This window comes from Parus major, chromosome 5, assembly GCF_001522545.3.
Source record: "Parus major isolate Abel chromosome 5, Parus_major1.1, whole genome shotgun sequence".
Taxonomy (NCBI): Eukaryota; Metazoa; Chordata; class Aves; order Passeriformes; family Paridae; genus Parus; species Parus major.
Genome location: NC_031774.1, coordinates 27,749,139 through 27,893,317, shown reverse-complemented (window position 1 = coordinate 27,893,317; position 144,179 = coordinate 27,749,139). Strand labels below are relative to the sequence as shown.

General features: G+C 41.5%; 2 protein-coding genes and 1 long non-coding RNA gene across 5 annotated transcripts; all 3 read right to left on the bottom strand.

Moving 5' to 3' along the window:
- Positions 1 to 27,339: 27,339 nt before the first annotated feature.
- Positions 27,340 to 76,325, bottom strand: LOC107205622 (cytochrome c oxidase assembly protein COX16 homolog, mitochondrial). Of its 3 annotated transcripts, none has more exons than XM_015630217.3 (4): positions 76,233 to 76,325; positions 63,920 to 63,997; positions 45,946 to 46,008; positions 27,340 to 31,704 (listed from the first exon to the last, which is right to left on the bottom strand). In XM_015630217.3, exons 1-4 carry the CDS (start codon positions 76,290 to 76,292, stop codon positions 31,588 to 31,590), a joined length of 318 nt encoding a protein of 105 aa, XP_015485703.1. In that variant the 5' UTR covers positions 76,293 to 76,325; the 3' UTR covers positions 27,340 to 31,587. The 3 variants fall into 3 exon arrangements, with proteins under 3 accessions (XP_015485703.1, XP_015485704.1, XP_033370765.1); XM_015630218.3 differs by lacking the exon at positions 76,233 to 76,325 and adding an exon at positions 66,497 to 66,526; XM_033514874.1 differs by lacking the exon at positions 76,233 to 76,325 and adding an exon at positions 65,383 to 65,427.
- A 1,820-nt stretch (positions 76,326 to 78,145) lies between these two features.
- On the bottom strand, positions 78,146 to 132,359 carry LOC107205620 (deubiquitinase DESI2-like). Its single transcript, XM_015630214.3, has 5 exons — positions 131,643 to 132,359; positions 99,735 to 99,807; positions 98,326 to 98,419; positions 97,208 to 97,349; positions 78,146 to 81,246 (listed from the first exon to the last, which is right to left on the bottom strand). Exons 1-5 carry the CDS (start codon positions 131,679 to 131,681, stop codon positions 81,004 to 81,006), a joined length of 591 nt encoding a protein of 196 aa, XP_015485700.1. The 5' UTR covers positions 131,682 to 132,359; the 3' UTR covers positions 78,146 to 81,003.
- LOC117244511 lies at positions 125,724 to 126,645 on the bottom strand. The gene is made up of 3 exons (XR_004497722.1): positions 126,478 to 126,645; positions 126,301 to 126,376; positions 125,724 to 126,044 (listed from the first exon to the last, which is right to left on the bottom strand). It is a non-coding gene; the product is annotated as an uncharacterized LOC117244511 (long non-coding RNA).
- Positions 132,360 to 144,179: the final 11,820 nt, after the last annotated feature.

Here is a 144,179-nt window from a genome sequence, read left to right as displayed (position 1 = left end):
GGGCAGGACAGTTACTGGGAGTGTGACACGTCAGAGAGTTGTACGGGCTTCATGCTGCCCCAAGTGGGTAGGAAACACTGCACATGGGCTGTGGTCTCCTGCAGGACAGCACAGACCACTCAGGCCCTGAAAGTCAGCTGGTACATTCTGGTTATGGCTCCATAGTAAGAGCAGTCCCTGGCCCCACACCTCAGCACAGAGATCCATAGACCTGGAAGAGCCATTATCCATTCTGGTCTGGTTACCCACTGTTATTAGTTAGAGCAGGCAGGGAAGTCCAGGACGGACAGAGAGCAGGAGGAGGCCACAAGGGGACAGAGTTGCTGCAAGTAAGTACAAGATGGCAGCACAAAAGACGGTGGCAAAACACCTTGTGGGTCCCAGACTCAGCCTTTTATCTCCCCAGATGCCACCTGCCACTCTCGGTGTCCTCAAATTACCCAGCAAAGCAGCTTACCCAGGTAGGAACGTGGTAAGGGACACACATGGGCCAGGAGACATGGCAAGATCCACCAGACATGTAAGTGCCTGACCTCAGGGTGCTGGCCAGCCCTGCACAGGGCTGCAATCCTGAATGATGCTCCTGTGTGATGTCAGGGAGGGGAAGAGCTTCCCAATGCCTGGGGGAACAGAGGCACCTGTGCATGTGTGCCCATGGCATTTCAGCTGCCGGCAGTCTCAGCCGAGCTGCAGAACCCATACTGACATGAGCACATGAAACCAACAGCATCAGTGGCTGCAACCCAAGACTGTGTGGATGCAGGGACTCTGGCACTAGTGTCACCCTATCTCCAGGTGGCCATCTCCAAACTTCACACCCCTGCCAGGGAGGACAGCCCCCAAGGGTAGCAGCAATCCAGTCACCTCCAACACCAAGCAGAGGAAACAGCCCCAGTCGGCATGGGGAAACTCTCCCAAGCCACAGCACATCATCGGGCAGCTCCAAACAACTGCTTGTGTTTAAGGCTCAGCAAAGAGTGGGTCTGGAGCTGAGGAACTGCAGTACAAAATGCTCATCAGCAGGAGCAAACCCTGGAGGCAATACACAAATTTACAGTTGACAATAACTAAAGACAGACAGAGCTCTTTATGGTACACAGATGTTTCATTTCACCTCATCCTAGTACATAAAATCATGCCTAATACATTTAAGAAACGCTCCCAGACACTTCCCCTCTTTCCTTCCCTTCCATGTGGGCCTGATGTTATGTTGCTCAGCTCAGGCAAATTTTTCATCACAAGAGGGAGTATATGAAATTTTTTATCTCCTTAGTCTGAAAGGTGTGTTTGCAAAGTACTAACCTGAAATGAAAGAAACCAAACTGTTTATAAAAAAATAGTATTTAAAATTAAAATAAAAAAAACAGAACCAAAACTTCACAAATAACCAAGCACCTCTTGTTTATATTAGCTTTATATTTATATTAGCTTTAACAATTAAAATATAGTGTGTTCATATTCCTGGGCTGTTTAGCACAATCTCACTAAACAAGCATGGATATTAGTTTTTAATGACTACCAAGATCCCTTGGTGCTTCAAGTGTTACCTCACCTAAGGACCAGAGCTAATGGTTTTTAACTGACAGAGGGCTGATTTAGATCAGATATAATAAAGAAGGTTTTTACAAAGAGGGCAGTGAAATGCAGGCCTGGGTTGCCCAGAGAGATGGTAGGCATCCCATCCCTGAAAACCTTAAAGGTCAGGTTGGATGGAGCTCTGAGCAGCCTGATCTAGTTGAAAATGTCCTTGCTCACTGCAGAAGGCTGGAATAGATGACCTTTAAAAGATCCCTTCCAACTAAAACTATGGTATGATTCTAATCCAAAACCATTGCAATTCCACCAAACAGTGGTATATTAAAAGAACACAGAATGGGTGGGGTTAGAATGGACCACTGGATGTCATCTGGTCCAATCTCCCTGCTCACACAGGTCCCCATGAGCACATTACTCAGGATTGAGTACAGACAGCTTTTGGATATCTCCACAAACTCTCTGGGCAACTGTTCCAGTAATCAGTCACCTGCACAGTAAAGAATTTCTTCATAAAAGTGTGGGGACTTTTCCCATGAACAGTCAGGACTTTAATACTTCTCTCAAACCTGTCTCCAGGCTCTTGAAATTTGAAGCAGAACAAGAAATGGAGGCTTTGCTCTTCTTTTCCTCGTCCACCTAAAACTAGAGAAGATTTCTTAAACTTAATCCATAGTTTCAGCATCCCATGACTTCAGCCTTCTGCTGGCAACCATGCTGATAATAAAGATGCTGACAGCAGAATGGACTCTATAGCAGTGCTGCTGTTAAAGACGATGTGCGTAACAGGCTTTGACTTGTTCTGCTAGGCCAACAGTATCTATTGACATAAAAACCTGCCAGTGTCCTACAAGTCCCAGAGAAAACTCTGGGAGTGTGTTAGCTGAGTCTGGAAGGACCTGTTTTTTCCCCTTCTTTCACCAGCTATGCACTTCACACACACAGATAAGAATTGCACCCAGTTACCATCCACAATTGCAGGTGGATAGGGCCATATTATTGTTTTTTTTCTGTCAGACATGATGAGCTGTAGGTTTGGCTCCTCCTGGAAAAATTTCTAGCTGAGCAAGGCTTTAGGAATTATTCCTACTATTGCAGTCCTCCTGCAATCTTTTGGCCCTTGGCCTAATGACCCAAGAATTTGATTTAGAGTAGATATAAGAAAGAAACAAACACGATGTCTGCCCTTTTTCCTTGAATACAAGCAGACTGACTGCTCCTGACCTCAAGTTTGTACGAAAGGGCCTGGCACAGCCCTCTTCTCTCATTCAAAATCTGATCTTGATGAACCTGTGTTATGTTTTGGGCTATTTTTCCACAGCTTTGCTTTTCCTCCCTCATCAGCTTTCATCAGGTGCCCGCTCACATTTGTGTCAGAAGGGATGAGATAATGTGACATTTTATTAGTATGATGCATTTGCAGAGCCTTGAAATGAAGTTTTAGATCTGAGAAAAAATTACTTTCTAGGCAAAAGAGGAAAGCAGCTACAATGCAGAAGGCAGCTTCTATCCATGATTACAGAGCAAATGAGCCCAGTTCAAATGTAAAATTCTGTTCTTCATTTTTTTCTCCCATGAAAGCCTGCTTAGCAAACATGGTTAGAGCTCTGAAACCAAGCTGTGCTTTACACACACAACAGCGTGCAAATTCTTCACAAGTCATGGGACACCTGGGACAGTCCATGCGCTTCCCCATAAGCAGGGGACGATTCCTCCACAGGTCCTAGCACACAGGGGACTTGGCCACAGATGGGTAAGGATTCTTTGTGTATCCTCTGTACACTGCTAAGAAGGGAGCCAGTTACAGGTTTAAACTTTCTGACTCACAGATGTGTCTGTGACAGCTGTAGGTTGCTCTAATCTCACTGCAGAGTTTCCCAAGAGGTAAAGTTTGGAATCAGAGGCTGCCTTCCTCAGGTCTGGCTTGTAAGGAAGAGCAATTCTTTGTGTGGTCATCTTCACAAATGATTGCAGAGTAACCCACATGTAGGGGACTGATACCGAAATGTGTCCTGGCCTGGGTTTTCTGTGCAAGGGAACACAGACCTAACGAAACTTCAGGCAGCATTCAGACACCATGCAGAAACCCTCAAAAAATAAGAAAACTAACTAGAGTATAGTAACCAGTCACTGGAAGTTCAGGGCAAGTCAAACCCTTGAAAACTTCTGATGAGAAGTGACATCTTCCAAAGAATCTATCTGACTATAGAAAATGAGGGTACATCCCACAACCAGATTTTGATTGTGGAGGAATCCAGGACACATGTTAACTCCAAGGTTTTCCATTTTAGCATTGGCTTTGAAAACTGTTGATCCTTGGTCCATGGATTGACCACTGCAGGTTGGAGAGAAGTGGACATCTGTAGAGAAGCATACCCTCTGCTCAGGACAAACACCCTGGGGCTTGGCCTGGCAAACCAGTGTGTCCTGGGGCAAGAAACAATTCTCATTCAAAGGGGATTTTTCAACATTTTTACTGCCATCCATGGGTGGTGGTCAGGGGGACCTTCTCAGGATGAGGAGCTCTAAGACTTTTCTTATTTTTGATGCCTCAGAGCAATAACTCAATAGCAACTCTATTACAAACTAGGTTATATGGTTTTTTTGAGGGCTTTTTTCCAGGAAGGACCAATGGGACTCTGGGGCTTACAGCATCAGGCTATGTGCCAGGACAAGGGGCACATTCAAAAAGGCCATTTCAACTGCAGTGACTAACTAATGGGCAACCAGCACCAACACTGCTAGAGATAGACACATTTTCTCAGTTGGAGAACAAAAACATGAGGCTCAGATTACAGCAGTGGATTGGATCTGCTCCTACCTCACTCTCACTGAGGACCAAGGAACCTGGCCTCAGAGGAAGAGGTTTGGTATGACAGAGGACAGCAACAAATAGTAACATGGCAAGAGGCCTGTAAGCACATCAGCACATTCTGATGGATTCTCACACATGTCTTACAAAGCGTAGAAGAGGATTTAGCTCACAAAGTTGTCAATTCATTTAACAGCTTCCCAAAATAATTTTGAATTCAAAAAAATCAATGGGAAAAGTTCATATTTCATTGATTTTGAAACCCAACAAAGACAAAAATCAATTGCACCACCACCACTCTGGTTTCCCTGTTAAACACTGGCACCAAGGTGTTTTTTTCTGCTTCCTGTACCACATGCTGGCTAATAGCATGAAAAGAAAAAAAATCCATGTTTTTTAAACTAAGCCAGTGCTTCATGGAGAGGATGATTCACAGAGATTCTAAAGAAGTAGCTGGTGCTTCAGCCATGCACTGCACACAGGCTGGTTTTCTTACACGTCTTTCAAACCCTTCCTTCTGCATCCTGTGCCTTCACATTCTGGGTTAGTTACTCCCTGGCCAGCATGTTTGCTAACAGGTTAAAACTGTGCCCTAATGAAAAGTGTTTGGGGTTATGTTACATTGTGGATAACACATCAGTAGAAGGAACATGTAGTCCCCTGTACTGGCTTTCAGTTCCTAGGGGTCTTCCACAGCAATTCAGACTCTCCTACAGCCATCCTGCAGCTGCCCACCTTCACAAGCAGTGGGGCTGTGGGTGCTCAGGTCTGGCTGAAGGTGCCCCTCCTTTAAACCTCCCAACAGCTTCTGGCAGGCTGGAAAACAAGTCTTCACACTATGATTTGTCTCCACTTTCAGTATGCCAAATGCCAAAGCTGCAGGTCCCCAACTTCGGGGGATGTTACCAGATAGCACAGCGGGAGACCTTGATAGCACTGCCCAATGGAGAACAATAAATGCTGGGAAAAGATAAAAATTCTACAATTCCCCTAAGGTCAGTATAATAATTTTCTTAGCAAAACAGCTGAGATCTACTAAAAAAAAAAAAATCTCCTATGGAATAGTGTCTCTTCCTTTACAAATCTGGGACAAAATGAAGAGTTCCAGATTGTCTCTTCCCCTGGAGCAGTTAGAAGAAAGCTGTGCTTCCCTCCAGGAGAATCTGATCCTGGTTTATAAAAATTGGGAAAGTGGTGGCAGGGGGAGGGAGTAAGGATGTGTGTGTGTGTGTGTGTGTGTGTGAAAAAGAACTATAAAGTAAATTAAGATCAGCCGTTAATGAAAGTTAGCAGTTTAATTAAAGGAGTGAGCAGCTTGTGCATGGAGAGACGCATCCGTCTCTAGGATACATGTGGCTTCTGTCCAGATCTGGCAGGATCCAGGAAACACATATGGGATGAGTGCAACATCTGACCCCAGACTTGTCTGATGACAGCAGTAAGACGTAGACAGTTTCCCTGGGAAGAGGCCTGTCATCGTGACACCACACAAGGCCTGCCACCTCCCTCAGCACCAAGGATTTGACTTTAAATAGCTAGTTGTGTTGCAAAATCATCCTTCTGATGTGTGTCATGTTTTGGGGTTAAGTGGATGATAAACACTGGTTATCCCTTTAAACATTAGTTTATTCAGGTTCTCCTGAAAATTGAATTTACAATAATATTATCTCTTGTTTTAAAAAAATGCACAGCCAGAAAAGGGCTGTGGCAATTGCAACATATACTTCTCACAGAGCGGGTCAGATTGGAAGGGACCACCGTGGGTCATCTGGTCCAGCTTCCCTGCTCAAGCTGGGTCATTCTAGAGCACCTATATACCTGTACACGCTTAGATCCTGCTGAACACAGTCCACCTGCCCTAGACATGCCATCACAACCTGAAGCATCCCCTCAGGATTGCTCCAGCAGCAGAATCCCACCCTGCTCTGAGAGCAGTCAAAAGAATTAATATAGAAAAGTTATTTTGTGGAGAAAGACACAGCAGTGTGGACAAAAATAGGGTGGTCTTTCATAGCCTGGGGTTTCTTCCTAAAGGCATTTCTTCTACACACAATGTGTATTTTGTCCTGTACTTTGTACAGAGTTCTACATTCAGCCTCTGCCCCATTCCTTACACTGTCTCCCACCTACACCTATTCTTGCCCCTGCTCCTCTCACCACACACCCTCCTTAAGCCCCTCTTTGTGTTGCTCCTGTGAGGACATGGGTTTAGCTGTTGTTCTTTGCCAACACTTCACACAAACTCCAAACCTGGAGTAACTCTCCCTGATAACTGATTTGTATCCCAGAACGTGCAGAACAAGTTTTGCTCTGGAGATAATGGGGAATAACTTGGAATGGCTGGAGAGTCTTGGGCTGCCTATCTGTGGCTGTCAGGGCTCTGCTGGCAGGGGGAAGCTATGGCCATTTGGCACAGGCTCTGGTCAGCATGGTTTCTCACATTCAGTTTTGCACTGCTGACCATCTTGCAGCTACAGAGCAGTAACTTCCAGCAACCCTAGTCACACAATCTGCTCACAGCACTGTTTACCAAATACACCAACCTCACCCCAAAGGCCAGGAGCAGAAACAAGGCAGAAAAACCCACCTCATCTCCATATGTCACCAAGAGATTTGTCAGGGCCCACTGCTGTACCAGCCCCCTGAGCCACACACGACAGCAATGACCCAGCATCACTCAGCAGAGCTGACAGCAGACAAGACCCAGCTGGCAGCACTCAATGTCTCACAGCAGAGCCCTAACACACCATGTACTTCCCACAGACAGGGCATTCCAAGCATCTCCTACCACCCACAACTAGGAAATTAGGATTTTGGAAACTTATCTGGCTACCAAATTTTCCTGCTGTAGGTTAAATAGTCCCAGAGCTATGGGAGGGACAGAAGTGCTGGTTCTAGCCCTGCCTTGGCTTACTCCAGGAGCTTCAGCAGCACCAGTGCATGTCTCAGGTGCAAGGGGGGCATCACTGATCTCCCAAAGCCACTACAAGAGCTAACGCCTTGACTCTTGTTGCCATGCTGTCCAGAAGATGAAGGTGTGGTTCAGCACACTCATTATGCAGCTTATTCCAGAACCACTACTTACTGGGCAAGGAAATGGCATCCCAGGAGCAGCAGCACTTCCAAGCAGCCTCCTGCCCCAGCATCATGTGGTTTTGCTCACACTGCAAGAGCAGTAAACCCTGCAGTGCTCAGATTCCTTTTCAGTTGGTTCTTTTAGGAACCACTGCCCTCCTCTTTCAGCTGCTGACCCTACTGCCATCATGTCACTGGTCTCAGCTGCACCTAGAAATGGACTGAGCCCTCATTTTATGGTATTCTATTTAACATCTTTCTAGGGCCCCCACAAGTACTTTCTTGAGGAGGAGAGTGTAGGGATGGCTCCATGTCCTACAGGGCACAAACAGCACTGTGACTGCTGCTGGTGCTGCTGGGGAACTAGGGAAGGAAAAACCATCAGCTGCCAAAGCCATTCCTGGGGAAAAGACCAATACTCCCCTCTTCTCCACTGCCTGGGAGAGCATCTTCCCCTTGGCATGTCCCCTCTGCCCAACACTATCCCGTGGGTCACTGTGTCTCTAGGCACAGAAGCCTGGCAGCAGCCCCCTGGCTCAGGTCAGACCCACTGTGCTCCCAAGGGAGGTGAAGGGTATAGCCTCCACATGCTGTAAGGATTTTAATCCCAACCTTGTGACAGCAAGCAGTGACAAAAGCATGCAACAGAGCCATGAGATGAGGCTTATTTCATCATCCCTTCAGAAAGGCAAAACCCAGGATACACCTTTTATCAAGCCCCTGCACAGACAGCTTTCTCCCCATTTCTTTATTGGTGGTTTTACAGTTTTTTATTGCCTTGATGAGACAGAGCTGTTGCCATGTGGTATGGACAGGCTGCAAGAGCTGTTCCCTTGTTGGACTTCCCTTGGTAGGTGTATTGTGATTTTAAGTCCTTTGTCAGTTTCCCTGAACAATGAATGTGTGCTTAGAAAAGGGGGAAAAAAATAGAAGATATTATTAGAAGGAGCAAAGCCTCAATGAGTCCCATCACTTCCCCAGCTGCTGCTGTGTCTAATCATTTTCATAGTATATCAGGAAGTGTGAAATCACCGATTAATTTTATGACAGAAGTTTTCATCACAGAAGGTGGGGATGTGAAACCACCTTCTGAATGCAATTGCAGCTGTGGGGCTCATTCTCAGCTACTGAGTCTTCCCCTTACCCCGGGTACCACTGGGGAAGGATGAGACAAAGCTGTCCAAACCAGGTCTCCATTTTTCTTTGATGAAAACAGGCAGACGACTGCCAGTCCTTGCTATAGAAATGTCTAAGGGTGCTTGAGATACCGAGCAGGGGGAGTTTCCTTCACAGATTTCTCAACAGCACAGAGTAAACAAGACATATTCACATTTCCTCTGGCTGTTGCACCTCTCAGCAGCAGTGAGGGCAGAGCTCTGAGCCAGGCTGCTCCAGCTGTGGAACATTAAGCACCCAGACTCAGCCTCCAGGCATTGTCTGAATTGGTCTGAGCATTCACTGCTCTTGGCTGGGTCAAGGGTCCCCACAGCTTGTAAGACCAAGTCAAGAAATGCAAACTCATGAAGTTTGGACAGCTGGAGGACCTGCAGATAATCCATCCTCACCCACATCCACAGCTGCCAATGTCAGACCTCTGTCACCCTCTGCACTTACAGGGATGAGTGCAACAAGTTCCAACCAGCTTGGTGCTACTACTGCAGTGCATGGAGGGTGGTGTAGGGAGCTTCCAGTCCCCGGAGTAGAGTACATATGAGATCAAGCCAAATCCTGATCCTATAGAGATCAGCTGGAATTTTTCACTGTGAGAAGTACAGTCCACACCACTCTTAGAGAGCTGCTGAAGACCCAGGAGAAGTAGTGCAGAAGGGTGACGGGCAGAAAGCAATGCATGCTGCATCCAACACCTTCCAAGAGGAATTCACAGAAGCAGAATGAAATTTGTGCTCTGATCAGAATGTCACAGCCACCAGCCCCCTCATGGAGGACAACAGACCTTCAGTAACAACTGCTTAGTTAATACGTGCTACTAAAAGGCAAGATCACAGACAAAGAGGGCATTGGTTTGCTCCTGACCTTGAACTGAACTGGAAGTTACTGCTGTCCCACCAGCAGTGCCTGACCCTCTCAAGAAGAGTACAATATGTGTGGAGATTTCCTGACACAGCCTACATCCCCCTAGTATGCTGCAGGTCCTTCTCCTTGCCACACCAGCCTGGCACAAGGTCACCATCCTCCTTGGCATGACCTCTGACAGTTTGTTAATAAACATGGAGGGGAAGGGGCACAAACCTGGAGCAGCACCAATGAACCTGCTTCCCTGGCACAGAATGGTGCTAACCAGCCTGAGTGAAGTGACAGTCCCCCAGGGCACTTGCCTTGACCCATTCCAGAAGGGAAGGGTAGTTTGGGCCAGGTTAGCACACGTGGGTGCAGATACTGCTTGGTTTTCACTGGTGTCCAAATCAGACTGATCAGAACACTGGGACAGAGAGAAACCCTTGCGCCAGGATACAAAACTAAATCAAAGTTTTATGGGCTAGGATGAAAGGGGAAGTACTTCAAAGTCTGCAACACATTAATTTTCCTTTCTGCTGTGGTTTTTCCTTCCACCTTGTTTTAATGTGATGGATCACTTGATAATGACAGGAGGTCGCTCTGACTGACACATACAGCCAGGATAAAGGGGAGCAGGAAATTGGATCTGAGGCTCTGTACTGTATTTCTGTGAGTTCTGGATTCACCAGAAAGAGACCCTTGGTCGTGTTGCTAATGCCGTCACATTTCCCACAGCTGCAGACATGCAGTCCTGTGTTCAATTTCCTGCCATCACTCCTTGTGTCTAGTGCACAGCCAAAGACCAGGAGTATGAAGTGTATCTGATTTTTAGACACACACTCATCAGGCACAAGCTCTGGCTACAGTAGGAAATTGAACTCTTGATGAAAATGGTTTTCACCAGGGAGCCTCCTTGTCCTCTCGGGTCCTTCCCCATTCTGTATTGTCTGGGGCTTAAGGTCACAACTACTGCCTCTTTCACCAAGAGAACTGCTCTAGTATTTGCTTTCCTAGCCCCACTTTTTCTGTCCACTGTGAGGAAAGTTCTTTCAGTGCACAGAGCCCTTTTCCCTCCCTCTTCCCTCCTGTCCCAGGTGCTCTGGGCCACTGTGGAGGTAATACACTGAGCACACCACCTCAGTCACCTTTACTCGGATGCATCCTATAGGAAAAGCTGGTTTGTCTGCTGAAGGGAGTGGACCAAAACAGAGTAGAGGGAGATTTTCTAATGTAGGAAAAACTCTTTTGGATTCAGATCTGGCCTTGCAGGAGATATCAGAACACTGGGAATCTGTTCCTGCTGTGGGCTTTGCTGGATCCTCAAATTCAAATCCCCTCCCTTGCTTCCTCAGTAGCTGGGTAGTCAGTAGGACACTTTTCTACAGGGATCATGAGAACTGCAGGTGCAAAACCAGCCATGACAGCACTGGGCACTAAGTTCTGGATCCTACCCTCCTGGTACTTTGCAGGAGATAAAGCCTGTGAATCCCAGACTGGGGAAAGGCATTGCTATTGCTGCCTATTTCTGAATTGGTTTCAAATACCTTCATCATCCAGAGGTTTCAAAGTGAAAATCTGGGTTCACAGCCTTCACTTATCCCTTGCTATGGACAGCTTTTTGTACTTCTAGACTGCAACCTGAACAAAGACAGATGTGGCGAAATACTCAGGCAAGGGTTTTGCTCAAGAAGAGCTGGGCAGTCCTAAGCAAAACAGCCCAAATATTTCATTAAAACACTGCATTTTTATTTTAGGTCTATAAGCTGGACAAGCATCTGAACATGCCTAAGTTTAAATTGCTTCCCAGCTTTGGGTGATCTGCCCTACATCCCCCAGGAAAGCTATTTTAGTTGCCACATCACCTAGAAAATTACCCAGCAACAACATTCTTTGCCTTGCTACCCCACCAGGCTGGACTGTACAGACAAGATATTGATGCAGCAACCTGATGTAATCAAGAGCTATAAAAGGCAAAGCAGTAAATCATTTTGGATGCAACAGTCTGTCTGTGCACTTAGCTGTTTTTTATGTTTTCCAAAACATCCAATAAACAAAATTGCATTTAACCATTAACAGTCACACAGCAATATTCCTTGCAAAGCTTGTGCTCTCACAGTGGGTGGTGGTGGGGAAGGAACATGGCTTGGAAGTAGGTCAAGAAGTGTCCAGAATTAGGAATGACTTTACTTTTTTTTTTCTCTTTCCAGCAGGTGAGTCATCTGAAACTTTTTGCTGTTGAGCACAGCTTTTGGAAAAGGTGGCTCTGGCTTCTCCTAGCATTAAAGGGTCCACCATATTCTTTGCTGAGCTTTCCCACAGTGCTCTTATGACTGACCATCAAGCCCACTTAAAAGACTTAAAATGAGAGCTACAGCTCTGAGGGAAGCTTGTGCAAAACTAACTCTGCAGAAAGAAAGGGAATGAAGGGGAAGGTCTGTCTCCTACACCACAGGACCATCAACCCTAAAGGGCAAGAGCTGCCTGGGCAGGGGAAGAAATGCTACTGCAGCTTTCCTCCTTTCCTCCTAGCAGAAGCTGCCATTCCGTTCAGGGAAGCTGAGGAAAAGCACCCAAGGGCAGTAGCAAAAAGCCTCTCTCTAGAGGACCAGGAGGCCAGAGTCCTCTCCACAGGACAAAAGTGGGTCACAGTCCCCTTGCTTCTCAGCACTTGGTATTTCAACACAACCCATGGGAACACAAAGCCACCTGATAGATTTCAGATACTCTAAAGTGTATTTTTGTTCCAGTCTACAAAATGAGCTTTGCTTTTTCTTTGTATCTCAAGACTCCAGTTTCCAAATAAAGAATCAGTCAAGCTATAAGGAGGGTAAATGAGATCAATAATTCCTATCAGCTTTTAAAGTCACTAAAAGACAGCTGAGAACCTGGAAAGAACCACACATTAAGCAAAAACAGAGGAATTTTCTCATTTTACCTTTGCCTCCACTCCTGAGGAGGAGGGGAGGACAAAACCTCTTTCTTTACCTATCTGGCCTCAAAAATAAGACAAACCCTGTTGCCTCAAGAGAGAGAAAACCAGAGCAGCATCTCAGGCTTTCCTGAAAAATTGTGGCCCACCTGACCAGCCTTTTCCCAGCAGATTCATGGCAGATGAGTGCTACTGAGCCAGCCATGTCTGCAGGTGGGTGGTTGGTGGCCAAGTGTCCCTGACAGCTGCAGAGCTAGTCTAACTTACCCCAGCTGAAGATTTTCTCCATTGGCTGACATTTAACTGCCCTGTTTTTCCCAGGATTTATCCAGAAGTCAGGCACTCGAGGTGACTCATCACCAGCTAAGCTGGAGCCAGCAAGAGCTGTCACAGTGCTCAGTGCTCCAGCTGCCCAGGGGGGCTGGCAGTGACCGGATCCTCCCCTGCCTTAACAACCTGGGCATGGGCCGTGTGTGGCAGGGCATCACTCGGGCTGGATAAACCCCTCCTGTGCACTGCAAGTGTGGGTGATGAAGAGCTTCTCCTTTTGTACTGCAATGGGGAAATGCAGCAAAATTCAGTTTCACCGGGGCACGTAGTGAGCATTCCAACTGGCTTCCAAGCAGCTACACCCGGATAAATAGGAAGAAAATCCCTAACCAATAATCACCTGCCAAATATCTTGCCCCTTCCCCCAGTCCCTGTCAGCCTGCTCTTGCTTTTCAAAGGGTTTGCAGTCTGTTTAGCCTGAGGATAACGCTGAGCAGGTGAACTGGAGGCAGCAGTGCCCACAGAGCAGGTGGCACGGACACCCAAAGGAGCTGGGCAGCAAGAGCCCTTCATCACCCTGCTCTGACAGCACAGCTCTGCCTGCACAACAGACCTTGGACCCCACGGGCTCCAGTCTGGTCCCAAATGCTGGGCTTGGCCCACAGGCAGTTCTCAGAGAGGGCAGCAGGATGCATTTAGAGATGGATGCTGCGGAGCCAAGAGACATCCAGCCCCGTGGATGCCCGAGAGCAGCAAACAGGACAAAACACAGGCCATGCATTGCGTGGTGCCACCACCACAGCCCACACGTGGGGCTGGGGAGGAACCACCAAAGGCCTGGCCCTGTGGACAAAGGGAGGGCTTTGCATTTGGAATTATGCCGAGGGATCCAGGACAGCTCTGCCTGACATTAATATGTTTGGCACAACATTAAAAAAGAGGAGCAAATGGAACAGGAGGCCAAAGTAGCAGCCTTGATGTAGGACATGAAAGGAGACATTTGCTATCAGATCAGAGACAAGGAGGCGCCTCTGGAAAAAAACAGCACTTGAATGGCTGCTGAACAGCTGTGTGATGGGCAGGAATTTGGAAAGAGCTGCTTCTCATTCAAAGACACACACAAACCTGCCTTTCCCTGGTTTATTTCATGGAGGAGTTAGGCAGGAAGGAGATGTGGGATGAAGAGGTGCTCAAGCAGTGCTGCTAAAAGCTGTGGAAGACTGAATTAAGTGCTTAGGATGAACAACAACAACGAAGCAACAAAGTTTGTCTCTGGGATCTCTCTACTGAAAAAAAAAACCAAAAGAAGTGGAAATTACTCAGTGTGGGCAGGTAATCCTCTGTTTTAATAGAGGAAACCGCATTTTTAGGTTTACTTTAAGAACCAGATTAGTCCAATGGCACTGAACATAGCACTCATTTTGTGGGCCAGGATCTTTCTTTCCAGTTTAGGCTGTAGCAAGTGCCTGCTCCAAAGACATATTTTTAGATATATGGTTTGATTGTCCTTAGATACTAGACATACTGTAGATGACACCATTTAATGATTGTTCAAGCTGGTTAGCACTTTAGTACAGATAAAATAAACTGTAAACAGCTTGTTGCTGCAGAAACAAGGGTATGTACCAGCCATGACGCAGACCAAGAGTCAAAGACAAATCTTCATAAAACTACACAAACCAAACAGAATCAGTCCTTTCACCATGGAAATGAAAAGGTCTGAAGGACACATCTGAAAGAGCACAGCAAAGATTTCATTAGCCACAGCCATGCCACCATGGAGAAGGCAGCATCCAAATACCACTGGGGATGTGTTTTTGCAGATAAAGAGAAGCCACCATCACTGGAGTTGCCATGGGGAAGGCTCCTAGGGGACCACAGGATTTTAAACCTGGAAGCATCTGCACAGACAAGTGACATTTGACAGCAAGAACTGGATAGAGTCAGGTCCCAAATGTGGAGTTATGGGAGCAACCAGCCTGTGGTACAATGCATTCTGGAACATGGCTAGCTTTCAGTAACTTAAGATGTTAAAATTAATATCTTATATTTTTAACTGATCTACACTGTTTCAAGCAGAAAGTTTTAAGCCTGAGGCAGGGATTACTCAATGTGTTTAGATAGTGTGGCTTGTGTAAGAAGGCAGCCTGGAGGAGGTACAACACTTTTCCAAGGTTTTGTGACAATGCCAGTATCAAAAGAGAGGAATTAAGAAGAGAGGACTTCTGACAACCCCTGCTATTTGTTTGCACAGCACATACACAGGAAGATATCTCTTTCAGCTCTGCTCAGGTGGTTGCACATCTTTCTGCCCCTGCAATGTGGGCAGAGAAAGAGCTGCCCACAGGAACCATGCAGTAGTCCTTGCCTACCACCACGTCCCACCTGCAGTAACACCTTGAGGAGCCCCAAAGGAGAAGATTGTGGTGCAAAAGGCACCACAAAGCATCAGGTCCAGTCCGGGCAAGGGAGAAAAAAAAAAGCAGAGAGCAAGCAAATATAATTAAAGCATTTTAAAACCCTAAACCAAACCAACAAACAAACAACAATAAAAAAAAGCAAAGCAGACCTTTTCTGAGCTGTGGTAAATTAACCCTGGAAAAGCAGTGCAAATGATTAGAAGATAAGGAAAAACTACCCCCAAACTTCCTCTTGTATTTAAAATCACATAAACACTAGGTAGGTTTTAGCTCCTTAATCTGCATTCTCCATCTTTACAAATACAGGTCATGCAGATAAAACAAGAAAAGCAAGAGGGGTGACAGAGGACAGTGGCTGGCATCACCAAAGTACACTCCTTTCCTTAGGAGGCAGTTTCCTCTGACTGCTGCCATACCCAAAACTTGCCAAAGTCACAGAGGCACTAGGGAACCTCCTCCTCTAAAAAGCAGTGATGGAGACACCAGCATGGAGGAGCTGATGGATACAGGGCATTGCCTGGGACTGGTACTGGTTCACACCTATTCTTGCTCGGGAGCTCCTTGCTTGCTTCTGTCTGGGTACCCAAGCAATATGGTCTTTTTGGGCTCCTTCTGCAGAATGTGTCTTCAGGAGGAGGCTGTGGTCACAGTGCCCAGTCAGCCCTCTTCTCTCAGGACCTTCAATGCTGGTTTAACCACAAGGGAGGGGCAGCTTGCCCTGGCGTGCTGACAGAGCTGGGAGAAACCACTGGCAGAGGAGGTACACAAGGGCTCTGCAAAGCTGAGCTTGCTAAACACCACAGAGTCCTTGGCCAGGTGGCAGCTCTGGGACACAGCCCAGGTTGGCTGAGGGCAACCATGGCCACCAGTTCCTTCCCAACCCACCCACAGAGGGAAAGATGCTTTGAATAAAGACTTTGAGTTGGGAGGACAGGATTTGGCCTTGTGCAACATTTAAATAAGCTTCTTCAGCTATACTTGGACCTCTGAAATACTCCCATGTTTTGAGATGGCTTCCCAGGACAATGAGGTGTTCCTATGGGTCTGTATGCTCTGTCTCTCCCCCTGTCTCCATAACACTCTGATCCCAGCAGCTGGAAACACTGTCCAGGCAGAACAAGGCAAGAACACAAGCAACTTGCCTGTGTTTTTAGGGAAATGGAAGCAGGGCAGCAAGCCCCAACCCTAAAAATGTTTATCTTTGAGTGCATAATTCTTAATTATATACTTAAGCAAAGCCTAGAGTAATTTAGTAAGTTAAGCATGTAATTCCACTTTAACTGATGGGTGAGTCCCTAAAGCAAATGCTTATGTGTACACAGGGCTGCTCCCTAACTCAGCCAAGACTCACTGGGGAGCCAGAGAGGCCTTGCTCAGGTGGCCCTGGGGATGCTTTAGCAAGGTACCAAACTGATGTGCAAATAAGTGGACGACAAAGCCATACCCCAGATTTGTACGATGAACCCAAATTGCCAAGAGAGCAACTCTGGGTGAAAATAACCCACTTTTACTTGAAGAAGATAATTGGGGGGACAGATGCAGGTTGAGGAAGGCTATCCAGTCCCATCCATACACTGCAATGGGCAGCCCTAAAGCCTCCCCCCCAACTCTGCTCCTCTCCACCTGCTAGCATGGCTCCAGCAGCAGCTCCAGGGGCAGCACAGACTGGGGGACCATGCTGCTGCCCAGCCCAGCTCCCTCCATGGGTGCCTGCTTGCTGGACTCATGGCCTGGCTGCTCTCAGGGAGTCTCCATACTCCTAACATGAAGTTTCCATTTCTACCTTCAGTCAAGTCATGAAGTGGATATCAAGTGAAAATATACAAGAAAGGGGGAAAATCCAGCACCCTGGCTTAATTAATCTTATGGGTGGCTGCCATGCAGCAGGAGGAAGTGTAAACATGAGACCAAAGTCTTGGCACACTGCAGAAACAACACACTTCTGGTGCCAGTACAGTGGAGAAGGGATTTAATACAATACACATGGGAAGAAGTAGAGGGAGGAAAGGGGAAGAGATGAGGATTGCCTGACACTTCTGGGCACCTAAAGGAAGCTATATGACAACAGGGCCTGTTTAAAGGATTACAGCACTAATTGTACATCCACGTTGTTCAGTAAGGAACCTGAGCCACAGATGACACCCTTGCCAAAGCACAGAGAAGTGCCTGGGCATGTGGTAGCCACCCTCGTCAAGCATTTGTATCCCTCATGCTTCTTTAATCTTGCAGGGGTGAATACCCAGCACTGAATAAAGTGATTAAAGCTAATGCCAACCACTTCTCCAATTCTCACAGCTGGTGCCCCATGTTCCCTGCCAAAGCCAAGCCAGGGGGCAGAGAGTGAACAGCTACAAGAGACCTCTAACCACTTGAGCTGCCTGCTAACAGCACCAAGGAATTTATCCACTGCAGAGGATCTGAGTAGCTTGAACTAGGTTTTGTCTTCTTACCAGCGCATGAAGGCTAGGCAAAGGTTAGGAATAAGACGGAATTACTCCTTTTTCCTGGATGTAGCAGAGCAAAGACATGATGTGTCTAATTACAGATGGAGACACTGACAGACTTTTTCTATCTCCTTAGATAAGGAACAATTTCATTCAAGAGCAACATCAGTAATTTCTCCAAGGCCAATAGTCAGTTCAAACTAGAGAGCACAAATGCTCATTGGCATTTCAGAGGTGAACAGCAAGTAAACATTCATAGCTGAACAGACACCCTGCTCTCTTCCTTGTGTTAGATAGGATTTTTTCATAGGCAAAAGAAAATAGAAAAGAAAAAGGCACTGCTAAGTAGCTTCCATTAAGGCACATAACATCACCTTGCCAGGGCTGCTGACCCTCTGGGCAGGAAACTGGGTGAACATCCCAGAGCATGTTCAATGTGCTGGGTTTTATTCCAGATGGGTACGGTCTGGAGGGGAGAATCATCTAGGAAGACACGCGTGAGGAGACAACCAGCAGACATGCATGAAGGAGGAAGCCACATAAAGCTGGAAAGAGCTGGAAGGGGGAGGAAGCATGCAGCAGGCAGGAGATGGGTCTGTCCTGGCTGGCACAAATATCACTCAGTCAATGTGTGACTCAGTCAATCCACCCTGAGCTTGACATTTCTCTTGGTAGAAGATGTCCTCTCCCCACTTTCTCCGCTCTAATGCACTGATGCTTTCATTTCTAAAGGTGACATGATTACAAGGAATGCTAAAAATACACATGGGCTTTCATTCCACTCCCCCGTCGCTGGTGGAACAAAACTTCCAGCTTTCCTGTTAGCCAGTAACAGTGATTTAACCTGAAAGGCATGAGGGGGAACAAGACCTATGCTTTATTTTCATTATCTCCTCCTTTTACACAACACCATCAACCAAGGCTCAGACTTAGGAGTCCAGTCTAGTTGCTTGGATGACCATTAGTTAGCACTCTCTTAGTCCAGCCAAAGGGGAGAGAACCTTTCTCCTGCCCACCCTTCAATCTTCCAGCCCTTCAGCATCATTAAAGGGCACTCTAGCATCCAAAGTGCCCTTGCCATTGTCCACTTCTGCTACCCTCTGAGCTCCTCACAGCCCCTTCCTTGCTGTAAGGCTGAGGATACAGCAGACACACATGTCCTGGGGGCTAGTTAACAGGCTGGGTAAGTTGTCCTTCCTGAGGGAACAGGACACATGGATGCATAGATCCAGTGCTCCAAGATGCATTCCAGACCAGAGATGAATGCCCAGCCTCTCCTGCACAAAAGCAGCTGAGCATTTAAAACCAAGAGGGTTTAAGAAAACAAAGAGTTAACTGTGCCAACATTAAACTTTCCTTGCTGCACATGCTCAATGCACTTGCAATTCTTTGGGGGAAAAAAAATTAAAAATCAGCCTGTGGATGATATTAGACTTTTGGCAGGAGAAATCTTCTAAAGGATGGGAAAGAATTTAATAAAATTACAGTTTATTTGTATAACATTAGGTCACTATAAACTTTATCTAGCTTTAAATGCTTTTATGTAACATCTAAAACATGTAATTTTTTTTTTGCTGTGGTTTGAAAGACATATCAAAATACTACATTACGGTAATTCCTGCTTATGCACTAGGTATTCAAAATAGAAGCCTTAATTGCAAGCTGCAAATGCTATAAATGGCAGGTCATAAATCTCAACAACAGGGGATCAAAAGGAAAGAATACCCAGTTACACGGTTGTTTTTATCTAAAACCAGAACACATTAGTCTGGTACAAGACCTCAGTTGTTAGAGGGAAAAATCTCCCCTCAAGTGACAGATTCTATGAAATACTTTTGTATTAGGACAATTAAGAAAATACAAACATTTCTACTCAGGATCACTGTCAGTATCCCACAACTCAGAGACTGACATTGGCTTTTCCTTGTTTTTTCAAAAGAAAATGTCTTGATGTCCCTGATTTGTACAGACAAAAATCACAGGAACATTGAAAGGTACTTCTTTAAATACACACTCCAAAATTTTCAAAATGTCATAGAAGGAAAGGGTACCTGAAAGCATTTTTGTTGTTCTCAAATTTTTGATTCTCTTAAAATCAGACATTTACTCTTACACATGAGAAAAGCTTTTTGAGGTGGACATTTTGCAGCAGCACATAAGCTCTATATAACAACTTCATAGTGAAGCCATCTTTATGTATAAACCCAGCACATTCACTTTGTGTTGTAGTTATTGATCAAGAGATCGTTTAAGTATAGAATTTGTTCTAAGGGCTAAGGAATCACTCCTTTGGGAACACAGAAGCAAGTTCCTTAGTAAAATCAGAAACACGAATTCTCTCTACAGAAAAATGAAGCAGAGAGGAGAAGATGACCTTCTGTTTCATTACTTGAAGAGTTTATTTAGAGAACTTTCACATGTGCTTGAACCAACTGAAACAGTTTTTCAGCTCCTATGAAACAAAGTCAGAAGTGAATTGACTATATACTGTGTGTGTAGATATATAAATAAAAACTGAGAGTTTCAGAAAGCTCCAAAGACATTCTGTGGGTCTGCTGCCACAAGGACAGCACAGCCTGCATCCTCACCCCCTGAACAGCCAGCTTGTCTGAGTGTTGCCAGGACCCAGGCACGGAGCTGCAGCATCTGTGACACTGCCAGCAACACTGCCAGGCCCTTCCTGGCATATTCCTGGTATCTTCCATTCCTACAGAAATGCAGTGTTCCCCCGCCACCGAGCAGTGCCCTCCTGGCACTCAGGGTCAGCTTCTGCCTCCATCACTCACCCCATCCTGCCCAAGGCTCTGCGCCAATGCAGCTTTCCCAGCTCAGCTCTATTTCCTGACAGAGATATCCTGTAGCCTGGACATCAGGAGCCAGCCAGCTAGCCAGCCGCAGGCTAGCGTGACACTTCTCTATTGAGCTTCTAATGGGATAATGAAGTGAGATTTCAGGTAGTAACAGCTCCTACTCCACATCGCAGACCTGAGGCCATGTACTCACAGATGAAAGAAGTTATTCTGGGTAAACAGATTTCTCTTGGAGCGAAATTTTTCAGTGTTTATTCACTGATTTGTTTTGGGAAAGCTGTTTCATTTGCTTCCCTGCCATTATTGATTCAAATACTTCTGCTAATTATTTGGAACACAGCTAAGATTTTGTCCAGATGCTGCAGTTATCTGTGACTCACCTAACAAGAGTCACCAATTGCTAAATGAGGGTTCTTCCACCAGAGAACTTGGCAGATTACTTACACTGGAGCAAGGTCCACTGCCATGTACAGATGAGGGCTTTCCTACCCACTAAGGAGAGCCAAAATGCTCCTAGGTCTGCTCAAAGCTCTTCAAAGAGACAGAAAGAAAGACAGAGATTGCCTTCAAATTAATCATAGTTTCTGACTTGTTTCTACTTTTTCCTATTTTAGTAACAAACCAGTCATAATTATTAATCATGATTGTTTTGAGTGAATCTAATTGCAGTGTTCCCTAAAGCATAGCAACATTCCCTCCACACCCAGCCAACCAAAATAGAAAAATCACATCCCAAAAATAGCAGCAAGAGACAGTGAACAAAACCTGGCCTCCCACAATTTGTGTCATTAGACCAGACAGATCTTTGAGACAAAATCAGCTGAGAGACTAACGCTCTGGAAGATATTGCAGCCTTCCTAGAAAAGCCAGTCAGAGGGTTTTTGCAGCAGAAATCTCCTACATCCCTCTCTATGCAAGGACACGGCTGGTGCTGCCCCAGAAAGCGGCTTTGGAGGGTACATGGTCAGCTCTCCCTAGGTGAAAGGCAAATTCACAGCCTGCTACATGTACCTCCTCTACAAAGGACAGCTGCAGAGACAAAGGTGGAGTTTTTAAGTGATCTCTACCAACACAAAGACTGGAAGATATCCTATAGCTACTGTGTTTGATGTAGGAATGCTGGAGTGAAATGCCTTTAATTGAGTTACACACAAGGCTCCACTCTATCATTTTATGGTCTCTTCTAGAGATAATATATATTATTTCTGGTTCCACAAGTGAGTTGGGAAAAAACACAAAACAAAACAAACCACCCAGATAAAGTTAATAGATCTGTGTATAAGAGCCAGGATTAGATAAGGTTTTCAGGCACTAAGTCTGGCTGGCAATTACCCTGTCCCTTGTGGATACTTAGCTCTGGATTTAGGCAGTGTACAAACCTAGACAGATACAAACATATTATCACAGTATTTTAAGGTCTTCCTAAATCAGATATGTTTTTGCCTGGCCCCAGAATCCCATTCATGCAAGGGTGAAAATCTCTCAAAGGACTTACCAGTGGTTATATCCCAAAAATTTCAGAGTTATATATCCTCAAAGTATTAAAGCAATCTTAAAAAAGTAAAGAATCTGCTATTGCAGATAAATGTTTTTAGTGGCTTTCAACAGAGAGGAATAAAGCTACACTACAGTTTCTCCCACTCTAGAACTCCAAGACCCACCTGCCTTTTGAAACAGAAGTAATTCAGGGCAATGCATTTCAGCTGTATTTGCGAGGCATGTTAAACGGGACTTGACTTCTAGAAGCTGCCAGGTCTCTTAAAGAGCAGGAATGATAGCAGCTACACATGGGTAAAAGTTAGGAGGTCACTGAGCCCAGCCTGCTGCCAGGTAAAGTCCCCAAAGACAGCACAAGCCAAGACTCCAGCTGATACTACAGTTGATCTTAGCCAAAAGGTCAAGAACTGATGATGGGGAGTGGGCTGAAGACAAAAGTGAGTTACAGCTGCCTCTATGCCCTCTGCAGAGGAGAAGGCAAACCTCTCTGGAATAATACTTAAAGTTTATCATATTAGGCAGATGGTATTTGACTTGCTGCTTTTAATACATAATCCTGAAAGGTCTGTTGCAGTTATCTACTGTAATAAGAATGCTGTTTTGCATGTTACAAGAAACCTGAAGCAATAAAGTAGTCTCAAAGGGCCAGTTTGCTGACACTCTGTTTGTGCTCCTGCTGTACACAAGGTTATCTTTAATGGCAGAAAATATTTTTTATTGCTCCCTGATGACTTAGAGGAGGCTGTGGATCCTCTGACCTTATTGCCCATACAACATGAACTTTGGCTGAAGGATGGTCTTAAGAAAATTTTTTTTTGAAGTAGAAAAGATATATTTCCCTATCTTCATCCAGCAGTCAGAACTGCATTCAGTCCTGTCCATAATATGACTTACCCTTGTCCATGCCATGATTTTCCACATTCTGTCAGGTAAGGTAGCCTGCATCATTGCCTCTGTACTAGGCAAAGCTGGGATTGCAATTTCTATAATAAACACCGGTGTGACATACTGAGATATTTATTGATCATTGCAGTAAGAATTTACTGAGAGAATATTTTTTTAAGCTGTCAAGAAATCTAACAAATTTTCAAGAGAAAGAAGAAATAATTTTTTTTTTTAAAAAAACGGCAATATCAGAGATGCACAAATTTTCAAATTCATTCAGAGCTGGTAATCCTGCCACCAGAGAGTCAAGGGAGATGGGCCAAAAACACCTGCAGAGGTACACAGACCTTTGCTGTTTTTGCAAGCAAGCATCTCAAAGTTTGGTCTTAACATCCATGAAAGCCAAACAAGGAGACATCTTGGGATCCAGCTCACCCAAAACAAGACTCATAAAGGGAAAGTGATCAAAACTCATCACTCAAGTGCTTTCCAAGATCAGTGGAAGAAGGGAAGCAGCAGAGCAGACTTCAACACCCACCTTGGCAGACACCTACCCCTGAATGAGATGATCACTGCATTTGATGATGTAACTTCTTAACTTGGACTAAGCTAACACATGTCAGTGGGAAAATGAAGTCTCTTCTGTGTAACCTGGGCAGGCAATCACTGCACAGAGCCAGCTGCCTCTAAGGCAACCATCCTCATCCCTCAGAGGTGATCCCTGCAAGTCCCCACCTTGGCAGGGCTTTGATGGTGAGGGGACACTATTCTCCAGCTTGTGTACAGAGAGGAAAATACATTATTTGGGGATGCCTAAATATGCATGATTCTATCTACACATATATTTGATATATATAATGCAGGCCCTCTAAAAAGCAGCTTTACAGTCACATGACAACCCGTAAGAGACTTTAATGTATTATGTATTTTCCAAATTTCAGATCTTCTGCTACACTCCTCATGCAAAGAAAGCAGAGACGTGAATTCTTTAAGGTCAAAAGGAACTGCCAAGGACAAAAGAACAAGGCACAGAGACATCTTCATCGACAGCTGCAGCAGCTCCTAAATCACAGCTTCTCCAGGCAGAGAGCACAGAACTAACACCTGTTCTCTTAGTTTCTTGGTGCTACCTGAACACTCAGAAAGGGAAATACATAAAGACTGTATGGAGTATGTGGCTGTTAAAGTGGATAGTGCAGACCAGTGACAGAACTTTTAAGATCATGAGCAGTATGTGTGAGAAAAATGGACCTGTCAGGTAACACTGCACAACCCTGTGTAGCTTCAAGGGACAAAGACTGCTCAATTTTTTATTTCTGTTGTGAATAATTCATTACAGGGGTAAGAAATCTTCTTGAATAGATGAAAGATAGGAGATAAAGGTCTCCTTCTCCTATTCATATTCAAAATCACTGCCCAGCCAACTGGGTCTGTCCATACAAAGTACAATTTTCAATATCCAGCTTTTTCTTGCAAAGTCAGAAACTTCAGCCCACTTTAAAATGGACATGTTCTACGCTGCTCCTGGAAGATACACTAAAATTCAAACATTCAAAGAAAGATTTAAGATGTTTAATTTCTGACTATTGAAAATATAGGGGTTTCTACATTAACGGAAACATATTGTGAATATTCCCAGCTCATTCTCTGCAGTGACTTCTCTAAGCCAAGTTGCAAAATAGTGTCTGTCATAGCTCTCTTTTAAATCTTCCCCAAAACCCCATATCAGGGCTAGGGTGAACTTTTAAAAATTTGACCAAACTGTATTCAAGTTCATCTTGATTTAAGGGATGATAAAAACAAAACGTACAATTTTTGCCATTATTCCAGCACAGCCAATTAGGATGTTTGGGAGCACTCAGCCCAAAAGGCCTGTTATAGGGAATGTGCAATCTCAGATTTTTGTGTTGAAAATATGTGTTTATCTTTAATCACATCTTTAATCGCATCTGAGTCAGGATGTTTGCAAAACAAAAGAGCATCTGTGGTGGTGGGAAGGATAACCAAATAATGGTGAGACATGAGACCTGAACTGTATGGACTGTAGACACGTCAAATACAGATGAACAGGACTTCAGTATTTCCATCTTTGATTGCCAGTTTGTTGCTAGACAGGTAACTTGAAATTATGGAAACCCTGAACCAAGCATATAAGTAGCAGTGATGTCTTTTTTTACACTGGGAAGAATCTTGGGTTTCTTCCTAATGTATCATGACATGTGAGCATGCTGTTTGAATATCTAAAAGTGACATAATTTAACAGGAACTGAACAACTAAATTTAGGCTGTGGAATCAGCAAAAGCAGGGAGGAAAAGGAACCAGTTTTTAAGGAAACTTCATCAGTTGGTGTAAAACTTACATTGTCATTACCTGCCATTGGAGAGTATTGAATGCAATATGGGGTAGGTATTTTCTTGCAAGACACTGAGCAGTGAAGTCCTCTGTTAAATTGTGAGAGTGACGATTTCTGAATGCAGGTGGGCACATCTGGTGGGGAGAAGGCTGGCATGCCCTGCCACAGGGGTGTGCAGTCACATCCTCATCAGTAAAGAGCATCAGCACTCACCAACTAACAGAAGAACTGACTGGTGAACCCTGAAATAAGATCTTTTACATTTTTTTTTAACCTGGTTGATTGACACTTTACAATCTGTTCATTGAGAAAGATCTATTTTTGATAGATTTACTCTTATTGAGAACACTTTCTGTGAGAAGTTTTGAAAACTGTTGAAGCATTTTGTGCTGTCAATCTTTTAAGTCAAAACTGCATTTTTAAGATCAGTGGTGCTTTTTCATTTCCAGAGTTAAGGTACCTGAAGAAAAAGAATCAAGAATGGAAAATCATGAAAATCAAAACATTGTACTTCACCCAAATAAAAATATTTCTAAAACCACCAACTTGCAAAATATTATACCTGACTTTTCATTTGGACCTGAGTATTTTTTGAGCTCAGACATTTTTCCTGAGACAAAAATATTTTTCCTTTCTATTCCATCCAGTGAGACCAGTCAGAAAAAAAATACTGTTTGCTATTGCTATTTTTGTCCCTAAGCGTTTTTACTTTCCGTATTTCTTTTATTCTTTTTTTTCTACTTTCCTTCCTTTCCTTTCTTAAAATGCCCTATCTACTAAAAAGCAGAAGAAAATTGAGTCTGGAACCCAAGATTCTTTGCTCTTGGTCTCCTCTTTTCCTCAGTTTATTCAGAAGGAGTAAGAAAAGAGCTATATTAAGCTGAAATTTTATTCTGCTGTTCTCTGTTGAACAAAAGATGGTCCACTAAAGCAACTAAATCACAGATAACACTTCTCTGGGCAACATTATTAGGAACTGACAGCTGGAGATAGATGAAGATCTCATCTTTTAAAGAAAAAAGTACATTTAATTTCCTTTGTACATAATATAGAGAGCACAGCATTGTGTATCTGAAGATAAAAAGAGATCGCACTGTGTGCTGGGTGCCATCCTTACAGAGATATAATACTGGTCTGTGTTCTGAGCTTACATGGAGCTTTAAATTCAAATTCATTTAGAAACAACTATTCTTCAATTCATGGTAGACAGTGAACTTTAAAAAAAGAGGGTGACATTTTACAGCCAGTTCCATTAGAAAAGAGCAGTTCAGAGAATGAATTGTTACCTTTTGAGAGGAACACTGGAAGACAGGACAGAAAGAGGAGGGAGAATGGATCTTAAAGGCAGAGAGGTGGGTTTGCCCCTGCTCCTCAAGGGATCCTCTTGGGAGCCTCTAGGCCTCTTGAGGCTGGTACCATAATGGATTTGATATGAACACACACAATGGAGTTGGTTTTGAACATCAAGGATCTCATCAACTACCTTGAAACAGACATGCTGTGGTCATTTTTTCCACCAGCTGAGGCATATCATACCAGGCTCCAAATATGCTGGGTGAAAGGGCATGAATTTCTTCTACAGAGGCACTGACAATGTATAGCACACCCTTATTTCTGGAGGACTTTTTTGATGTGTTGTTTTGTTTTTTTTATTTCTTTTTCCTTTCCCAAGGAACCTGTGGTTATGACACATATACTATTCACATTTACAATGTATAAGCATATTTCATATGTCCTTTCTGCAGCACTACCACCTGCTGCTTTGGTTGCTGTTTGATTTTAACACATCCCAAGAAGCATGGGAACAGTGAGGGTGAAACTTTGTTTGCCTGTGTTAAGCAAGACAGATACACATGCAGTTAAAACATATGTTTAACAAGAAAATATGGTCAGTCTGCTTTCAGTGGTATGAGAGACTGCTTTTAGCTCTTGGGGAGAGTACAAGTTTTAAGAAAAACGTCTGTATGGAGCTTTTGTTTCTAAGTCTAGGGACTATTTGTGTGTTGGCTGGTTGCAAGCCCTTGTAAGAAATGAAGGCCTAACACTAAGCAATTACCTTCCTTCAATTAAAGGCTTCTACTTAGCTAGTCTAAAATAAGAGGAAATTTTTTTGCGACCCTTACTCCACTGAAAGATGAAAGGTGGTTTTCCACTGAAAATGCTGGCAATAAGCAGCCCTTCTAACTATAAAAGCTCTAAGGAAAATTCTTTGACCATCTTCATGTAAAAATAGTTATTTTGCTTTCCCAAGACTTCAAATCACACCCTCCTTTATTTAATTTTTTTTTTTTTCAAGTGGACACAGTAGCAAAGGATAATATTAGGCTTTCCCATTTCTTGCAGAAATAAGTGCCTCTGGAAAATACAGAATATAAAATGAAACTTGCCCTGGATTCAAGCTGGAAATGCAAACATAGCAAGTCAGAACAAATGCAAGATCATCAAGAAGTACCAGGCTCTGTGCAGTTATTTCACATGGCGAAAACTGCTGTTCTGAGTTTCACCTATACACAGGCAACCACAGTGAAACATAAAGTGTCCATGAAAAACATCCAATGAACACTGACTTTCAAATTTCTCTGAACTGCTGCTTCTCTGTGAAGAAATGGATTTCTTCCCGTGGTTTTTGGGACAGGTCCCCAGCTGATGATGGGGTAGACTTAAGTTGCTTTTCAGAAGTTTCTGCATTTTATATTCCGATATAAAACTCACATCACTCATGTCTCATTACACCATGACCTATCTTTTTTGGGTACTGGACCCTTTTTCAAGACCTTGGAAGGTCACTACGTGCAAGATTGCTCTCTGCATGGTGATTCTGTAAGTTTTTAACATCCAACTGCTCCTCCAGATGTATTCAGGAACTTCAAAATTCAACTGTTGTGCTATTCAATAGTTTTGAAAGCTTTTTTGCACCACAGCAGCTACAGCTTTTATTAAGGCTCTCCTTCATCTGTTACTGAACAGAGATATTGAGCATTTTGGGTCACCCATGCATCAGCACACTCAAAGTGCTGCAGGAGAACAACTCTCAATAAGCAGGATCCAAAGGGCAGATCTCACACAGAGGTCTGGGCAGCATTTTGAGCTGCAGACAGCTACCACTGGGAACCACGTAGACAGATACCCCCATATCTGCGGTGCTATGCTGACCTCTCCCTGTCCCTGGAGACAGGTGCCCCAGATTTCTTCCAGTTCTATGTCCTGCTGCTTATCTTGTTATGGAAGGTCCCAAACCTTGCTACAGTTTCTTTGAGAGATAAATACCTTCTCCTTTACTGTCACAACAAGGATTTTGAAACTGATTTTTCTGCCCACATACTCACAGACACCTAGCCAGACTTGCTGCTTTTATTTCTAATTTCAGCAACACTAATTAGAAGATCTGGCTTCAATTACCTTTCTAATACTGAACACCTCTCACTAAAGCCTTGTTTTTATTCTCCTCAGACCTGTGTATGCCAGTTACAAAAGAGGATGCAAAAATGTCTATCAGCGTCTCAGACTGACAATTGTACTTAATTACCTCTGACCCCCTCCACTCACAGATGTTTAGCATTATGGTTCAGGAGCTGAAAAAAGTTGTCTTCAGGAGCCTTAGAGATAACTGGAAGTGCTCTGTCTTTCAAAAGGATAGTTCAAATAATCAGCCAAACTGAGGATGAATTCTGAACTAATTGAAGCTTGCCTCTCCTGCTACTGTTATGAACTATAATTCTCCACATTTCTGGAGTGCCTTCTACTCTAGGTTGCATGACAACTTAACAGACTTAATTGGCTCTCAACATGCCTTTCAAAAGTATTACTTCCAATTCAATGGGTAAGAAAAGCACAGCATAAAACATCAAGCCATTGTTCAAGTGCATGGCAATAAAGATGAATTGCTGAAATGGCTCTTCCCATTTCATGAACAGTACAACTTCTGTACCAGCTATTATTGGTTCGGGGTTTTTTATAAATGTTGACTCATTCATAAATGAGTCAACATTAAAAAGACTATTAAAATAAGTCAGCATTAAAAAACATGGTGGGTTTTTATTTTAGTGGACAATCAATAGATACAGGCTGTCTTCTAAAATGGAAGTTGAAGAGGAGGGCAAGTTGGAAAGTTTTCCAACTGCATATCATCTTTTCTCAGAAATGCTAAGACAAATCCATTACTTTCCAGAGAGGCCACTTCAAAGGTAATTACAAATATGCCCTCAGAAACAACTGGATTTAGATGAAAAGGGAAAGGTGGGGGGACCCCATAACCAGCAAACAATCAACTAAGATTGGGTCCTAAATTAGGACATAAGAAATTGCTCCATATAAGTAATTATTTACAACTACATTCCAAACCTGCTGAAATAAGATGATCATTCCCAAAACAGTCTTTGCAGAATATCAAATTGCTAAAAATACACAGGATATTTCAGGGAGTGTTCTGTTCATCAAGAAAACTGATAAGCTTAAGGGCTTCATGGAAGAGAAATATCTTTGCTTCTTCCCCTGGGGGAAGGGGCTGCTTCTCCTACACATGCTGTTCTTAGAAATCTATGTGTTTATTTCAGGAGCAGCGCTGGTCCATATTGTGAGCCATCAAGCAAGCCTGGGAGCTGAGCACGCCTCTCCATATGCAAAGCAATGGCAGTTTCCCATCTCCTTCAATCAAAGCAGGGACAAGGAAGATGTGCATCCTCTCAAAAATTTGCAGAGTCCACACCAGTGGGGAACGTAAAGATTTCCAGTGGTCCAGCTCCCACTGTAACAGTGAGAGAACACTGTCAGTGTAGCCAAAAGCTCTGATGTCCTTTGAGTGATGACTCTTGCACAGTGGAACTGCACCTGAACTTGAATTTAATAGTTGAAAAAGTGCTTAACAGGTTATGCAGTATGAATTACTCCTTATTTGTCATATTTATATTTTATTTGCATAATGACAAAACAATTAAGCCAGTTTCCTCCTTGTCTAAGTCTAGCACAGCTTAATGCCTCCGTATTCTAGTTTTTCACTGGTTTCCCTATAGCATTTATTTATTAATATTATATATTATATTAATATTATTATTATTCATTATTACCTACTCTTATTCCTCTCCTGGGTGGTTTAATTTGTTCATACTTTGATTTAGAGGCAGAGCTACCTATGACATTGAACAGGGAAATACACAAACACACAGCTCCAACTTTGTTCCTGATTTCATCCACCACTTTCTGATGGTTTTCATTCTATCAGAAGAAAACATGCATAAAAACATGCCTAAGGTATTTCATGTGATGCTTTATGAATTCCTTTATAACTCCCTAAAAATCAGTGTTAATTCTTCCTCTTGAGTGAAAGACTGGACCTCACCACTACCAGTCTAAAGAAAACGAAGTGCTGAGAGAAGATTCACACAAGGGCAAGGAGGCTACCCTAAAAAAGTGTCCGAAGGGGAATTCAGATTACATTTGACATATCCTGCAGAGGGGAGTAAGGCCACACCTTTTCCAAAGACAGTTCCAAAAGGATTTACATATAGGTGTCACTGAGAGTTTTGAAACGAGAATCTGCTGTTAATGTGTGCTCTACTGCTCCATTCCTCTGATGAGGAGTTTCACAAGTCTGTTACAACGCCTTAACAAAAGTGTCATTTCATTTGAAAAATTGAGTAAATGCTTCTTCATTGAACTCTCTTGGCAGAAGGGTCCTGAATATTAGCACAATGTCCTCTAACAGCAAATATTTAGCAGACAAATATAAGAAGAAAAGCATTTCAGAATAATTGATTGGAACATCAAAATTTCTATGCACATGCACAAATATACATGTAATAATACATGTAAGATGAGCCTTGCCACTATGTAGTGATTCAAGAAGATTCTGCTACAATATTTACTCACAGGGAAGCAACACAGCTCTTTGCGAGGGAGAGTTGTTCCAATTTAAACTGAGAGGTTCAAGTGCAGAGGTCCGGCCTGCATGAAAGTATTGATAAACCAATCACAGAAATTTAACCACAGCTAAACAAATGATATTTGACCAATTGTCAGCTGACACTCAGTACATGTCTCTATGCAGTCCCTAGAAATGAAACACAAGAGTATTATTTAGCCAAAATTGGACTCGTTGTTCTGAACAGCTCATATGCCTGTGGAGTCCCTTCCAAGCTAAGTCATGCAGGGGCTCCCTGAAGCAGCACTTATTTGGTCACACACATCTAGATGACAGCACTCTTGCTCTCATTAGGATGACAACTTCTGGTACTGACAAGTGACTTTTGAAATGTTATTCCTTGCTGAAGCAGTTTTGAATGTTAGAGACTCAAAAACAATGGGATATTCTCAGTAGAATAATCAGCTTTTTTTTAATTGAAAATTCACATGTACAGCCTCTGGTACTCTACACAAATGGATGCAAACAAAGAGTTCATTTTGGACTGATCTCACAGTTACTTATATATACACCAGCTGAATTGTTCAGTGCAAATGCTCCCATGTCTGTTCCTGACACTGGATTAAAAATTAAGACAGTCCAGCCTGAGACTTTTTTTCAGAGGCACCAAAGGAGGCTTGCTCAGTCACTCTGTCTTGAGACGGAGAGCCTCCTGCCGTTGTTTCTGAACCGTCCTGGAATCTTCCCATGGTCTGGGTCCTCTGATGTTCTCCCAGTTATCCAAGTTTGATTTTTCCAGCTTCTGCAGAGAAACAGCAAAAATAACAGGGTCACCTTGATGGATCCATGATTTAAAGTACACATGATTCCAAACTGATTTCTTTTTTCATAAGAAACTCAGTATCACCATTGAGCTGATGAACTTTGATCTACCCTGCATGAGAAGTTCAACAAGAAGAAAAAAAACCTAGTAGTTATCCATATAGCTACATCAATTACGAAGACAGGCATTACTGCATCTGCTTGTCAGCAGGTAAGCAACATTTAAGGACAGGAAGCACTGCAGCATCTGAGCAAGACTGAAGATACCTTGTATTCACTTTTTCTCCTCTCACCTTGTTTTCCAGATCTGTGCTTCAATTGCAAGTCTGCCAAGCACTGAAGTAGTAGGAATGACAAGCATTGGTATAGCTCAAACAGAAGGATTAGTAATTAATGAGCTGAAGTATCCTGTCAGCAAAAATACAAAGCATGCTGGAAAAGATTCATTATCTAGCACAAAGAGAGACAGCAATGGTGCAAACCCCTTCAATCCACGAGGTTTTAACTTGAGAGAGTTATGCTTTAACTTGACTAGTTTCCTATGACACCCAGCCACCACAGACAGACCTCTGAGTCATACATGAGATATGCTAACTGATTGAACTGTCAGGTATTGAAAGACTAGATTTAATTACCTTCTTGCCTGCTTCTATCATCCCCCCTCAGAACTACCAATGACTTAGAGGCAACAAAAATGAAGAACAGGTGCCCTTCTGACCTCATCTACAATGTCCTGCAGTCAAAGAACACAAACATGTACTGCATCTTCACAGTCCTATTGGCAGAGGCACAGCTGTCCCTTCCCAGGACACAGACCTCAAGTCTCACATGCCAACTGTGGACCAGCACATTGGATATGATGGGGAGACTGAGGAGAGGGTCTGCACCACTGCCAGAATCAGCGCTGCCCTAGATGCTACTAAACAGGGCAACACTGCATTCCAGTAAAGAACGATACATACTGCAGTGGGACTTAAACCTGATCTGTGATCAAGGCCTCATCTCAGCAAATGCTGTAAAAATACACCAGAAAATACTTAATCCTGCCCTGAGCCTGTGGCCTAATTTGTCTACTATCAATCATTCAAATAAATGGCAAACACCCAGGGACTTGAATAATAGTTGCAGAAAAAGTCAACAGTTATAACAGAATAGACCTGCTGCTATTAGTTCATGTTATATAAAAGTTTCCTGACACATCTACAATTGAGGAAATTGCAATGAGGTTAGTCAGATATCAAAATAAATTAAGCAACACTCTACAGAAGATATATGAGAACACATCTACAAACATAGCAGACTTTCACAAAGTAGGAGCAACCAAATTTTTTGTACAGTAGAGTTGGGACAGGTCTTTCTGAAGAATTGTCTTTACTACTTTATACATCTTATGCTTAGTTGGTACTTCATTTCAACCAGAAGGGATCTGAGCTGACATGGAAGGAGAGAGAAGGAGGAAAGGTACTCATCATCCAACACAACAGTGAAGATCCCCTCTGATTGTAAATTTGGATTTTAACATCTGATTCTAATGGAAAGTTCAAGGAAACTACACTTAAAAGAATCCTGTGCTTTAACAGAAGGGATGCATGCTGATTTAATTCAACACAAAGGTATCACACACCTGTGAGGATCTCAACTACTCCAAAGTTGTTTGTCTCCCAAAGCTTGAACATTAACCAACTTTTAAAATAAGTACAACAAAATTGTGGTATCTAAAGACAGGCCACATAAACAAGTCTATCAAAAGACACATGTGTATTGAAGATCTTTACCAAAAAGTTCAGAGTAATTTGTCCCTGAAACTTCACAAAGGCTTTACAGAGAGGAGGTTTGTCAAAAACAGGAAGCATTTCAAAACTATAGTATCCAAACAAACCAGTACCAGAAAGTATCTTGGCAGCTTCCAATCAAAATCATAAAGGTACCTTGAAAACACATTGGGATACAGACAGAATGAAACAACCAAGGGTTACATGCAGTGAATGACATTGCCTGAGATGACAAATAAGATCTATTGATTAATTAAAATATAAAGAAATAAAGATTCTAATGCATACATAGGAAGACTGTATTTTTTTTATTATCATTACATTTTTAGAGATGGCTAACATTTTGTGTCATGTATAAACACTTTGTAATATCTTACTGCAATTCAAGAAGAAAGCACCTTCCTTACTACCATGGGACAGTATCTGCAAAAATTTAGTCTATGGGATAGTTATCAGTCATCAGAAGGCAGAATGATTCAACATTCCAATTTTCTGAACTGATGCTGTCCAATTTTGGAATAACAGAGCACTCCTATTGCATGTGGATAAGCATAAGAAGGAGTATCACCACTGAAAGGGGATGCGACAATCTGTTCTGCAGTGCTTTCCTACTGAATAGCTATTTTCATGTATATCTGTGCTGGCTCTGGATAGGGTAGAGTTACATTTTTTTTATAGTAGCAAGTACAGGGATGTTTTGGATTTGTGCTGAAAACAGTGTTGGTAACACAGGGATGTTTTCATTACTGCTGAGCAGCTCACACAGTGCCAGGGCTCTGCTTCTCACTCCACCCCACCTGCCAGAGAGCTGAGGGTGCACAGGAGGGCACACAGCTGGGGCAGGTGACCACAACTGACCACAGGGATATCCCACAGCATATGGCACCATGCTCAGCATGCAAAGCTGGGGAAAGCAGAAGGAACAGAGGGACAGTCAGAAGGATGGAGTTTGTCTTTCAAAGCAATCTTCAGATGTGATGGAGCCCTGCTCTCCTGGGAATGGCTGAACACCTGCTGCCCATGGGAATTGGTAAATGGATTCATTGTTTTGCTTTGCTTACACCAGCACCTTATGCTTTAGCTATTAAACTATCTTTATCTCAATCTATGAGTTTCCTCACTTTTACCCTTCCAAATCTCTCCCCCATCCCATCATGGGGGAGCGGGTGAGTGAGCGGCTGTGTGGGGCTTGGCTGCTGGGGTAAGCCAGGACAGTACCTCACATACAGCTGAGTAAAATCCCACCCTTTTTGCTTGGTCACTGACATGAAAATTCTTACAACAGGATCATCCCAGAATAAATAGCTACATTAGATGTAGGCTAAAAACTTGCACATAGCTGCATTTTAAATTCATCTTAGTGATGAGAATAAGACCAGACTGATAGTCTTCTTAATTAGGTGCAGCACAAGCTGCGAAGTAACACAGCTCCTTCAGATTGCCTGAGCTGCACAGTGAGAATTCAGGCAAGCAGCTAGCTCTGCTCTCTGATGAAGCTCAAGTCAACATCTTTCATTCTATCTAAGAGCCAGATCCTCTTAATTTCTTATTTCTTTTTTTCATTTTAGCTTGGACTCTACCTACCTAACTTTATGAAGACATCACATGTTAAACTACTTCCAGCTTTTACTAAACTGAAATTCATATGAAGTGGAAGGCTAAAAAACAGAAGATTTCTTCTCCCAATTCAAATGTACTAAACACTCCATCATTGGAGACTACAATGAAATGTAATCAGATCAGATCAGCAGCACTTTTACTGCTTGTCTCAAATAGCCCAAAGGATATTGAAAATTAGCTGTTTAAAGTAAGATCAGTATAGTCCATTAAATCTACTGATTCACTCCCTAAATCAGCTAAACTGCCTCTTAAGAGTACAGGACTGACAGAAGCTGTAAATTCAAGGAAAAAAATGCAGTTATTCAGACAGGCACAGTGAAAAAGAAAAATATGTTTTGCGACAAAAGAAAAAACTGTTTGCCACACTTGATTTTTAAGACTTGTTAAACAGCTTGACTGGTGCAAAGGTACCAAAAAGACCTTTACTTCTTAATTGCTGCTTCAAATGCCTGGCTTAGGTAGAAGTTATAAGCCTCTGGCAGCCTTAAAATAAAATAAAATTTAAATTTTAGAGTTTGAATTCTACTCTTGCAGGATAGTCTTCATGCCACAATACACAAACCGAAGTCCGCAGAAATTCATTTAGAGCTATTAGTGTTCAGGCTGAGTGAATTCAAAGTGGCCTTTTGTAAAAAATGTTTGGCTTTAGTCTCAGTTTCTTACATGTGAAAGGAGGGATAAGAGAATCCTGTTTACAGTTTGAAGAAATAAATTCTGTGATGAAAACCACAGAAAGAAATAGCTCTGATAGAGTGAGATAATTATTTCCCATCATTATAGTTTCCAGAGAAAAGATGTACCAGAGAAAAATATCCTCATGGCTGTAAGAGGCAGTGAAAGAATTAAACCAATTGAACAGTTTGTTTATTAAAGGTGTCAAAAAAGCTTGAAGAGACAAAAGGTATGTTGAGGAGCAATATAATGATATATATATGAAGAGGTAAAAATTACAGCTAACACTGAATCTGCTGCCTTGTGCATTACTTCAAATCTTAACTTAATCATCACACTGATATAGCTTAGTGGGGTTTTTTTTATAACTCTTTTCCAGAGCCATCTTTTCGACATCTCATTTTCTTAATATAACTGGGTGTTACTTAGTTTGCTTAGGAAGTGACATAATTTAATATCTGCAATTAGTGATTTAATAATCTGGGATTTAATAGCCCATGATTAGTGAATGAATCCTCAGTTTAAAAAGAAGGGATTTTTTTCCAATTAAGAGAATGTTTAGTTTTTATGATATTAGTAAACAAGCAAGTTAGTAAGCAGAAAACTATGGCCAGAATAAGATTGTTTTTTGTTCATTAAGGGAAGAACTGGGGAAGGGGGGAGGTGAGGGAGGACTGGCATGTAAGCATCCAGAGCATCAGCTTCTCCTTTTGGCTTCGCTGAAGACTGGCAAAAACCAATAAAGGCTTTGTTGCTTAATTCAGTGGGATCCAATAGCATTCATCTATGGCAAAATTAATTAACCTATGGTGAACTGGTTTAAGAGACTCTTTCCCCATTATTTTCCCTTTAATTATGCCAATTCAACAATGTGGGGCTGTGCTCCAACCAGAAAAAAACCAAATAGTTTAGGAAAATAAATTCATACTGCTGATGAACAAATCCTGTATAAGATAGGATAATGCAAACACTTGAACAGGCTGAAGGAAACATTGGGTGAAAAGAGAAGAGAAACATCTTTGAGTGACCATGTCCCAGAAGATGTGTATTGAGGAACTACACCACAAGTTTGTCTGTGCAACTTTTTTCCCATGCAAAGCAAGCAAACAGAACTTGCTTCCACCTCAGAGGTGTCACAGAGTTTAATTAATATTCACAAAGGACTCGTAGTTTTATGTGAAGGTGTTATACAAAGTGCTCAGTAAACTAAACACTTATCTCACTCAGTTAAAACTCCATGATTACACAGCCTTCAATTTTTAACATAAGAGAAAATAACATGAGACAGACTTCCATTAGGAAGTGGCCTTGCCACAATTTCCTCCCAATTTACAAGAATCTTTCCTTCTTAAAATTCAGAATCTCTTAAAATCCACAATACATCTCAGAGGATAATGCAGTGCCATTTATGCATTACACCTGCAGATCACCCAAGATGGACTTCTCAGACCAAAAAACTCACAAGCTTTAGGATAAAGTCAAGAGAATGTGTGCATAGGTAATTTATTTTCAGCCTATCTTGTTTTCCTAAGAAAAAACAAGACTCAGAAAGGTCCAACATAAATAATAGCATGAGTGCAGTAGTACAACTTCAAGATCAAATATCCCAAATTCAGCAAATTCCACTTTTAATTAAGCATATTTAGGATAGTTTTCATTTCTCTCATATAGAAAAGTTTTATCAAGCTATGGTTATTCTACCTCAGAAAGAGAAGTGCTGTTACTAAGCTTTATCCCTAAATTCATTACTTGGGAGACCTAGCCAAGTCAACAGAACACAGGACTTTCCCAAATCTGACTGCTTGGTCTTACTAAGTTTATATCATACTAAACTTTGTAAAGGGATGTCCTAGTTACTGTAGCACTTAAAATAGGAGCAGCCAGAGACAGACTTTTGAGATGTTTGCAGCATCTTTTTCAACTAAATAAAGGTGAACTTGACTGAAAGGGATGTGTGATCTTTAACAGTGCCTGAGACCAGCAAAAGTAAAAAATGACAGTTCTGTTGCTGCTAAGAAGAGCATACAGATTTTACAGCACGTCCCTATTTGAAGCCCAGAAAGCCCTCCTGACACCACAGAAATGGTTTATTTCAAACAGCTTCCTAAGACTACGAATACTTGGAAGTGTGGACAAGTTTTTTACCTTCTGTATATAAAATCTGGCACAGTCTGTCCTTCTAATAAAGATAAAAAGATACTCTAATAAAAAAAGGATGAGGTGTACCAGGATAAAAAAAATATGAGACCCGTGAGTCACACATGGTGTTTTTCCTTCTGAAGTGATATGAAAAATAAGGTTTCTTATGTGAGAGGGAAAAGCTGCAATGAATAGCATAGCAAAGAGCTAAACAACAAGAAATGATCAGTTACCACCATGAAACTACTAACAGAAGTGTGTGGGCATAAGAAAAGAAACAACCAGAGAAGGTTAATAACAACTGTGTCAAATTAAACTTAAATCCAGGCCATTAAGTAACTACTTTAAAATATCCACACTCCTTCAAATCAGCAGTCAACCTCACCAAGCAGCTGACCCTTCTGAACTGGTGGGCTCAATCTCCTTCCTTTTACATGCTCCCCCTCTACCCTGGTCTCAGTTGGTTCAGGTAACATTCACATGTAGTGTAGTTTAGGACATCTGCTTCTCATCTACACTTCCCTGCTGATTTTCCACTCACCTCTCTTTCAAAACTTGCTTATCAATTTATACGCTGAAACAGAATGCTTTTCTCTGTTGAGAAACTTTGATTTGGGCTAAATATTAACAGGGCAATTTCAAATCTTTCAGCCATAGATAGTTTTCCAGTAACATCGATGGCTACTGTTTGATTTGTGCTGTTGGGCAATTTCTCATAGGGAAAAAATTCCTCCTGCTTCTTCTCTGTGGCTAACATCCTCTTTCTGATTGATGAGGACGGTAATAGGAGTGTTATTCCTGTACTGTCCTGCCAGTAACAGTAAAGCTACCTCTCAGCAATACTGCTGAATGTACAGTTTACAAATAATATATGAATAACTCTACCTTTCATTCTATCAGAACCAACAAGTCTTCAAATCAAATCAGAAAGACTTCTGTCTTAGAAAGATCAAGGCATCATTTAAAATTTTTACAAGCATGAAGTTTGAAAAGGTAAGGTCTGGGGTCTTTCCAGAGCTGGAAGCTATTTTGGTTTTGAACTGCACTGTAGCTGTAAGATGGCACAAGGGGACAGTGGCTCTCCAATGACTTGAGGGGAAGATGCTAGGAACAAGATGAATTATTACATGTTGAATTACCAGCACCATTTCCCGCAGCCTTTGAACTTCTCAGTGATGCCTCCTAGCTATACTTGGGCAAATACCAAGTTTTACCAGACACACAATGAAGACAGGGGTTAAACTTGGGAACTTCTCCATTCAATTTTTAGAAATTTGATTATTTAACTAAAAAGTGTGCAAACTCCATGGTCAGCCTCCACCAGAATCTTGCATATAATTTTTCTCTTTAATCAGGAAGCCTATTAGGACAAGCAGTAACTCATTCTCTGACAGTAACTTGCTAAAGCAGAGTATATTTTTACAATGTAGTTTGTACATTAAATAATGATGGGTAACAATAATTTGAGAAGCAAAGGAACATGCAAGAATTGTGTAATAATTTTTAAAATCATTTCACATTTAGACTTGGTTATCATGTGGACATCATCTGGAAGTGCACTAGCAATCACAAAATATTCCAGATAGTGTTTTTGAAATTGGCCGAAAACAGAGAAAAACATCTAAGAAAAACAACAGGAGGATTTTCTTGCAAAAAAGCCACTTTTCCTGGTTGCTGAGACAAGAACTTCCTTTGAAATTACCTGTTTTGCTGTATTGTCTTCAGAAGGAGACAGTGAGAAAAACATACCCATACAGAGCCTCAGCTGCGTAGCTAAATTCCCGTGCGCTACATTAACAGAGATATTTCAGACCAAAGATCCAACCATTCCCCACTGGAGGCCCATTAGCAAGGCAGAATGCTTAACATTTTCACCTAGCCAGCTGCACAAGTTCCCCATACTGGCTGCCTGGCAGAAGCTAGCAGCATTCCTTAACACAATAAATGAAAGAATTCAGCCATGATGTGTGCATACAACTCGCCCTACTCCAACTTTTGGGGTTTTCTGTGACTGAGACAACACACAGTGTTTGCCCTAGCATGGTAAGGGTTACTCAATTCATGTGGCATTAAAAAACAAGAAAACAAACATGGAATGTAAGTTGGTACTAAGGATTCTAGTTTGGAGAGAGGAGAAGGGGTGATGAGAAGAGATCATTTGTAACAGTCCCAACCATGCTTGTTGTCTGACTGATCACTGTCACTCACCTTGTTTCCCATCTGAGACATCAGTGTTTTCTTATTGGATAAGGAAAGTGCAAATGCAACATATATGAAAGAAACAGCTCTTAGTTAAGGAAAAATCCTGTGCTAAGAGATGACCAGGAAAGAAATTACAAGACTATTTAATAAAGATGCATTCCAGAAACAACACCAGTAAAAAGTGATACCCTATGAACTTCACTCTGGAGGCTGTTTCTTCCCGCAAGAGGCTTCTCGACCAGAATTCTTCCTGTGCCATACCCATCAGCAAATTCCAGTTTCTTGTGTTTCTCCATGAAAAACTATGAACATAGTTTATAGTCTGAACACATTGAACTATGGTACAGGAAACTTCAGAGATTTGAGGAAGAAAAGGTTAAAACTATAGGTTGGCTATGGACTGTACACCCACTCAGAATAAAATGTATAACACAAACTATTTGAACTAAAATCCTTTCCCATGGCAGTTTCTATTGATAAAAAAAAAATAACATGACTTCGTACTTCTCTACAAAACATTGTGTTGAAGACTCACAATGAAATAAAAACTTTAAAGATTTCACATATGAATAAACTGAAATGCAAGAAACTCAGCTCATCCCAGACACAACCTGGAAGGCAGTTAGAATCTAATGGCTAGGCTGGACAACGCACCAACAAAGAAGAGGGCATGGTAGGAACCAAATGATTAAAAGGGAGAAGAAAACTATCTCAACCTCTTTATTTATCTCAACCTATTTATTGTCATAACAGTCACTAAGGAGGGATATTTTCCCAACCTCTGTCAGCTCTCAAACAGCTCAAGGCATTTTGCCACCAGTATCTTCACAGACATTGAAGCAAATCAATTCAGTACACTAATCTGTTAATTCTTAAACAGCAAAAAAAATCAGTAATCCTCTGGTACTGATAATGACAGCAACAAGATACTTGCAGATTTGAACAACTGGCATCCAGGAATTTTGTTCTAGAGCACTCCTGATGTCCACACACTTGGATACCATTACTGTGTTACTGCACTGTCACTCCCTGAAAAAAAGTTTCATCCATCCTGCTGGCACTACCATCACTGAAATTACATCAAATCAGCAATAAAGTGGCCTGAGTCTTTTTCAGAAGAGCTTATTCAAATTCTTATTTTAAGACAGTAAATATGCAGGTTATACTCCCAAAACACCTCTCCATATACCTACTTTTAATTTTTGAATTGTCCTCAATATACATTTTAATACTGCAATTACAAGTCTTTTGCTGTAATTCTCAGGACAAAGAATTAAAAAACTTCTGTCCAGAGCTAAAGTTGACTTTTTATGATTTATTAAATTATAAGGAATGAAACCTACCCAATATTCATACTCTTTAAGTCAAGAAAGCACCATTCTCTAGTCCGACCATTTGCAGACCTATTATGTCAATTATGCCATCCTTGCAACCAGTTGAAGGAAAACTTTGTAAAGTTTTACAGTTTTGATATTCTGAAATACAAAAGACTCATTCTTCTTGCTGTTGTGTTCAAATTATATTCCCACCTATTAAGAATGGCTCTTACTTCTAATTTTACTATATTTTCTGCAATAAAAAATGTTCAATCACTATTACTTTCTTCCTATGAAAGTACTTTTATGAAAGCACCAGTCTTCTCAGTACCTTTAATATTCTTTAAATCTTTAAGTTTCTTTTAAGGAATTTTTAGAGCCCTAAGTTAGTACAGTCTGCCTGATCTGCAACCTAATCTGTTCTTAAAGCCCTGTTCAAAACCCAGATACCAAAAGGAGAACCAGAATTTCAGTCCCAGCCTCATCAGTGCCACACTCAGAAGTAAAATCACTTGCTCCTACATCTACCATTCCTGTTTATATTCCTAAACTGAATTAGCTTTTGTGCCACAAGATCACACTAGAAGATCAAGGTGAATTATTTATTCACTGACTCCTAAACCTTTTGCAGAGTTGATGCTTTTCAGAATGCAGTCCATTCTGACCTGCATTTTCAGTTCTTTAAATTAGTAACTTTGGCTACTCAAAAAGATACTTAGCACTTTTAATGGGCCCATCTTAGCAAGTAATATAAACAGCTGTCTGTCCCTGCCTTGCCTTACTTTTACTATTGAAATATTTTCATATCACTTGCACATTAGTAATGTTTCACAATTCACATTAGAATTGTTTCACAATTTCTTTCACATCACTTTAAGAAGTATTCAGTATTGCCTATATGTCCCAAATATCACAGAACTCTTTAATAGTATCACCTTCCTGCCCAGTGATGATTCCCAGAGAACCATCATTCCCAGATGAATGGTCTTCCAAGACCATTCTTAAAACACAGCTATGAACCATCAGAGTCTTGTAGGTATTAAATAACATCTTGTTTATTTATTAAGGGGTTTCAAAGCACATCTGATTCGAATACAAAGGACTTTTTTCTCTAAAAAAATACAGGTATGTTTTTTGAACGTTGCTACTTTGCCAACATAGTTACTCATTATTTTACATCCTCATTGTTTTATTCTTGGTTTGCTGCAACACCATCCTCTTAGCCCTATCCTTGTCAGATTACTTATCAGACAGCTCTGATGCCCATAGCATCTTTTATCAGTCTTCCCCGCTTTATAACGAACTCATTTACTGTTTCCATAGCAATCCTTCACGTTTTTATTTATTGGGATATTTTTTCCTCTACTTTCAATTGCTATTGATTCCCACTGAATATCACATATTTGATTCAACCTTAAATTATCTTTTCCATAGCAAAATGTTACTAAATTCTTAAGGAAGCTTTTGTTTGCTAGAAAAACCCTTAACAACAGCTCTGTATTTTGGGGTCTGATGTAACTGAGGCCAGAATTTTTTTGTGTTTATTAGACCATTAATTTCACAGAAGTACAGAAACCAAGTGTTAGAATACAGACTGCTATTTTGAGACTGTATTAAACACATGAAGAGGAATGTATTATGACTGTTAAACAACCACAAAATGGTTTTCACTCATCATATTAATCAGGCTTTTTATGTCCCTTTTTCAAACAGTATCTTTGTCCTTTCAAATAAAATACTGTAGGCTTTTGTCGCAGGTCAAACCCTTGACATTTTTTAGTGTGTTCTACAAGGCCCAGCTCAGCAGCAGAACTACATTCACATTAGTACCAGCATCACTAGTGGACAGAGCTGTGATTTATTAGGCAAAGGGGAACAGCAGGGACTAATTGGTCATATGAGGACACAAAAGTGTGTGAGAGGAATGCATAAACAATGGAGAGTGTATGCAAAGGTAGCTTGCTCCTCTGGCATGTCTCAAGGTACAAGATAAATGCCATTACTAACAGATCTAAGATACAAGGAATGCAGTATGAATTATATATGTAAATTCTTCCTTCCTCAAAATAGTATCCTGACCAGAAACATTCCTGTATGAAATTAACTTTTTATAGTTTGAGAAGATATAATTTAGTAAATTAGAAGGTAAGAAAATGTCTTTATGTTAATTTCCTCACAATAAATTAGGTTTGTGATTATAACTTTTTACATCACTATGACCACCACATCAGAGACAAAATGCAGACTTCAATATGTTTGAAATATTGGAAATGCCTTTATTTTTGCAATATGCCCATATATGTATGCTTATAGAATAAATGATGACATTCTAGAAGAATACAGTATGTATTCAATATGTACATTTCTGTAAGGACAGTAAGATATTTTTAAAAGTCTTGGGGAGGGCCAAAGGACATTTACATATATCAGGCAACCCTGCTTCAAAAGAGCTGGCATGGTATCCTCAGTAACAGCTGCAGATATAATGCTAATAGTATTGTAAAATAAGGCTTTATATATCAAAACAGCAACTTTTTTTTAACTGCCCTTGATCTCTTATCACACCATATTTAGTAACAGCCACCACTGTAATCCTTCAGTGTGACCTATATATTGAATTAGAAGGCGTTCCTAAGAGCTGTATTTTGGACAAGTCAAAAAATAAAGAAAGGAGAAAAAAGCCCAGCCAAACCCCTCTAGTATGGAAATGATGGGGTCCACAGAAAACTACTCTCCTAAACCTCAGCTGTAACTGAATGATTGGTTAGGTTTTGTCCACCAGAATACAGAGGTAACAGTGACTTAAAATTGTCACACACTTAGGGTGGAGCCTGCAGACTATCTGTATGACTGCTGGTAGTTTCAGAAGTTTCACTGAAGCAAGAAATTAGTATGTGCTTGCAAATTGGTGCCCATAGTAAAGGATATATTGACATTGGATTTCAAAACAATAATCCAAATCGATTTTCATTATGCAAATCCATTTGTTTTGTTGAACTGATCTGCCCTCTATAACACCCAAGCACTACTCTGGAAGAACTTCAGTCTGGAAACGCTCTACAGTTTAGATTAAGAAAAAAATAAGATTGCTTCTGTCATTTCTGTCCATCAGAAAAGAGTCTCATTACCCAAGAAGACTTGTAATATATTCTTATGCCAGATGTATTTTATTAGCATTGATTTATCCATAAAGATAATGGAATTATGGCTATTTAAATATTATCCTTAACCTATTTACTCATCTTCTGAAGAAAAAGTAAGGTATATCTGAATACAGATCTGTTGATTTTGAGGTTAGGTATTGAGTTTGAGATATGGTTCTTTTTACTGCTTGTGGTTCTTTTTATTTTTTCTTCCACATAAATAAATCAGAGCAGCCTTACAGTATATTGAATGGAAACTAAGAGACAGTAATCCCAGAGGCAATCAGAACTTAATGGATTTGTAAGTTTGGAGTCTCCAGTGGAACTTTCCATCTTGTTATTCCCTGCAGCAGAAATCACAATTCTTTATAGCGGGGGAAAAGCCCAAAACTATTTGCAATAATGGTAAAACGTAGCAAATATTTTGTGAAATTAGGCCTGTGAAAATACAAAAGGTAAGTTTTATTCTTATTTCAGACAAATCACAAAAGAGTAACAAGATGGTAAAATCTTACTATGATAATTAAGGTAATATGCTGCCATTTGGACACCTAAATATGAGAGCAATGGGTGCAATCAAGATCTTCAAAGGCTTGTGACAGAAATGTGGTATGGGAAGAAAACAAAAAATCTGTGATCTGCATAAAGGCCACAGAGATAGATGAAGTGTTAGTTGGACATTTGATTAAATTAATTTTAAACATTAGGAATAATCTTAAATAGCTTTATCCTTTGTTTCTGGTCACAGGGAGGTTTTTTCCAGTTTTTCTAACATGCCTTCTTATAGGCCTGAAAATTTATGAGACTCTGGATACCGAACTGGTCAAAACAGACATCTTAGAGCCCAGTAATATTTGAAGAAAATGCAATGTTGAGGGAAGAGTGAACTATTTCTCCATAAAATGTTCTGAAACCATGTAAAAGGAATGACAGTTCTTTCAAAGATACACATAAACTTCAGAAGCAAGAAATAATAAAGTACATCATGCATATTGTTTTGTAATTTGGTCTAAAGATCATCCAGACTCATGCAGTAGAAGCGCTGACTTAAACGCACACACACTTCCTCTAAGGCCAACATCAGTTCTACATTTATAAACTAGGTTAACCACAGAAATAGTGAATTTATTTCTACCACTGTACTTAACGCCTGGAAATCAAAGCAAAGCTGTGTTCAGAAAGAAGCACTACACGTTCAAAAACCTTTCTTTACATAAAACCTTGTTTTTATTGGACATCAGTGAGTCAAAGGCAGATGGTTGATCTAATTTTAGTTAGGGACAGATACAACCCACCAGCGGCCAGGGTAATCAAGGATAGCCAAGGTTATGGGCCCCAGGCAACAAATTTATTTTACCTCATATTCAGATTCCAGTGTCACAGTGTTCTGTTTTAATTTTTCTTTCAAAGCTGGATCAATCTGAAAGACAAATAAAAATACAGAAAAAAATGTTTGCTTTTAAAAATATTTTCTTAAAGAAATCTTAACCTGAATTAAACTGAATATTGGTACATACAAACCTTCCCCTCCTTTAAAAGAGTTTATGTGTTATTTGTTCCAGTACCAGGATGATGAACACAGCACAAGAATTGGGCTGAAAAGAAACAGGTCAACTGCCGAATTATTATACTCCAAAGGAAAACACATTTTTAACTACAGCCCTGCATTTGCATTACCTTAGATACTGAAATCCATGCCTGTTTAGTTTAAAACTGTTGAACTAAACAAAGATTAGATAAATGAAATGAGCCCAAGATAAAATTTGGATTGTGCAATATATACTCCTGAATGTTGAGTTCAGTGAATAGGTATACAATATATCCTGGTTTTCAAAGTCTAAGCATGAATTGAATTTCCAATTTTCTGGTGAACACACAGCTCTTTCCTAGTTTTGATTGTGTACTGATAGTGCTGGTGTTTCCTGCCACCTTGCAGAGATGCTTATTAAAAGAACAAATCTAAGAACAGACATGTCAACGAACCACAGCAGACACGTTTTACATTTTAACTTCTTCTGAGCCCAAAGGAAGTGATATTCATCCTTCCCTTTGCTAACTAACATCTGTCTCCAACAGGTTTAAGAGCAGAAGCTAAGGGGAAAAAGATAATTAGCATTCTTCACACTTAGAGAAAGCATTTTACCACCTTCTCAAGCAGCCACATAACACTGTATTCAGACAGTCTTTAGGCAAACTAATTAAAATACCAAATAAATCCAACATTAGCGAACAATCGGATTTTTAGAGCTCAAAAACCAAAATGGATGCATAAGGAGACCAGTAATGTGTGTAGTTCTACATCCCTCGTACACTAGTCCAACTACAACTAATTCAGTGAAGAAAAGTTGTTACTCCTAATTTGCTGCTTCTTGACCTGAACAAAAAGGGCTCAGTAACCCTCATCACAACCAACATCAAACATCTACAAGTAGTCTAGGAAACAAAAAGGAAGGCGAACACATAACAGAATTTGCCTGGCCAATGGGAAGATTCAACTTCAGATTCTCCCCTAACATGAGTTCCTACTCATCAGAGGTACTTCAAATACACATCTACTATGTGTATTGATGGGAATGGCTCTGAAGACTTTCCCTAGGCCACAATGTTCCCCTTGATTACAGACACTGTCTGCTAGTTAGCATGCAGCCTGTGAGACCTCAGTTCCTAAGGAAGGATGCTCAGACAGGCAAGTCTAACACCATCTGTGCATGGCCAGAGGTTTGATTTCCCTATCTCATCAGCAATCTGGCCATAGAAATACACACATTTGCAACCTCCAGACTCATTACACTCGGGACCTAAGCCAAAATATCTAAAATGGTTAATGTTTGTACCGGATACAGCTCCCACCTTCTTGGTAATTAAAAAAAAAAATCATAAAACAAGATAGTGTCCCTGCACTGGCCCTCTACATCAAATAAAAAATTAAATGCTCCATCTCTGTCTTGGCATTCAAGGCCTCTGGAGAACTGCCCCTCATTAAAGATGGATTGCATCTCTCCTGTGACCACGACCTCCAACAACAGCCATACTTCATTAGAACAACGAACCCATCCATCACATGTGTAGAAATGCAAAGTCTTTGGGCAGCCTGACAGGCTTTGAAGCTCGCTTTCACAGAGAGAAGAGTGATCGTGGACCTCACTGTATTCAGAACTAAATGCAAACACTATTTGTTATCCTTTGTATTCTCACAATACACATACAGGCAAGAGGAAATAAAAGCTCCAGTAAGTAAGGCAGCAACAGCTTTATTCCACCTTACAATTTCCCTTCATTCATAATAAGGCAAAGTATCATGGGTTGAAACATTTTTACCTAATTAACTACAGCCAGAATTTAACTTACAAAGACAGTTCAATATCTCCATAATCAAGTTTTATATTATCAATATTAAGTGTGTTATTATCAATTTTAAGTGTGTTTGTTTAATGTATGGTGTGTGCATGGCCACATTCGTGTAAGGCAAAGGTAAATAATCAGTTAAGCTACTGCTGCTTCTCCTTCCTTCCAGCCCTTTCCATCTTCAGATTTTCTCCTGTCTTCATTTTCCTCTGCCTGCACAGACAGCTGAAACTGAGACACAGCATTCTAGTTTGATACTGTAGCTTTAATATTAACAAAAATGCAGAAATGAAGGAGCCTAGTTGAAATTTCTTTAAAAAAAATACCCTGTAAATGCAAAATGAACAGAGAGCACTGCTTCTTAAGAAGCAGAAATTTTATTCAGCAGATTAACTTACCCAAAAACGCTAGTTAAACCCTGTTTTGAGGACTAACTACATGCACATTTTAAGCTCACTATGCAAAACCCATTCTTTTGCCCCAAGGTCCACCAAAAATAAAAAAAAATAGAAAAGAGGAGCAAGTGTGTATTTCCTCTTCTCTTTATCTTTTTTGTTCCCTACATACATACTTACTCACACAGAATAATTTAAACATCCTTGAGCCTGCAGAGTAATTCAGTTACCTGCACCTTCTAATGCCTTGAGACTGAAAACCCTGGCTTTTCAGCTACCAAATGAGATGGATGGGTTACAAATTGTTTTAGGAATCCATAGAGAAGTTGAGAAAATGTGTATTATAAAGTTTTATTTCCACTGTCTTTGTACGACGCTGTGCTATCTTTGAAACATCGCTGTGCTATCTTTGAAACATCGCAAGAACAACAACAACAAAAAAAGGAAAACAGAATGATGCTGTTTTCATTCTGAAAAGGCAGATAAACGTCACTATGAGCCACAATCACAGATCATAACCAGGGAACACTTCAAATGGGGGCAGAGCCAGGAAAGTGCCCATGCCAAAGCAGTAGCTCTGCTGTATTACACATCTGCCACAAGATCCAAATACAAACATACATTTTGCTTCCATGATGACTGCTATGCCAACACATACTGCCAAATGAGCGAGAAGTATTCAGCTATGCACTGGCAAATAGATCTTCAGCTAAATTATGGATACAAATCTGTATTTGTAAATATGATGATGGCAGCACGCAAAGCCCAAATGCCGTAACAGCCTGACAGTGTCCTCTCCAGCATTATTTAGGAGGCAGGAAGGAACAGAAAAGATATTCCTTTACACTAGAGGACTCTTCTTGTTCGGCAAAATCTCAGCTGTTCCTTTAAGATCTATTTAAATTCCAACTTTGTCTCTAAATGTAGAATTCAAAGATGTGTGCATGTATAATTACAGCATAACTTCACATTAAATTCTTACTGAAAGACTACTGAAATACTTGATGCAAGTATTTAGACAACCTTCAAGAGATGCTGTCTGCAAGGCTCTGAAACCAATACTATAACTACAATTTTTAAAGGCTTTACTTCTTTTTCTGGGGTGGTTTTTTTTTTCATTTTTAGCACTTGTAGCAAAAATGAATAAAACATTCTCTGTATTTTGCATTATACAGGTTTATCTCATATTACATCAACTGAAAGGGCAAGGGCAAGTTCAATATAGAAAAATTTCAGAAAAGGGTTAAGAATCCAGGTTTCAAATTAGAATTTTGTCCCATTTCACACCCACCATTCCTTCAGATTTACCCGTACTTAAACTTCAAAAGGTTCCTAAAGAAACAGACTTTAAAAAGATTCTTAACAGCTAAAAGTAACAGAGGTTAAGCACAGAAACACTTGTAGAAATCTTAGTAGGCAGCTACTTGAAGCTGTAAGTAACTAAAAATCTTTTCAAATGAAGCCGATGCTTCTCATTTTAAGGCTGACTTTTCAATTTTTGAATTAGAAATTGGACAGCATTTCAAGGTGTTAAAATCAGTGCACCTTGGGGTGCAGACAAGAGGCATCATTACATAGCAAAGCAGAAATAACTGGTGCTTGCAGCCCCTGCCAAACCAGGGACTCCTGCAGTGCCCTGTGAAAAACACACACTCATCTCAGTAAAGCGGATTTTTTGTTTGTGACACATGTATTTCTGGTACAGTTATAAACCTAGAAATGCTGCTACTAAAAAAATGATCCAGCTAACAATTTTGTATTGATACTCATTAACCACAGTTCATTTTGGCTTGGAAACAAGTAATATGGGTAGAGAGCAACTGAGAAATCTGTGAATGTCACTAACTTTAGCTCTTGGGTAAGGAAAGATCTTCCACAAGAGAACCCAAAGACTACCACCACTAGACCTTTTGAAATTTAGAGGCATGGAACACCTCTCCACATGGTTTGTTCATGTAAAAGCACCAGGTTTGTTCATTCAGGAGAAGAGAAGGCTTTGGGGAAACCTGATAATGGCCTTTCAGTAAGGGGGGCTTACAAGAAAGACAAACTTTTTAGCTAAGTGTGTAGTAACAGGACAAGGGCTGATGGTTTTAAAATAAAAGAGGGTAGATTTAGACCAGGTATAAGAAAGAAGATTTTTTTATAATGAGCCTGGTGAGACTCAGCCCAGAGAGGTGGTGAATGCCCCATTCCTGGGAACATTCAAGGTCAGGCTGGATGGGGGTCAGAGCAACCTGATCTACTTGAAGATCCCCCTGCTCCTTGCAGGACTGTTGGACTAAAAGTCCTAAAAACTAAAAGAAAGTTTCTTCCAACCCAATGATTATATGATTCTGTGAAACACAGGAATACAAAGCAGAATAGCAGTGTCGCTCCTGTTCAGCATTCAGAGAGGACCACCAAGTTGACTCACATTCTCATTTTCAGGGTATCCCAACTGTCCACAGAACACACATGCCTGGATCTGTAACTCAAATAGCCCATCCTCACAAGCACTCTTTCTATGCTATAAACATTACCATTTATTTGTCCATGTACTGTTTGTGGCCATGGGCCTTAGAGCAAACCAGGACTTGAACATATTCTAAAATGATGGGTTCAGTTACTATACAAGGAAACTTTCAGGAAACAGCCAGATTATGAGAAGAGCACTGTGCTTTTAACAGCCTCCTCTCACATAAGTCAGTGCAGTACATTGTATCCTTGTGCCCTGGCATGTACTGACCAAATATTTGCATGCCAAAGTTTTACAGATCTTTCCCTCTAGCAAGCATTTCCAGAAAACAGTAGAAGATATTTCTATTCTAAAACTAGTCTGTTATTTTTACTAAAACACGAGTTTCTGTTCCTACCCTGTCCTCCACAAAATAATATCCCACTGGTAAAGATTTCATCTTTGGAAATGGAAGAAGACAGTGGCCTGAATTTAATGAATATGAATTAGGATTCAGATTTTTATTTTTCCATCTGCCCCTCCCAGCATAAATAGATGGGACACAATTTTCCTGCAGTATCCACAATACAGAGTCCACAAAATTACTGTTTATATGAAATTTTTCAATTTGTTCTCCCCACCCATTTTTTAAACTTAAGGGTAAACCAGAACCACCAATTCTAGCCCTCCCACAGTGTATCTTCTTTGAAAACATTTATCATATGCCTAACTCCTCTAAATGGAAAATCAGCAATCTTGAGTGGATCAGTCAACTTTAATCTTCCTTGAGAAGACTCCCATAAATTGCTACAGAAGTCTGTGTCATAAATATTCTAAGTTGTGGTTTATGAGCAGAGTGAGAAGCTGTAGACAGGAGAGGATAAATCCCAGGACTCAGGAAATGCAGTGTAAACTACAGCCAAGCTGAGTGCTGTTCTACTTAAGAAATTAAAGGAACAAAGCTTGTAGAGGTTGTAAGGTACAACAAGGGTTGTACTTATGCCAAGCTCTTTGGCACACAGTGTTAGGTAACAGAGAAGGGCAAGGCAAAACACACCATTTTTGTGCAACTTCATTCACAACAATCCCTCAACTATATTACTTAAATATTTAATACACAAAAAACACTTACCTAAGGCTACTCTCTTCCCTGTGCAGGTGGTGAGGCACTGAAACACGTTGCCAGAGAAACTGTGGATGCCCCATCCTTATAATTGCTTGAAGCCTGACTGGATGGAGCTTTGAGCAACCTGGTCTAGTGGAAGGTGCCTCTGCCCATAGCAGGGGGCTGAAACTAGGTGATCTTTAAGGTCCCTTCTAACCCAAACAACTCCATGATGCTGTGATTCTATACTGCATAGGATACAATCCAAGGATATCAACTGGACAGGAATACTTACAAACAGTGGGGAAACAGCTGAGACTAGATGTAAATCCTAGCTTTGTGTCCTTTGACTTTTTCCTATGATCTGCATAGAGTACAGACAGTTAAACAAAAAACCAACATTTCATCCAGCCTCTGACAGAAATTGATGCAGACATTTCCAAAGGAGCAATATAAATTTTTGTTACAGCAAGAGTTTCCAGAGTTACAGCACACAGTGCACCACTGACCTCTCAAAATCCAAACCTTGTACTTTCTTCCAGATTGATTAAAAAAAATGACCTACAATCACAAACCCTGGACCAGATTTTTTCATGTGATAATATCATGGGAAATGCAATTAAAGGCTAATATGATAGCCAAACTATCCCACATTTCAGCAAATGTTTAAACCTATCTAGATTTCTCATATATAAGCTCAACAAAACTAACAAGGATTCTAGAATTTTCTGTTCTGAGAATAAAGTATTCATCATTTAATTAATTTTGGTATGCTTTCACATCCAGTGTGATTTTTAGTTGCACATTTATTTATATGATTTATACCAAATTAGTGCTGTAAACCTTGGCTCTAAGTATGCTAGCATAAATTTAATTTCACAGTAAAATTCAGTACAAAAAATATTCCTTTCAGTATAAAAAAAGGTGTAAATTTGTGATGCCAGTATTTAGGAAAAAAAGAAAACCAAACCCACCCTTTTTGCCTCTAAATAGAATATACTTAACAGCTAGAAACAATCCAAAATGCAACTTTGGATGCAACTCCAGCAGAGTCAATTTTTTTTGGTCATATTTTTTGAAGATTCCTTTTTAACAGTTACATACCTACTATGCAAGTTCAAGCTGGAAAACTAGCATAAATATAGTTTATGGGGCTTTTTTTTCCCTTATGGCTTCCTTAGTCATACCCTAACTTTGCACAGAATCAACCTCTTTGTGGTAGCTCTGAAAAACACGAAGGTCACTTAAGCTTCTGTTCAAAGCAAGTAACTTCAAGAGAGAAATTGTGAATTGGCAGCTGAAGGCAGCATGGAAGCAGTCTGTGCTCATCTCCTCTGAATCTTTTCAGCGCTGTACTATCAGACAGAAGAGGACTGGAGAGGGTGTCCTCCTTAGTTCTGCACATCAGCAGGAATATCTGTGTCCAGGGGCTCACTGGCTGTTCAATTAGGTTCATCTGTAAGCTGTTCCTGGCAGCAGCTCACTTGAACCAAAGAGAAACCAAAGGCACCGTACAATATCCAAATCGCTATTTTTTGCTTGGTGTGTCAGTTTAAAAACACAAATGAATTAATTTAAAGGGAAAAGTCTATCTCATAGAAGACTAAATCTTCAATAAAAGCACTGAAGCTTCAGTAAAATAACACCAGAAAATGCCAAAAAATCCCAGCTCCCAAAAAACTCCAATCAACCTTCTCATGTAGAACAAAGATAGTCTGATCCTTCAAACATAATATAAAAACATAATACAGTTAAAACAATGCACAAGCACACTAACAGATTTGCAATACTTTCACTAGTCAGAGTCAAACATCTATAAATATTTATGATTTTTTTTGTTCTCTAAGTAAGTTGATGCCTTAGTCCTGTCTTGAGCCATGTGATAATATGCTTGCTACCCCCATACAAACAACTCCAGTTCCCAGAAACCAACAGCAAGAAAACATACATGAACATTTTTTTCTCACTGAAAATAATCAAGAATATAAAATGAAACCAAAAAGTCTGCAGTTTTTAACCCTAAAAATGGTTTGAATTATGATTTTAAATATCATTTTGATTTACAGTATATATCTGTTTTTACAGAAATTTATTGAGTAATGAAACAAATTTTGACTTTTTAATGTTTTTTTGAACAGAAACAATTTTTAGAATCCAGTGTGAACGTATCAAAAAAATGCACTGAAAATGCATTTCTAATAACTAAATTCTAATAACCAAATTCTAATAACTGACATCTTAAATTCTGCATGTGTTGAAGGAATTAACACTTCTCATTCTACAATTCCCATTGCATTTAAGGGAAACTACTTTCCACACTGACATCTAGTGAAGTTTTATAGTAAGAAGAAAAATCATATTCTAATACATTCTACTTACAAAAAGCTTTTCATTTCCCAAATCACTTATATTTTAAATTACTAGAATTTGTAACACACTTGTAAATAGAACACTATTTTATTTTGAAAGATATTTTGCCACTATTTTTAACAAATAACATGTTTAACTGTCAAAGTATCAGACATTCTGATGGGTGTATTAGAGAAAGTTACAATGGTAAAATCTGGTGTAATTAAGTTTAAAACATGAATAGCAAAGTGTTTTCCTTTTAAGGGCTTCACATCCAACATTAACAAAACAATTCTACTAAAATCAGAAGGAATTATGAACGCAAAATATTTTAATTCATACATTTTAGATATTAATAAAACAAGTCATCTATTTTCTCTAAGCAGTACCCAAGAAGCCAGTATTCCTGCAGCCTCTCTGTAATCAATAAAGAAAGGTTCTACTCGCACAGGGACAAAGTACAACCTCAGGTATCTTCTACCCTCCTTGAGCTGTGCTCCAGAGACACAAGACACAACGCTCCACCAGCTACAACATTAATTTCAGAACTTACTACAGTTCTAAAGGCAAAGTTTCATTTTTATGCTTCATCAAGAAAAAGGCAGTTAAGCACTGCCTGACATAACATTCAGGAGGTTCATTGCTGACTCTGAGGAAATGCAGCATCTCTTGAATGACAAGCAAACCAATAAATGCTTTCTGAAGTGACTGATATTTGAAACAATACAGATAATGCATTCCCCCCTCCCTCTCATCAGCTGGTTTTACTCCAGATACAAGTTTGGGCTCTGCTTGTTTAGACTGCCATGTAGCTGAAGTTTGCAACAGCACCATTTGGCTTCAAATGAGGCTTCAAGCCTCAAAGCACAAAGAAGAAGAAAGGGAAGGTCCATTTGGATAGAAATTGCACTTAAAATGGAAACATGCCTGGGCAAAAGTTTTCAACATTTTCTTTGGAAAAATGGTAGTGATCTAGAAGTCCAGAAAATCCTAGGGACTGGGATCTGCTGACATCATGGCTACTGGCTTCTCAAAATGAGTCTGGAAAGCTAGAAGTTTTCTGGTGCTTGAGGGAGGTGTTGGGAAAAACTGCTGGATATTTCATTATGTTTTGGCTAAAAGCTGCCTGAAGCTAAGTTACATACTTGTAATCAATTGCAAGACAAAAATACCAGTAATTAATTTTGACAATGTGACAGGATTTAAATAAAACAAACAGAATTCTTGATAGTATATTAAAGTTAAATATCTGAAAGCTATCAACATTTTATGTATTGAAATTAGTTCCAGTTGCAATGGCATCAAAACGAGTTTCTCCAGTTAATAGCCTTCTCTTCATCTGAATCTAATCTTGACAACAGAACCACCATCAAGTAAAAAATGGAAAAATTGCTTCTGTTTAAAACAAAGAACTCTTAATACTTGCACTGTATATTGTATTCATCACAGAAAGGCTCAATAATCTGAGGTAATATCTTAGCTCCGAGTCATCCTAGAGTGCCGTAAGCTGTCTGTGGCGACAAGCACTGGGTCTAGGCATATTCAGTCGCTGGAAACCATTCAAAAGTATATACACACAGTGTCAGCCTCAGAATGTGACAACAAAAATCTCACTGAATCCCAGAGTTAACCCTGTTTTTGTCTTTTATAGAAAAATGGTGGTTTACATGCTAAACTGAAAGGATATCTGAAAAAAGGAAACATACATCTCTGTCTGGTATCATAGCAAATTCAGTAGAGACAGCTCCTCACAGACAACGTAGAGAAGTCATCTGAGCTCGAGTAAAATGGATTAGCTTTTGCTGAAATCAGTGCAAAAACATCAACCAAACACTAGCAGCTGAACCTCAAAATCTTCAAGAAAATCATGGATAAAGAGCTCATTTCCATATAATCCTTCTGGAATGAACTGAACTGAGAGAGAAAACATCTGAACATCTGGAATCACCACAATACTGGGTACGAAGAGCTCTTGCTACCCTTTCATTTTTGTGCCACATGGCACAACTGAAATTACTACATTGTAAAGTTCTGAACCATGGTCAAAAAATGGAACAAGTTCCAAATTCTGCCTGCAAATAGAAACAAAGTCACTGTTCAGGTAAAGGTACCTGTTCAGTCATCAACAAGGAGCCAATCTGCCTAACTAAATACACAATTCCAAACTCCTCCCACTAAGCATGCCTGAAAGCAAGGTCTGATTTAATTTAGTAAAATATGCTTCATGATAGAAAGGTAACTGACTGACAAAGCCTTTTTTCTTCTTACCTATAAGCAGTCCCAAATGTATGCTTCTCACATTCTCTATAGCACCAAACAACATTTTAGTGTACTATTTTCTTAATTTTTGGAGAACCTAGAGCCAAGCTCAGTAATGCATTTAGTCTTCGAAAATCAACTAAATCTACTTAAACAAGGAAATTAGCCAGTTTATCATTAGGCTTAAGACCCAGGACAACCTGAACTGCTTAAGGAAAAGAAAAAGAGGAAAACAATAATCACCAACATCAATTCCCTGCCATGCTGTGCTTGTGTAATTAGCTTACTGAAACCAATTAAACACAAGAAGATGCAGTTATAAATAAATAAATGCTAAAATGCTAGATGAGAAGACTTGATTATTCTGCCAAGTTCAGTGACAGATGCTAAAATAATTCCACATTCCTTGGCTGATGGGTTTAGAAAGGATACCTTTCCCATCCAAAATATCCCACCAGACACCAACTGCAGATATTCTGATTTTGTTCACACTCAAATCAAGCAGTCTGTTTTTAAGACAGACTCCTGTGGAATAAGATTCTCCAGAATACAGGAATGCCTCAGGCACAAAAAACAGATTAAATAAGACTTCCTCTACCTTCAAGCCATCTGCTAGTTTGCCAGTGAAGCTCCAGCAAAAGAGTATCTGGGGCGAGCTTCATCTCACCTAATTTTATTCATCTATATTTTTGACTGGAAGCATAAAATCTCTACTTAGGCTTTTCCTCCAGTCAGCTGTAGATGGGCGTTCCTTGAGAAAGTAAGTCCCACTTAAAGATAAATATCCAAAACCATAAAATGTGTGCACCTTGAAGCTAGATAGAGATTTATCTCACCTGTTATTCACTAGTCAAATAAAATATAACCATATTCTTAAGCAAGGAAGGTAATTGTCTCACTGCAATGGGATAATAATAAAAAATCAAGATCAATCTCTCTATTTTTCAATCCATCAAAAGAGGACAATTTCTCAAGCACCTATTTTAAAATTGAATGAAACTTATGTTGGGGCATTTCCTATCAAACCTCCTTTATGGACTACCCAGATAGCTATCTCAAACTAGGCATTTCACTTAAGACAATAGAAAAATGAGCAAGATTAAACCCTGACTTAGTGCACAGCACCACAAATACACATTTAGATTTAGCAAGGCAGATACTGACATTTCACTTTCCTATCTTTAATGATACAAAGAACCCATTTAGAGTCTTTTGAGTATTAACAGTGGTAATTTAAATTGACCTTAACATTAGTGGGAGGTGTTTGCACTCCAGGAAGCCTAGAGGATGTGTCTTAATCCATCTAAATCCATTTGGAATAAAATAAAGCAGAAAGCCTGCAGAACACACAAGGTAATTGAGTGCATGGGACAATTTCGGCTGGCAGCAGTAGCATTAAGTCCATTAATTGTCATTAGGACACTGTGGACTTGCCAGTCCAGTCCAATCACAATGACTTGGCCTATCCACATTACTCCCTGAAATGGTGAAATCCATCAAGTTTTGGTTAGACTGAGGATCTTGGGGAACACCAAGGTGTAACAGGATTTCAAACACAGATGCTTATCCACTAAGAACTCTAATAAGTATATCTTGCAGTTTTCAGTCAACAGAAAAGTTTGTGAAAGAAAATTAAAAGCACACCTTTTCATCTTGCTACCTATTTCAGTTAAATTCCTAGTATCTTTGATAGCCTTTCAAATAGAGCAGGGGCTGTTTTTTAACACAGAGGCTGGTCCTCAAAGAAGGTAAACAAGTCAGCTTGGAGTAAGCCAGCTTCATCTAGTAGCTCACTGTATGTGTAGTGATGGGGACAACCTGCTGGCATTCCACAAATCTAAGTAAAAAAACCATACTATTTGTGGAATTTTAAACACTATAGACATATTCAGAGGTTTAAGTGATTTTGTTTTAAAATTTTCATTTCATATTAACCATATTATTTAAAGGAAAAAATAATGCAACATATAGAAACATAAGCTTTTTCATAAACCATACTAACATTACACTAAACATTGAAATTACGTTTCATTCTGTAATGCTTCTTTTTTCTGAAGCAAACAAACTAAAGAAACAAACAAAACTTCTGGGGCACAGAAATCCTGTCTAGATGAACTTTATAGGCAGGTAAAAATTGAAGCAATAATCAACAGACAATTTCTACTGCACTACTCCAGGACATGCCCATATGTGCAACTCCCACAGACACACCTGAGGTAGTTTATGGAAGGACAGCAATATAAATGCCAGCCAGCAACAAGACACGGCCTTGTCCTGTCACTTGCAGATGTATCCCCTTTTGGGGTGGATGCTGAATCTCATTTCAACACTGTGCTGCTGCAGTTGCAACCATCTTGACTCAATAGTGTGAAACACTGCAGCACGTGTGTGAACAGGGAAATGTTTTGACAGCAACACAAAAGCATATTAATGGGCAGATACCACCTCTTAACTATATACTTCTAACAATGAGAAAGTGCTGGGCTGACTTCCTACACCTTCCTGAGGCAAATGTCAGATGTGTTCTTGCTTGACATAAAGGTCTCATGGAAGTTCTCTGTCACAGTCAGTTCTCTGCTCCTTTTTCTTCCTAGCTATTTCACCCTGATCCAGAACACTTGAATTAATGGATCTCACCTGAGGAAATTTTTTAATACTCATGTGAATTTAAATACTTCCTTTTATTTGAATTAATTAACTTTCCTATTTCCTATGTAAAGTAGAGCAGCATTAATTACCTATATTCTACAGACTAAGAAAGTGAGACAGGCAGAGAGGAGCTCTGTGGTGCGGGAGGTAACTGGAGAGAGAACTTGAACAAGATGGATATAAAATTTCCAGTGAGATCAGTGGGTGTTATTTAAATCACATGCTGCTGTGGGTCTCCTGACACCCACTCATGAGATTAAAGACACAATGTTGAAGAACAGCACTAGGAACCAACCAGCAATATTCTAAACCTGAGAATAACCAACCAGACAACACACTTACTCCACTATCAAGCCTCACTATGACAACTGCTGTAAACCAGAAAAGTCAGAGTGCCATAAGTGATCATGTTAACTTTCTCTTCTCTTTCACTTTTCAAAGGACAGCAAGGTTTCCAGAATAATCTTCTAATTGGTCAAAAACAGTAGGTAAGAAATTTTAAAGGAAATCTTCGGTCTGCATAAAGCAGGCTTTACACTCCTAGTGTGCTTACTGAGTATGCTTCCCACCACTACCACTCTTTTAATACTCTTTCTGGGTTTATCAGTTTATTGATCATAGAGAATGATGAAACAAAAGGTCAGAAACTTTCATTTTCATCTGGATTTTAACTCCTGGAATGCTGTGCAACAGCCATACATATTTAAATGCACAACAACTGATCTGAGGGTAAAACTCCTGGAGGAGAAATTGAAATTCTATCATTTTGACTTTTTACTGCCTCTACTTTCTACATCATTAAGACAGAAAACATTAGTACTATTTCTTAGCATTCTACTTTTGGGGTGTACTCACTTTGCAAAGGACAAAGTGAATGGGATCTTCATAGTTTGTAAAGAGGTAAGTATGTAACTCTATTGTACATATCCCACAGCAGGAAATATTTGCAGACTTCAAAGGCTAATTGATGTTTTGTTTCCAAACAAAACAGCGCAGAGAATCCAGCTTTCTTGGAAGTGCTTCTGCTGCACATTACGCTGGAGGAACTCATTCAGTCCTATCCCACTCCAAAAGTCTGAGAATCTGCCTTGCAACAATACTTCTTCAACAGAGTCAATCTGGAGCTTAAAAACTCTCTTACTTTAAAAGGTTTGCTGATGGGGTGAAAGCATAAGCTTTTCCAGGTAGTTAATATATCATTTCCCTTCAATTCTCTACAGTAGCTATTAGCCAGCAGTACAGACCCCACCCCATGTTCCAAGATTCTTATATCCAAAACTAAATCTGAATCAGCAAGTCTCTACAACACCTGGAATGGGTGCACAGTATATAAACTAATTGATTGTCATACAGTTGAAAAAACATTTTCTGTATATGTAATAGAAATTTTTTTCATTAAAAATATATAAAATAAATAAACCTCTCCAATTACATACACAAGAGGAAAGACAAAGGGTCTAGCCTTTCAGTTATGAATAAAGGCATCTGGAACAATGCCTATATGAACCTACTAATTTCCTCTCTGTTAATTCCACATGGTTTTCCCATAAGCATACCTGGTTTTCTGTACCAATTTTGATTTGCATAAATTCTTCCCAGAAAGTGAACAATTACTTAACCTAATGATTTCTCCATTAATGGATATTTTGGCAACAATAGATAATGGAGAAATTCTTGATTAGTTTCAGGAGAATTCTGACTATTGTAAACAGGCATTACACCAGTAAGAGCCTCACCAAGCTTTCTTTAAATGCAGACATTCATTGTGCTGAGGGAATATGACTGATCTAGGTATCCTGAGAAGATAAAAGTATAGCCAAAATGGTTTTTTGCTTTTGCAAGAGATGGGCATATCTGAGGTCCTGATAGTCAAAGATGAACTAAACGGATGAATTATCTGCTCTTTAGATACTAACAGCTCCTCTTCAGCTGCAGCTCTAGGCACTGTCTCTCTCTATCCTATGCATTGGCTGAGCTGCAGTCCAAGATCCCAACACACAGCCCAAACGAACAAGACACAATTCCTTCTGCAGCCGCTTCTCAGCCCCACTCCACCTATAGCTCTAGGCTCTGCCTCTGTCCCAAGCCTAATTCTAGCCCCAGCCCAAGGCATCACAACCAAATCATACTCCCTCAAAGGTCCAAACCACCATTTTCTCTTGGATTTTAATACCTTTATCAGGAATGTTCTTCAAAAGTCAGTTTGACATTCATAACATAGTCATTATTACTAATGCAGCTTTTTTCACTAAGACACAAGAATCCAAAGCTAGCCCCTCAGTCACTGAAGCACAGACTACATAGCAGCGGTTTTACTGTAGTGCTGCCTTTGAATATCACTGTTGACTAAGAAGTTGATTACTAATGTAATCAACTAATGTTTAGGTTTCCCTCTAAACACAGTGTGAAGTTAAGAATTAAAAAGGAAAAGAACAGGTACTTTTGAAGGCAAAGGATCATAGTTTGGTGTCTGAAATGTATTAGAGATTTACCACAAAAGGTTGTTTAACTTTTGTCTTTTTAGCAGTTGAATTAGCAAGAAAACAAATTCAGGAATCATCCTTACAAAAGGTGACATACTGGAGTTTGCAGATCCTTAAAATATAATAAAAAAAGACAGGCACTTGGGTGTTATGAATCTTAGCCTGCTTTAGAATTTGTGCAACCTCATTTTTTTCAGCAGTAAAATGTAAATAAAAATCCTACCTTTTCTGACAGTACAACTATGAACCTTAATTCACTTAAATTCTGTGAAAGTCTTTTGAGCTCCCCATATTGAAATTGTTATTTAATTAAATATTTTTATTATTTTGAAGGAGCAGCTGTAACAAAAAAAAAATCTTATTTCTTTTATTGCTTATTGTATTTTGCATGTAACTGTCCAACCCCCCAGTAAGAGCACTAGTCCATCTCTCCCTGTTCTGATAAGGATTTACAATAGTCCAGCTTTGTTATAAGAGAAAAGCATCAGGATTTTAACAGCAGTTTTAAATTACTCATATTAATGTTCTTCTCCCAAGTTCCATATGTATTTTAAACTACATTTCTTTATCCATTAAAACACATTCTAGTCTCCTTTGCTGTCTTATTTAGTGAATTAGAATGGCTTTCAACTCTATTTTTATGGACATAGAAACAGAAATGAACAGAACACATTGCTTTGATTTGTCCGTCTACAACGAAGCCCAAAGTTGGTGTTGCTAGCTAGCTCTGAGCCAATAGTGCAATGTTCTTTACTTCAATGTCCTCTCTTCTGAATAAAACTGCAAGGAAAAGAAAAAGAAAACACAAAAGAGATGCTGCAGACTTAAGCAATACTGGTTAGAGCACAACTCAGAAGTCCTCTTTTAGCTTTTTGGAGTTCAAAAACTTCCAGGTGAAGGAGCTTCCACTCAGAGTTTTCATGTACTACTGAGTAATTCAGTAATGCTTCCCCTGATTATAAATGCTGGGGTAAGTCTCGTAGATCTGAATTAGCACAACTATTAACAGTGTTTTTCCCTAGGCTGCTGTCACTGTGCAGATCATGGGGGTCAAAAGCAATACACTGAGTATGAATCTGACCCAAAAACTAGCAGAAACACACCAGGCAAATTCTTGCCCCACTATGATCCCCATCTGGTTGGAGAAAAACTTGAAAGGCTCCAGCTGGTCCTAAAAGGCTAGAAATGATAGAAAAAAGCTATCCAGAAGACAGCACTAGAGAAAAGACTTGTAAGATTACTCTCCCTGGTCTACAGGTTCTGCCATATACAGTTCTGAGCAGAAGTGGGTCACATGGTGCATGGAAGGCCATAGCCAGGTATGCAACACAGAGAACAATGAAGAATTATTAAAGTAATTTAAATGGTCCACAGATGGCTAAGACAAAACAAAGGGGTCTCCAAATTCTGAACAGCTCAGGATCTCAAAGGTTTCACCACAGTAGAAAGCCACAGCATCCTGCACATATCATCCTGCAGCACAGAGTCCTGCACGTTTTTCTTTCTTTTATAAAGTGGGATAGAGTCTTTAACACAGCTTTGTGCAGCCTGCAAGTCAGCAGCTCTGAGACCAAAAAGTCTCACTGCATTGCAATGGCAGACCTGCATATTACCAAACCAGGGAAAGCAAGCCAGTATTACTTTCTGCTGAACTGACACGCTCCTTTCAGATCATTTCACACACAATTTGGAACTAGTGTTACACTAGGAGGTGTAAGCAGCACTAGTGAACATTTCCCTAAGACAGAAGGTTTCAGGTTTATTTAAAAAAAGACTTCTTATATACAGGATATTCTGACACAATGGGTAGAGACTAGCTCCTGTTTCCTTCACAAGGCTTAAAGAACAAGATGTAGCACAATGACAAAGGCACCTGCTTGTCTCAGTCAATGCAAAGCCAAGCCCTGGAAACCATCTAACATTAAATGCTCACTGCCAAGTATTGTTTGAAAACCGAACCTTTTAAAATATCAGTTTTCTTAGTCTGAATTGGATACAGTACCCTTGTAATAACCACCTTCTAGATGTGCTGCACTTCCTTCTCAGGATTCAGGATTGCCACTTATAATCAGCCAAAGGAACAAAATGTTTCTATTATTTATGTTGATTTTTTCACGGATGGTAAAGGATTCATCATCATGTCAGCTGCTTTATTGTTACCTACTCTGCCTACTGCCTATGAGACTCAGCTGTAGCTCAGGGCCAAGCAGTGAAAGGCAAATTCCCAATACCAAGTTTACTTGTCCTATCAGTTCTACAGAAAGCAGCACGTAGGTGTAAGGAAAAGCAAAGAAAACCATTTAAACTACCTTGCCATGTAGTTTGTGAACATCATATCTTATCTGGGTAAATTCACGGAGTCCAAAGGATCCTCCAATGAGATACAGCTGAAAACAGAATGAAAACAGATGTGTTAGGACTGTTACAGAAATAAATGCTTTGCACACGTACAAAAATATTGTGCATACTGACCCAACTCATTTACCAAGGGACTTTACTATTTTTCCAACAGAAACACCAGGAGCTGAAGAAAATGCTACTTTAGAAAATTAGTACAGGTGCCTTCTTCCACTCTCTGAGCCTGGATTTCACACATTTCCTCCTTCACACAAAGACAGCTGCTACATGACTCAGACTTTCCAGGGACTTCCACTCCTCTTACCCCTTCTTTTCCCTCCCCATGTGGTTTCCTGACATAATGGCAGCAAAGGAACCTTTACCTCACTGCCACAGGTTCACACTCTATGGGGAAGTAACAATGCCACACTGACTTACTCTGATGTCTGTGGGTAACAGATCTAATTAAACTTCTGAACAGACCATGACTGTAGCTACAGTTCAATAACATATTATCACCCAGGCTAAGAAATCATATCCAGCACACCTATCCTTTTATTATTCCTTAGTTATCCTGCAATTTCCTCCACACCTGTGAAGCTTAAGAATAATAAAGGGAGAAATGGGGTGGGTAAAGATACAAAGGTAGATGCTGTCTGTTAATGCAGATGCATAGGAGACCAAAAGGCTTCACATCCAGACACGCAAATCTAAGGAAGGTGGAAGCATGAGGAACTCCTAAGGACCTGAGTGGAGGTAGAAAAAAAATCCAAACAAAACCCACCACCACCACCCACCCTCTTCATATGCAACTTTGTTGTTTCAGCCCTTCATTACAGGCTGCTGCTGCACTGCTGGTTTCTACACACTGGTTTCTACACACTGCTGGCTGATTTCTTACTACATATTAGGTTTGCAGCAATGGCCTGTGTCCAAGAATTGTTATAATTATGCTGTGCAGGTAGTCAAAGTGCATGTTCTTTCCAGAAAGTAGTTCACTGTGGCCACAAAGAATTAGAAATTAGAAACAAAAACCTGCCTTCTACACTTATTCATTTCTCCAAGTTGCAGGACTGCGTTATTTCCCACCAAGCAGGTAAAATTACTCACAAGCACATGAACACTCTCTCCACATACACACTTAGATGCTGGTAAGGTACAGACTGGTACCCCAGAACTGAGGTACTCTGTCCAAAGAAAAAGAAACCCTTCACCAATAGCCAGATGTTAAAGGCTCCAGAGCCTCTTTCTGGCCCTTTCAATAAGCCTTAAAATTTAGTTGATAATAAAAACAAATAGACACAAATTTTGCAACATGAACACCCAATTGCTAGGCCACAGACCACAAGTTTCAGAAAGCCAGTCACAAATCATCAAATGGCACCAAGTCCAGCAACTAGAAATATGAATGATCAAAATCTGGATGGCATCATACTTGCATTGTAACTGTTTCAAGGGATTAATGATGATCTTGCAGATACTGAATCATCAAAATACTCACTGGAAAAAAAAATAAAGAAAAGTCTTCTTCATGTCAGTATTTTGGTAAGAAAAAGTAACAGCAGAAAATGAAGTGTTCAAAAAGGTTAAAAAGAACTTGAACAGTATTCAAGATTTATTCAATCAAATCAAAAGATTTTTCAGATGAAGATATGGTAGGTGTTACTCTGTTTATCACAGTAGGACATAATGCTGAAAATCTCAAGGATCAGACTGTAATTGAATTTTAACATGGTTGATGCCTCAGCATAAATTTTCATTAGCTGATCTTTAATTCCTAACAAGTATTATGTTAATTTACATCCACTGTGTTAATAAAGTTTAAGTCCTAATAAACACAAATCTGAAATGCTATAGACAAGTGCATGGCTGTTACAAACCACAGCTTATTGCCTTTTTTTCATATTAGTATGTTGTCAAAGAATGTCTATGGCAAGGAAAAAGCAACTGCACTAGAAATGGTTCAGTTATTAAACCAGGCAGAAAGCAGCAATTACTTGTGACATCAATTAAAAATTAATTTGCCCAACAATGAACTTGCATGGAGCATATCCTGTTATGAGATGCAATATGAACAATTGGAAGACTTTGGCTTACAAAGCCATGCTGCAAGCTGAAAAAGAAATTATACATTCTTTAGCTTTAAAACTCTGTAATGTACACTGCAACTATGAAAAATCAAGTTGAAGGTTGTTGCATGAAGTAAGTCACGTGCTACTTACTTTGTCTCATCACATCCTATCACTCGTTTGACAGCAACCATCCACGACACAGAGCATTTTATATTGCAGCTGTACACAGTAAAGAACTTGATACACACACCCCTCTCATTTCCTCTTTTCGAATTCAGATTTTGGCCTGACATTGCAGTTTTACTTGCAACACCTTGGTACTATTAAGAGGAAAAAAACCCACTTGGTTTGTGATGTACTTTTGCTCTTCATACAGCAGAAGCAGCATAACAAGCTTGGCAAGCTGGCACACTTAGCTTATCAGGCATTACTAGTACAGTTGCCTTTACATTTCCAATACTGGGATGGCTGATTTACCTTATCATGAAACATCAGTTAAGTTCCATCAGAGACAAAGCACATTGATGCTGTAAGAAAGTACAAATGCTGCTGAAATATTACACAGTGTAATGCTGGAAGGTTAGGACTAAAGATTAAATAGTTTTGCAAAGTATACGATACACACAAAGAATATAAATAATATGTTTACAAGTCCACTTGACCAATGTTCTAAAGAACCAAAGATGAGGTCTGACTTCACTGCAAAACCAGACCAGAATCAGTCATATTCAGTACTTATTTAATCAACCAACAGCATGTCAATACAGTCAGCTGACAGCCCTGAGCATAAATCACACTCATCTACACAAGCCAGAGCAGCAACAGACAGCTATTCAGTCAATTACCCTTTAGAAAACTGTGTTCAAAAGCCAATAAAAGAAGGTATAAATGAATTTATGCAACTGTAATACTATTAAAGGTAGCAAAGGACTCAGTGTCTGACAATGCATGGAGCAGAAACACTAGTCTTGGCTTTAACTGTTACCTTTCTCTTCTGTTGCATTGTGAGGGAAGATGCTCTCACTACCTTAATTTCAGTTAGCTGTACTTACAGACAAAGAGAACCAGCAAAAATCACCAGTCAAAATAACTGGAAGTAAGATAAGACTCAAAATTTCCAGCACCATACTGGCTTGTTAGTTTTGCATATTCTGTATGTCTTACATACTTTTCTAGTTCCCCAAGCTGTAAAACAGAGATAATCTCTACATTCTTTGCAAAACACTCTTCAGTTAAAAAAGCACTACAATGGAACAATTTGCCCAATGTAGCCCAAAAGCAACAATGAAGTCTAACTTCCATCCACTAGTCCAGGCACGAAAAGACAGTAGAAGCTATTCAGGATGCCATATAAATATAAGTTAGGTTGGCAACATTCTAATGAAGTCAGGATCAAGTTCACTCTCCTGTTAACTGAAGAGGGAAATGCAATGTCACATATAATAAAAATTAAAATATATTTTTGTCATTACAATTTTAGAATCATACAGATACTTAATGTACATGATAAAATATTAAGGCATTGGCATCTGAAGGATACTCAAGCTGCATAGTTCATATATACCTGCATTCTTTCATTGTGAGAGAACTATTTATTTTATTTGCTTCACAATGCAGAGAATTATATAGTGAATATCATCCGTCTTGTTACTTGAATGCTCTCAGCAGAGTGATGAAATGATAGTAACTTCTCCTTTTTTCTTTAACACCTGAAGTTTAATTTAGGGAAGCAAAGATCATTAACCATACTAGTTAGCCAGCACTTAACATCAAAACAAACAGCTTAACAGCACTGCTAGTACAACCCCCATTAAAGATCCTACACTGGATTATTCCTTTATGTTTCAATGAGTACACAAAAAACCCCCTACAATGTTGTAATGCAATTATGCATGCATGGAAGACTTGCATGTTCCAAAACAAAATGAAAGATAGGATGTGACATAAGAGTACCATCTGTCACATACACTCAGCAACCTCAATAAACATTTTATGTAAAAAAATGACATAAAATTCTCTTTAATAACATTCTTTTAAAAATTCTATTTGTTCACGTCTTCATTGGGATGCATGTTATGCAATCAGTTATAGATGGCATCAGACTGATCCTTTGAACAGCATCTTAGGATGGGAAATATTTGTATTTTTCACCAACTACAGTGGGTGGTCACTGAGGGCTCATAACAGCATAACTTAGAACAGATATCTTTTTTAGTTCCCTGCACAATCTAATGCAACCAGCTTCACTTTGTTGGGTTAACAAAATAGTAAGAAACTGCTTTTCTGGCAGCACCAGCAATTTGCCATGTTATAGGCATCCCTGTTGTTAGAGAAAGCCATTCCTCCTACAGTACCAGTTGTGAAAGAGATTATTACAAAGTCATAAATCCCTAAATTAACCAAATCACAATGTTTAGTGCTGGCAACACAGATCATGTGGTGGTAGAAAATGTTATATGTACAAAGAAGGAACATGGTAATTTTCTAACCTCTCCTTCAGGACTGCTGCTACAGAACTCTCCAGCTATTCATCAGGAGCTTCAAAACTACAGCAGTAGTGAATTATTTTAGTTTAGTTTGCAGTGATCACAGCAAAGAGAGTTTCAGGGGTTCCTTTTTAAAGAACGGTCAGATATGCAGTACAGGACTGGTGAAAGATGGCAATTTGGCCATCCAGAAGACTGAAGTCTCTTTTCTTTTCCCTAAATAAAGTAGCAGGGCAAACTGCCAGTCCCAGAAAAGACCAGGCAAGTCATCTTAACCTGAAGCGCCCCCCTCTGCCAGCTCTAACTCTCAAAAGTTGATTTCCTACAGCCATTCCTGCACTTGGCTCTAACGCTGAAACTGCAGAGAAGAGAGAAAAACAGTGTGAAGTCTTCTCAGAAACTTATTAAAGCCTCTCTTCACCCTCAATGGAAGCAAAAGAGGATCTACCTTTACTTCTTGTCTACAAAAAAAAAAAAAAAAATGGAAATAACTTTTAGTTCACACCAGAGGTCTCCTTTGGAGGAAAACAGAAACCAAACCCACATGCATCCATCAGGAGTTCTTTCATTCAAAGGCACATCAAGTAAGTGAATGCTCTGGTTTAATGCAAATGTTAGAATCACACATTGTAGAAAGTGTGAACTGCATTACACTCAAAAATAGATGAAATACAGCAGTAGATGTCCACATGGATACCATGCTGGCATTCAGGAACAGCAGCCAGTATAAACTGGAGCCAATTGCTACTGACTGATAAAACAGTGGTTTACACAGCATGTAGAACATGTGCAGAATATTAAAACTGGCCCAAGGTATCAGGTTAATTGGCTCAGTAAGAGAATGTTCAAAGCAATGATTTTAAAGATCACAAACATGAATGGCTACAGGCCAGAGGAAAAAAAAAATCCCTGCCCAGATCCTTGCAATCTTACTATTCAATGAGAATACTGTTATGAGAAAACAAAACTTTTGTTTGTTAAAATGTCCAATTTATAATAGGTTTTAAACCAAAGAAAATGCATGTAATAGAAATCAATCTAAGAATAATGCAGAAGAGATAGAAACCCATATGTTCTTCAATGTGAGCATGAGCAAGAAAGGACAGTTTCAGCCACAGGATTGTCATTTTGCATTACACACATTTCTTGGGCTGGTCAGACAGCAAAGGGATTTCACTCTGCAGCTGCAACTGTTTGAAGTCCAAGTCTTCTCTGGTGACCAAGCTGCAGTTTCTAAACACCACCTTCATTTTCTCCATAAGCTTCTAACATACAAAATATCAATTCTTTATTAAAATGATCATTTCCACATCTCACAGGTTCAAATCTAGCCAAGATAAACTACAATGAGAAAGTGTTTACATCTTGTGGCAAGCTGGTATTCTTGTGTGTGTTAGGCCCTGCTCAAAAATGAACAATAAACTGAAACCTTCATGGAAGAACATAAAAAAAAAACACCACAAGAAGTGTTATTTCCCTATTGCTAATCCCAGACAAGGAATGAAGATTAAACGTTCTGTAGAATAAACACAAATCTTACACTTTTACCATCACAACCCCTTGAAGAAGTGGGAGACCTAGGGCAGGACTAAACACACTGTGAAAACAGGCAAGTCTGGACCTCTCTTTCTGTTCTGAGGCTCAAGAGAGAACATTAGACTCCCCCAAATGCCAGATTAGTCCATCCTAACAGCCTTAAACAATGCAAATGCACCCTTTATGTTCTGAAATGAAAAGAGGGAAAATCTGAAGTACTAAGGAGTGTCTATTTGTTAGTCACACATATCTTGAAAACTGCTCTGAAAGACTGAAAATTAAAAACATGAAAGCACTGATTCAAAAGGAGAACTCAGAACTTTTAAGACCTAACAGTCAGCTGAAAGATGGAAGTCAGCTAATTCAGACTGCACAAACTGGACTCCACAGAAGCTCATTCAGCCTGAAGACTCTAGCTTCCACACGAGCAGCAACAGTTCCAGGGCTGGTTTTATCTGGAACAGCTCCACACTGTGGATTCAAACACACACAGATGAACAGGAGATGCAAAGCAGAAGCACAGCAGAAGTCAAAGACATATCTCATCATAGGCCTAGAGACCCAACATGTATAATACAAGTCACTGAAGCATAAAAACAACACTCTGTTATTCACTGATTGGGAGCAACAACTTTTAAATTCTAAAAACAGTTTTGTATTTATTGCTCCTCTAGGCTGCAAATGTAAAATTTGTGACTTTTACAGGCAATCACAATTTATCTACAAATACTAGAAGTCAGAATTATCTTCTCGTGGATGAATGTTAACTTCTATTCATCTCTCAAAAATGCATTAACATTTAAATCAACTGTTCTGCATATGTCAAATTTTATTGTAAAGTTACATGAAGTGATAGATATTAATAAAAGTCCTGCAATTCAGTATTATGAATTGTTCAAGGCAATAATGTGAAAGATGTTAGTAATAATACTGACATATCAAAAAGAGAAAAATGCTGATTGCAGTAATTCTTCTTTAAACAGTATCAGAAGATAATGTAATAACAGTTTCTACTCATAGACACTGATAGCAACAGTAAGATCTCAGAATTGTGATTACACCCAAGAAAAATTGTCCATACTTCCAGTGTTCATATCATCCTTTTACAGGCAGATCCTGCAGAATCTGTGGCAAAAAGCATGCCTTGTATTTAGCATACCCCAGGACTCCAAACTGAGCCGTTTTTTATTAAATGAACTAGAAATGTTGAATTTAAAGAAATCTATGAAAATTTAATCCATTAACCCTGTAAACTTCCACTCTAAGTAACTCACAGGACAACAAAATATCATTTCATGTATCTGTAAAACATTTCTGGGCATCAGTCCTTGCTCCCAGATGACGCTGACTTCACACCAGTGAACAAAACTAATCCGTGGACATGTAATTTCAGGTCCTGATGTCTGGAAAAGTTGTTCTGGTTTTGTTTATCAAAACAACTGGCTCATTAGTGAGAGCCTAAGATGCCACTGACCTTCTCTAATGGTGCCTAGACACACTGACCACATTGCTGCAGCATCGTTAGGGACTTGTTCCAAGCTGACCTTTTTTCTAGTCCTGTACCCGACGTGCATTCTTGGCATCCCTTGACAAAGTGTTTATTGAAGTAAACTTGCACTGTTCAAGGCAGCAGTGTAGATGGCATTGTAGTACAGTCTGTGCTAATAATCACTAGTGGAAATAGATTTTAGAAACATATTTATTCCTAGTAAAATCTTTCACTGCTCCAAGCTACCTGTACATTCTCCTTTGGCAATACTAGGCATGCCAAGTAAAACACCAAAGACAAGATCCAGAAGGAGAATCAAAGTACTTGTAAAAACAGTCATTACAGGATGAGGGAAAAAACCCACATAACCCAAAAAAAATGAAAGGAAGTCAAAATCTACAGCAATAGGTACGGAGAATGTTGCAACATACTGTAAATCTGAAAAATCTGCATTATTATACACACAGTGTGATATACTTATTTTAGGTGTACAATAAAAATCATCAAATGAACCACAGACTATATTTTCTCTCTGCTAAGATGTCATTTCAGATAATCAGAACATATTTTTTTCCTTGTAACATACTGACAGAACTGGAACTCCACCTATGCATTCATTTTGCAGCTTACAGAGTTTGAAAAATCCTTGCCTAGAATCAGACGGAGACACAACCACAAAAGCAAACCTTGGGAATTGCTAACAGCATATGAAACAACATGGGGGCTTTTAACATGTGTCTTACATTTGTTACTACTTTGCAATTTTGAAATCCAAACTTGCTTCCTTAATGATATAGAGCCATCATTTAAAACTGTTGGTGTAAAAGAACTTCCAGCAGACTTCAAATATTCCAAGTGTACCAGAGAGGTGACCTTATATGTTCGGTGTCCCATAAGGAAGGTCTGATGCTGGATGCACCAGCTGCAAGATCAAGGAGCCTTGCTCTCTCAGGATCTTACAGAAGCATCACTGCAGCAATACGACATTGACAGACATATCCCTTTTGGTCAGGTAGAGTTGGTTGTGGAATATAAAGCAGTAGAAACTGAAGCTCTCCTTTTATAATAGAGCCACAAATGCTGGAGACTTGTAAGTTAAGCTTCATGCAATAAGGAAAGAGATCCCTGTACTCAAAACGGCAAACAGAGATGCCAACAGAGGTGACAAAGATGTTTAAGTTACCACAGAGGTGGCACAGCCCTCTACTGCAAAAGCAAATTTTAGATCTACCTGTAAGGTTGCTGGAGTTCATCCCAACACCTACACAGATGTTACCACCTTCAGAAATGCTTTGGGACTACTCGCTTGATCACATTCAAACTGTTGAGATATTCCATACCAGGTTACATCACTCTCTCCTGCATGCTTACTGTTTTATGCTGCACAGAGATACTGTATCTGCAAAGTTTACAAAGTTACAGAAAAATTCCAAAAAAAGTCTCCTGCAGGTTTAAGTCCTACCCCCTACAGTTTCATTGGTGAAACACTACAAAGAAACACCTCCAGCTACTGAGAAAGTATGACTGAAAACTGTGATTTACACATCTCACTTTGAAAGTTGTTGTCAGTATAGGTTTGAAGATCAATCAAGAAAACTCCTTCTCCACTGAAACATTCTAACAGCCCCAAGACCAAATGAACAAATAAAAAAACTATGAGGATAATCTACACTAAAAAAAGTAAGAAATATTTTAAAGATATATTTTAGAGGGGTGCAATGAGACACCCATCTTTCTGTGAATTAGGGTCACTTTAACCTTGAAGTTTTAGCTATTTTGGCACAGGGGTTTTTCATTCAAATATGCAGTATAAAAAGGCAAGATATGAAAGCTATGAAAAGATACAAAAAAAATTTGATTTTTTGCTGCTGAAAAAGCAAGTATGGAACTGATGAAAAGTTCAGTTGTACTAAAGAATAGTCCTGCACCAGCCTAGAGAGAAAAAAATTATGTACAAAATGTAATACTCTAACAGAAATCGTTGGTTTCAGTATTATTAACAAATTCAGCAGAATTTAAAGGATTGCAAAAGCATGTTCCTTCTGATTCTTTGCCTAGATTCACTGTCTTTTTTGGTGTAATTGTTCTTTTAGCACAATTCTGTTCAGCTTTAGAGATGCCTTCAGAGCTCCATAGACAGCTGGGTAACTGACTATTGCATGAATTTTCCTTTTTCTTACTCCCTGGGAAGCCTTTGGGCAGGAAGTCAGAAACATTCTGAAGTATTCACAAGGGAGAATAATTTTAAGGCAGGGAGACATGAAACCCTGGAAAGAAATATAATGGAATATTTCTCTATATAATGTTGTGTCTGGAGGAAAAAGCTCTGTCGCAACAGGAACAGAATGAAATTAGGCAGTACAAAGTCAAAGAAACCAGTCTTAAAGATTCCTGCTAGGACCTATGGAAAATCTTGCCAAAACAACTGGGGATGGCCAAAAGGACAACCACAGGCCTGGCCTGGGATGCTGAAGCCCTGGCTCTGAAGCACTGAAGCTGAACTGAGACAATCTATGCCACTGCTGCCAGATGGCTGTTCAAGCTCATCTTAAAAACCCTAGTTACGTACCACAGTGCTATTTCCTAAAAAAAGAGCAGTATTTTCCTAACATATGCTCATTTATTTTGGGGGTACTTTCCCAAGTGATGAAAGGCAATCCCCACTCTCAATGTACAACATACCGAATTTTGCAGACTTTTCTAAAATAAACTAAGTCAATTCCTTCAAGTCTTCCTTAAAAGTGGAATGTTAGCTTTACCTTTTATGTTGCTTTCCTCTAGACTTTACAGTTTATCATCACCATCTCCAGGACAGCACCATAGAGTTAAAAAGTTACTCCAGCTGAGAACTGAGTACAGAGGAAGAATCCTGTTTCATGTTTTACTCTATTTTTGACAAGTTCCTCCATCTTGTAATGACATTTCTGTCTTTTCACAATATTACAAACGACATTATTTCTACAGGACCTACCTTACCTCCAAAGATACCTTTTAATTTGTCAAGCATGTGGTAACTACATTTTATAGTACCTTTTTAATCCTTTTGAGAACTAAAAAGCTAAGAAACATATCTTTGCCCTACTTCTCTAAAATGCAATTCTCACAGGGAATAATGTATAAAGTTTTATCAAAATCAGAATCTTAGGTATCAGTTGAATCTCCTCAGCTACTACACCAGTTAATATGATATACTTATTAAAAAGCAGTGGTGATTTTTTTTCCTCCATTAGGTCACCACCTCTAACTATCTATAATTTAATCACACAGTATTTTCCCCAGGCCTTCTACAGAGTTAAAATTGAACTGAAGAATACTAAACTGCCTGACATTCCCTAATTCTGGAAGAAAAGTAGCAAGCCTCAAATAATTACATAAACAAAAGCACTGTAAGCTAAAACTATATCCAACCTTTAACATCTAAGCAAGGTGCTATTAAACTGAAGAATATTGTCAGAGCACTCATACATGAAAAATCCGAAAACAAAACAAATTTGGTGTAAGCATGAAAGCAGCACAGTTCTGGACAGCCTCTCAGGTGCATTCATGCAAGCAGGATACCTAGCAAGCTGTAACACTGTGCTTGATCACTTCAGGAAAGGTGTTGTAGGCAAAGTTTGTGTGCAACAGCAGGGAGCAGAGCTGCTGATGTAAATGATTTCATGTAGCTGTGGTATTATCACACTGTTTTGTTGGTTTGTTTGGCTTAACTGTTTTCATTTCTTACAAATGCCTTCATCAGTATTTCAAGAAAAGATACTTCATTAGTAACTTCCATGAAAGGCCTTACTCTAGAACATCTGTAATGTCCCTTTAACGGCCTTAAACTTTTTTTTAACTCTAACAAGTCTCAATGTCCTTCTTTGGTCCACTCCATTTTTAACAAGGCATGCTGCCGAATATTTGAGGAAGATGACACTGATTTCTCTAGTAGCTTTCTAAAAGTGTTGGAATTATCCTTTGCTTATTCTTTATCCACCTTGAAAACCACCTTGCAAAACAACTGCACAGATGGAAAAGGAGACATGAGTTGCAGAAACAGAAACCACACTGGCCTTTGTGCTGCTTTTGTCTTCCTTCCTGAGTTTTTATCCGTAAGTGCATCCGAGATTTTTTTCATTTTCCCCCTAATGAATACACTTAGGACAGAGAAGTGCAACCTAACGTGCACTATCTACAGAGGTAATGTCGTAAGAGAGTCTTATAATTTTGTTTCAGTCCTCTGACATTATTGATCTTTCCTAAGCTCAACTACTCTAAAAAAGTTATGCCTCACCATTTTTAGCACAGCTAGTACCCATAACCCATCAACTCAAAATCTTTCCACTTATTTAGATGTACAAATTATCAGACCAACAGTGCCACTGCAGTTTAAAGTCCAATCAAAAGCTAAAGAGAGTAAGACGAGAAACGCAAGTGGTGTTTCACAAGAAAAAAACCAAAGCAACAAAACCAAGCCACCAGCAAAATGCGTTTTCCTCAGTTCCCAGTAAGGAATATCTTCAGGATATGTGTTATAACCGTGTCCCCGAGCTCGGGAGGCCTCCGTGCAGCGCGGCCCCTCAGAGCGGCCGCCGCGCAGGGCCCGGCGGAGCGCCCAGCCGCGGACACGCCTCCGCCCCGTCCCCGCCCGCCGAGCTCCGCCCGCCGCCGCCCCGCCAGCGCCGGCGGCCTCCCCGCGCTGTGCCGCCCCCACACCGCTCACCAGCAGGGGCACCCCGAAGGTCATCGTGCGGCTCCTCCACAGCTTCCGCAGCTTCTCCATCCCCCGCTCCCGCCCCACGGGCCCGGCGCCGCCCTCCCGCCTCCGGCCCGGCCCCGGCGCTTCCGGCGGGACGCGGCCCCGCGCCTCTTCACGCTGGTTCCGCTGGGCCTGGGCCGCGCCTCAGCCCCTTCCCTCCACACACCCCCTCACGCTTTCCTTCGCAGCTCCTTGATGAACGCAGTTGAGCAGGCCTCGTCACGAGCTGCATCTCTTCCTTCTGTAGCCTGCTTCCCTAAGGAGAGAAGATTGCCGACCGCGATCATCTGTTTTTCTGCATTGTTATCCCTTGTCCCAATCAAAATGAACCAAAAAACGCCTTTTCAAAACAAAGTTTGTTACAACGGTGCTAGTGAAAATGGTGCTAGCCTTACTGTGATATTTAGAGGCAATAGACCTTCATACCTGCTAGGAGTTAAATGTGCTGTGCCGCCAGCCCAGCAGGTCTCAGCTGCAGCCTCTCTCACGGTGTTGGAGTGCTGAGCTGTCACCGACACGAACACCCCTTCTCCAGGCACAGGCTGCAATATTTTCATATGTTACGGTAGCCAGAGGTTCCGCCCTGACCTGGCAGTCTCTGGAAATCGCAGAGTGCGGACAGAACGTCAGGTCTTCTTTTACATACTTCTGAATTGCTACACAGCCTTTTCACATTGCACGTCATTGCTGATGGCATGCAGGGCAGGGACAAATTGGAACAAGGTGCCTGCTGCCTCAAAGAGTAATTTAAAAACGTTTGAAAATTGAACATTTATGATTCCTTCCTTTGGTCTTTTCCATTAATTAAGGAAGTGGTGGAGGTACTTAATAAAGTTTTCTGACCATGTTAATAAGATAGCACATATATATATATAAACTAAAATGAGAATAAAACCAAACACATATAGTAAGATAAGCTAATATTATTGCAATCCCATATCCACTAACTTGTTCTGAGAGCCCTACCAGTCTAGTGAGAAAAAAACAGAACTGAAGAATAAAAAAATAACATAGCAGGAAATTACTATTTCTTGAGTACCTCATTAACACAAAGGCAACATGAGCATAAATTCCAGAGATGCAAGCTGTCAGCTGGGAGCAGTGAGAGCAAGAGAACAGGTCTGTGTGTGTCCATCCCTGTGCTGTGCTGAGCCTGGGATGAGCTCATCACAGAGCACAGGCTCAGTGCTGGGAAACCAACACACCCAGGGCCTCTGAAACCACAACTGTCCCTTCTGAAGAGTTTGAGAAAAATAGGCTTCAAATCAGACTTGTGAAGAGGAAGGCAACTGACCAAAAAGAAATCAGAAAGAATAATGTCATGAAATTAAGGAAGTTGTGATCATAGATAAAGACATGCTGAGAAAAGAGGTTATTACTTACTTCACTCCTCTTATGCCTTCCCTAGAAAGTTTATTTTGTACCTCTAATATTCCAGTGTTAGGCTAACCTCACGTGCAGTGAGGTTACTTACTTACCTAGTAAGTCTTACTCTCCCACCTGAATACTATAGGTCACTGCTAGAGACACAACCCACAGCTGCTGATGCCCATGTGCAGAATCAGTGCCCTCTCATCCCAGCTTTTAAAAGGACACCAAAAATCCTGGCTGTAAGAAGAAGGGTGAAGAGTTTCTTCCACTGCTATGGGGTGCTCTTGTTAAGATTCATACAGTGTTCTTCTGTTTTCATTGATAACTGCTGATGGTATTTAAAATTTTCCACGTGGTGTTATGCAGAGAAAGCAGCAAGAGAAAGTAAATGTGTAACTAAATACAAATATGATATAATCATGTAATAACAACAACAATTTTGTAATAATTGGAAGGATAATAAAAATGCCTAAGACAAATATGCTGTGCGAGAGATGAACAGTAAATTAGGATTTTAAAATGTCTTAGCGTTTAATAATCTAAAATGCTGTTAAATTACAGAGTTAAAGCCATTATCAATAAATATTTTATTTCCACAGTGTCACTTTGTTCGTTTCATTATTGGTTGATCAGTCACCTTGAACAGAGAGGGGTAGGGAGAAACCATTTTGAAGACTGGAATATATTCTGGGTTTGATTTACAGAAGTTTGATGCCTCCTTGATGTGACCCCTACTGGCATCAACAGATAGACAAACATAAAAATGTGTTAAAAAACATCTGGGGGTTTTATGACATTCACAGCTTGCCCCAAATGTTGTTCCCAATACTTCAAACACATATTTATGTTCCCAAGTAGGCTAAATGTGGCTTTCTTGTCCAGGTTACCATACAACCAGTTAAGCACTTTTTACCTTGTGAAGTACTGTGAGAGGGTATTCTGTGTGAAATGTGCCTCTGGAGCCCATCTCCTAGATGCATACATGATGCTTCATCTGAAGGTCAGGTGCAGAGTGGAAACACAAGGGTGATGGCCAGCTGGCTTTTGTCACAACAAAGGGAACGAGGTGTTTCTGAGTGCAGTTTCCCTGGCCTAGACAAATGCTCTGGGAAAGCCTCTTCTCACTTTCCCCCTGAGAAGGACCTTTAAAATCTGTTGCATATAATGTGCTGCTGGCTGTTGGCAGAAACCCTGGGAACTTCAGACAAATGAAGCTTGCAATGCTGCAATGGTTTAGGCTGCAATGACCACAACTGCAGGGGAATGCAGAGTGGAACAGTACATTGTGCAATATGGTTTCTGGATAGTGGCATGGAGGTCATGACAGAAATCTTATTAAACACCCCTGGACAAGCCATACTAATGAAGATTGGTATTGGACTGGTTACCAGGAGCTGCAGAATTGCTCACAATGCAGCACTGGCTGTGGGTAGACAAGGTTAATAAGGACCACGACTTCAGTTCAGTGTAGAACTTGCAGCAGTTTGTACAGAGGACGAAAATGAGAGGCATGTTGTAGAGGTTTTGTTGCCTAAACACGCATCACTTCAGGAGGCAGTGGAACGAAGCCATCCTGTGAGTTACATTTCTATCCAGTAGATCTCTCCAGAGCCTCCTGCTTCAATAAGGGCATGCACATGTAACAAACCATTAAACACTGTCTGTGCAGACATGATGTACATCATAGCCAAGACCTTCAGCCCTAAAAGCACACACTCCTGTATACCTGAGCTAAAGAAACAGCTGGTTGGACTTAGCATGTGTTGGCAACCAAAAAAGGAAACAACCACCATCTTAAGGGCTTGTAGTTCTCTCTGGGTGCAGGGTGGAAGCCCTGACTTGGTAGTAGCTGTTGAAAACACCATTTCTAAAGAGAACACCATTTCTAGAATGGCAACTCCCTTCAACACACTGCCTGTTCCTTTTTCATCCTCCTTTGTGTAGCCAAGAGAAGTTGCAAGGGAGAGAGGGGGCCTGGATTTCCCCTTTGATTCCTTCCCATACTTTTTGACTAGACTTCCTAGTGAGGTAATTGAGTGGAAGAGTTAGAGTACTTGTCCTTTCCTGATTCTGTGCTTTCTCATCAGCTGTCAGAATTAGCATAAGTACATCCAAGGACCAGATTCTTGTCAGGAGCCAGCTTGGAGAGGCCAGTGAGCCAGCTGTGCCCATTTTTCATTCCACTGAAATAGTGCACACAGCGGAAGGCACCATGGTGGCCCATGCATTGAAATGGTCATCTGTGCTTTCCAGATGTGGCCCTAAGTTTCCCCCTCCACCTCCAAAAAGGGAGGAGAAAGGAACAGGTTGACATTCTTTGGGTTCACCATTTGTTTTTTACCTTCTTGGGTTGGCTCAAGAATAGGCCAGGGAAGGATGGCTCTGAAGCCATGTTTTATGTCTGTTAGTGCAGGAGGAAAATCTGAAGGAAATACTGACCTTCCAAATAGATTCACTCTTCTCTTCCTTGTGCTCAGGAAGGCCATTTCCCTAAATACAGCCAGCAAATGTCAGCTAGGAGAGAGATTCCCCAGGGAATCTGAGAGGAAAAAGGAAACCAGGAACATTGCCTAGGATTAGGAAAACTGAGAGGGGTCTGTGCCAAAAAGCACCAATATGGTCAAGTCATGTCTACATCTACTTAGTAGCTGCCTCTAATCACCACAGCCCCGTGCTCTTTTTGACCCCAAAGAAAAGCCACAGTAACACATTCATTTTCTAGGATCTTTGTTATTATTTTCAAGAGCAGGACAGTCATTCAAGCTCTTAAATTTGAGTACTGAAAACAGGTGGTTGTAGAACAGGAGCACCTTTCATTTGTCCTTCACATGAGTTAGAAACCTGACACTTACAAAAGGGATGGATCTGAGTGGACTTTGTTGCTGGTCTAAGAGATGAGAAGGTTGAGTTCTGGCTCTGGTTCCTTCACTGGTTGTGGGCAGGCGATTTGTCATTGGGGAAGGGGAAACCGAGCCAAAATAGACAAGAGACTGCTGGGCTTAAATGGGTAGAGGGAGCGATAAAAAGATAAAACAGTTCCAGAGAAGGAACATCACAGTATGTGCACTCTGCCCATATGCATGCTCTCATGCTGAGAGAGTCAGCAGTTCTCTGTAGATCAAGGATCATGGAGGCCCCTGGAGGAGAATACAGTTTAGTTACCACAATCCTCAGTTCCGTGTTGTGGTTCACAGTCATTTTGCCAAGCAGCTGTAGTGGCAGTCCTTGATAAAGGGACTGAAGCAGAAAGGGTCTTCCCTCCCCTCTGTTGTCTGCTGAAGAAAGAAACTAATGTATGCGAAAGGGTGTGATAAATAAATAGAACAGGAGAGCAGGGATGTTATTTGGGAGCAAACTGAGCAGTTTAGACCCGTGTATGTCTACAGGTTCGTGATGTGCCTGAGGCTGAGGGGGCTGCAGAGGTGGAGGGGGACTCCTCATCTGTTGTGTCCCCTTGTTCCTCCTTGTGGAGGCCAAGGCTGATGTGGCTCTGCAGGGCTGCTGGGGTCAGCCATTCCTTGGGGAGACAGCTCTGGAGGAAGGGGATGCATGAGCTGAAGTAGGCCAGGCGGTTCACCCAGCGGGGGATCTCCTTCCCACATAATATCTGTGGAGTAAACCAAAAAGGAGCATGGTTAGTACCAAAACAAGTGTAGAGGCAATGTCATCCCCATCCACACCACCACCTTAACAGGGTGAATTCCCTGTTGCTCAGAACAGAAAGGAGCATTTCCTGCAGTCAGGAACAGCTGTAACTGTCCACACAACTGCCCAACATGCGCAGGGACCCCTGCCAGCCGTAGGTCTTGTCAGCATCATTACAGAGACCAGGAAAAACAGTTCATGGCCCTCAGTGGCTTTGGTGACTCTGTTCTCCAGGCAGTCCATGGGTAAAAGAACAGGCCTGCTGGGGCTTCACAACCAAGACAATGATATTCCTTTAGCAAGTAGTTCAAAAAGTCTGGAAAAATATTTAAGCTGTTGCTGGTCAGACCTTGAGGAGTCCTGAAGCAAAGTATGTCTAGGTAGATGGAGGTGCCTGAGAAGCTGCTCTTGTTGCTTCCTGTTCTTCCTTGGGCTGACACAGTGGTTCAGTCAGCTTATAGTATCTGGGGGTTCTTTTCCTATCCTACCATACCACCCTCTAATTTCTCCTCATATGGTATTTCCTAATATGCGGAAAAAAAGCAACAAAAAAAAAAATCCCCAGCCTAGGTTGTAAGTATCTCTGTTCCATCATAGATGCTCCTGGCACTGATTTGGATTACACTCTGCCAGCAGAAATACTGTTTTCCAAGGTCATATCAAATTCAGCACGATGAAACAACTTACTCCATACTGCAGACCGTTTCTCCTGTAGCATTTAACCACACAGACGTACAGGTGCCAGATTTTAAAAGCTGTATCTGGCTTAGACCACATAAAGAATGTTTCCCTTTACATTTTATTATATCCCTTACCAGGCACAGGGAACTGACCAGCAGGCATGCCTCAAGAGCCCGCCTTTAGTAAACTTACTGCCTGTGTATAAGGCCCTATACATAGTCCATACTGGTTCAGGAGTCATGACACCTGAATTCTCCTTCCCTCCCTGTGTTGTTTACCATGGGGCAAGAGACAGAAAGTGGAAACTCCACCCCACAGACCTTGTCCCGCAGTTTACATGAATTAGTGGTTCTGGGGTTGTCCATACTGTACTTTTGCCAATACTAAATTCCTCTGCTCTTCCTCCCACCCTCTTTCTGACTAAAACCACACTTACTGCAAAAACTCAAGGGGTGTTCATCTGGAGGCCACTAAGAAGATGATTTGGTGAGAAGTCTCTTATTGGCAAGGCTTAGAGGTTTCCAGAAGTTTTCAGGGAGAACGGAACATTGTCTAGAGGATGGGCTGTGCTGTGTTACAGATGTTTCAGCTGACGAGCAGCTGGTCCTTCCTGCATATGGCCTGGGCAGAATGCTCCAAGCCCCACTCCAACAGTCACCTTGGGCATAAGGGAATTAGCTTGCTCCAACAGTGTGGCGTTTCCAATGAGGTGTGGAGAAGGCAGCAAACCTGTGACTGTGCTAATTTGGCTACAGAACTCACTTTATTTTGACACACATTGTTTAAAAATCAATGTGTGAAACTGGAGACATTATCATTAGGCATCAGAGAATGAGAAGAGCCATTTAGCTGCTAAAATTACTTGCAGACATAGACTGTTCTTTACCTAATACACTCCAAGGACTTCTATTTCAGTCCTTACCAATGCTGTATTCCACTTAACCTTAGACACAGCTATATGAATCTGTATTTTTGAAATTTTTAATCTGGGGACAAGAACTTTATTACCAATTTTTTATCTCCATCCTGATTTCCATTGCCTGAGCCTGTATGTGGATAATCTCTTCACATATGCTTGAGACTCATTAATAGAAAATTTGCTGATACATTTGATTTTCTCAACAGATGTATCAGACAATTTTCACAAGAATATTGTTGAAGTTTAAGATTTATTTTATGTGTTCTACTCAAACATTTTGACCTACACTGTACTACTTTCACCTGAGCCAAAGCCACAAATTGCACTACAATTTCCCACAGATTTTGTAGCATTCCTCTTTCTTCCTCTTTAGGAACTTAGGAAACACATATTGCCATAGAAATTTACTCAGTTTAGGCTCCTTGTAATGTATGTATGGATGTAAGTTTAGTTCTCAAGCAGTTCAAAGTTTTAATAAATACTTCCTCCCAGATACTAATAGATAGAGCAACTAAACCAGGGTATGATTCTTTGGAAAATTAGCTGAAACAACAGAACAGTATAAGGTAAGATACCCTGAAATGGAAATACTCTTTTTAAGAGTTGGATGTATTTTCTAAGCAGATCCCCTGGCAACTGAAATAGCACTTCTCAATGTGGAAGCAATGCTGAGATGTTTGCTTTTTTTTATAGGAGCTTCTTCACCCAGAATGAATCAATAAGGCAAGGAAGAGCCAGAAAAAGAATGAAGATGTGTGGGCATCGGGCCACCAAGCAACAAAGGGCAGTTTGTGAAGATCAAGGATAATGATGAAATCGAAGTGGTTTCCCTTACCTCAGTCTTGCTTCTCATGTCACCTCTTGTCAGTGTAGCCTCATTACTATTCCACAGCAGAACACAATGTTCAACAGGAGCAAAAGGACAATGGCAGGGAATGCTACCAACACTACAGTCTGCTTCTCTGTTTTTCACTCCTTGCCATAAAACATATTGTGCTGGCGCATCCAGCAGTGCTTAGCTAATGGAGAAACATCAAATGAACCTGGCTGCCATGGGATTAAGCCAATTGAGTTTAAATAAAACAGCACAAGCAAGATGAAGTGGGTGTTTTCCAACTGCATATGAAGACACAGAAAAATCTACCTACTGCAGCTCTTCTGAGAAATTTTCCACTAAAAACCACTCACTGGAATGATAAATTCACTGAATGCTGTTACCACCCATTGTTTTCCATCAGCAGAATCCTTTTTCACATGTTTTTAGAGTTCAAGATTTCACATGGGTTTTTTTCTTCTTTGTCAAAGAAGTGGGGTTTTCTCTGTTGAAGGGGATGAACTTCTCTGTGCCAAGCCATGTACTAACTCTGAGAGGAGATGTAAATAAATAATGAACTGTTACAGGTCAGAAATTGCAGCAAGCACAACTTCTGACTGCCTGAGACCAGTTCTCGTTTCAGGCACTTGGGCGAAGGCTGCACATTCTTGCAGCTTCCAGGGAGCAGCGCCCGCTGACAGAAAGTCAAGTCTCCCATAGCTGCAGCTTCTTCTGGGGATTCTGTGTAAGAGCTGAGAGTGACACAGCTGGCACCTGCAGAGGCAAATGGAAACAGCCAGATGGGCAGGAGAAATGGGACCTGACAGTTTGGGTGCTTTTTCCAGGCTACTATCAAATCCACACCAGGATTTCAACTCATCAAGAAACAACTAATTTGGGATATGAAAATATCCTCCAAATATCTTAAGCTGTATCATTTTACACTAAACAGTCACCAGTTAAAATGTACAAACTGCCCTGCACCCTCTCCCCTCCCTAAGTGTCCTAGGAGCTACCTGTCCCAGCTGGGCAAGGCTTTAACACCTCCCTGTAAGGCTTTGAGGTGGGCAGGGGAGCAGCCTAGCAGCTGGGCAACATGGGTTGAAATGCCATCCAACAATGGAAGATGCTGAGTCTCCTGCATTCTAGAAGACAATGTTATCAATGTGCTGCATGTTGAGAGGGCTTTGATTCTACGGGCGTATGCTAGACATTATCTGAGATAGTCTAACAGCCTGAGCCCCTTTCAAAATATATAGAAGAGCTGATCAGTTTTAGATCCTAAGAGAAAGTTATCAAATGTAATAGGTTCTGTGCTGTGCTGGATGATGCAACTGGTGCAATTCAAGCCATGCATAGAAGTATAACTCAAGGAATCAATATCCTCAAGTGAGGATATTTTCTGTAAGGGAGCCCTCTCAGTGGCACCATGTAGTGCTCCAATCCATGAAAATAAAGATGAACAGAGGCAACATAACATCCCTCAAACAATTCAAGCTAATTACTTCAATTCTTGTTTTCAAACAGAGGCTTGGAGAGTTCAGAGCTAAATGTCTGCTGAACCACCCGCTGCCTCTTCCACTTAGCAGCCTTGCTAGAGATGAGGTGGCATCCACATGGGACATGTATCCATGTGAGCTACCATACAGAATTCCCCTTGGTGTCTTTTAGAGAATGCTGAGGGGTTTTATTGGCACCTGAGGAGTCTTACACACACCTCAGAGCAACTTAAGAGCAAAGACTTTAGAACTCCAGGGGAATCACTGCAGTATTTTCATAAAGTGGCTCCAACAAAGCTTATACAATACAACATAGATTATCCTCATCAGAATTTCAGAATAAGGTCATTAGATACAAACCAGCACATCTGCCCAGGCAAGGCCTGCAGGCCATGCTAGAACACTAAAACTCATATGTAGAAAGAGAAAATGGCAATTCAGTCTATGTAGTTCTTTGACAAATCCAGAATAAACCAATAACCCAATGCACAGGGACAACTTTTTTGCCACGTCACAAAAACTAACCTGGCAGCATAACTACCCAGTGCTGGCAGAGCTAAGGGAGTATGAGTGCATCAACAAGGAACATATCTATAGTTCTGCACCCCTGTCAGCTGCTGCACATAGTCTGTACACTAAAAAGAACATTTCTGAGAGAAAACAGACATAACCACCTTCACAACACACCTGAAGGTACAGTCTCACCTTGGTGGAGTTGGCATGCTAGGATCAATTGCTTGAAACAGATTTATAGTATACTTACTGTGTAAAAATTACTACTCTGGGGAATTCAAGTAGCCTGTGGTAATCAACAGAATGGATGAAGTGCCACTGGGCTGTGAAGCTGCCTGCAGCACACGTTCAGCAGAGCCAGGAATGGCCCGTGACTTACAGAGGAAAGGGTATAGCTGAGAAACTGTTGATGAGGATAAATGAGCTCAGTAATGAAGCTGTGTTCTGGGAAGTAACAACCTGAGTCAAAAGCAGGAAGGTAGCAGCCAAGTCAAAGGAATTTTAAATGATTTTAAGCAACTGCCTGAAATGGCCCCATTCTTCTATTCAATCCTTTTTTTGTTCTGCAATGGGCAGGGCACTGCAACTCCTACAGGTCTTCTCCAGGACCATAGGTATTGTCAAGTAGAGGTAGCATCTGCACCATCTGAGACTAGACAGGAGTGAGGAAAAAAGGAAAGCATTGAAAGGACGGTCTTGCTCCCCTTGTGAAGCTAGTTGGAAGTATGTCAGTCACCCCTGTGGATGTGTGGTAGAAGGGCAGAGTTGCCTTTCTGCAGCAGCCTGCATGCACAATGATGGGGCAGGTAGCTCTGGGTGAAATGAGACAGCTGGCTCACAGCACCTCAGCACTCATAGCACTGCTTCAGCTTCACTGGCCAGGCCACCAGGTGGCTGCAATTGTGACATCTTGTTGAACCACATTCAGAGCTGAATTCTGAGTGGCATCACTGATTAGTCATGTACCAACATTGGAGCATGGCAGTGCCCTCTTGAGCATGAAGGTCTTTGTAATGAGCACTTGTAAGTACAGCCAACAGCTGCAGGGTGATACAGTAGGTAGCAAGTGGCCTCATAACAGATGACCATTTGGGGAAAACTGAGTATAATTGAGTCTGGGCTTGTTAATGGCATTTAAAATAAAGAATCTCCCACCAAAATGAATGAACAACTGCAATTCATCCCTATTATCATGATGGCATGAAGAGGAATTGCTTTCTCCTAGCAGATGCTGTTTCAAGACCAGTGGCTGAGAACAGCTGTTGCTTAACAAGGTTGTACTTTCAAGTGTTGTGGACATGCTGAGTGTGACCAGGCCAACCCATCTGCATAAAGGGACAGGCATTAAGAGTCTATTTTTCCTGCATAGCTAACCAGAAAAATCTTGTGTTTCAGTCTCAAGCTTTGTTTCCTAACATTAGTGAGAAGCAGGTTGCTGCAGATGGAGAAACAATGAGAAGGGAGAATCTCAGGAACTCAGAAAAATGGAAGAAGATCTTCTGTATGACAGTGTTGGCAGGACTCCTAAACAAAAGGTTCCAGTCTCAAAAGCCTTTCAATGTATTCAAACAGTTCATTACACTCCTCACACTTTTCACTGATCATCAGGCAGTGGTGAACAGGAGAGGGCTGTTTGTTGCCATCTTCATTTGTTGAAAGGAAGCACTGTTCTCAGGCATATGCACACACACAGACTCAAAAGCTCCATGAGGGTGTGAATAGGAATGAACTCCCCAGAGTGTGGGAACTAACTTAGCTGCAAGGTATTATGCTCATTTATAACAGATAAGGAAGTAGGGGTTTCAGTTTGGTAAGACAGATGCAAAAGGCAGATAAATTAAAACAGGAGGATAAACCCACCACTTTTACACCAGCCCCAGAGAGCTCAAGATATTTTTCTTTTGTTAAATGTCCTCTTAAAATATCTTCACTTTTAAACTTTTTTTTCTATATGGATCACATTATAGAAAAATCCTAAAATAGCTGCAGAGGTATATATTTTGACAAAATCAGACCTTTTTCAAAAAACTGAAATTATGTGCTAAAATCTTGCCATTTAGGGGGGTTGCTTTCTGTTTCAAATTACCTGCCAACTCATATTATTCTCCGGCACAAATAGCTACATAGGAAAAGAAGATGGACTGAGAGCTGAAAAGTGCATATAAAAAGTTAAACAAGTAATAATTTCTGTTGGGCTGTTCAGGATAGCAAGGCTAGAAAGGTTAACAGTGGGGGGGAAAATATTTTTATAGAAGCTGTCATTCTAAGGAATTCCCAAAGACTTCATAAATTTCAGCTTATACATAACCTACACCTAGAAATGTTATTTTACTGCTGCAGAGACACCACATCAGGGATGCTATACAGCAATTTATTAATTGCATGCAGTAAAATTGTGCATGCATACAGAGAGAAGCAAGATGAAAAATTACATCCATCTGAAACCATGAGAATAAATTTATGGGTGCAGGGCATCTTTACAAATAAGCTTCTTTTAAACATATGTGGCAGCTAAAAACCAGAAAACAAACACAGCCTGTTCTCCATGGAGCTAACAACATTCGAAGGCTGCTGCAATGAAGCAAGTCATTCCATCATCTTCTCTGAGGACTGGCTCAGGCACCAGGAAATAAAGCTTTCCTAATGTTCTTTCATGTCCTGTGGCTGTTTATTTGTTTGGTTTTTGATTTTCGTCTGTCTTTTATGTCTGTTGGGAGCATTGTCTCCCCTGCCATTAACAGAATTGCACACAGGTTTTCACTCAACAAAACACCTACCTGCTCTGCAACAGAGGCAACTGAAAAGCAATTGTTGACTAAAGAAGATGTAAGCATTATTTGTCTACTTAGGATTTGCTAAAGATTGGTTTATAAAAGCTTGTGGTGCTTTTGACTGTGACTCAAATGCCACCTGAACCTCCTTTCTCTAGTCTTTAATCCTTTCTCTGTGATAGCTTTCAGGCTAAGGAGAGCTTCCTAGATTTTAATGACTTGATGATATGAAGTCACATGTGCCTGGGGACGGACCTGAAAAGCTTTAGTCTTGAATTATTCACTGATGATTAAAAAACTACCCTCATTTGATCCTTGATTCAGCAAACCTGCCTTATTTTAGAGAATTTGCAGAAAGTCAAGCTTCTCTGAAGAAAGCAGGATTCTGATGTAGGTTTGTTACATGCTGTCAGTTTTTCTGTGGCTGAAGAAGGATGGGTGAATATTCTGAGAGAAAATAAAAGGTACTGACTACCATCTCCTTATCAGTTCAGCACAGCTCCACACTCCCCACAAGGAAAATCCAATCCCTCTGTTCTATCAAAACTCCATCCAGATTGTCAAGGGACAACTGGGACAGCCACACTGTCAGGGAAGTATACACCAGATATAGCTGTACAGCCAAACCCAGAGATGTCTTCTGCTGCACTGCAGTCACAAGAGATACGTATTTCCTCCTATCACATCGATATGCAATGACAATGTCTCCCTCTGCTATTAGCATCAGGACAGATCTCTACCAATAGTACAAATGAAGGGGTAAAGAAGCCCTAGCACCCATCCTAGACCCAGTGATCCACCTGCAAGCAAACTTGATTGCACCAGGATCATCCTCTGCCTTTCAAGGAGATTCAGGTGTGTGGCTCTACCAAGCATTTCCATCTGGCATGCAGGTTTAATATCATCCCTGTGGTGTCAGCATCAATCATGGGTATGCTAGAGGCATTGTAGTGCTGCAGCTCTAGGACTCTAGCTGCAAACTATTTCATTGGGACAGGGTTCATAATTCCTGCCTTTTAGGATCCAGCCTCATCTAGGATGCTAAAGAATTTTCCAAGGCTGATCTCGGCCACCTCAAATGCTTAGAAGATTCTCTTTCCCTCCTTTGTAAACAAGGAATAGGCCCAGCTCACTTTGTTAACCTCCAGATGTATTTTCCAAGGCCACTTCAGACCAAGGACAAGATCACCAGTTCTCAAAAATAATTTTCTCTTTCCAGAAACTTCTGAAAATTCTACAACTTCAAAATGAGCTTCTAAAACAAGGGCAAAAATTCCAATTTATATCTCTCTCTTCTCCTGCTGAAATGTGTTATCTCTTGTTTATGTAAATAATTAAGATAGGACAGTTCCCACAGGAGAGGCTGAGGGATTTCCTGCTTTAGAACATCTGGTGGCTGATATTCAGGAGAACTTTTCCTGAAATACAGGAAAAAAAGGTAAATAAATCCTTAGTCCAACTTGCTCTCCTGCACCTCAGCAATCTTCTCTCTTTCTATTACTTGTGATGAGTATGTCTCATCAGCTAGAAGTTCTGTTTGAATCCACAAAACATCTAGCAATAGTTTTATTAAAACTATCATATCCTTCTCTGCTTTTGAATACCTGTTTTACTCCAAAAATCCTAGTTAAACTCTTACAATTAGTTCAAATTTTTAACCATTTGCCCAGATGGCATCTTTGAGCCCTGTCCTTTAGATCCAATCATTTGGATCAAGAAATGCTGAACAATAAGGAAACATTTACTCTTTAAAGCAGTAAAGGGGTAAAAAGGATCTATAATGAGACTCCAATCTGTTTTCCCAAAGAGTTTCTAATTCTTGACATCCAAATGACCTGAAAAGGCCTTCTGAAGAATGAACAAATATGGGCACTAACTTCACAGTTGGGTCTGATCTTTCTTAATAGGTTTCTCGGGGTATAAGAGAAAGACAAGATAATTTGGGAGGCAAATAGGGAATTTTGACTGTGCTTCATCACCCCTCAGTGATGCAGTGAGATTCTGATTTCATAAACTCTGAGGGAATTCATACCAGACCATTCAGGTGTTTCTCAGGGTATACAGAGGATTTTGATCTTTTCCAGTACCTGAGATAAATTAGTCATTCAAATCAAAAAGGTATCATTCCTATTTAAAGAAGATGAAGGAAAGATGTGATACAAGAATAAAATCTTTTGCAACTGTCATCCTCAGGTAAAGCTCCAGCATCAACAATTTCTCAGGCAAATCAAACCATTGCCTCTCAATTCATTTCTTAATTATAATAAGCATCAACTTCATATGTAATCAAAAGGCCCCATAAGACCCACTGACTTCATTGCTTTCCCATCACTGGTAAGGCTTTTGGGGGCTAAAAGGGGCTGCCTTCCCTGATGCTCAGAAGCCACACTTCTTTGATAATGATGTGCTGTATATCCTATAGCAAGGTGCTGGAGGGATTCCTTAAATAGGGGTAGTTGCTTGGCATAATCACATTCATGCAAGGAGAAGGAGTGGTTTCCTTGAGTCATTTCACTTATCTTCCAGTTATGGTGCTGATTCAGAGGTGTTTTTCTCCCTTCCCATGGCCGTTTGTCCTTTTCTGAGATGTGTTGTAGCAACTGTTGTCACTATGGTAAGAACACAGCTCCACAGCTTATTTAGAAAACTTCAGAAGCATAGAAAAATGCTGGTGAGAAGTCAAATGAGTTGTCTTCTGTTTGTGAATGGGCTAAGAAGCAGATTTTACAGAGTCCTTAGGATCCAATGACGTGTGTGATACTTACACTCAGCACTAAGGAATATCACCAGACTGGGGAAGAACCTCAAAGTAAACCTTCATCCTCCCTCTGATCTTCTAGTTGCTGCTGTCTCCTGTGCAGAAGTTGTCCTCAGGTACTGTACATTCAGCATATGCCCACCCATCCATAGGGCTCATATTCTTATATGCCCAAACTTGAACCCTGTCAGTCAACCTTTCACCTTTACGTGCGTTTGGAAGTACAAGCTGTGCCAAGTATGGCTTTTTCTCACCCCAGGATGTGCCTTCCACAAGTCCAAAGGCTTGCAGGGAAATCATGAGTCATGCTCTTGCACTGAAAAGAGCCTTCTGACAGAAATTCCACAATTCCCTGTGTCTGCATGCTCCTACCCTTACTTATACCCAAAGAACAGACTTGGTGACAAAGTGCAAGTCTTTTTTGGCACCTCACATCATCATTTCTCGTGGCCCACTGCTGCAGTGACCAGTGCTTCTCCAAAGCAGTGGCAAGGATAGGACCTAAAACCTTCATGTCCTCGCAAGGGCACTTACAGTGCAGGAAATTCTTTGGCTTTGGCTTTTCCCTGCCTTTATGTCTTCTTTAGAGCAATTTGTAACTTCTGTCCTTTTTCTGTCTCACATCTCCATCTTCTAAAAGAATCAGGAAATTCAACAGTCCACATTATGGAAAGAACTAATTATTTTAGCCTTTTTTTGTTTTGTTTTAAAATGTTTTTTTCTAATGTTCAAAAGCCAGTATGTTTTACCATCTGGCAGAGTTTAATAGCCTTTTTCATCAGCCAGGACAACTCATAAAGAACACAAATATTTTGCAATTACTCGAAGAGCCCTTGGAACGTATTGCTGTAAGTATACATTGGGGACGATTGCAGGGGATTGTTAGGAACAAAATAACTTAAAACAGATGATCAAACAGAAGGGCTTTTTCCAATCTTGATACTGTCCTAACTGAATTCCCCACAGGTGCACAACTTCGTAAGAATGAAGCCTCACTGGAGTACTAAAGCACAGAATGGTACATAAACTCAGAAACTCAGGAAGGGAAGTTTGAGATCTGATGATGATGACTTCACTGATTTTTCTTTGCATAAATTGTAAGCATAAGTCCTCCAGAGGGATTGCCCAACATCTTGGACAGTTTCTTCAGAGAGTATGGTACTACTTGATTTTGGGGAGTGTCAGCGTAAGCAACATGAAAGGACTAAGTTTCTTGTAGGCAAGTTGCTAACCCCATTTGATGGACCTCTTCATTTTTACCCAGAATTTGCTTAACAGGTTTATAAGTACAGGTATCAGGATATCATGTTGCAGAAATCAAGTGGTTGAGCAACCTTGACTAGATTTTGACTGCTTGAATCAAGGTCCTCTCACATTTTCACACTGCCATAGATGGTGAGGGTAAAGGGAGGCTGCAAAGGGGTATCAAGTGGTGCATATAGAGTGACTGATTGGAGCTGGGGGTATACACAGGGAGTGCATCAGATTTCTTTCTTATGATTATACATAAGGAAATTCTGCCTTGCTTTCTGTCAGAACTTCCTTCAAAACTAATTAAAATGCTGTGCAGACACTCATGCTTTCTGGCTGTTCTTCACTTCTTGAATAACCCAAAGTTCCTGATGAAGAAGAATCCACAGGGAGAGACTCCTGATCATGCAGTATGTTCATTTACTGAGAAAGCTGCCATAAAATGGCATTAGAGACAATGAAGCCTAAACTGCTGCAGCTGAAACTGCAGCATTCTTTGTTTTCTTTCCAGAGAAGCTGCTTTGTGAGTAGACCAAGCCATGCCTCTTTGTTCCAATAGCTGCTTGTTAGAAGTCTACAGGGAACTGGCAAAGCAGGGAGAGGCCTAAGTCTTGAGCAAGTTAAATATGCTTGACAGTGTGCAGTAGAGAGTAAGGAAACTTCAGAGCTAAGTGGCAATGAGACAGTAACAAGAAAGCTCCTTGCAGCTTACAAATGATGTGGGCAGGAAGTTCAGAAGAGATGCATGGACTCAGGGAGAGGCTCAATGCCACAGCAGCACACAATGAGGCTGCAATTGTAGTGCAAAAACGAGTTTTTTCAGAGGTAGATAGTAGATCAAAGGCATGCCCAGTGGTTAAAGTACAGCTGAGCTGCCCCTGTTGGACTTCTGTAGTCCAGGGATTTTTCAAAGAGCATGGCCAAAACAGTCACAGGTCCAGACATGCTCCTAACTATCAGCCTGCATGTAACTCTTGAAGACTTACCAGTTATCATGGTGGCACCCAAGGCATCATCATATTAAATGGGAATTTGACAGAAAAAAACATTTCCTAAACAGATGTAGATGGAAGATTTCTGAATGGATATTCTATTTGTTGAGAAAAAACAAGAAAAGGAGAAGAAAACAAAAAAAAAATATGAAAGTAAGATCTGGTTTCAGCAGTCCTGAGGATAAGGAACCTGTCCTACAAGTCCTGGTAAGTGGATATGTGACTGTTGTCCCACAGCATGATCCTGAGGAAGCTGATCTAGGAAGGAAAGCCAATCTTGCACCTCCTTTCCCTTCCCTCTGCAGAACTGTTACCCCAGCCAGAAGCACACATGGCTGCATTCACCCTCAGCATTTACCCTCGGTCTTTATGACCAGATGGCGTTATCCTCCCAGCCCATGGCCCTGCCACAGGGACAACATCTGTATGGATAATAATTAGCAAGCTCACATCCAGCTGAGGAAATCAGGGTACCTGAATACAGCTCCCTAGCACAGGGCCTACAACCAAACCTCAAGGCCTGCCACAAAGGTCTGTCTAAGCACATATTAACTCAGACAGCACCACTTGGCTATAAAACTGTCTCTGGTTTTGCATGCTGAAACAGAACAATACAAGCCAAAAACCAGATAACTAACACTGGCAGATGAGAGAGCTGTCATCAAAAGACTTTCAGAGTCCTTTCTGAAGGAAGTAAATAACCTAGTATGAATGGAGGGGAATACTTCAGCACAGCACAGGGATGTGACCTGCCTGGCATCACCCAGGAGGCTCAGAACAACCATCTCCTTAATTGTGCACAATGGTTTATGCCTTTCAGCAGAAAAGGGCTGTTAGGAGGAGAGCTGGGCATTCCCTCTTTCATGCTAAAAAGCATCCTCCACCCCAAACCCTCCCTGGGGTGAAAGGGCATTGTGGTACCTATAGCATCACTTTTCAGATGGGCCACAGCAACAGAGAGATCAAGAATTTGCACTTTTGTTTTGTTTTGTGGCTGGAATGAAACCCTAGTTCTATTGCTTCATTCTGTTGAGCAAATTTTCTACATCTTCTCTTTCAATTATTTGGATCATTTTTCCAGTTTACTTTCTTTAACTGTCACATAGCATGAGTATGCTATAATAGGTGCTAAATATTTTTGTTGTTGCTATTATTACTCCTTCACAGATGATGAGTCTGAAGAAAAGAGCAATACAAATACTAAAGAGATGCATCTCAGAATTTATTTTTGGGTACAAATATAATTTCTGTTTTCTGGCTATATGGTGACATTTATCTACAGAGGCTTGTGAGCCAGTCATCATGTAGCCAGCATGTTCTGTGCTCTGTGAGGATGCATCTTGTAGCTCTACATGGAAGGGACTGCAGCTTCCCAGTGAGGTGATTTTTGGTTTGTTTAGTTTTAATGGGAACTACAAGAAGAAGAAAAGTAAAAGAATCACTGAGGCTGGGAAGTAAAGAAAGCATTCAGATGTTGAGAATAGAAACTTTCAGTTCTACTTTCAATTCTGTCTCAATAGAGTTCAAGCAGACTTCCTCCAAAACGTCAGAAGTATCCCAAGATAAGAAATGCTACTTCTCACCCAGCTCCAAATTGCCAAAATGACTGTACTTACCAAAATGGATGGAGCTACCTATTGTAAGGCAGACACATATATTCCTCACATTGCTGACTGAGGCCTACTGAAAGGCTGGGACTTTTGCTTAGTGCCATACCACCAGCTATTTTTATAAAAATTTCAGCTCCCATTTTCTCTATCCCTGTGCTAAAGCCCACCCAGGATGTTCTGCTCCTGCTGTCCAGCTCCTCTGGGTTTGATTTGTAATGCATTAGAGAGAGTTGATAAACACAGGCATATGTGAAGAGCAACAGCAACAAAGAATCCTGCTTGCCTATGAAAGGCTTATTTAAACTGACGTAAATCTCGAGAAGATTCTGCTCCTGGGAGTGGAAGTGTCAGAACCAGCCATTCAGGCTTTTGCTTTACAATCTAGACAGGTTACAGGGTGATGAATGAGAGCTCTGAATCCACCAAGAAAGCTCTTGCGGGAAAACTTAACCCTAAACTCCACTCCTATAAAGATGCCCAGTGAAAGCATATTGAAAGCAAAATTTAAAATACACTACTAGATTTTCTATAAGATCTCTTACTTGAGTTGTGTTAGGAAAGCTGGAGAAGGAAGGGGCAGGGAGGGATACACTGTGTAGCAGTAGAATCAAGGAAGAATGGCTTTGAGCTTATAGCTTAGAGACAAGATAGACATTTTACCTTTCAAAGCACAGAGTAAGCAGTGACTTTATTTCACTGCTGCAGGTAAAGGATTTGGTTTATCTTTTCCTGATAATCCCACAGCTTTCTCCCGAGTTTCCTTCATAATTTTTGAAGTTCTGATTTTCTGTTTTAGTAATTTGATATTTGATTCCAAATGAGTAGTGTGGCTAACATTGATTTGCTCACTGTACTGCTTGGAACTTCATTATGTATTCATACCAGTTCAATTCCTTCCTGTTTGTTTTAATTTGCTAACATTTGCAGAAAGGGCTCTATATATAATTAATAAGGATGGAACCAATAGAGAATTGGTATTCCTAAGAGCCTAAGCAGGTCCCTTGTAGATCAATTGCTGGTTCTCAAATTCACTTGGTTACAAAATCATACAGTACTTTTTCCACACATCTCACTTGGGATCTGTGATGGGCTTGTTTGGAGATGAATGAACATGAGGTTATTGGCATAGGACCCTTGCCCCATATAAGAAAGCAAGGCAAGATATGTGTAATTAATTAGGATGGGGATTCCAGAGGGAGAAATTAAAGCTTCACTATTACAGCAGTCCTACCCTATCATGACAAATTATATTCTCTCCTTAAGTTTGCCATAAAGCAAGTATGGAAAGCACAGAAAGAGTTTTTATGGAAGGTCACTTCCATTTTGTGCTTTTCCTATCTTTTTCTGACACTGGCTTAAGATCTGGAAATCAGATTTACACAAATGCTGAATATTCACACCTTAATTGAAATACACTTTAACCAGCTCATCTGGGCGTTGAGGAGGAAGGCAACTTCCCCCCAAAATAATTACATCTTTGGGAATCAAAAATCAGATATCCGAAATCTACAGATAGATAGAATAAAAATACATAAAATTTGTGTTTCTCTGAGATTCAGTTGTCTCTGAATAGAAATAACAACTCTGTTATAATAATTTCTCGAAACTCACAGTGGCTTTGAGAACATGGAAATGAATAAGCACCGAAAATATCTGTAAGAAAATCAATTCTCTTTTTAAATAGGTTTGGATGGTGCAGATTAAATAAAGAAAAAGAACGCCCACTCTCTGAATACTGCAAATTTTTGTTTCCAGAACACTGATAAACCATTTTTATGCCTTTGCAGCTCATACACTGTTATTTATGTTTGTTATAAAAATGATGCACATTTGCATGCTAACCAGGTTTGTCCTTTCAATTCCTGCTCAGTGCCTGTTCAGTGAACCAAATTACAAGCACTCCTATTTTCCCACACAGTTTAAACCAAAAATGTGATAAATCTGCCATATCTCTTCCTCCTGATCTCATCTCTTTCAACAGCAAAGGGCTTCCAAAAATCTTAAGGGCAGAGAGAGAATATTTAGCTATGGGTTCTGACCTGCTGACCCCAGGTCCCTTTCTGTGAACATTAATACAGATCTGAAGCAGTAAAAAATGAATAAATTTGTGCCCACCTCAGCCAGAGCAGAAGAAAAGTGATTACAGTTCTTGTGCATCAAGTGGTACGCATTTCCTTTGTATTCCTTGCCCAGCTCTTCCATAATCTTATCCACATCCTCTTCTGTGAAGTCTGTAGTGCCCAAGGCAATGGATTCTCTAGTTAAAAACAAAACATACAACAGGGAAAACAGAAAGATACAGTGAGGAGTGTGATACATACCAAGGGAGAAGGACATGATCAGATATTGGCAAGAAGGACAGGCTTAAAATGTTATGGACATGCCTATCTGAGGCTATCAGAGACTCTCACTAACAGAATAGCACAGTAATATCCACAGCTGTTCCACAAAACAAGTTACCACAAGGCAACAGCCCTGAGATCTTCTTGCTCATCACCAGGGAAGTCTCAGCTCTGGGCACCTGCTGCTATTCTGCCCATCATCCCAGAAGAGGAATTCCTATTACAAGAGAGATGATGTTTTTTCCAAAAAAAAATTGAGAGGGTCCCCTGGGCCAGGAAGGAGAAGACTGAAAACTTTATGAGAAACCTACTGCTTCTCCCAACATTCACTCAGTAGCACTTGCTCTAAAATAGCCCTCAACATAAACTGGCAGTTTGGCAAGGTCAAGCACCCCTGCCCCACAGTCTGAACACCTTGAACAACACAAGAATGCAGAATCCTCTCAGACTCCCCTAGCAAACAGTCTGTCCCTTGTAACAGAGCAGCAATAAAAATAAAAATGTGGTACTCTGTGCAGTACCCACAGATAGGGAGTACTCATAAAAGGAGAAGTCTTATTTTTTTTCCCCTGTGCATTTCCTCTGTGTAACAGGCAAAACTGGGAGCACAGAAGATTAATAAAATGGGAAAACAGATCTGGACTCATTTGTAAATGTGCTTTTAATCCCTGACAAACACAGTTCATCACTGTTCCCTGTTTGCTGTACACACTCTTTTATCCACCTCCGAAATCCCTGCAGGGCTGCCTTTGAATCGGGATCATGTGAAGGATGGCAGTGAGGGCACTTACGAGGAGAGTGAAAAGAGGACCCAGAGGACAGGAGTTCCCTGCTCCCCCTACACTGATGGCTACCAGGGGCAGAGGGGAAGATGTAGAAAAGGGCCCTTACTTGAATTTAAAGGTCTCGCCAAGTTCTACCGCACTGCCAGGTGTGATCTCGAAAATCCCACTGAAAGGGTAGGGATGCCCTCCATAGGCAAACTCTGACAAGGAAAGAAACAGACTGTGAGTAATTGAATGAACGCCATGTCAGGAAAAAGTCTATGGCAGCTGTCTGCATGGCTCAACATCAGCACCAGGGGCTGGGCTATTGCCAAAATCTGTTTCAGCCAGACTCAGAAAGCTGTTTTTGCTGCCTGGTTACCTTTTGGACTGAGGATGCCCTCACAGCCTCCCTCTATGCTAGCACTACTGCTTTCCCACAGCACCAGGAAAACCCTCTGTCTCTGTCCCTATCTGAGTGGCTTTCTCTCAGTGGAAAGTTCTGCACTGAAGGCATCTGGATAAACTCTGAGAGGCTGCCAGTGGCGCTACTGAGCTGGAAGAAGCCGTTTCTAGAGTAGGGAGAAATTGAATCTTCCAGAGGGATTTACAGGCAGTGAGTGAGAAGTCTTTGCAGAAAGCCAGGCTGATTGCACTCTGCTGCCTCAGCACACAGGCCAGGCCAGGGAGTCCCTGCATGTCATACAGGCCACCCTGCATGGCCTGTGATCCTCACGGTGTCACACAGGCCATCTCACAGGGTCTGCGAAAGCCTTGGTGCTCAAGATGGAAATAACACCACAGGGGTTCTGGCTACTGCATGGCATTGCTTAAAATACCGTGAATAGCCAAGTCATTCCCATTTAATGCTGAAAAATGAAGCAAAGTCTGTGATGCTAGTTCATCCTTCCCCAAACTGCAGATGTTTTCCAGATCCCTTGACTTTTGAAATGGGTGGCTCTAATCAGCTTGTACCCCATCCAGACAATTTCAAAAGTCTTACATGACATTTTCCTTTTTTTGCAACGCTAGTTTCAAATCATCAGTTTTCAATATCTGGAAATCCAGATTCCAAGATTTCTGGACCATACACATTCATAAAGAACTACTAGAAAAAGGATTTTTCCTAACAGGGAATCAGCACAAGCCCATCTTCAGGCCTTAAGACAACCCCTGACCCACCTCTCTTCCGCCTCCCTCGTTTCTCCCATTCCCCATCCCACTTCTTTTATCTTCACTACAGAATGGCTTTCCAGCATTGCTCCTCCTATCCACCATCCTGCTACACACCTGCACGAGTTACACAGGCTGCAGTTACAGGCTGAACAAGAAGGACTACATGGTTCATAACAGACCTGCCTCATTTTCTCCTAGACTCCGCCATGGACTCTGAAAAGAGAATTGGCTGAGTTTTTCAGTTTTTATTCCTCAAAACATTCCTTGCCAAAAGCTGTGAGTTTGAGATGTTTTGTTCCATAACAGACCAGCCATACAGTTGTCCCCATGTTCTGCAGGTAGTAAAAGGGAACTTCATACCTCTGCCGTAGATCTCAATGCCGGAGTGGAAGACACCAATCCCCAAGGTGGAAGTGTATTCATTTATCCAGTACTACAGTAAGAGAAAAGCCACATTGGGAAGCATTAGTGGAAAAGAAACACATGGTCTTGGTATAGGGTGTATCCCCCATCTCCCCAACTCCTCTTAAGGAGAAGAGTGAGTTTGAAATTATCTTGAGACAAACAAATTGAGATCTTACAGGCAAACAGAAGTGGGCACTGTGTTTATTCATTTGGATTGGATTAGCTCTCCGAAAAATGCTCAACTAACCCTTTCCACCAAAGGTAAAAACCTGTATTAAGATACAACTAGGCCTGAACCTGGATCAACCCAGCTGCTATGGGATGTGTGATTATTTATGTATCTTCTCACTAACACCTGACACTGAGTCAGTTTTTTCAATTCACTTGCCTTATTTAATCTTCAAAATCTTCAGTAAGAGAATCCCCAATTATTTTCCACACACCTTGTAACGTCACCTCCTAGCATCCCTACTTATTAGTATGGTTTTAGGCAAAGAGATCATAGAGCTGGAGATTTGGTGCCCCAATAGGTCAGACAAATTTTCAAGAGGAGCTGCTAAGTGACTGCACTGCTCTGGAGCCCAGCATTCCCCCGTTACGTTTGGAGCAGAGAAACACTGCAGTCCATTGCATGCATGTGATGCTCCTCCACCAAGCACTGCGCGGGGCCTGCTTCCACCACACCGTGAAGGACAGTGCAGACACCCAAACAATTCCCAGATAAGCTAATTCTGGAGTAAGAAGCTGTACAGCCATGCCAGGGCAGTGCTGCATTGGAGATAATTAGCCCTGCTCAGCATCAGTGTTTATTAGGTCAGCTGCAGAGCTGCACTGCTACAGAAATGATATTTTCAGGCACTGAGGAAACTGCCCATGCCTGGTTATATTTACAGTTCACTTACAGCTGCTGTGCGGTGAAGATACATCTTCTAGTAACTCAGAGCAACTAAATTCTGGTTTTAATCTAGCACTGTGAGGAAAATGAGTGTTGTTCACTTGTTCCTGTACAAGGACATGACAAGCTCATTAAACTAAAATTCTCTTCTGGGTCTGGTAGCAGCTTCTTGTGGAACCAGAACGAGCTGCACCTTTCCTGTGTCTGGTGTCACTGAGCTGCCATGGTATGAGTAAGAGCCCCTCTGCTGTCAGGCAACCAGAGGTCTGCCATACTCCAACTACTGGGTTTGTACTACTTGCTTATGTATTTATGATGACTGCAGTAGCTCTGTAAGTCACCTGAAAATGTTTTCTGCAAAACCACTGCTACTGTGAAAAAACACAGTAGCTTTGATATGAAAGCCACAGTCCCAAGCCTGACTTAATGTATGGCTAATCTTGATATCTTAAACCATATCCCCAAAAATGCTTGCCTCTGGCAGTACAGCAGTTCCATTTCCCTCCAGAAAAAGCTGTAATTCTTCTTGTTCTGTGAGTTTATCACAAATGATGTATTGTTGCAGGAGAGCAGCAAACTGCCTGACCCCAGCTGGACCTCTGGCCACTGCTCTCTGCAGACCTTGTACAACCTCCATTTACTTCTTCACTTGAATTATGCAAACTGCTGCTTTTAGGGTCAGGTAGCTCTCAGCCTCTGCCAGTTGGGACAGCACATTAGCAGTGAACCCTGGGTTGAACACCCTGCCTGGTATTTAGGGGCCCTTGCCTTCTGCTGCCCTTCCCCACAGTTCTGTTACCTAGTTCTCTGCAGCAGGAATATCCCTACTCCAACTGGGGAAGATGCTAGAGGTGGACATCACACATGACACCATGGGACAAAAGCCTGTTTCCCCTGGACACAAAACCCGCCATTGAGTTCCTGAATCTCCCACATTGAATAATAGAATCCTTAAGGTTGGAAAATATCTTAAAGATCATCAAATCCAGCCATCAGTCTAGCACCACCACCACTAAACCATGTCCTTAATACCATATCCCCTCATTTTTAAAGTACCTCCAAGGATGGCAACTCCACCATTTCCTTGTACAGTCTGTTCCAATGCTTGACAAACCTTTCTGTGAGGATATTTTTCCTAATATCTGTTCTGAACCTCCCTTTACACAAGTTGAGGTCACCTCCATCCTGTCACTTGTTGCCTGGGAGACCAACCTCCACCTCACTACAGCCTCCTGTCACCTATTTGTAGAGAGCAATCGGGTCTTCCCTGAACCTCATTTTCTCCAGGCTAAACACCCCCAGCTCCCTCAGCTGCTCCTCATAGCACTTGCTCTCCAGACCCTTCACCAGCTCCACTGCCCCTCTCTGGACCTGCTCCAGCCCCTCAGTGTCTTTCTTGTACTGATGGGCCCAGAACAGAGCACAGGTTTGAGGTGTGGCCTCATCAGTGCCAAGTACAGGGGGACAGTCACTGCCCTGGTCCTGCTGGCCACACTGTTCCTGATACAGGCCAGGGTGCCATTGGCCTTCTTGGCCACCTGGGCACAGCTGGCTCATGTTCAGCCATCTGTTCACCAGCACCCCCTAGTCCTGTTCTGCTGAGCAGCTTTCCAGTCACTCATTCCCTGGATTAAAGCACTGCCTGGGGTTGTTGTGACCCAAGTGCAGGACCTGGCATTTCACATTACTGCACCTCATATGATTTGCCAGAGCCCATTGATCCAGCTTGTCCAGATCCCTCTGCAGAGCCTTCCTGCCCTCCAGTAGATCAACATTCCTGTCCAACTTGGTGCTGTCTGCAGACTGACTGAAGGGGCACTCATGGGTTAATGCCTCAGATAGTCTCAGGTAGACTCAGAGAGCTTCAGAGAAACACGAAACAACTCCCAGATGATGTGGTAAGTAGGTTGTCTTCTTCCCTCAGGCTGAGCTATTGTCTCACGGCAGTAATACAACCAAAACATGCCCAGGTCACGCCAGCTGCTTTGCTTAGAGAAGCAACTAATAGGAAGAGAAGGGAGACTTTTTAAATTGGAAATACTCTTGCCAGTTATCAAAATCAGGGCTATCTGCAGAGCCTCATCTGCTTCAGGCTTTGTATTTCAAACAAGGAAGTTACACCAAAAGCCACTTGCAGCTACAGCTCTTTCTTCTTCCGTAGTAAAGATTATGTTGGATCCAAAACAAGAACCAAACAAGCAAGAAAGAAAGTGTCTCCTTGATTGACTACTTGTTAGAGTAATGCTCTGAGACTTGACCACCTCATACATGCAGAGCACTCTCAGATCACAAGCCTGCCCTGTCCCCCAAGCACTCTTTTTCGAAGCACAGAATTTCTGCCCCTGCAACCCATCCTGCCCAACTCCAGGAGCAGAGAGACAGGCTTCAGGACAGCTCTGAAAACACAAACAGTGATGAGGAGGCTCCTCCAAATATACAGAAGAGAGGAGAAAAAGTGTTTGGCTGATGCCAGGTGTTGCAAGATTATGACCATCATAATGGTGTATAATGTATAATGTTGTATTTAAATGGTATATTTTTCAGTATTAATTCATTTAAATGAGCTGTTATGGACTGATGGGAAACAACCTCAGCCATACCTGAATTTGAACTAACAGAAGCTATCCGGATTTAGTACCTTCTTTCAAATAATTTCCATCACACAAGAGTCTTACTGAAGTGGGGTCTGATTTGCATCTTGGTTCTATTGATAAAATACTGATATGACCTACTAGCAAAACTGAAGTGCGAGGCAGCTCTGAATCATGGCTGTACTGTCCTCATCTCACCCCTGTCTCCAGGGTGCGGTAGAGTCTGCCTCCAGTGTGTGACTGAACTCACAGTGAACGCCTCAGAGCACTTTGGCGCAGCCCCCGGCTTGTCTCAGGAGGAAGCTATGCTAAAGTGAACATGTCAGCCACTTGCTGAGCTGGAAAAAAGAATCCAAGCCAGATTTGAAACCAGGTTTGTACACACATGCACAAGTTGGCCTTGTTTTCCAAGGGGTTCACAATTCTGAGCATAAGAGCAGCAGCAACAGTCAGCAAATACTCATCTCTGGAGTAAATTGGTTATTGCTTAGATTAAAAACAAAAATCTGCAGCCTGTTCAGTCAGATGAAAAGAGCCAGGGAACCGAATACAGCAGTATCTTAAAGGGAGTTGTGATTCATGCATGCATCACATACTGCCTGGAAATCATGCCCTAAACCATACACAGAGGGACTTGGAGCATTCTCTCATTTCCATCTTCAACTGAGACTGAGAACAGCTCAGATGATAATAACAGAGGCAGGGAGGAAGGCTAACCAGGCTATAATCATAACAGCAACAGATATCCCAGAACTCAAAATTCAAACCCAGAGAGGAACCTCTGCATTTAGTTTGTAGTGTATTGGTTAATAGTTTTTAATGAAGGACCCTGATGAAGTAGAATTTGAAAATGTTCAGGTTTTATTCAGGTTTTCCCTGATTTTCTATTGGTTTGGTTCAGAGATCAGAATAACCGGTGAGATATTTTAGATTCTGGGAGACACTCTAAGTCAGTTCTTGTGTTATTCACTTCATTTATCCATCACACAGATGTAGAAGTGTATATGAGAAGAGGTAGAAGCAGATGATGTGATACTTATAGATTATATTGTCCTGGGAGCTTTCAGAGCAGGAATTCCCAGGAACTCATGCCAGAAACATGAGTTCCCAGATAGAAGAGGCCCATCCATGCAACCACTAACTTCCACCACCAACTAATACTGTATTATAACACTGAAGTTTCTGTCACTAACTCTCTCTTACCTACCTCAGACCTACCTCATTACTTTCCATGGCGTGTCACCGAAATCTTTCCTGCATCAATGTGCTGAGCAGTTTAGCTAAACAGCCCCCCAGCTACTGGAGACAAGACCTTTTCTATGAGTATCTCAGGTATTCTGAGCCCTTGATATTTTCTCTGAGCAGCCAACACACTAAGCAATATTCCATTTATTTCTCCAATGCTTACTGGATATTCCACTCCACCAGATCCATCCACTACTGAACAGATGCTAATGTTCCTTATGATCGGTATGAACATATAGAAAATAAATCCACGAGTTTTTAATTAGATCTGATTTCAATAAATAGTTGCAAACTCGGAGTACCCAGTGTCATAGATCATTGCCAAGAGCTCTACTCTTCACCAGGTATCACACACAGGCAATGTCTGTGCCAAGATACCAGGCTAGAGAGAGCTTGGCTCTGACCTCATCTGGTGCTCTGATGTCCAGGTATGACCACACACTACTGTGATCAAAGCACCTTTACCAAGGATAGGTGCAGATGAAGAAACATTAACTTGTCTGTCTCTCTTCTCAAAGCACCATCTTGCATGTAATTCAGAAGGATTACTTCCTTTTCCCTGTGATTTTTCTGGCAGAGCTTTGCTTCTAGGAGAAAGGAAAAAAGAATTCTATGCAAACATTGCTGGGGAGCAAGGAGCATGTTAAGGGGCTCGTATCAGGTCCCATAAGAGACTGTCAGCCCTACCACCTGAGTTTGATTTTAATCCTTTCCTTCTTGAGGCCCAAGTTACACACTGTACTTGGCCCTTTACAGGGATGCCTCCTCTTTATAGGATGGGGGATCTGGTTTGCTGAAGAGACCCTTGGCCCAACAGATCCAAGTGGAGGACACCCAGAGCAGTGCTTGTCCCTGCAGTCAAGTTACCTAAGCAGCCTCCTGAAGACGTGCAAAGGACTGTGTGCACTGACAAACACACTGCTCAGTCACATCTCAAACACCAAGAAAATGCTCTGCAGTGTTAAATCTCAACACAAAAGGCAGTCTTTTAAAGGCAACATCAAATTGATGCATGAGACCAGCTAGGGAACATCAAAGTAATACCTCAGCATTATGTCCTGAGATGCATTGATCCAGAAATTTGAGAGCATGAAAGATAAAACTGGAGGGGAAAGCTAGAGAACAGCATTTCAGGAAACCAGCAAGTAAAATCTCAGCTGTTTACAGCATACAGCCATCAGCTTCAGAAGGGTTTATTTCCCCAGTTCTTTCTAAATCAACATCCAGAATCTTGGGCCCACAGAGGTAGAAGGAGAGGGCCCATAAAAGATCACAGATTATTCCCTAAGTGAAGGGGGGAAGGAAGCTTTACTTCAACTATAGACATGCAGGACAAGGGGCTTCCTGCAGATCCAGGGCTCTTCAGTCATATTGCAGCAGTGCTCACTTCTGTTCCATGGCCCCAGGCATGCACACAGTCCTGCAATATGTCCCAGTCCTTCTGCTGTTCACCCCTTCTGCCCTGGAGCTCTGGTGATAAAAATTCACTGTCATGTGGGATGACATCAAATATTTCATCATGGCTACTGTTAGAAAGTTTTCTTTTGCAATTGGGTGAGACCCAAGCTCATTTCAGTGTGACCCATGTCTCTTACACTCCATTCTCCAGGGGTCCAAGGCTTGCACATTCATCAAGTCTAAAATGCTATTTTCCCAATAATAGTGTGAATACAGATTAAGTGGGAAAGGGCTTAAATACATGTGGGCACTACAACAACTAAATAAAGCTTAACAGAATATTGAGGGGTGACGACACATACCTGTCTTTGGTACTTCACACCTGGGAAAAGCTACCTGGGTGGGTCCTCACTCCAGCACACACAGGATATAGTTCTTCCCAGCTGGAGGATCACCTCCTATGTCAGGTCCTCTTCGCTGTTGGCAAAAGCTATTAATCTGCATGTCATGGACATGGGTGTGAAAGTCCATCAGGTAACTCCAAATCCAATCAGCCAAAAGCACCTGCTTGGTCAGGTATGTTAACTTTTGACTACAATTCCAGACAGTGTTAAAGAAACAAAATGCTGCAAGGATGTCTGTGTTTACAAACAGGCACAACCTCCAGATGCAGTAGGCAATTACTTTCAAGTATCAAGAAAAACAGTTCCCAGGGTGTAGACATTGGCCTGCTTGCAAATAACTCGACTGGCAGAACTGATTAAAGCTCAGGAACGACAGGTTTTCTTCCAGGAGAGCATTCTCAAATACCAAGAAATCTGCAGCGTCAGTGCAGCAAGAGAGCTTGCTGTAGCTCTGATGAGGCAGGGATACAGGGTGACACAAAGACCCCACTCAAGAACCCCACTTCATACTCAGATTGGGGCAGGAGAACTGGCTGAAGAACAGACGTCTGAGGAGCAGAGTCACAGAAAGGAGAAAAATACAAGGTATCCTTTGGCATGCAACTGCCTCTGCTCTGCTGCATATTGAATGAAAGGAGCTTCTGCCAGAGATACTTCTCCACCCAGGTAAATTCACTCTAATAGAACAGGGATTTCCTAGGAAACAACAGCCTGATACTTAAAACTGATATTGCTAAGCATATTCCCCCATGCAAACCCACAAATACCAGGAGAGGAGACCCAAGGCAAGATGCTCAGCTGCAGCCTTAAGAGGAATGAGAGGCCAAGCCTCTGTGGGACTGCAGCAGCCAACTCTGTCTCAGCAGGTCTTCTATTTCAGCCAAGTTCTGCTCTGTAAAGGACCTTTTCCTCTCAGTTTGGGTTAAACACATTCCTTGGCTGTCTCCTCAGGAAGAATTTCTTCAGTTTACTGTGGCTTTTCAAAATTTATTATAATATGCATCTGAATTGCCTGATGCATGAGCCAACAATAAAACCTTTACAATCAAGAAGCGTAAAGAGCTTATTTCAGAGGCTTCTAAAACGCTGTGTGTGGATTAAAAACTGATGCTGCTGCTGAGAGAGATTGGAAATCTACTTATGCTTCGATGTTGTGACGCAATGCAATTTTACTGGAAGAATATGAGGACAGAAGAAAATATTCATCATGCTGTGGAAAGGAAACAGTAAGCATTTCAGAAAACTTTTGTGTGTATTCAGAATATTTTTAATTAAAAAAATAATTAATTAATTTTTAAAAATTAATTAAAAGTCACAAACAAGATTTAGCTGTGACAACGGGATACTGCCAGCATTTCCACTTACAACCTCATCCTGTAAATGGCAGGCACAGTTCTAGCTCAGTATCCTGGTACTACTTGAAGTCTCTTACCATTTTCTGCTTTCTCCATTACTGTTTACATTTTCTACCCTGTTACACTGCTGGCAGGTGCTGTCCTGAGCAGAACTTCCTTCCTGCAGCAACATCTGTGAGGTGTTTACAAGTTTACTGCTGTGTATCCTTGGCCTCGAGGCACGCACATCTGAAGCTGCCTGTGAGCTCTGTGTTAAATACAGTTCTCTTGTTGAGGAGAGCCAACACTCATCCAACTCATGTTGCAGTGCTTGAGTGAGAACCTGTCCTGCCATAGACATAGGGCAACTTGCTGGCTAAAATGAACAACTGTTTTCTGTCCCTGCAGAATGACCCTGTCTCTTCTGTTTGTAGATTCACACAAAGCCATCCCACCAGGCCAAGGGTTTGTCACACCAGTCATGACACTAATGGCCCATCTTGGCTGCCTCTGTACAGAACACAGTATTTATAGCAGACTGTTTACAGCTTTTACAAGAAGCAATATGCCATTTTTCCAACCTCCACCTGTTTCCCTAAACTTCATTACTGACTGTGCCTGAAGGAGTCAGCTCAGTGAGCCAGGGTGGGACTGGGGACGTCAAACAGAAGTCACTGAGGGGGAGCTGCTGGAGCATGTGCCAGTGCCAAGAGCCTGTCCCCACACGGTAATCTTATAAGCAGCCATGAAGAAAGATTATCCATGCTATTGCACACCCCTTTACATGCTGTATCCCCTTAGTTTGGACAACTTTTAGGAAAATCTTCATCTCAAGTATATAAAGCCAGAAAAAAAAGCACATCCATTTTCAGGATTATACTGAAATACATTCACTCATGGAATGTGCCTGAGAAACGCACATATGTTAGTAACTTAAAGAAGTGATAATACCTTTGCCTTAGATGCATTCACAATGACAAATTGAGAGGTATTGAAAAAGAACAGCAACAAAGTGATCAGAGAAGTGGCAAGGCTGACATCTAAGAATTAATTCAGAAGAGCTAATAGCTTGGCAAATCAATGACTGTAAATGACAAATCTGCAAACATTTGAAGGGCTGACATGAATTATGGGAGAATGCTTCTTAAGAATGATACAAAAGATTCAAGTAGGAGCAACATACTCCATTTAAAAAGAAGAGAGACTTTGACTAAATGCTTAGAAGTTTCCTGGCAGCAAAAAAAGAACAAGAAAACATTTGTGTGACTCAAAGCCAGATACTGGGAAAGGCTTAGTGTGCCTGTGCAAGACAGAGTAGTGAATGGTCTGAAATGTTTTGCTCTGCTAATGTCAAGGAGGCTGTTAACATCCTTGGCTGAGCATATTTCAGATGCTGCACACCTATCTGCATTGTGAGCCCTCACCCTAGACTGTCAATAAGTAGGCTTCCCTTCAAAGAGGATTCAGATGAGTTGAAAAAAAAAAAATGCAAGGGAGATAAGTACCCGACAGCTTGGACAGGAGTTCATCAGGAGCTGTCTGAAGCACTGTGCAGATGCTTTGGCTCTGGAACTAGATTGACCCTGACATATCTGGTAGGGTCAGCAATATGGCTTTAGGGCTCTCTGCCCTTCATCTTGCAGAAAGGAATTAACTGAGAACTGTAATAACAAATAGGGCTGTTAAATGATTTTTCAGATGTGCAGTAATGCTGCAGCCTTGCTCAGACCAAGAAACATTAATGTCTCCTTTTCCTTGTTGGTAAGGATCCCTTGCTGTCTTCTGTGGACCTGTAGCAGTATGCTGAAAAGCACAGTTCATCTCTGCTTTGGCAGACTATTACCAGAAATTTGAACTTCAGTCTTTCAACCCTAATCACCAGCCATAACTTCTCCATCAAGGTGATTCATGCACATGTAAACAGCCCAGCAGAAAAGAGTGAGAGATTCATGCCACCAAATAAACCAGCAGCTAAGACTTTTCTACCAAAGGCTTGTCTATATCCCTGCTCAGGTTCCTGAATTTCTCTTCCATGATAGCAAAATGCTAATATGACACTGATTCTTCCTTATTGACTTGCCTTCCTTTGGAATGTTCCTGCCTTGGCAAACACAAACACCTACTTAACCTTTGGTTAACCCAGGCACACCAATAGTCCATGGCTGACCACCCGAGGCAGATTTCTTGTGATCTCTTCTTGGTTTTCTAATGAGAACATCCAAAACACTAATCTCTTTCAAGCTACAGCATAGTTTGAAACACCCTTCACCATGCTGCTTCCATTCATAAGCACTTCAGGAATGAAGTATTACTCATCAGGATCAAATTCATAGCCACAGCCTTCAGAGCCTTTGAGGGAGAAAATTAATACCTATGACAAAAAAGTCTGTCTGCTCGTCCTGTTAACAAGGTGTCATGGCTTGGTGGACTGTGGAGCTCACTCTTTTTCCTGAATGGTGTTTTGTTTTCTGTCATCCTCTCACAGTGACTCACATCTGTCAGGTGATCCAGACAAACATACTCAATCTTCATTTCATATCATAAGCCTTGATTACCTATCAAGATCATTCTGCCTTTTCTCCCAACCATATCTAGTGGGTGGCAGAGGAAAGAAGGATCATCTCCAGAATTTCTAGGCTGTGACCAGCCTGAAGGAATGGGATACAGTGGACTAACAGTAAAGCCCCTCTCGTGACACACACAATCTTGAAAATTTTGATCAGCTGCATGCAGGCCACTTACAACTTGCTTTTGTCAGAGATGACTACCAAGTGGAAGGAATACTCATATCTGCATTGCAATCCAATTTATTGCATCCAATGCTTTCACCCAGGGCAACAGCCTCCTACATACACAAGGCAGGGACATCTACTCTATACCAAGAAAGTATAAGAAACTGGTTAAAATAATTTCTGACTTCTGCCAAGTTTCTACATAAATAACTACTTGGAAAAGACTGAGGTAACAACAAATTAATTGCAACTACAGCCATCAGAAAGGGATAAGAAGTCTGTTTATGATATCACAAAAGGACTGTGAGCACCACGGGCAATGGAATAAATAGCTATTTTTGTTCCATCCCATTAATGCAGAGCACAGTAGCACATTGTTTTTAACCTGTTGTGTAGAGACCCATGGTAGACAGGAAACAACTTCAAAGAAATCTGTAGGCTGGCAGGAGTACATTTATTAGACAAAAGCTGACATCTTCAGTAGAAAAAAAAATAAAATGAGAGGCACACTAACATTAAAGGAAATAAAATTATTGCCCCCCACAAAAAATGGAGAGAAAAAAAAACTTGGGTTCAAACAGGAGGTGGAAGCATATTTGAACATCCACACACAAACTGATGAAGGATAGTTCCATAGCTAGGATGCCAGACAAAAACTTGAGAGGTATTCACTGCTCTGTTATGGACATACCACAAACTTATTCCAGACCAGGTCTAAACTGAAATTTCATCAGCATGATACTACATTCACAATCAAAACCACAATCCTCCAAATTATTTTGCAAATTCCCGTTTACCCTGAAGTGTTCCACACCATCATTATCAGAATCTGAGTGGAAGACCCTCCTATTCCACTACAGTGTGAGCTCCACACTCATAATAAAGAGTGATAAAGAGAGACAGAGAGAATCCCCAATAGAGAAGAAGATCCCAACTCTCCTTTCAAACACTGATTTTTTGCTGCTGGAAGTCCACAAAGCAGGACCCACCCTGGGGTTCCCAACGGCAGCATTAGCACCTCTTAGCCAGGAGATAAACCTACCCAAGATGAATCTGGATCCTTACAGAAAAGTCAAAAAATAATGTAGGATTCCCCAGATTTTCTCTCTGTGCAAGGGCTGTGTAGAGTCAAAATTACATGTTGTATAGGCATGTAAATTCTCACTCCATTTCATTCCCATTCACTTGCCAAAACCAGTTGTGCCTATCCTGTGAGCCAACAGCAGAGCAGAAAAGAGCAGGGTAGGGCCTGTTTGCACTAAGGAATCTATTCCATGATGGCTTTGGTGGCATGTATTCAAAATACCTCATAGAGTCTATGAGAGAAATCGACTGTGTGCCACTAACATTAGTTTGCTATTGAAAAAAAAAAAAAAAAAAAAAAGGAAAATAAAATCAATATTTGTCTCCAAGCTTCTGAGAAGAGAATCTATTCTGCAGCATAGATGGGGGAAACCCTTTCACAATGTGAGCTTTTTTCCTGGAGAGGTTCCAGGGCCCTTTCCTGGCTGGCAGAGTGCCTAACCAGCTTAGCTTAGGAAAATACTGGGAAATACAGATTCCTGCAGCTAGCAACCTGTCCTTTTACCCTACAGTTTTTGTCCTGTGTTGGATAAAACTGTTCAAATATAGTGCCAATGTCATACAGTGTCTCATCTCTCTGCACTTCAGACAAGTAAATAGCTATGTGTGCATTTTTGCCATAATTGTATACTGTCTCTGCTCTTCCAGCACACCTACCGAAGAATCGCATTGCAGTGATATCTCTAGATTATAATTTAAGGGATAAAACAGAAAGCAAGGAACCTGAATATAGCAATGATAAAACATAAAGCAAGGACTATTTCATTGAGAAGGGAACTGTCTCAAGAAGGGGTAACTGTATAATCCAGCTCAATGCCAAAAAGGGTTGTTGGAATAATTATCATCTACAAGGCCCAAAAGTGATACAAAAACACCAATCAGGGAAGTTCAGACAAAAATTTGTTTATAACCCATGACCCAAGGGCTTCTATGCTGAGTGACTGTAGCACTATTTCAAATGACCAAAGATAGTAAATGTGAACAGCTTAGGAAATGAGTAACCATTTCCTATTGCTGGCATTTACCTATTGGATGCTGACAGTGTTTTAGGGATACAATTGCTCCCCCCAGATGAAGATGCAACAGAATGATTAATATGTGCAGCATGCCAATGTGGCTGGGAACAAATTAAAAAGCTGTGGGAGTATCTTAACAACTCTGATGTAATGTGCTCTGCTTTGGTTTGGCTGGGGGGTACAGGATGTTTGATTTTTTGTTTTTCTTTTCCAAGAATTCCCTCTGTCTTTATTTAATGAGCAGCTGGCTGTGCAGCTCCAAAAGCATTTAATAGCCATCCCATGCTGAAAGACAGAAATGGCTGTTAGCAGCAGTGCCTGGCAATGAGTCGTCAGCATTTGGTACTATGAAGATAGTGGTTTGTGTGCAAACCCCTTCAGAGTAAAATGGGGGTGTTTGTCCCTTCAAAGGGGCAGCCTCTGTGCTTGTCACACACACACCATTGCACAGGGAGAGGCACAAACCTGACAAGTGAAAAAAACCACTGAGCTGATTCCTTTGGAAAACACTAAGTTGGCCTTCCTTTCTTCTCCTTAGCCCCTCCTCATAAACAGTACAGCACGTGTTGGACTAGCACTCAGGCTGCCCTAAGTACTTCCTTTCTTCTGGGCACAATGGTAATTTTACACTTGTATTAAAGCAAATCTTCTGTGCTAGCCTGCTGTATGTTGCTTACATCTAGAAACAGACCTGAAACGACTCAAGAGATTCGGACAACTGTTTCCTTCACAGACTTGCATCTTACACTATCTCCACATCTGAAATGTACCCAGTAAGATCAGGAATTGAAGGAGAAAAGGGAAGATAAGGAAATACTTCAAGAAGACCAAAGAGAAGAATTTGCCTTATGTAACAACTTTCTCTGGGAATATTCCTCCCTCTGTCTCCTCCTCACCACCCCCATTAGTATTTATTTCTATAAAAATCCATTAGATACTGCGACTACATCTTGGCTCCTATTTGCTGCAATGAAAAGAGAAAAGGTTGTATATTTGTACCATGGAGTGTAAATGGTGCTGTCTGCCAGATCCCTCAGAGAGCTGCCAGATATTTCTCCTGCATGCAGAGCAGACATCTAATCTGAACTATGGCCAGGCTGACACAGGAGAAAGAGGCAAGCACTGTGATGCCTCACCTAGCTCACAACATCCTCTAATATCAAAGACACCTGCTCTTAGAATAAGCTGTTTCCCTAGACTGCCCCTTCTAAGGAGCTTCTAGATGCCCAGATATCTTTTGTAGAAAAACAAAGCCTTATTTGGCCTTATGAGGTGGGCCATTGTCAGCTTTCTCAAAAGCAGATTGCAACTCATTTCTGGAAGTGAAGAAGCACACTCCAAGCACACCGCTCTTTTGATTACTATCTAAAATAAGAGCACATGCTCTTAATAGGACACTATACACAACTCATATTCCATACTGACCCAGAAATTCTTCTCAGAGAACCAGAAACCTAAAAAAGGCATCACCCTCTTTCCAGAGTGATCCACAGTGCAGAACAAGGGCAAAACCCTATTCAGTTGGCCTCAGCTTTGATACAGACATGACTTGCATAAATGATTTAGGGTATTGTACAGCACACGTGGATTTCAGTTCCCTTGAGTTGCTTTTCTGCAAGTCCACTCATGCAAGCTAAGGAATACAAATGGTCATAAAGCCATAAATTAAGCTAATTATCCAGCGAAACAAGGGAAAATAAAGATCTCTATTCTTATATATCAGGGAAGTAATCTGGACACTCTTGCAATGAAAGTCATGCAGGTGATGAATGGATAGATCCGAGACCATTCAGTTCCCACTCTATATATCTGCCTTCTCCTGAGTTAGATGGATGCATGCAAGAGGTAAACAGATTCATCAAACAAATAAGATCAGCAGCCCAGCCTGATATATTTCATCTTATGTGAAAGTTCCATTTGCTCTGTGAAGTATGAGTTCAGTAGCATTTATGTAATTCATTATACTGTGCTTCCCTTTAACACCACAATAATCTTATTTAGCCTCTCTTACTGGAAGAGGCCACAAAGGGATAAAATCCCCAAAATAATATAAAAATGGGCATCATGGCCAAAGGACTGCTTGCATGACAGGGAGATCTCAGGAGTGGTTAGTGTCACCAGATGGGAGTTCATAAACCAATCCCTTTTTGCATGCTTCCTATCAGATCTAGATGAGAAGTAGCTCGTAATCTCTTTGGAGCCAAAACTCCTTCCCTGACTCTTATTTACAAAGTGTCTTTGTGAAATATGATGGAATCCCCGTTCATGGCTGAGGCTCATAGCTGGTATCACAAATGAATTATGGACAGCAGGACAAGGGAAACACCAGCATACTGCAAGCAGGAGAGAGAGAACTACCTCCTTCCACAAGAGAACATCAAGAAGACTTCACAAGCAAACAGGACATATTTGCTCATGCACCACATAGGCAAGCATACATACAGCCTGTATGTGTACAACAAAGCCTTAGAGAACAGCAGCAGTGTTTTAACCCTCTGCTTTCCATTAGGTGGCCAGCTAGCCACAAGCAAACACGCCCAACTGCGTACAAAGCCAACAATGTCTCCTTTCACATACGCTGTTTCAGTAATCAAGTCTAGAAACAAGCCCAGTATTATACCAAAGGTTCAGCACTGCAGATTGGTCCTTGGCAAAACTCCTTATAGGAACAATTTTCTCCTAATCATACTCTTCCAGAACATGGTGACTTACACAAGTGTGCTGCTGAATCCCTAGAAACGCCTTTGCTTTCTGTGGCAATTATTAGTCTGCTCAGAGGAAAGCCTTCTTCAGTAAGTAAACTACAGGAGATGCAAATGTTTTAACTCTCAGCTTACTTTATCCTCCAAAGTGCATTTGTACACGGTGAACAACGAGAGTAAGCACACAGCTTGGTTTGATGCCCTGCAGCAGCAATGTCCAGGTAACCACGTGTGAAAACAGTGCTGGACAGAGGAAAAACTAGCCAGCAATGTCCCTTTTTTCTTCACTCTTTGTAAAAAAAGACCACCAACTGTGACATGAGCTTCATTTCTAGTTTGTATAATTGTATAGCCATGGTTTCTACCTCACTTAAACATTAATACCATGGCATGCATACCGTGTTTGCAAATACCTTCCTTGCTTTCCCTTCCAACTCAGTCCTAGCAAGTCACATACTCCTCATCTGTTTGATCAGATGGCACTACAGAACGGATGTGAGCAAGACCAGCCTGGTGCTGAATTGCTGTGCTGGTGCCAGTCCTAAAGAAAAACACTCATGAGAGAAAGAATGCCAGCTAGGTTCAGCAGAGAGACGGGATGGAGAATAGCATGATTCACATCACAAGTGAGCCTTTGGAAGATGGTTGAAGTAAACAGGAATTAGTCTTGAGTTTTAAAGCCTTAAGAATAGCCAAGATTTTGGAAGCATTCAGATGCTGTGTTTCTTTGGCATGTGGAACTGCTTGGCATTGTGGCAGTCCAATCTTCATTCAAGTGCAGTCAAAATTAAGATTTTGGACATCACAAACCCACAAATTAGGGGTGGGAGAACCCAAATGTCCAGCAGAGAGGGCTGCAGAGAGCACTTACTGATCATTCCTCACTCAACTCTCAGAACCCTGTCCTTTCAAGAGTAGATGAAAACATTTTCACTTTTAGCTTCTAGACAGACGTAAAAAAACCAGAAGAATAGCCCCTCCAATAACATTTATTTCTTCAATCCTTCCTCCAACAAGTCAGAATAGAAGTCTTTAGGGCCAAGTGATAGCAAAGCTGTAAAAGAAGAACTCAAACCTGACACCCACTGTTGCAGAAAAAAATAAATTCAATCTTTCCATCAGAGTTTTCTTGATTCCACCTAAATAAAACTGGTGAGATTCCCATGCTGGAACCTCACACTTTTATTTCTGTAGAAGTAGGAAGAGTGAGGAAATCAAAAGAGAACTTAGCTTTCCACCACTAGATAATATACCTGCAAGCTACCAGCAAGGGTTGTTAATACAGAAGGTCACATTTGCTCAGGAAAACTGAATGGAAGAAAGAGCCACAGACACCCAGTAAAGAAGCAGAGGTCAAGCTCAGAGAATCCCCAGAGCTAAATTCATGTGAATGTGTTAGAAAGACGTGTCATATATGCTTGTGCTGCTCCAGTCTGGCCGTTCTTATGTTTGTGTGTTCTCTGCTGTGAATAAGAATAAAAACATGTAAAGGAAACCTTGGAAATAGAAGGAGGGGAGGTGTTTCAAAGATGAGCTTTCACCTGTCTGAAAGGCTGGGCAAGCCTTATGAACCTGTGGAAGAAAATCTGCCTCACCCTTTGATAGTCAGAATACAATTGAAGCAAAGGTTTTGAGATTACGCCGTAATTGCCCAATTAGCTCTTGCGTGCAAAAGGGATTCTCTTCTATTTATTCATATCCAGCAGGGCAGGAATCCAAAGCTTTCTGCCCACTGTGGATTTGCTCTTCCAATTCATTAGGATTAATTTCTTCACCACCCACACAATTCACTGAATCTCTTCCTCCCCTCCTGCCCCACTGCCACCTGTCAAAGTTATAAAGATGATTGGTGCTCCTTAAAAGCAGCACAGAACATCTTTATCCAGCTATTTACTGGCAGATGCTTCCTCCCCCCCTGCTCCTTTGCTAGACTACTTCTTTCCAAAAGCCTGCAGTCTGTCAAGCTGCCCCCAGAGCACATATGTGCATGCAGTGTTTAACCACATCACCTCCTGTAACCCATGTTCTTATCCCCCCAAAATCCTAGGTAGCATTTTATTTTGTCAAGTACCAAGTTAAACAAGAATATTTTCAAATCTATTTGCCATCAAATTAAATGACAACCTATGTAAACAGGTCAGCATAAAGACTTCAGGCTTGTCTAGAGCAATTGTTTTTATTTCTAAAGCAGAGGATAAATTTTGGCGGATTAACATGAATGTAATCCTGTTGTCAAGTCATTGGGCAGAACTGCAACTGTTTCTCGTTTACCTCCTCCTATCTCTGTCCAAAGCTTATACAGACTCGTGGGGGAAAAGGGGGGCATTAATTGTTCATTCTCTGGCTCATTTACCCCCGTTTACTAAGGGACACCTTTTCAGAAAGCCTCTTGAATTGTATTACCAGAGATGCTCTGTAAATTAATCTGTTTGGAAAAAACCATCTCTGATCCTGTTGGTGTCACAGTACGACATGAAATCCTAGGAGTTTTCTTTCAAATGGGAAATCATGATAACAGAGGGCCTGCACTTTCATTTTGAAAAGACTGAATGCTGGAAGAGTGCTTCTGACCCACAGTTCCCTTCAGTGCTGGAAGCTACTGAACTCCATCAAAGGACAGCACAGGTAAACTGGAAAGCCTCAATAAAACACTTTGCTTTGAAATATCTATCACAGTCCTTAAAAAGAAATCAGACCATTTTCAGCAGTCACAGCTGGAGAAGAGTAAGAACAGTCTCACAGTCCTAACTCCACACCAAAACCCAAGGGACTGCACAACAAGTTACCTAATCATAGAGTCATAGAGTATCTCAAACTGGAGGGCATCCAGCAGGATCATTAAGTCCAACTCCTTGCTTCTCCCAGGACTATCTAAAACCAAACTATATCTAAAAATGTCCAGACACTCCTTGAACCATGTGAGGCTGGTGCTGTGACCACTTCTCTGAGGAGCCTGTTCCTCTGGCCGATCACCCTCTCCATGAAAACCTTTTTTCCTACTGTCCAGTCTGAACTTCTCCTGACCCAGCTTCATTCCATTCCTCATGTTCTATCATCAGACAAGTCAGCCTCTGCAAGCCAGTGCCTCAGCTGCAGATTGGGAACAACAGCCTATTCCCTCTCCAGGGAAATAATGGCAAGTACACTAGAGAAGACTGAGAAAGGATGATGCCCTGGAGTGGAAGAGGCCAAGCAGATCCCTTGGGTGTCCTGTTCCAGTCCCTGCAACAGCAACACAGCATGGAGATACATTTGCTTTAAATTGTTGAGTATCATCAGCAAGGTCCAGAGCACAGAAGTGCTCAGGGGAAGCTAATGTGTCCTGTCACGAAGCACAGCACGCAGCCCCCTCATGCTGCATTGTTTTCTTACCCACTTCTGCATCTTCCATCCCTGGAACAACATCCACCACGCTGCAGTTTGCGTGCTTGCAATTCACACACCATCATCTTCAGTTGCCTGGGCTTTCCTGGCAGAACTAAATGAATAGCAAATTGAGCTCTGTCTTTCCCTCCCCCTTACTTCACTCTCCCCTTGCTTTTGTACATGCTGAAGTAAAAAGCTTCCTCTGACTCAGATTTCAGCTGTCACAGATTTCAGCAGTTTTCTCCAAGGAAGTCTGGATACTAATGACAGAAATAGCAGCTGTCTCTAAATACTTCATCTGCTGTCTGTGGTCAAAGGGCAGTAAAGGCTAAGGCCAGGAGCAGGTGTGGTGGGTGACTGCTTCAGAAAATCCCCACCCTCACCAGGCAGGCTCTGGTCAGAAGGGATTGGGACCACCACCCCCTGATTGACAGGAAGGCCAGGGACAGTTGCCAGGGCAAACAGGAGGGATGGAGCAAGAGGGAATGTGCTCACCCACACACAGGTCAGGCAGCCAGCAGGATCTAGGGCTGCTGCCCCTCAGCCCACTGCCCAGAAACCCTGCTGCTGCCTCCCATTCCTATGGGAATCATGTCCACCCAGAGCATGACAGAAAGCAGGCAGAGTTCTGAACACCCAAACATCCCATAAATAGGGCATCTTACAGGTGAGATGACTTAAGGCAAAGAGATTGAAGTGGCTTGCTAGAAATGCAATTGAGATGGGAACTAGGACTAAAGTTTGGGTATTTCTCTTTCTCAACATCCAGTGCTTTACTCAAAATGAAGGTTTGGCTGTTCTCGGCCAGAGTCCAAGGACATGCTTTGTTGGCAGCATGACACAATCTGTTTAGAGCTTTTTGATCCCCACATGTTCAAAGCGCTTGTACTTTGCACAAAACATTGTGGTGTCATTGAACACAATGTTATCTTTGAACTGAAAAGGAGGGAAAAAATCTCCATCTATTATTACATGTAAATAAGAGTTGGCCTTCTACATAGTATCTTAAAAAAAGAATGAAGGAAGAGTGAATTTGACCTTTGATGTGCTAATTATTGATAGTCTACCATCAATTTACTCAGACAAAAAAGCATCCCATCAGATCCACTATAATTTGTTTCACTCTGCATGAAGACATGCTGGGGTAGAAGGAAGGGCAGAGGGGAACACAGAGGTACATGAGGAGCTAATCATATCCTAGGGATCCTAAAGAGCACAATTTAAGTCACGTGTATCATCCTGTCCTAATGGGTTCACTTACCTGCAATACCCAAGGCTTCCCACGGTAGGATTTTAAATGGTAGCAGGAAAGTGTAATATTGCCTCAACCAGAAATAAAATGTTGGTGCCATTCCATTTACACTAGAATTGTCCCAGACAGAAGGAATTTGGTGTCAGGTTCTCATGTGTGAATATTCCCAATAGTAAGAAGTGCCTTGAGACAAGTTCAGTGATTTTCTTCTTCCACGCCTACTCTTTGGTCTGTCTCTCTTCTCAGTCTCTCTTTTAGAATAGCACAGAAGCTAAATCAGAGCACAGGTAAGCCCTAGAGCTCCATATAACTCAAGTGTCTTTCTGATTCTAAGCAATGGCAAGCAGCAGCATACCACAGAGAGGCACAACAGCCAGCCAACAGTCACAGAAAATTAGTTGTGCCACCCAGGATTTAATAGCCCAGCAGGTATATTTTAGGGAGCTAAATACTTGTTTAGGAGGCATGTTCCTAGTAGGTAGGAGTTCATAATGGGCAATATATCTCTAACTGCAGTAGCATTACAGTTCTCATCATATGCAGTGGTACAGCACCAGTTCTGTTGTCAGACCCATGAAAAAAGCTTAACTTTCTCTTGTGTTTTCCCAGGCTGCACATTTATTGTCCTTGCTAGTACCAGGTCATCTGGTGTGGGCTCAGATAACTCAGATAACTATCACTTCTGGGTGCTTAAGTTCTTTGACAGAACAACAGCTTTACAATAATGAGTGGCAGAACAGTAAAACTTTCTGACTCGACTGATAAAACATTTCTCCGTGCTTCATGGGCAGCTCAGATGCTTGACACGAGGGATATTGTGATGATTAATAATTAACTGGCTGGAGAGACTGGGAGCTCAAGGACAGATGCTTCCCATCTGCAGTCTCCTGGAGCTGAGGCTGCACTTTTCAGGAGAGAGGGAGGGGAGCTGGTAGGGTGAAAAGGTGACAAGGTTGGTGTGCCCCTGGAAGTCAGCAGCCTTTTCAAGATATTTTGCTTGTATCTCCCATCACAGAAGAAGGTAATATCCTGCACTTCTCCAGGTGCCTTTCACTCTCCCAGGCACTGAGGGACCAGGGCAGCAATGATCTCTGCCAGTTCCTGGTGTCAGCTCACCTAAATGAGATGCATCGTTAGAAGCTGCATTCATGTATTTAATAGGCTTGAACATCAGCTTTAATGAGACACCTCTGAAATCTCAGGAGAGGTAACAGACAGTTAGAAATACGCTTCAAAGTCCTCTGGGTATGAGAAGTAAAATCCAAGTGTAGAGGTACCAAGTACAGGATTTTTAAGTATCTGATGTGTTAGAGACTATTAAATTGTTCTTTACACTAGCTTTAAAATTTCATCTGCATAAATTTCTTTGATCCACGAATGCCTTTAACTGCATTAAAATTAGTCAGAACAGCAGCTGCAATAGGCACCGAACTGCAAATCTCAGAGTAATTACACATTACAAAGGGAATCCTTGAAGCATTTCAATAACATGCCATATTACAAACAGCACTTGAAAAGCCACAGATGGATGTGTGAGCCTCCTAGCAGGGATGGATTTAGATGGTAGGATGTCACTTTTACTCTAGCTTGCTTCCTGCTTCCTTGCCTTTCTCTCAAGGGAGATTCAAAGAGCATTTAAAAAGTTCTGGTTGATCCTGTGTGGTGAAAAACTGAAAAAGAGATGTGTAAGGAGTGTCTTTCTCCCCGTGCCTGCTCTCTTTTACCTCCCAATTCAGCTGTCTGGTGACATGTTCCTTCCTGTTAGCTCTGCCTGAACAAAAGGAACAGCAGAGTACATGCTCAGCAGTCAGGGGGATGTATAACCAATCTAATTAACACGGTGCTGTGATGAACTCCTGCCTGTCCTCCCTTGCCCCTCAAGGGTATCCTACCTGTTTGCCAAGGCCTCTGGCTACCATGATGCAGAGCATCTCCTGCCAACAGCACTCTGCCCAGGGGAGGAGACAGAATTTGACCCAGACAGTAAAAACAACTGAAATTTTTGTGGATCCATAAGGTTTGCATTTTTTTTTCATCCTTCCAGAGGCTTTCGCTCAGCAGAAGTCACAGCTCTTGTTTATATTATGAGACATGTAAGGGGGAAAAAAAAGGATTTATAGTATTTCCTTCCTTCTGGTCCCAAGAACACCTGAGCTTGAACTGGACCCATTTAATTTGCCCCTTTTCTTCTTGGCTTACACTGTAATTCATCCATTCTGTTTCAATTCAATACAACCTATTCCTCAATGCCCTGTCCCCCAGTATTCTTTCAGTAGCCAGCAAGGCACAGTGCTCCAGCAGTAGAAAATAGGTCTATTCCACATCCCAAAGAACTGCCAAAGAGAAGATAGCCAGCTGTCTTGTATAACGAGCAACCATAAAAATTAGAGTGAATAAAAGTACAGCAAATGGCACTGCAATCAAGAACAATGAATGTTAGAGCTGGAGACAGATGGTGGGTGGATTTCAGCTTGGGACATGCATTTTTAGCTCTGGCCTCCACAGATTTGGAAATCTTCAGCACTGCCTTCCCCTCTTTCCACAATCTCCATCACAGGGTTGTTCCAAAGCTATAATAGCCCTTGAATTCTTAGTGCTGGGACAGATTCAGGAAAAAAAGCTCCACAAGTAACTGAATCTGCAGGCTAGGTAGATAGGTAAGGAAGAAAGAGCAGAAAAGATCCTCTCAGCACAACAAAGCCTGACATCTGTCTAAAAATGCCCTGATTGAAAACAAACCAGTAGGAGGAGGGAAGAGCAAGGTTGACCTCTTAATTCCCAGGAGGAACAAGTGCTTTCTGCTTGTTCCTAAGAGCCAGGAGCCCAGACACTTGTCCAGAGGGGTACAAACCAACTTTCTAACAACCTCAGCCTGCCAGAAGGAATTTGACTCTCCACCTACCTCGGAGAGAAGCAGCCTGGTCACCCTATCATAGTGTATCTGGAGTCCAGCTTTCTCATTCCTTTGTAGTGAAGCAGTTTTAGAAATGTATAAAGTAGAGAATAGGTTACTTTAATATAAAATACATGGGCCATAGAACAAGTGTGAGTAGCACTATAGCTTGGCTCCAGCCTGGACAACTTCCTGGAACAGCCAGGACTCACTGGAAATATTCACTCTTCTGCTAAGTGAGCATTTCAAACAATACAGAAGTATTTTCACACAGGAGACCCAGAACAAGCAAATTCAGTTTCCTAGTGTCTGCTTCTCTGGCAGACCTGTGTGAAGGGACAATTGTATTTGAGTCCCCAAGGAATTTTAACCTGGTCTCTGTCACCTCAGATGCATCAGCACACTAAATGGAAGAAGCCAAATACAGAATTAGTACTGTTACTGCCCCAGCACATAAGCAGCACTCATGACAGAACATCTGGGTATGTCATGCCATCACAAGTGCCCTAAAATAGTCAAGACATCTCTTCAAGTTGATAGCTATGAAAGAGAATCAATACCTCAACCTTTTCTGAGAGAAATCCAGAGGTCAGCCAAATATCCTAAAATGTCCTTTTATATCAATGTTTGCTAGTAGAGCCTTTGGTTTTCCAAATAAGACATTTGCTAGGAGAGCACCCAAACCCTACCTGAAAATACCACAACCTAGGCCTCTTCTTATGCAGCTAGAGCAGACAGCTGAGGCTCTTGCCCGAGGTGCTGCTCAAGAGTAGAGGTTAATGACAGAGGTAATCACTCTCTTTCTATCAGTTCTCACATTCACCAGGCTAGTCCGGAGCTGGGGGAAATGACAAATACAGGGCTATTATAAAATCATCAGCTCTAAGTAATCCCAAACAGAACAAGACACACAGATGAGCCAAGAACAGATGTCTAGGAGAATGTTGTGTACCTAAGGAAAGTTAACCTATGGCAAAGCCTGTAATTCACTCTGGAAGGTTACATTGGGCTCCTCATACACTCTAAACCCTGAGGCAGCAATCAGCATCTAGGAAGCTTGTTTTCTTGTATCAGGATTCATTAAGTCACTTACTAGCAGTTATTGAAGAGAATAGCAAAGGGGTTGATAGTTCCTTGGTTTAAGTATGACCATATGGAAGGTTCAGCAAACCAACAGAGCTTGCACTGTGCCAGGTCCTCCCTTTGCCAGAGATGTGGATCTATCAGGAGTCACATGTATTGACACACACTAAGTGAACACACACAGTGAAGGCACTAAACAGGCTGAAATGCTTTCAGCATTTCTAGCATCAGACACTTGCTTCTGTAGATCAGCATTCCTACCTATCAGAGATCATCTATTTCTCCCAGATTCTCTTCATCCCTTATCATTGCTTTTCCAGAGACCTTAAGATTAATTGTTTAAAAATTAAGTTACCAATTAAAATGATTTTCCAGTCTTAGGATGCAGCCTCATATTTTTCTCTGAGATGAGAAGTCTCACAGATTCACATGCTGATAGATAAAGCTCTGAAGTGAGGAGATACCTGCTTTCTCTGCTCTGTATCTCTCACACTCAAAAACACCCAGTGTTTACCTAGAATTGTAGCAATTTTTTTTTTCTTTCCTAACAGTCTGAGTCTACTTTTTAGAGAAAGATTCATTAGACTTGTGAATTTTGTTTTTTTGCTTCCCCAGCAGAAATATAGGGGTTTTTTTGGTATTGATTGGTCTCTTCCTCCCTCCCCAGCTTCAGCTACGTCATTCTGGCATAATGACAGGAACAAGAGGGACTGAAACAAACAGAGAATTAGAATAAGGGCAACTCAGGTCACTAACATAGCTTTCAGCCCTAAGATACCCATTTAAATTCAGTTCATTGCACTAATGCACAACTACATACCTGCCGATCACCACCCTTAGAAATGGATCTGACAGCTGTTCCAACTTAGTAGCTCACTAATGCTCAGCTCTCCCCTACAGAAGCTCCCACTGCATGTATAACTTAGTCCCTGTGGGCTGCCTGAGTAGGAAGCTGATGACCAGCTGAGCCATGACACCAGAGCAGCTCAACCTATCCACTAGGGATGAGGTACAAAAGCCAGAAGGGTCTGCTTTGCTACTGCTAGCATAAATTTTTCTGTAAGGAGAATGACAGTCTCCAGTACTGTCAACACATCAGTTTTCATCAATAGTAAGATGGGTTTGTTTGGTTTGGGGGGGGTGTTATTTGTTTGTTATAGGGAATAGCCAAGTAAAATTAGGAACCTTGACAGCCTAGTGAGCCAGAAGCTAAATCTTGCTGACAGAAGTGTCATGTTCTAAAAGAAGTCTGCCTTTCTGTAAGGGAAAAGCCCAAAAAGCACCAGTGAAAAAAATCACTGGAAACCAACTTCCATATGGTTTCAAGAGGAAACAATCATTTCTCTCAGAGCTGCTCAGAGCCAGGCCAGGGGATTGTGACTTTGCTTGTAGAGGGGCTTAAAGAACAGCTTCCAGTAACAGCAAAAGTAACTCTGGATCTTCCATATCTCTGGGTTAGAGCTGACCTTACTTTGAGCCCCTGGGATTACCTGAAATCCTGCACAGGAGTCTTCTGACTCCACAAGAGTTCAGGTTGCCTTGAAATGAGTGCCTTAGAGACACCAAGTCACACTGTCACCTGCAGGAACCCACTCAAGAGCACTGATGTGGGAACTGTGGGCTAATGACAGTATCTGTGAAGCTTTGCTCCAGAAGCTGAGTTCACACTTCTTTTAACACTGTTTTTAGCTTTCCTAGGTTCTCCTTAGGTTTCTTACACTTGCTGATGTAAAGGAGAGCATCTTGTGGAGCAGTTTTTCTAAGGCAAGCAGGACTAGCAGAAGTGAAAACTCCTGGATGCATCAGTTCAAGTCAGTCCACTGGGCAACAGAGCTTGGTTCAGTGAGCTTGCTGATGGGATAAATGCTGTGTCTGGAGAGAGCAATGCCCTGTGTACAGTCAAGAGACTGCTCTTCAGACATCTCATGCATAAGCATACAGTAGGCAGTGACAGGGCTGCAGTGCTGGAGCAGACCTGCAGTAACATGGACAGGTAGCCGGCTTGTCACCCTGACAACATCCAAACAGACTGTTCTCCTGATGGATAACACATCTCCAAGCTGTTGCTAAGACAACAAAAATTCATTTATTATGCATAAATGGGCACACTTCATTGCTGGACGTATTAACTTGGGCCATGCCGCTTTGTCTTTGTCTTCTTAATTGATTTAAATCAGATGACATGTTTGGATTCCTTCTTCTTGAAGGAAAGGACTCAGCTGCAGCTCAGTGTAATAGTTTTTTTAATCTTTTCTTCCTCCAATTGATTTCCTGTCTCAAAGACACAAGAGAGGAGGGATGTCTAGTTGCATTTCGTCATCTCACAGGCTTGAAGCAGGCACTGACTACAACACAGTGCTCAGCATCACCAAACAGCTTTTCTTGTCCCTCTGTTCCTTCATTCAAGCAGGGCAAGGGAGCATTCCCACTCTACTACCCTGCCTGAGGTCAGCCTGTTGCCACTCAAATGAAATTTATGCAGTCTAGGAGGAAAAGAGAAGAAGAAACAAAGGCTGGTTTTCCTCACCTGCATACACTGCCAGGCTGCTCAGCTTGATTTATTTGAGATCTCTACTGTACTGCCATCAAATTTGCCATAACACCTTTTTAAAAAAAATATATATATTGTTTTTATTTTTTAAAGTCAAGAGTATTTGCACTGGGGATAGTTGTACCCAAGAAAACAGAAGCATTCTGGACACACCTCTCATATCTTGGCCTCAGGACCCTGCTGTTACCCAGTGAGAGAGTAGCTTTTTCTGCTCTCCTCTCTCATTCCCAGCAGGGTCTATTTAGGCTCTGTGATCTTTAACCAAGAGTCTTCCCAGAGAGCTTTTGGGCCCATAACAGAAAGTATCATCATATGACACAAGAGTGATTTTGAACCCTGAACCTATTACGCAGAGTATGCATAGTCAAATAATCTAAACACAGTCCTAACAAACAAACCCAACCAAACCAAACAAAAAAAACCAGCACAGAAGGCCAACTCAAAGCTCCAGGAAGACACATAAAACAAGCACCTGAGGGCTGCCTGATCCCTCACACTACCACCTTTGAGCAGCACTGACTACTCCTAGAAAAAAAGAGCATTTATCCCACTCCTATGGGATATGCTATAGCACTGTGGGGAACCAATTTCCAGACACCAGGCCCCTGTTAGCTCACCACTCTGCTTTGTTGTCCAGTAGCCCGTGCTTGATATGGTTTGAAGACAGAAGAATGAATAAGAATCTGGATAAATGAAGAGTCAGTGGTAAAGTAAAATGCTAAACACAAAATCTCCCCCTTTTCCTTCAGGAATTTTAGGATTTATCTTTGAGTTAACCTCTACAACAAGCCTGTGAAGAAGACTAAAACACCCCAGATTTTCCCTAGCCAGTTCTTATTCACGGAAGAGGGAATTCTTACAAGTTTTGTTACTGGTCACAGAATAAATAAGAATATGGTACACCTACCATGGCCTCCCAAGAATATGGCAAACTTTTGAGTGAACAGTGTGTTTTGGAGAACTGAAATGATTCAAATTTGACTAATAATTTTGGCCAGAGATGACTCACAAATATCTAAAGGAAAATCAAAGCATTTAATTTAATATATATATATATTTATATATTATGAGTTGCCAAGGAGTTGCCAGAATTTAATTAAAATCTCCCAAATGCACTATTTTGCTTTTTGCTCTCTATTTGTTAAACACATTCAATGTGGTCAACATATGAAGGAGAAAAAAAAATAAAAATCCTAGTGACTGTCCATTACCTAATCTTTCAAGACCACAAGTTCTACTATTGACCTAGAGCAACCGCTCAGCTCATCACAGCAAGAAATTTCACAGCTATCAATTTACCTGACAAAAAATTTCCTTTTCTCTCCACTTGGCTTTCTGGAATACGAAATAGAGTCAGGTGATACTGTGCTCCTCCACACACAGCAGCTCACAAACACCTAACAAGCAGCACAGAGATGGGGCCACCACCTGCACCAGGACTTTTCACTCTTCTGACTCAGTGAGCTAAGAGCATCTGAGACTTTCACCTACAGTAAGCACAAACATGTTCACATTTTCCTGAGTAACCAGACTTACTCTTTACTCCAGAGAGATAATGACATGCTCCATGATCTAGTCAATGCTTTAAGACAATGACTTCACAGAATGAAGTGCTCTGCTTGCAATCCTGTTGCTGTTTCTGTAACAGGCTCAAAGGCTCCTTATGTACTGAAGACAGAGGCACAAAGCATCTCTCTCCCTTCAGTCCATCCACAGTGACCTGAACATTAATTCCCTCTCCAGAGGGAATGCCAAATAATGTCAGTGGAATCAATGAAATAACTGCAGGACAAGGCTGAGTAAGAGAGCCCTGCTCTCGTTGAAACAGACCCTACATCACTGCTCGCTGGCTCCCTGCTAACCAGGGCTCTCATTCTCCTCTGCAGCACATCTCAGGGGCTCATTTTCCCCAGAAGAAAGAGTAAGCAAAAATGCCACTAGATCAAAACAACAGTTTTTCATGTTATCAGATTCAAAGACAGGGGAAAGTCATGACAACCTCAGCTGTAATAAAAGAGGGACAACAGTGATATGAGTATCTTTGCCTCTAATATGATAGCATGAATATGCTATGCAATAAGCTGAAAATATGAGAGCCCCCAAACTTGAATCTCTGCCAAGCAAACAATTTTTAGTGGAATATGTTTAGCTTGTTAAAGATTTAAACCCAGGAGATAATTGCAGTTACTCTTCTGCCTGACTGAAGTAGGCAGCATTTATTAATGTACAGTGACTAAATAAACTATTCCAACATAAGCCACAAAGACTTAAAGTGTTGAGGGAACAGGATAATATCCTGACTAAAAAAAGTCAACCCTGTGCCTGTGATCTAAGTGATCTGTTCCATGATAAACAGCTTATTGAGGTAGACTGGAAGAAAGAGAGCTACAAGTTATGAAAGGGAATTTGATTTGTCCCTCTGAAGGCAAAGTGGTAGCTGACTAATCTGTGCAAACTCTGTCACAGATTTTACAGACCTAGTTATTTCTTGCAGGTCTCCAACCGGCAGTTGGCTTAGATTAAGCCCATGCAAGAGCTGAATTCAGACTGGCAAAGAGATTCATCAGTGATCAAACCCATGATCCGTGTTGTTATTCTGTGTTCACACTTACACATTAAATCAGAGTTCAGTATCCTGCATGTCTACTCTTTAAACTGTCCTGATTGAGCAGCAAAGTCCACCTGTCCTGTGTGTTTTGCAAGTGGCCAGCTGTGTACAAGCTCTCTGGCAAGAGATAGGACCCAACCACCCTGTGTGCTGGCGGTGAAGAAAGGTTGTTTTTGATGTCAATATTCAGAACACTTGGAATACCCAGTGATTTTTGCTCCATTATTTTATGCTGAAGAAAACAAGCCTACAAATAGATCTACCTTCTTCAGCAATTTACGCAAAACACCTCATTAAACAGAAGCACTTTTATTCCTAAAGAAGCCTGCTACATATCCAATGGGTAAAAGGATAAATGGCTATAATCTTTGAATACGTAAGACTACACAGAGTGGGTCTTTCATAGCTGCACAAAGCCCATAATTGAACTTCTGCCCTAGGGATAAGTTTTCCTGCAGTGTAAGTGCTTCCAGTTTCCATACGGGGGTCATGTTCTTTGTCAAGAAAGCAGAGCTTTACATCCAGTTAATTGGTGTTCCCAGCTGTCTTTTTTTGTTGTTGTTGTCGTTGGGTTTTTTCCACTGAGGCTAGTTTTCCAACAGTCATTCAAGCAAATGTGCTCATTTCCCAGTTCCCCCGCAATTCCCCACCACAGTGTAACAAAGTGCAGATTTTGCATGGCTACATTCCAGGCTTCATGGTGTTAAAATCATAGCAGCAATGGAAAAGCATGGAGTCTCAATAGTCATAATGTAGAATTTGAGCTACAGGTGACTCAGTGGTAGTCAAAGAGATGCTGTATGAAAATAGAATGGTTTCTGTGTACAGACTGGTTAACCCATGGAGTTAATACTTACACATGAAGATTTCCATGGTTTGCTAAGCAGCAAAAACTACTCAGTCTGAAGAAAAATCATGACCTCAATTCTCTTCACTGTGTCTGGGTGTCCATCTCAGAACACAGTGATCATGAACAGCAAGCTCCTTCTGCCTTAGTTACTTAAGGCTTTGTGTCTGGTGTCAATCAATCAAAGATAAAAAGGTAAAGACCTTTTATCCCCCCAGTATTTGGATCTCTCCAGCTCAGTGGTGAAACATTCACTGATTTGGGATGGATCAACAGTGGCTGAGAGAGGAAAGCTTAGGCCATAGTCTGCTGCAGAACAAACTAAAAAAATTGCAAGGAAGTCAGTGGATATTATAACACAACTCCTTTATTTTCCTCAGAGGATTAATGATGAACTCTTGTGCGTGCATGTGCAATGTGAGTCCCTTGTAATCATGCACAACTTATTCCAGTTACCAAACCTATTGGTTGAAGAATATCTCGGGGGAGTTCACAGTTCAGGCTGCTAAGCAACTGACCAATAAACATTCAAGACCAAAGTCTTAGGAGTGATTTTACACCAACTCACTCAATTTTACCAGTAATAGCTTTGGAAGAGGCAGTACACTGCACTTGTGCTTTTTGGACTGCTCACCAATGCAGATTCAGTCCTACCTAAATAATCCTTACCACTCACTCTTCCCTCAGAAAACAACCCACCTGTTTTAGTTCACGAAAGATCCCTTGATTCTTGTGATAAAAAGACATTTGACTTTTACAGCAACCCACTTCTAATCTCTTTGGTGTCTGTTCTCTGGATTTCCCCAACAGGGAAACCCACACTATTCTGTGGGCTTCCTGGTAAAAGTTGTCACTGCCTGATGAAAAAAAGCAAACATATGCTGTAATCCTAAAGGTCTACAGCTGGATATTCAGAGCTCAGTCAGCACCTTACTGGGCCTTGTAAGGTCGTATTTTCCCCAGAAAGGTTCATTAAATTTGTGGAAGATTTGAAAACTATGTTTTTTTTAATCATTAGTTGGTAATCAAAAAACAAAGGTGAAATACATAATCATCAAAACACTCCTCATGTGAACATGCCTCTTCTAAGCTGCTGTCAGACCAGCAAGCCAATAGGCTGTGCCAAGACATCTTCTCTTTGGGAGCTTGTGCCAAGATTTGGACCTTCTGATTTGCTAGCACACAAAACACCCACTCACATTCCCCCTTGCAAGAAGAGGTCAAGGAAAACCACTTGCTACCCCTGTGAACTTTCAGGAAATACTTCTGAGAGGCACGTGCCCATGCCCCTTTCTGGGCTGAAACTTCACCAGACAATTTCTTACTCTTCTTGCAATTAACCTTCAGAGAGAATTATTAACTACAATCCTATGCATATGAGGAATTGATCCAGATTATTAGAAACTATGTCCTTACTGCAACTTTACAGCTGTTTCTCCTCCTTAGCTGAAATCCTGATCTCCACAGCCTAGTAATGTTTCTTCACTCAAAATTAAAGGACAGCAATCTCTAACACAGACAGAGGTGATCACATTTTCTTCCTTAAGTGGAGCACTGGAAATTAAAAAGTCTCACTCATTGCTGCTCCTGAAAAATCCTGCAGAAAATCTGGCACAATACCTGTAATCTGGCCCAATATCCTAAACATTAAACAAACAAACAAAAAATCAGGGTCAGCATCATCTCTGACAAGAGAAGATGATAGGCTTAGATGAGGAGTTTGGGCCAGGGAAGAGAGGGAGGGGGAGGGAATCAGGTTCTCTGGGGATCTGTGCTTGGCTCCTCTTTGTACAGTGCCTGCCCTCCAAGCATGAACTCCCACCCAGCCCCACTGCCCCCCAGTCAGTAGTGTTTCATACTCACCATGTCATAAACATTCAGAATCACTGGTTCATTTGCCATTGTTGATTGCAGTAGAGGCTGGATTAAAACCTTTCAGTCCCTGCCAGATGTATGTTGATGCCCCCAGGGTATGCTTTTACCCTGAGCCAGATAGAAGAAAATGCCTCATCCTACCGTCACTGAAGGAAGGAGCATGGAGAGCGGAGGAAAGGAGGGAAATCTCACAGTTGTGTGTGTGTGTGTGTAAAGTTGGTTGCAGGGAGGCAGAAAGGCCTGGGTTGGATTTGCTAGTTGTATAGGGCTTATTTTAGCCCTCCACGCCTTGACACATCCAAGGTTTCTTTGTAACTCTGTAGTGCACCTCGGGGTCTGTAGACTCATACACCAATGTAACCAGGCACCGTCCAAGCTCATAAATCCCGATCCACAGAAGACAGATTCTGAGCCCAAATACCAGCCCTCTTCTGGCACCGTGAGCAAGGTGGGTGGCAGTGCGTGCAGGGAGATTTCTCGGCAGAGCTGAGTGCCGCTACCGCAGCTGCAGTACGCAGGAACCCGGGGCACCAAGGCACGGAGCGGGCCCGGAGCGAGAGCCGAGCTCCCCAACTCCCTCCCGCCGGGAGCCCGGAGGCACCCGGGATCTGTCCGAGGTGCTGGGCTTGTTCCTCCCGGAGCCGGGATCTGTCCGTGGTGCTGGGCTTGTTCCTCCCGGAGCCGGGATCTGTCCGTGGTGCTGGGNGGTGCTGGGCTTGTTCCTCCCGGAGCCGGGATCTGTCCGTGGTGCTGGGCTTGTTCCTCCCGGAGCCGGGATCTGTCCGTGGTGCTGGGGTTGCTCCTCCCGGAGCCGGGATCTGTCCGCGGAGCTGAGGCAGGTCCGCCTAGGCACTCGGTTGAGGGTTCTCCGCCCCTGGCAGGACATGATGAAGAGGCTGTGCCAAAGGAATTCCAGCGCGGGGCTCGGCGGTGGGAGGAAGAGGAGGAGGGGGCTGGCTGCCCCCGGGGCAGAGAGGGGATGCCGCAACCCCCATCCTGCCCACGACGTGCAGGCAGACCTGGCGTCGGCGCCGAAGTTAGAAGGCAGCTCTTCGAGGAAGATGACACGGGATTAACCGGACTGGGGCTGGAGGGAGGAAGATGCCGAGCGGGCGCTGCTTCCAGGCAGGGTACGGGGCCAGGGCTAGACACACCAGCTCTCCGTGCTCTGCTCTCCGCAGGGCCAGTCCTTATTTCGCGATCAGCTCGTCCCGAACCGGGCAGCTCCTACTGACTGACAGCCGAGGGAACCTACCCCGTCCTCTGCTGGCTGGATGAATCGCTGCACGGCACACGGTGGGAGGGCGGGGAGGGGACCAAGCGACTGGGCAGGGCGAGTAGTTTCACTTCTGGCAGCAGCCGGGTCTGGAGCTTCTTCCTGCAGCTACTTTACACTCGTGTTAGGACCGTGAAGCTCTGCAATGTCCTGCCAGCAAACACTCCCCTCTGACCTGGATGTGAGAATCAATTATAAAATGCACTGCGGTAAATTCATCTTCCTTTTGCTCCTCCTCTCTCTTTAAAGGGAGAGCAGTCTGTGATGGTGCTGGGAAAGAGTGCAGCTGGGAGAGGGACAAAGGAGTTCCTGCTCCCAGAGATTTGCAGTGATGTGGAAATTAGCACTCCGACCTTAAATGTTTATACACAACAGACTTCTGAAGCAGGAGGGGAAAAAAGCAGGGATGACCTCATCTGATTTGGAGGCGTATCTGAGGCTGAGGCTCCCTGCCAGCTCACAGCCAACCAGATCTGAATGAAAATTGCAGGGAGCCCGTTACATCAGCAAAGCCCAGCATGCCTCAGCCCTGTCTTCTGCCACATGGGAACCATCCCGTCCGGAGAAGGGCTCACCTCCCTTTGTCAGGAGAGGAAGGACATAGAGCTGCAGCCTTATAAAAGACTTGTTAAACAGTGTGCAGGAGAATTTCTAGTTGAGGCAGACAGTAAGAAAAGGAAGCGAGTACATGTCCTGCATAGCTAAGTGCCAGCCCAACAAAGTCAGATACAAAATTTTTCTCCAGACATTGCAAAAGGAGATGCAGAACTGCTTTGCCCTAGCATGCATTTTGAAAGTGAAAAGCCACAGCTCAAGCTTGGGCACGATGACATGCAACATGGCAGGGACCCCAGCACAGTAATTTCATCTGGACTAGTCATTCCATGGGTGGGCTGGACAATTTCACACACAAGGTACAGGGACCAGCACCCTGACTTCTCCCATATTCCTAGCTCTCCAACCCACCAACTCAAACTGTGCCATTAACCATCCATCTCAACAGCCGGGGTCTGAAGGAACAGTTTGTGCAGGTGGGTAAAGGTGCTTCTTCCTCCTTACCATCTCAGAGTCCAGATACTCCTCAGAGGACAGACTGAGCTCCCACTATCATTTTAAAGGCTATGGAGCAATGGAAATCTTCCTCTGCGAGAGGCTAAGCTGCATCATTCATGCCCTAACTTGTGAGACAAACCGCCTACTGAAACCCAGAGGCTCCTGCTAAACTGTGACAGATACCCTGAGACTGTGACTTTTGGACATGTGTCCTGCTCTAGAGATGGTGATATTTTAAAGAGACTTGAAAAGAGAGGGAATAGCTGATATTAGACTGATGTAACTGGGAAAGAAAAGCAGCACTACAAGGTCTTCCCACACTTACCCACATTCTTATTTGCTAAATTAAGTCCAATGACTGCTGTGCTCAAAGTTCACTAAAATGAATTCGGGATTTAAATCAGATACACATTCCAGAAACAGACATCTATAAATACTTAGGATTTGGGGAAGGTGACAGGCAGCCACAAACTTTGATGCTTTTTCATGTAAACATTTTAAAATTAATCACCTAGGGGAAAAAATAAGATGACCAGAATTCCCTAAACTTTAGAGAGAGAAGAAGGTGGAAATTAAAACCCAAATTTATCTTTAAACTAATCATATTGCTTCAAGAGATCAAAGCCAGTCTAAATGTGCATTTGTTATTTAAAGGACTTTTGCTGTAGGAGAGACAGTAAATATCACTTGCACACTAAGAACTGGATTCTCTCCCTCTAACTTGAAACAACTGTGAGACCAACATTACAAACATTACAAATGTTGTCATTGCTTCAGGCTCCCTTTTCTGCCCCTTCACAGAAAGAAGTTGTTCCACATTGGGACTTAGCCTTATCAGTGTTTCAGTGATCCTTCAAAAATTCCTTTTTTTACCATGGTCTATTCTAGACAACTTACTCTAGCTCTAGATAGAAAGGATCAATCTGAATTCAAAGAGCTTATTAATATGAGTTGTTTTACAGTCACATAAACTCTTCTCAAGGCTTGGTTTGCTTTGAGCTGTGTTGAAGTGTTTCATCAACAGCTCAGGCTGATATCAGTTGAGAAAGTGAATGTCTCTATTTCAGGAGCATGACTACAATCCCACAGATAGCCTCACTGCCTGCAGGCACCAGAGCCCATATCTCGTGTTGTAAAAACATTACAATATAAATGAATTGCAGATACAGAGGAAAGGGAGATTCTTCTTACTCATTAGAGCAGCTGGAACTAGAGCTCTGGGTTGTGTTTTGAATTCCTCTTTTAAGCACTTATGCTGGTTTTAGGACAAAGCACGCACATTTTTTCCATATGTACACCTAAAGCTAGACAGCATCTTCATTCACATTTAAGCAGCCTGTTGCAAGCCCAAATTTTCTCATATTTCTAGCACTCAATTTAAAGGGATTCACATATTTGAGTTCATCTGTCGTCACGCCCACTTATTATTATGGTATAAGCATGCATGCACCCTCAAGGATCAGTGTCTAGAGGAGACAAGGTGGTCTTATGTGTGTTCTTTGACTAAGAAAGAGGTGAAAAGGTTACAAGGAAATTAGTGCTGCTGCCCAACATGGACTGAAAAAACAAGAATCAGGTATAACCTTAAGGAATTACCTGGGATATTAAGCACAGCAGTCAGTAGCCAAGAACTTCAGCCACCTCCTCCAGGTCCCAGTCACAAAAGTGGCATTGCTGGACACTGTAAACAGAGCTGAGACATTCCACTTCAAGCAAGAACAAAAGAACAACAGTGCATCAGAGAAATAACAGCTGCATTAGAGGTGATGGCCTATCTGTGAGTTTGTCTACTTGTGTTGCTATTCAGGAATTCTAGTTTAAATTAACACCTTTCCTTTATCTACCCTCATGCACTTTTAAAGGCTCAGAAGCAACCCAGCAGACAATGGGGCTTTCAAGCATGTTTCACAGCAGGGCTGCCCAGTTTAAACTTCAAGACACTTAATGGTCTTCTCTCCACATCAGGTATACCACCTCTGGCTGTCCATTATATTTTTTTGACAACTTGTCATTTTGAATTGTATTAAGTGCTTCTATGTATGTCAAGTTGTCATTATTATCCCATTCTGAGTACATTAGTCAAGAGTATCCTTTTTAAAGAAAACATAAAATGGCTGTTGAAAAACTAGTATTTTTTCAGATCCTTGAGAATGGTGGAAGGTATGCGAGAATGAAAAGGGAATTGCAATTCCTGCCTTCCATCTATCAGAATAAATCATCCCGTGGACAGATGCTGGAGCTTTGTAACCTTATTCTGGGATTATGAGAGAAGGTATTTTGATTAAGGCACCTGAAGGAGTTTAATCTCACTTCTAACTGAGTCATTTCCATATACCAAGGATCTGACTGATTCTGGTCAAACCTGAGTACAGGCTATGGGAAAAAATGGGGAGAGAAAATCAGCACAGGATGCCAGCAATGTGCTTTTTCCTTGCCTAAGGTACTATGTGGAATATTTAACTCCTTATTGCACCACAAAGGAAAAGAACACTCGAATTACTTCAATAATTTAAAAGATTTCATCCAAGACTGCAGGGATTTGTAGCTCAAAGCTATGTGTTAGTAGAAGGGGGAAACAAAGTTAATATTTGCATTGAATTCCTCATTGAATCATTGATTTTATCAATGATAAAATTTCATTTTTTCATAATGTTTCATCTCCCTTCTCATTGCAACTACACTTCACAGCTTTTTAATATAAAGGTCTTTGTCAGGAAGCAGTGAAGGTTGATAGCTCCTAACATGACTGACAGGGCAGAGTTTCTGCCTACAGCAGAGAAGAGCTGGAGACCAGGATCCCATTTACGTCACCGGGGCAGGGACTTATGACCCCTGGCTGGGCTAAAATGGTGCTCCTGGCCCATGGAGAGGCCCCAGGGGAGCACAGGACTATCTCCTCTGTTTACATAAGGCAACACTCAACTGAGGGCCAAGCAAGGTACACAGAGACTTTCAACCCGGAAACTAGGATGAAAATGCCGAACATTCCTGTTCATTCTTATTCTAAGGATTAGGGAAGTAGTTGTTGTCGTTATCGCTATTAAATTTCACAGCACAAACTATCATGGGTCAAAAGGAGCCAATGGATGCAATTAAAAGGGACAGTACACAGTAATTTGTGCTGTATTTCTGGGAAGCAAAGCAGGCTTAGTTTCAGTGTTTTTTTCCACAGCAACATCTTATTTATTTGCATGATGTTATAATAATGTTTAGAAGCTGTGGCAGGGGGCAGGGATCCATGCACTGGACACTGTATGAACACAGAGAAGTGGAGTGCACCTACTCAGAGAAAAGTGGTAATTAAAGAGATGTGACAGGGGAATGGCAAGAGAAAAGATACATCATTAACCCCATGTCACAGAGGTATGGGAAAGCAAAGTGATCAGACTTCAGCCAAACAGCATAATCTGCTGGATAGTCAGGACCAAAGAGAACTGAAATGAGGTGCAATGCCACACTTGTGAAGAAGATAGGAATAGGTAGCATAAGATGCAACCCAAAAACCCGGAGTTTGCTTAACCCTGAATGTGCCTAAGCTGCCTCCCTCTTGCACCAGGACAATATTTGTTCTGTTGCTGAGCCTGCCCAGAGCTACCCCACCTGAGGCACAGTGGTTTTTCACTCCTGCTGCAGTCTGACAGAGACACAGGAATCAGCACGGCGGCATGTAATACCCCAGAACACTTAATCTGCCTGATGGGCTCTGATGCATCCTACTGTGTTGAACACAGAATCTTGAAAGAAAGGCCATGCTTCTTCAAAACCACCCTGTTGGGGCCATTGAGTGCCTTTTATATAATCACCTGTTAGTTAGATTAGAGGGAAATCTAGTCTTATGTTCTTGCAATGCCTTACATCCTTCTTGCTCACTACACAACAAAGGATTCAAGAGACCTGGGCTCCATTCCCAAAGTATTTTATGCATTTAACACTGGGTGAAGACAGCTGACAGAAAAGGAGACAGAAGTCCCAGCATTTGTTCCTAGACATATTCCCCAGCTACTAAGTGACACTGTTCCAGCACTCCCAAGCTGTCTATTGATAAGTGCCCAGGGTCTCTTTCTCAGTCAAGCTATCATATTCTGCAGAAAAATGACCAAAGCTAGTGGTACAGGATATTTATTAAAGAGATGTATATACTCATCACACCTTATTCACAGAATTCAGGTATTCCTTTTTATATATCAAAACCTCTCTTTGCAGTCCTTTCATAGAACCTGAACCTTTATAAACAAAATAAAGAAATCACAAAATGTATTGAAAGGTGTTTCAAAATTGGTCCTAATTTTTAAGTTTTCTGTTACTTTTATAAATGGTGTGTTCTAAGTAGAGTAAAATACAACTTTCAAGAGCTAGTCTTTACAGCTTGTTAATAATGGTTAATAATTACAGGTGCTCCACTGTCTTCTTTAATTGCATGAATTCCCTTACAAATCAACTTGTGCTTGGTTGCTGGGGCTTTTTTCAGAATACTAGAATGTAATTCCCTTTCCTTATTTTACTCGCTGTTCATGTTGGATGATTAGCCAGCACATAAAATAGAATGCTGCCATTCTCTGGGACTATTATAGCATTCCAACAATACAAGGAACCTTTTAGCTTCTAGAACCAAACACCACAGCCAACAGACAGCAAGTGCACCCACAAGTGCCTTTTGATAGTTTCAATACTACTATTACCACCACACCACTATGATCAGCTTTAGCTGGCTGATTTTTTTTTTACCCTTTGCTTAAAAACCCCTTTCATTTTTAAAGAGTGAGCTATCAATCTATGCCTAAGCAAAAAGGGTAGCTCTCTAACTCCCCAGGAGTACTTCATCTCTTGTTTGGTTTGGTACAGAGATTGGGCAGCTCTTTCCCTCAGAAAAGCAAGAAGGTATGGGTTTAGTGTTAGACCTTTAAGTTGATTCATTTGATGTCTGAATCTGGATAGTTTTTTACAGCTTTACAAGCCTTAGTGATAGGTTTTGTTTAACCCAATAAATTCTGTAAGACATGCCCAGAGCACTCTAACAGGCCCCTTCATAAAATCCATGTGAGCAAACAGGCTGTGCCTAACCATAACCAAGACATGTGTGCACTTCTCAAATGACTCAGTCAAGCTGAAACCCACTGCAGTGCCTTCTCTAACAAAACTCATATATAAAAGCATCATTAAACAGTGAAGGAAAGTCTGCTGATAAAGAAGAAAATCCAGTAGGATTTGGAGATGAAACTCAGTAGTTTTTTTTCCTCTCATTACTCCCACCCTCAAATTATCATATAAGCCTTTTGTGGCACACATTCTAGATACCGGCGGTTTTGAGCACTGTTATAGTGTAAGCTGAAATCCACAGCACAGAAAATCAGTAATAGTGTCCCATCCCATCCCACCTACACTCGTTGAGCTTAGTCCATGGTCTTACTTGGCAATGGCAAATTAGGCCACTGCACAAAGGCAGCCTTTGTGTGGCAGTGTACATTTTCCATTTTCTGCCTGTTCTTGTTGGCATCATGAGAGTGGCCCCATGCTTAGTCACCGTTTGCAGATTTTCACAAAGGACCTATCTGCTAATCTCTCACAAGTCTAAATGAAGGGAGATTCTGTTTAACTGTGCCAAAGCAAAAAGCTGTGTTTGTTTCTACAGAGCTACTGAAACCCAAAGCTTCAGATTAAATACATTTGTTATTTAGGAAGACTGAAGCTATCACAGATGTCACTGGAATGTATTGGTCAGAAACTGATTATTTCCCCATCTTTCATTTATCACCAATCCTGCAACACAAGTCAGATCATCATCTGAACAGCAAAAAATGTGAACCCAGCCACCCAAAAGGTGAGGAGAAACAATTCTGTCTTGCAACAGTGATGAAGAAGGTTCAACTGGAGGTAGGGCAGAGAGGCTGGGAGAAGCATAAAGGCCTCTTGCAAAGCTGGTGGAGTTCATGGATGTAAGGACATGTTTCTTATCCTTCAGTAACCTAATTCATCCTGACAGATTTTGGAATGCTGTTCCTACCCTGCATCCTCACTAATGTCTCAGTCTCTTCCTGCACTTCCAGGACCATGGCCTTCCATGAAACACAGTCAAATGGCTATGCTGCAGTAGCCACCTTCCAAACCCAAGCACACCAACTTCCTTTCACCCAATAAAGAATCAGGGAAGAAGGAGGAATGGGAGAGAAGCAGTTCTGGCTCCTGAAGGCATGCATGGACAAGGCAGGTATCAGAGTCTTGGTTCCCATTTCCCAGGGCCATTTTTCTCCCCAGCAATCTGCCCTGTGACCCACCCAAGGACAGAAGACAAATCTATTTGACTTCTTCAGGTGGCAGAGATAATATCACCATTCCAGCAAAACTACATTTGCTGCCTTCATTACCCTGCATATTTTTAACTCATGAATGCTATGAAATGCCACAAAGCACTACTGGTATGTCACTAACCACTCCAACTTCACCACAGAGATGGCAACTCCTGACAGGACTACTATCAATAGTCTCTGAATCATTTTAAGATGAATCAGACTGTTCAAAAATTTATAATAGTCATGCACCAGCTTTCTGCTTCCTTACAAATTATGAGTAATACTTGCATTGAACAAGGAACTAACATTTTGAAGAAAAATAATCTCTAATTCTTCCTGTTTTTTCTTCCACTGGCTAATATCAGGGCAACAATTTTCAGACTGCTGATTAAAATCTTCTGATGAGAAGTTATCTTTAAATGATAGGGAGGGGGAAGATCGTTACATGAATGTTTTCCAAGTAGTTTTTATCTTTCTAAATATTCCTGCCATATTACCTGCTCCCCAGAGGATGAGGAGGCTAGGTGGCACTGCAGACTAATGGACTAGCTTGTTATTATAGGAATTAATTAAGTGAATTTGGTGATCTTCTCAACCAGTTCCACAGCTAACAGAGATTTCTTCAACCCTCAATCACAGAAGAAATCGAAGGCAATGGGCCTAAGCACATAATTTTGTAAGGTCAGTGCTGGAATGAACATCCAATGGGAGAGAACCCACTGCTCATCGCTTTGCTTGACGTAACGGAGTAAGGATATAAGAAAGGATATAAAAATACTGCTTCAGTCAATATTGCTTCAGACATATATCAGAGTTTGCCTGTTCTGCCAGTTCTTCATATAAGGATCATGAACACTAAAGAACACACACTCCCACCTACAGCCATAACCTAACCTAACAGAGTGATATTTGCTTCTTTTTGGTTAAAAAATATCCTAATAAAAAATTAAATAAAGTTAAAATAAAATAAAATAATAGTGTTTTTCTTCCTATGTTGCCTGCTTTGCCTAAGAAGTATGCCAGTATCAGAGGACTATCTATGTTCTTATTAAGAAAAAATATGTTATCAGTAAAGGTGTTATGCACATATCATCCTGCTGACTCAAAAAAATATACACAACAGTGTATTTCCACCAACAAAGCAAAAACCCCAAAGCAGGCTTGCTCCTCCCTGTGCTTTTCTCTGTCAGCATCACTTCCAACCCCTTCTGTCTGTCTCACCTGCTCCCCACACACACACACATCTTCAGTGCATCTTCAGTTCTCTGCATTTTCAGACTTCCCCAGACCACATACTTTAGTCTTGTTCAAGCCTCTTCCTAGAATCTACTGCCTGTTGATTCCACGCTCTTATTCTGGTTATTTTATTCCACAAAGATATTCCATTTATCTTTCTGCATCTTGAAAAAACACACAGTGTCTGCCTTGCTGTTACTGGCATCTTTGCACAGCAGTAACCACATTCACCTTTTGTAACAACAACAATTCTCATGTATAAAAGAACAGCAAGGAAGAATCTCCAGCTCTGAATTAGGGTGAAGATCTTAGTTTAAAGGACAGGTGTTTTCAGAATAGAAGCTCCTACACGATTATTACTTAGAAAATGACTCCTTATTGAAAAGCAAAAAACAGTCTTAGTGGTATTCTAACTGAGGTAAATACAAGTCACAGCACTGGGGGACAATAATAGCTCGAGACAGAAAAAATCTTCCAGCTTCTCAGATTTGACACATCTACTTCTGTAGTGTAATTATTCTTTCCTGCTTTATGACTAATATTTTGATTGACATGTGTTAAATCTCATGTCATAAAATGCCTTACAATGGATGAGGATTGTACCTTTCAGCCTCCACTAGACCTTGTCTAAAGAACCTGAAAATTTAAATTATGCCATCTGCTCTTTCATCTGCTCCAACAGGATAATGCTGTGATCCTTAAAGCACATCACACCTGCTACCTTGATTTCATATGCACTGTTGTTGCAGTGACACCGAATGTTTAGTAAAAACTTAGCATCATTGCACTTAAAGAGATAAAATGGTTGCCCTTGAGTTAAAGTTCCAAATATACCAGTTATAACCCAGACTGCACGTGTCCTTCATGTGTCTTACTGGAGCAGAAGGGTAGTAACCTCCTCCTTAGCCCTCTCCCTTTCTCCTGTCCTGTCACAGAGAGTGGTGAATTCCCATACCAGCATCTCTCTTCCTTTCTAACTCCTGATGCCACCCACAAGATGTGGGGAATGTCAGAAGGGGCAAGAAGTGTGCAAGAAGAAATAGCCTCTACATATAACCCCTATACCAGCATCACTGTCCTTTCTCACCAACAGAATGAGAAAATAACTTCTGTTTTCTACTCCTATCTAATCTCCTCCTAGTTTCCTCTTGCCACAGAAGACATCTTTGAGTCCAAGAGGAAATACTGGCCAAAGAGCTAAAGCTGTTAAGATGATTTCAACATCTCCTCTGCAAGGCCAGAGGGCAGCCCTTCTGCTCCTGTAACCCTGAAACAGCCAGAAGAGGGAGATGATGTACAGAGAAGCTGATGGGAAAAGGGGAAGGAGAGGGGAAAAAGTCAGAGGCAGCAGCTGAAAACTGACCCTTGTTGAACCCATCCATATCAGGCTCAGCTTCTTATCTGTTCCCAGTCTCTGTTTTGTTTTGCACTATCAACTCTGCTTAGTCCTTTCTATCTATTATTTGATGAAGGGTAGGGAACTAACTGGGCTGCTGGCAGAATTTACTTTTGTTTTTAGAAGTGATAAAAAAATTGGTGAGAAAATAAATCAACTGGGTTGTAAATCAATTGAGTTGAATGGGCAGTCCTCGTTGATCTAGAAACCAAGTATGTCAAAGTAGCCATGGAAATAGCAACTGCTTCTGGAACTCTTCAAAGCTCAGTTATAAAACTGCAGCAACACCACCTGTGTTCTTTGTGAAATAGACCCAAATGGTGTGTCCTATACATTTTCTGCTCTCTGTTAAATAAGAAAGCTGAAAATGGCTGTCAGGAAGCAGCAGCCCATCACAAACTCTTTTTTGCTTAGATGTACCAAGGCAGCAAATGAGAACTACATCACATTAGTACCACAATCAGAGCACCCTGGCTGGCAGACACACCAGCCTGCTCATGTCTGGAACACAATTCCAAGTGGGAACCAACCAGGCCTGCAATTAATCTATTTATACCAAAGGGAAACTTCACTATCCGAGTGAAAATGGAGAGAGTTCTCCCAGTGCCCAAGCAGCAGAAGTAAGCTAAGCAAGGCTCTGCTGTAACACAAGGGCGTGCTTCTGACATAGAAGGAACTACAGAATGACTAAGCCAAGGGTAGGGCTTCACCAAAAGGAAAACAAAAGGAAAGGGAAACAATTTTAAAAGACACAATGTAAAGATATGCTGAAATGGGTGGTAGAGGGTAATGAAGGAGAAACATGTGATTAAGATTCATCAGGCCTCCCCCATCCTGTCTTGAAATTATCATCTGAAATGCTCTGGAGGCCCCTCTGGGATGGCAGAGACTGTACCAGTTTCTGTACACAAGGATTCAGAATAATAGGTCAAACATATCACCAGAGAATGAGGAATAGGGCAGTCAGTCAATGAATGGGTTGAATACAACATAGAAGCTGAAACTAACTGAAGGGTTAAGTTACAGGTATAGAGTTTTATTATCCCCAAAGGAACATGGATTATTAGAACAGAAAAGCAAAGTCTAATGAAACTAAAAATACTGGCAAGGACATTTTTCCACAAAGGTGCTCAGGCTTTCTTGAAATATATATGCAAATAGGTGTATATCCACATGTACATATAGAATCATATGGACATATAGAACCATATGTATATATACATATAACAAACATTTGCCTAGAGTTCAGTTCACTGTTATTCTCTATATAATACTTT

Excerpts from the sequence above, each read along its gene's own strand:
- LOC107205622 (XM_015630217.3), bottom strand. The coding sequence starts at position 76,292 with ATGGAGAAGCTGCGGAAGCTGTGGAGGAGCCGCACGATGACCTTCGGG. Across the intron at positions 63,998-76,232 it reads CCTTCGGGGTGCCCCTGCTG|CTGTATCTCATTGGAGGATC; the intron begins GTGAGCGGTGTG and ends TTCTGTTTTCAG. Across the intron at positions 31,705-45,945 it reads CACTGGAATCTGAATATGAG|AAGCTGGAAAAATCAAACTT; the intron begins GTAAAATAAATT and ends GTTTCTCTGCAG.
- LOC107205620 (XM_015630214.3), bottom strand. The coding sequence starts at position 131,681 with ATGGCAAATGAACCAGTGATTCTGAATGTTTATGACATG. Across the intron at positions 97,350-98,325 it reads GGCGAGACCTTTAAATTCAA|AGAATCCATTGCCTTGGGCA; the intron begins GTAAGGGCCCTT and ends GTTTTTAACTAG. Across the intron at positions 81,247-97,207 it reads TTTCTTCTGCTCTGGCTGAG|ATATTATGTGGGAAGGAGAT; the intron begins GTGGGCACAAAT and ends TTTACTCCACAG.